Raw genomic sequence first — 144,179 nt, 5'->3', positions numbered from 1 at the left:
CTCCTTTTACATTCCTTAGGTCTTCTAACATTCTCTTTGCTTTAACTAATAAGTTTGAATTTTGATTGCTACTTTCATCGTTTATAATTTCAATTAAATATTTTTATAAATATTCTGGTGCTTTCATTTGAATTTCCTCATCCAAATCACCATTTAAATATGCAGTTGTGACATCCATCTGATTCAACAAAACATCTTCTTCTACAGCTACTGCTAGTAATAATCTTAGTGAACTCAACTTTGCAACAGGTGCCCACGTCTCATTATAATCCATTCCAGGTCTCTGGGTAAACCACCTTGCTACGAGACGAGCTTTCTTTCTCTGTCCTTTATCTTTCAGAATCATCTTAAAATCAATAACATTTCTACTTTTATCTTTAGCTTTAATTTTCCATGTAACATTTTTTATATGTGACATCATTTCTGACTTGATAGCTTCATGCCACTCATCGTCCATTTCTGAGTAGGCTTCCAAGTCACAACTATAATTATACGCGTTACGTTGTTTTTGCAAAGAACTTCTTCATAGTCATCTCCTAAAAAATAACTTTTAAACCAATCTGGTTGCTTTCTAATTCTTTTAGGTCTTTCATGCCTGTCAAGTATAATTTGATCAGGTTCTTCTTCAGGACATGAATCATAAATTTCGGGTTCAGAATGTGAGTTCTCTACACTTTGATCCATTATCTTATTTTCTCTGGTTTCTATTTCTACTAGGACAGGTAAGTTATTTTCAGCATCCTTTTGAGCAATTAAATCTTTTTCTTTATTATAGTGTATCTTTAGAAATCAACTCCCTTTTAGGGTTAAAACGGGGGATGGTAGGTTGACTCACTCATCACGGAATCTCCGGAACTATAACAGCCACAAACTTAAAGTTTGCAGGTAGGTTCCTTATAGGGCGTAGACATCCGCTAAGAACGAATTTTACGAAACTCGACCCCTAAGGGGGTATAACGGGTGTTGGAAGTTTGTATGAAAGTCCTATGTTTTTGAAGTAAGAGACTTGAAATTTAAAATGTATGGTCTATAGATGGTGAGAAAATGTCCAAATAATGTGTCTTTAGAAACCAACTCCCTTTTGGGGTTAAAACGGAGGATGGTAGGTTGACTTACTCATCACGAAATCTCCGAAACTATAACACCTACATACTTGAAATTTGGCAAGTAGGTTTTGTATAGGACGTAAACATCCGCTAAGAACGAATTTTACGAAACTCGACACCTAAGAGGATAAAACGGGGGTCGGAAGTTTGTATGAAAAGCCTATGTTTTTAAAGTAAGAGACGAAATTTAAAATGTATGGCTCTATAGATGGTGAAAAGGAGTCCAAATAATGCATCGTAATCTATATATACAAAAGAGAAAGGTCACTGACTCACTCATCACGAGAACTCAAAAACCACTGGATGGTCTACCCATCCAGGATGGATAAAGATGAAATTTAGCAGGGAGGTAGATTATAGTTAGTAAACGTCCGCTAAGAACGGATTTTTTGATATTCCACTGCTAAGGGCGTTTGATTGGGGTTGATAGTTTGTACTAAACATATACAGCAGCTATAAGTTCGCCTGCTAGGTTATTTATACTGCAGCCTGAAAATAAAACTAAAAATGTGGTGTATAGAGAGGTTTTATAAAAATAACTAATAAATTATACTAAATTGTGCCTTTTAAAAAATTACTCAGCGTGATAAGCATTTCAAGTGACTGAAATAAAAAAATAATTTGCTTTAGCGTCTTGATAGTAATGCATATCTTCATAACCACGCGAACGTAGTCGCGGGCAACAGTTGTGTAACAATAAATCCCCAAAAGTGTATGTCCAAAAGTGTGTTTATCTCAAAATTTACTGAACGGCTTTTCATGCGGTTTTACCAATGGAGAGAGGGCTTCAAGAGAAAGGTTTACGGAACGACTAAGTCGATTTTGATGAGATTTTGAGTTTTACTGGAAGTTTGCCGGGAAAACTTTGTGACTCACTGATTTAAACGCGGGCGAAGCCGCGGGCACAACTAGTAATTATATATAAATATATTGTTATATTGCGGAAAGCCGGGATGTCTTGCGCGAACTCAGTAAGGCCTTTGTCCAGCAGTGGACTGACTAACTGACTTGATATAACGCTTAAACAGATAGTCGATTCCGTATTCATCATCATCATCATCTTCACTTTAGCTTGATACAGTCTACTGCTGGACATAGGCCTCCGCAAGTTCAAGCTTCTCATGTGTGTTTGCCATAGTCACCACGGTGGGCAGGCGGATTGGTGACCGCAGGGCTGGATTTGTCGCACCGAAGACGCTGCTGTCCGTCTTCAGCCTGTGTATTTCAAATCCAGCAGTTGGATGGTTATCCCGCCACCGGTCGGCTTTTTAAGTTCCAAGGTGGTAGTGGAACTATGTTATCTCTTAGTCGCCTTTTACGACACCCACGGGAAGATAGGGGGCAGTTATATATTTTATTGCCGTAACAACACAGATATTTTGTCCAAATGAAAGTCCAGTAAAAAAATAAATAAAACAACTACCGCAGGTTAGCTGGAAGAGACTTCTTCTAGAGTTATCTCTACCGGTTTTCTACATATAAATTATATAATGTGTATAACGCCTGACTGAGCGCAGTAGTCAGTGGTCGTCGTCCGGGCTACATCTGACGCCCGTTAGCAATAGTTTTCATTTTTGAATATCATATCAAAAATTGACCGCTCTAGCGGGATTCGAACCCGCGTCTCCGACTGACCGTGTCGGCGCTCTAGCCAATTAAGCTATGGAACGATTTACCCGCTAGAGCGAAACTTTTGATACGATGATTTTTATTTTCGGTTTAAGCGAACCGTGGCGCCGTCTATAGTGAGTTCTTTACAGAGACCCGTAACTATTCAAAGTTTCATATTACAATGAAAATCTTTGACAAGAGACGACACCGTGCTATTTTTAATATGCACGATTTTATTTTTGTGTTACCCACACATTAGGAATTCTAAACATTTTTGAATATCATATCAAAAATTGACCGCTCCAGCGGGATTCGAACCCGCGTCTCCGACTGACCGTGTCGGCGCTCTAGCCAATTAAGCTATGGAACGATTTATCCGCTAGAGCGAAACTTTTGATATGATGATTTTTATTTTCGGTTTAAGCGAACCGTGGCGCCCTCTATAGTGAGTTCTTAAATAACGGTTCGTTATTAATTTTGTTGGCGTCCTGTCGTGTTGGCGCATTGGCGCGTTGGCACGTTGGCGCATAGGCGTGTTGGCGTGTTGGCGCAATTGCGTATTGGCGTCTTGGCGCATTGGCGTATTGGCGTGTTTGCGTGTTGGCGTGTTGGCGCGTTGGCATGTTGGCGTATTGGCACATTGGCGTATTGGCGTGTTGGCGTATTGGCGTGTTGGCGTATTGGCGTGTTGGCGCGTTGGCGTGTTGGCGTATTGGCACATTGGCGCGTTGGCACGTTGGCGCATTGGCGTGTTGGTGTGTTGGCGCATTGGCGCATTGGCGTATTGGCGTGTTGGCGTGTTGGCGTGTTGGCGTGTTGGCGTATTGGCGTGTTGGCATGTTGGACTGTTGGCGTGTTGGCGTATTGGCACATTGGCATATTGGCGTGTTGGCGTATTGGCGTGTTGGCGTAATGGCGTGTTGGCGTGATGGCGTATTGGCGTGTTGGCATGTTGGACTGTTGGCGTGTTGGCGTATTGGCACATTGGCATATTGGTGTGTTGGCGTATTGGCGTGTTGGCGTGTTGGCGTGTTGGCGTATTGGCACGTTGGCATGTTGGTGTGTTGGCGTGTTGGCGTGTTGGCGTGTTGGCGTGTTGGCGTGTTGGCGTGTTGGCGTGTTGGCGTGTTGGCGTGTTGGCGTGTTGGCGTGTTGGCGTGTTGGCGTGTTGGCGTGTTGGCGTGTTGGCGTGTTGGCGTGTTGGCGTGTTGGCATGTTGGCATGTTGGCGTATTGGCGTGTTGACGTGTAGGCGTGTTGGGGTTTTAGCATGTTGGGGTGTTGGGGTGTTGGCGTATTGGCGTGTTGGCGTGTTGGCGCATTGGCGTGTTGGAGTGTTGGCGTGTTGGCGTATTGGCGTGTTGGAGTGTTGGCGTGTTGGAGTGTTGACGTGTTGGCGTATTGGCGTGTTGGAGTGTTGGAGTGTTGGCGTATTGGCGTGTTGGCGTATTGGCGTGTTGGCATGTTGGCGTGTTGGCGTATTGGCGTGTTGGCGTATTGGCGTGTTGGCGTATTGGCGTGTTGGCACGTTGGCGTGTTGGCGTATTGGCACATTGGCGTGTTGGCGCGTTGGCGTGTTGGCGTATTGGCACATTGGCGTGTTGGTGTGTTGGCGCATTGGCGTATTGGCGTGTTGGCGTATTGGCGTGTTGGCATATTGGCGTGTTGGACTGTTGGCGTGTTGGCGTATTGGCACATTGGCGTATTGGCGTGTTGGCGTATTGGCGTGTTGGCGTATTGGCGTGTTGGCATGTTGGCATGTTGGCGTGTTGGCGTATTGGCGTGTTGGCGTATTGGCGTGTTGGCATGTTGGCGTGTTGGCGTATTGGCACATTGGCGTGTTGGCGTGTTGGCGCATTGGCGTATAGGCGTGTTGGCGTGTTGGCGTATTGGCGTGTTGGCGTATTGGCGTGTTGGTGCGTTGGCGTGTTGGCGTATTGGTACATTGGCGTGTTGGCGTGTTGGAGTTTTGGCATGTTGGCGTATTGACGTGTTTAAGTTAAGCGGACAATAAAAAAAATGTCGATGTTTCCGATTTAAGTAATTTTCCAATATGCAATGAAACAAAACTAATGAATGAAAACTATTGCTAACGGGCGTCAGATGTAGCCCGGACGACGACCACTGACTACTGCGCTCAGTCAGGCGTTATACACAGTATATAATTTATATGTAGAAAACCGGTAGAGATAACTCTAGAAGAAGTCTCTTCCAGCTAACCTGCGGTAGTTGTTTTATTTATTTTTTTACTGGACTTTCATTTGGACAAAATATCTGTGTTGTTACGGCAATAAAATATATAACCGCCCCCTATCTTCCCGTGGGTGTCGTAAAAGGCGACTAAGAGATAACATAGTTCCACTACCACCTTGGAACTTAAAAAGCCGACCGGTGGCGGGATAACCATCCAACTGCTGGATTTGAAATACACAGGCTGAAGACGGACAGCAGCGTCTTCGGTGCGACAAATCCAGCCCTGCGGTCACCAATCCGCCTGCCCACCGTGGTGACTATGGCAAACACACAGGAGAAGCTTGAACTTGCGGAGGCCTATGTCCAGCAGTAGACTGTATCAAGCTAAAGTGAAGATGATGATGATGATGAATACGGAATCGACTATCTGTTTAAGCGTTATATCAAGTCAGTTAGTCAGTCCACTGCTGGACAAAGGCCTTACTGAGTTCGCGCAAGACATCCCGGCTTTCCTCAATATAACAATATATTTATATATAATTACTAGTTGTGCCCGCGGCTTCGCCCGCGTTTAAATCAGTGAGTCACAAAGTTTTCCCGGCAAACTTCCAGTAAAACTCAAAATCTCATCAAAATCGGCTTAGTCGTTCCGTAAACCTTCCTCTTGAAGCCCTCTCTCCGTTGGTAAAACCGCATGAAAAGCCGTTCAGTAAATTTTGAGATAAACACACTTTTGGACATACACTTTTGGGGATTTATTGTTACACAACTGTTGCCCGCGACTACGTTCGCGTGGTTATGAAGATATGCATTACTATCAAGACGCTAAAGCAAATTATTTTTTTATTTCAGTCACTTGAAATGCTTATCACGCTGAGTAATTTTTTAAAAGGCACAATTTAGTATAATTTATTAGTTATTTTTAATACCTCTCTATACACCACATTTTTAGTTTTATTTTCAGGCTGCAGTATAAATAACCTAGCAGGCGAACTTATAGCTGCTGTATATGTTTAGTACAAACAATCAACCCCAAGGGTTTTGCCCTTAAGGGCGTTTGCCCTTAGCAGTGGAATATCAAAAAATCCGTTCTTAGCGGACGTTTACTAACTATAATCTACCTCCCTGCTAAATTTCATCTTTATCCATCCTGGATGGGTGGACCATCCAGCGGTTTTTGAGTTCTAGTGATGAGTGAGTCAGTGACCTTTCTCTTTTGTATATATAGATTACGATGCATTATTTGGACTCCTTTTCACCATCTATAGAGTCATACATTTTAAATTTCGTCTTTTACTTTAAAAACATAGGCCTTTCATACAAACTTCCGACCCCCGTTTTATCCTCTTAGGTGTCGAGTTTCGTAAAATTCGTTCTTAGCGGATGTTTACGTCCTATACAAAACCTACTTGCCAAATTTCAAGTATGTAGGTGTTATAGTTTCGGAGATTTCGTGATGAGTGAGTTAACCTACTATCCCCCATTTTAACCCCAAAAGGGAGTTGATTGCTAAAGATACATTATTTGGACACCTTCTCACCATTTATAGAGCATATATTTTAATTTCAACTCTCTTACTTCAAAAACATAGGACTTTCATACAAACTTCCAACTCCCGTTTTACCTCCTTAGGGATCGAGTTTCGTAAAATCCATTCATAGCAGTAGTTTACGCTCTATAAGGAGCCTACCTGCCAAATTCCAAGTTTGTAGGTGTTATAGTTTCGGAGATTTTGTGATGAGTGAATCAACCTACCATCCCCCGTTTTAACCCCAAAAGGGAGTTGATTTCTAAAGATATATTATTTGGACACCTTCTCATCATCTATAGAGCATACATTTTAAATTTCAAGTCTCTTACTTCAAAATCATAGGACTTTCATACAAACTTGCAACCCCCATTTCACCCCCGTAGGGGTCGAGTTTCGTAAAATCCGTTCTTAGTGGATGCCTACGTCTTATAAGGAGCCTACCTGCCAAATTTCAAGTTTGTAGGTGTTAATCTACCGGAGTGTAAAGGCATATTCGCTTACTCTGCGTCTATTTTTATTCAATAAAATTGTAAGTTTTGCTCGTTGGTGGTACTAATTACATTGGTGAGTGTGTGAACCTGAGAGAGAGCCGAACACTATCCCAGTTGTGTTTGTGCTTCGTTAGTTTTTGGGATATAATCGAAATCAAAAACTTTTGCCCCGTGCACAATTTGAAAAAGACGGTATACGATAAAAAGTGTCAGTGAATTTTAAAAGTTCATAATAGTCGAAACAATATCGTTATCTTCGTCACAGGCATTTCTATATAAACGGTTTCATAATTTAGACAAATCAACTATTGTGTCGGCCTTGTGGTGTGATTTCATAGACATACGTAAACATTTTCACCAGATGTCACTGGATCGAATCTCATGAACATCCTATAAACATTTTTTTGTAGTTTTAATTCTATTTAAGTTATTAGGTATTATATTTTTTGCATTCATTGTATGTTTTTTCTCTCCTTCTGTTAATTTTATTGTATATATTTTTTTTTGTATTACTTGTAAATGTCATTTTTTTACGTCATCTTTATAAAGTTAATTTTTTGACTCATTATTTTTAAAGTTGTTATTTTCGAAATTGAAGAATATTGATATAGTTATTCAACAATAATGTCTGAATTTACACCTTGGGGTTGCTGTGATGGGGATGGGGTCGGTGATGAGGGTTTCATCAGATGTAATAGCTGTATGAAAAGATTTCATTATGAGTGCCTGTCTTTAACTAAATTAGTTGGAAAACCTGATCATTGGAAATGTCCAACGTGTAAGAGTAAACTGCCAAAGACGTCAAAAACAGATACAACCCCCATTAAAAATATATCCACAACCAGAGGAAGCAAAAGGGTTGCTCTTAATTCGCCACCTACTGAGGCTACGTTACCTTCAACTGATTTCGTGACTGCTGATGTGGTTCGTACGGTGGTTCAAGATGTTCTTAAGGAACAATTAGACACCATGTATATGAAACTGAGCGACTGCTTGATTAGAAACCTTAATGAACAACTTGCACCCATAAAAGAGGAAATGGAACACATCACTGACTCCATGTCATTTATGAACGAACGATTTGATCGCATAGAAGGGCAACAAAAAGTCGCAGCTGAGACCGTAAAGGAGCTGAAGGAAGACAACAACAAGCTAAATTCTAAAGTGATTGATCTCACAAGACGTATAAATTATCTTGAACAACAATCGAGGTCCAATAACTTAGAAATTCAATGTGTACCGGAAAAGAAAAATGAAAACCTAATGACAATTATCTCTCAACTGGGAAACACTATTGACTGTAAGCTGAATGAGCATGATATTTTAAATTGTACCCGCGTGGCCAAACTTAGCGCAGCAACTACTCGCCCCAGGTCAATAGTAGTACAGTTGACTTCAACCAGAATTCGTGATCAAGTGATAGCTGCAACGTACAAATTTAACAAAAGTAACCCAACCAACAAATTAAATACTGCACACTTGGGTTTTGGTGGTGAAAAGTCACCTGTTTTCATTCAAGAACATCTATCTCCTCAAAATAAGGCACTTCACGCTGCAGTTCGAATTCGGGCTAAAGAAAAGGGTTATAAATATGTGTGGGTGAGAAGTGGAAGAATTTTTGTAAGAAAAAGTGATGACTCAGGATACTTATTCATTAGGGATATGGTGGACTTGGATAAATTAGCTTAATAGCACTTCTGTATTTTGATGCATGTTTTTTTATTTATATCTTGTTAAAGTTCTCTCAATTAAATATATATTATCAAAATTGTCGAGGTCTTCGAACCAAAACTCAAACATTTTATAATAATATGTGTTGTAATAATTACGATGTTATAATTTTAACAGAAACATGGCTTAATAACTCAGTATTGGACGGTGAGTTGTTTAACGATCGTTATATAGTTTATAGAAGAGATAGGGAAACTCATGGTGGTGGCGTGTTGATAGCTGTATTAAGGAGCATTCAATCTAAACGAATGCCTCTTTGGGAGAGTTCGTGTGAAGACTTGTGGGTGACAATTAATGTCCGTCTATCATGTAAGGTGAATCAACTAGCTCTATGTGCAGTATATATGGCGCCTCCTGTTCGTCTTGATTCCCTTAAAATATTTACAAAGAACTGTAGTTCTGTCTTGGAAAAATATTCCTCACCGATTTGTATTATCGGCGACTTCAATTTGAGTCAGATTAATTGGAAGTTAATTGATAGTGTTTGTCATACTACTTTCTTACCAACTTTGTGTAAGCATCTATTGGATTTTACTCTGGTCAACAAAATTACTCAATTCAACCACGTAACAAATAAATCTGATCGTACTTTGGATCTAGTACTGTCTAATGTTGGTTCTTGTGTTGTTAATAAAAGTGTTTGTTCACTCAGTGTAGTAGATTGCTATCATCCACCATTGTTAATAACTGTTGATTCTTCGGAGGATAAAAGATTGCCATACAATCCTGAGACTATAGAACACAATTTCAAAAGGGCCGACTATGATTCCATTCGTGAATATTTCAATCAACTGGACTGGAAACAACTGCTTGGTAGGAATAATGATGTTGATGAGAAGGTTGGCAGGTTTTATGAAGTTCTAAACAAGGCAATAGAGCAATTCGTTCCATTAAAGAAAGTTAAAACTAGTTCTTGTCCGCCGTGGTTTAGTAAAAAATTAATTAAAAATCTCAAAGAAAAAAATAAAATAAGACTTCGATATAAAAAATATAAGAACCCTCGTGATCGAATTGAATTGAATATTGTTGGTAGCAGGTGTGAAAGGCTGGCTACATGTTGTTACAATGATTACATGGGGAAGCTAGAAGTTGGATTAACCAAGAATCCTAAGTTGTTTTGGTCTCTAGTTAAAAGTAAAAGAGGTGGTTCTAGTCGATATCCAGCTAGTATGTCTGATGGGAATATAACTACGTCTGATACGAAGATCATATGCGATATGTTTGCAAGTAATTTTTCCTCTGTTTATGAACAGAATCATAACACAAAAACAAACGTTGTCCGTTCAGATTTCCTTTTATCCTTAAAATTAAATTCAATGTCCCTTGAAGCGCCATTATTGGATAAAGAAAGTATTCTAGCTAAATTAGTAACTTTGGATGATAATAAAGGAGCAGGTCCAGACGATGTGCCTCCTTCTTTCATTAAAACATTAGCGGGTGAATTAGTTCATCCGTTACTAACAATCTTTAATACCTCTCTTTCTACAGGTGTTTTTCCTTCAGTATGGAAAACAGCAAAAGTAGTTCCAGTTTACAAGAATGGAAGTGAGGAAAGTGTTTCAAATTATAGGCCTATTTCAATACTTTCTGCATTTGGCAAAATATTTGAATCACTTGTTTGTCCTGTCCTTCAGAGACATTTTCGTATGTATATTAGTGAACACCAACACGGATTTGTAAGTTCTAGATCTACTTGCACTAATCTTAGTATGTTCACTGAATATTTAGTGGAGGCTGTCGATGCTGGTAAACAAGTTGACGTTATCTATACAGATTTCAGTAAAGCCTTCGACAGAGTTCAACATGAAATATTAATCGATAAGTTGTCACATTACGGGATCACAGGGACATTTTTGTCTTGGATATCATCTTACTTATCGAACAGAGGTTTCTATGTAGTAGTGAACGGATTTAGCTCTAGCACTCGTAGTAGGTGTGCCTCAGGGTTCTCATTTGGGGCCTGTCTTGTTTAACATATTTATAAATGATCTACCTAATTACCTTCAGTTTTCTGTACCCTATTTGTTTGCTGACGATTTAAAATTTTTGAGAATTATAGAATCAGTTTCTGACGCTACGTTGTTGCAAAGCGATATTGACAAGCTCATCGAATGGTGCAGGTTAAATAATATGCAACTGAATTATAAAAAATGTTTCTTCTTGTCGTTCTCTAGAAAGCAATATAATCATACATTTGAATACCATATTCACGACAATTTGATTCAGGAGGTGGACACTATTAAAGATCTAGGTATTTTGTTTGATAGGAAAATTACTTTTGTTCCTCATATTGAGAATATTTGCAACAAGGCTTCTAAAATGTTGGGATTTGTGATCAGGTACACTAAAGACCTCAAACATAGAAATTCTAAAATATTATTATTTAACTCTTTGGTTCGCAGTATCTTGGAATATTGCAGTGTGGTGTGGCGTCCGCATTACTGTGTACACTCTTTACGTTTAGAGCGAATACAAAAACGATTTTTGTGGCATCTTTCGTTCTCCGAAGGAAAGACAAAAAAAGTAACTTCTTACAGTAGTAGACTTCAGTATTTTGGTCTACTATCATTAGAAAAACGTAGAGAACTATTAGACGCAATGTTTGTCTACAAAACTTTTAACAACAAAGTTGATTGTCCACATTTGTTACACTCTTTTAACCTCCGTGTTCCCAAGCGTACTCCTAGGAGACCAATTACCCCTCTATGCCCCCCTCTTAGAAGAACTGTTCTAGGTTCTAGTTCCCTTGTGCCACGAATCTCTAAATTTATAAACGGCTGTAGTGGTTTGGTTGACCTTCACGCTGATTCCTTCTATTCCTACCGTAAAAATGTGTCAAAATATATGTACAGTATTTGACAATGTCTTTGTAATTTTATTATATTCTGGTACCATCAGCGGACAACTTTTCTTTTTCTAGTTTTGAATATTTTTAGATAACTAAGTTTAACTAGTAAGTTTGCTGATTGTAATTTTTTGTGTAATTTTTGTGTAATGTCTTTATTGTTATGCATGTGGTGTTTACCTTTAATTAGTTATTGCATTTAATTTTGTAATATTTGTCATTAATTTTAAGTTATATTAATGTAAATAGCTGTAGGTAAACCTGTTAAATTAAAAATAAAATAAAAATTAAAGTTTCGGAGATTTCGTGATGAATGACCTTTCGCTTTTATATATATTATAGATTATAGATTATATATATTATAGATTATAGATAGATATAGATTATAGATAGATATTCCAACACCTAGAACCCATTTAAAAATAGCTATCCTATGGCTTGAAAGCGTTAAACGTTTGAGGTGTCTCAGGATTTGTCTTGATGCCTCGAGTGACACTGGGTACATAAAAAAATATAAAAATTCAAAATGCGGACTTAGTAAGCCATAATTCAACTTCAAGTGTTTTTAAAAGTAAACATCCAGTGGCGTATCATATTGTTAAGGACACACAAAGAAACTAGCGCCATCTAGCGGCAACCATTGAAACCACGCAAAGACAGAAACACCATGAAACTCTCTACTCAATACTAGATGGCGTTAGAGGAACAACTGTGGAACTATATAGAAGTATAGTCTTGAAAACCGGGTACATGCGCGAACTTTCCAGAATGGTCTGGGCTTCGTCTCGGCCGATATAAATAGCCGCAGCGAGGCGAGCGAGGATAGTTCAGTTTGAGCGATCTTCGAGGCGACTTCAAGAGTGAAAACTAGTGATCAAGAGTGGTACCAGCGAAACCTACGACATTGGCTACGACATAGGACATTGTTAGTGCTTAGTGTTTGAACATAGTGCTTTGTGTTGGACCTAGTGCTTGTAAATAAAGTCTTGAAAAGAGTCAGCAGATCTTTCTCTCCAAATCCTTCGAACCCTAACACGTAACAACTGGTGTCAGAAGTGGGATTTGGAGATGCCATTGACTCCGAGAGAAGACTTTAAGGACTTCAAGGGCGTCAGGACAAGGGCGCAACGAGCTGCGGAGGCCACACCTACTGGGAACCAAGCTCCGCCCACCGTGGACCAAGCCCCGCCCACTGACCCTGCCTATCATGCCCCGCCCACTGACCACGCCCACCAGGCCCCGCCCACTCGGGCTCAGGCCCCGCCCACTCAGACTCAGGCCCCGCCCACTCGGGCTCAGGGCCCGCCCACTCAGGCTCAGGCCCCGCCCACTTTGTCTCAAGCTCCGCCCACCGGACCCGCCCACCTTACCACGTCCACCAGCGACACCGTAGCTTCTACAGACTCTCAAGTGGCTCTTCAGTTAGGAAGTTTAATTAAATTAATAGAGCTGCAAAGGGCTGAAATTCGTGCTTTGCAAGAATCACAAGAGCAGCAAAGGGTTGAAATTCGTGGTGCTTTGCAAGAATCACAAGAGCAACAAAAGGCTGAAATTCGTGCTTTGCAAGAATCACAAGAGCAAACACGTTTCAAATTGCAAGAATCACAAGAGCAACAAAAAGAGCTCCAAGAAAAAACGCTTTGGGCTGTAAAAGATGTTAGTGACGCGGTGACTAAGCTTCGAAAAGATGTCGACGTAGTGGAAGAACGAGTTACCGGGTTAGGATTGGATCTTGAAAATATGAAAACCGGCCTCGCTGAACTACAGAAGAGAGTAGTACGTCTTGAAACCATGAGAATCGCGATGTCTAGTGGAACTACCGGAGTGGGGCAAGGAGCAAAAGTGAAAGTGCCTCCATACGACGGCACTACTTCGTGGAACGCTTATCGTCGACAATTCCAGACTGTTGCTACTGCCAACGGATGGACGGAAGAACAATGCCTGACCGCTCTCACTGTTGCGCTCAGGGGGCAAGCTTTGTCGGTTCTGGAAGCACTGCCACATACAGGAAACGGGTTCCAAGACTTGATGGAGGCATTTGAATCCCGATACGGGGAGCGACACCTGGAGCACGTGTTCCGTGCCCAACTGCGTGACAGAGTCCAACGCTCAGGAGAAGGACTACAACAATGGGCGTTGGAAATTGAGAAACTCGTCAGGAAGGCACACCCAGGAGCAGACACCAAGATGGTTGACACGAATATTGTTCAAGCATTTGTCGACGGAATCAAAGACCTGGAGGTCAGAGCTGCAGTGAGGCTTCGTCACCATACCTCGTTAAAGGAAGCATTGGCGCATGCTTTGGAGGTCGAGGCTGTTCGCCATGACATACGGCAGTCACATAAGATCCGCGAGGTCTCTGAGGAAGTCAAGGAGGTTAAGGCTCCTGCGAAAAAAAGTGCTGGAGTTATGTGCTATAAGTGCGGCGAGAGGGGCCATATTCAGCTCAACTGTCCGCAGAAGAAGACCCAGATAGCAAGGATGAAAAGGATCGAGGAACAAATACAGGAGCTGAAGAAGCAAGGGGCTTCGCCTCCTGCCCGGGATCAGGAGTATGACTTCAAGACGAAACACTGGAGCGGAAAGTTGCATGGGAGTGCCGACGCACTCTCACGAAGGCAGTGTTCGGAAGTCTGCAAACATGGTGTTAAGCAGGAATCTAATGAAGTAGCATTAAAGCTAACAAAAGCAAGTCAGTAAGTAACAAAAGCAATATACCACTCTTCCTTCTGTCGTACCGAACCGCCGAGCATGAAAGCATAAAAGCTACCCCGGCGTATGTCAATTACGGTAGGTAATTACGAATACCAGTAGACCTATTGACTGGAGGGGCACCGGAGGGACTAAATACCGTACAAGACTATGTCAGCGATTTAAGGGAAAAAATGCGCTATATACACGCCTTGGTTCGGGAAAATGGGTTACATTCAAGCGAGAACATGAAAACCAGATACGACCGGAAATCGAACACGAGCGGCTTCAAGGAAGGGTCACTGGTGTGGCTGCATAACCCAACCCGCCGGAAAGGGAAATCGCCAAAGTTGCAGACCAAGTGGGACGGTCCATACAAAGTGGTTACTCGACTGAATGATGTGACTTACAGGATTCAAAATTCTGCACACTTCCTGGAATACTTGCGATTCGAAGTTCCTGCCCTGATCGGAATGGATTTCTAGAGGCACGCCAAAGCGACATATCACTTCTTCGACTATTTAGCGACCATCGGCAATTACCGCGGTAGCCCCACCACACTACACGCGATTCACGTGCGGAGCTTAGAGCAGCCCTCCGCGACGACTGCTCTAAAGGACTTGATCAGATAATTTCAGAAAAATGTAAGTATATTGTTACCCTTAAATCCAACGTGGCGTTCGCTAGGGATCAAAAATACTTATAAATTAGAAAATAAATCATTCATATTTTCTTGGCTTACGCTGTCACAGTGTCGCGTTACCGGCGAGAGATATAGGTAGTAGTGGTTGAGAATATTTGGTTAATACGGGTGGAAGGCAAAACGCGAACAGAATAGAGGGTAGGGTTCGACATAAAGCGCGTTAGGCACCTTGATTTTAAGCCTATATTTCCTCGGCTGGCCCAAACTGCGACACGTACCATTCAAAATAAAGAACGACACTGGCCTGACTGATCCCCGGCGCTGGTGGCTTCCTCTTCGCTTCGTCCGATGCCCGGCGGAGATCTCCACCGGTAACAGTTGCCGGAAATCAGCCGGCCGGCTATTATTCCTCGTGATATATCCAGTATTCTTCGGTAGGTAGGTTAAATAAAAATGAAGATGTAGGATGAAGGCGAATGACGAATCATGAAAAATAACTTCAATCACCACAGTAACGTTCTAGCGCAACGTTACAACAGTGTAATTTAAAGCTATGCAAAAAATTACAAAATATTACAACAATAAAATATTTTTTATTTAAAAAAATGTTCATTCAAATGTTCGTAACAAACAAAACAGATTTGAGTGAAAAGCCAAAGTATTCGTTTTTTGATCGAGAGACTTCGTATGATTTATTTTTATTGTATTTCCTTCCACAAGTCTCCATGAAACAACGTTTTTTAACATGACCTTCAAAAACAAGTATCGCAATCGTCTTTCCACTCATTTAAATAGCGCAATAAGATTGTACATATTGTCCAAAAACACACTGATAATGACGATACAGTTAAAAATGTTAAAAACTATAACATTTACGTAAAGTTAGTTAAAAGGGTTGTTATACTAATATGCAAATTATTTATTTTAATTTCGATTTACGATTAACATTTTGCCTGCATCATTGCGCTGCTGAAAATAGGACTATAAGCCGTATAAGGTTGGCAACGCGCTTACAATGCTTTTAGTATTGCAGACGTTTATAGGCTACGATAATCTCTTACCATCAGGTGTGGTATACCCATACTCACTATGTTGAACAAAGCTATAAGTGACTATTAGATTAGCTTGTTTTTTTTTGTTTGTTTTCTTTGTCCTTTTTTATTCTAAAAACATGCAATTTTTATTTTTATTTTTTTTATATCAAGGTAGGCGTTACTCAGCAACATCGCTGTTCAAGTTAGACTAACTTAATGTCTCCAAAAGAGACGTGAGTCCACCGACCGGTTCTTATTCTAATGTATGGTACAATTTCTGTTTTTTTTTCTCTTTTTTTTATTATTATTTTTTTTCCTTATACTATATATATATACTATACTTATATCTAGCTTAATCTTACATTATTTACATGCGTAATCGTTTTCTTAAAAATATGTTTTTTAATATTATCTATATCACCACCACCTTACTGCTCCCAAGCAAGCCAACCTATTCGAATTTTATTTTGACATCTCGAAAATACTCTCAATGACGGCGGTGTCTCTATTATGAATCGCCATCTTGAGACTATGCTCGAGGATGTCTTTTTCTGTAGCCTCCGCCGCCGTCCTGACGAAACGACAGATCGCGTCATCTCTGTAGTCGGTGTAGTAGACACAGGCCTTGGTGTGTCAAGTCACCGCGACTATCGCGTGCGAAACGCTGTCATGTATTCGCAGTCTCCCATTCCTCGTCTGGATGACGATGACACTCTCACTCGTCTGGCCCTGCGCCTCGTGGATAGTCAAGACACGCGACCCCTCCCCTTTCCCGTATCCCTGGTCCACCAGCAACTTCTTCTCTTCCTGCGTGAAGACCAGGTATAGGGTCCAGTTCTGTCTTGATGAGATTCGCGCGCCCGTGAAGCTTTCCATGCGCAGGGAACGGATTATTGGGCTTGAGCTATAAATATCATTGTAGACCTCGCTGATGGCGAAGGCGACATTCTTGGGGTTTCGGTGCGTGCAAGACTTCGGTGCCTGTTATCAGGGTTGGTCTGCTGTACCGCATCTTGAACAGGTTTTCCCTGTCGATGTACGGCAGCTGGTTAATGTCTCCGATGAGGACCACCTTCTTGGCCCCCGATAATCGGGCTGCCATCACTATGGCCCCGAAGTGGTTCACGAGGGCTTCATCTACCGTAAGACGGCTGATTTTTGCGCCCCCTCGAAATCATTGACCAGTACGGAGGCCATAGTGCGCACCTTAGATTTGGCTTTAACATCATAGCGGTGTGCCAGCTTCTCCTTAAGTTCTTTGGCAGACTCGACTGTGGTCGCGATGACGACTTCCTCGTCCTCATCGAATTCCCCGACTATGCGAGTTGTCTTGCCATATCCTGGAACCCCATTTATCCATTCCAGCGATGGTAGCCCCCAGACCACGGGAGAGCCATCGGCGTCACGGTCCCCCGTGATGGTTTGAGCCATCCGGAGTATCCGATCATCCAGCATTACTCTCGTGCATCTGGCCACTACCACCACCGGGTGGTGGTGTACTGAAGATCTGAGGCTCTTGTTCCTGCCCCTCAGAATCGACTGCGCTGACGAAGCCTGCTGTGATGTTATATGCAGCCATATACCTCCCCGACATGTTTCCTTTGAGTACCTATCGGGTGTCGTTGTTGTAAATGGCTGCTTCGGCTTCTTCGAGTTCCACCTCCAGTAACTTTAGGCGGTTGTACTGGTAGGTCTGCATGATCTTATTGCATGTGGCCAGGTTCACCTCTCGGTTTGCCTTTGTTATGGCCAGGAATTCGGTAAGGGCAATTTGCGCGTGTTCAGACGGTGTGGACGCTGGTCGAAGTCTTGGTGGTGTTTCTTGCCCCATATCGGCCCTTGTTCGAACAGTTAGTGGCGCCTCCGGGTGCTTCGAACTGTCGTCCTAGGTGAACCTTTTCAACGCCTTAATTTGCCGCTCTCTTGTATCGACCTGATTGGGGGACAAGTGGGGTGGTTTTTTGCCTCGTTTTGGGGAGATCGTCGATTGGATAAACTTCGCTATCGACATCAGACTCGGTTTCGGTGTGGCTTTTATCAAATTGCTTAACTCAGCCTTTTGGGCCTCGACCTGTTTTTGTAGGCGCTCCGATCCGCTGGGTGTGGGCTCTTCAAGAGCCGGCGATGCGGGGGGTTTAGAGGTCCTGATCGTGGGTTTTAAGTAGCCTAGATCCTCCCCCCTGTCTTCGTATATAATGACCTCGTTGTTCAGTGAGGCCTTTAGACACCCGTACCTGTCTGATACGTTGCCTTTGTCATATCCGACTCTCATTGAGTCCACACTGATCCTTCCGGGGGCCTCGTCCAGCCGCTGTAGCCATAAACTTGACTGCGCGAAGGCAGACTTTTCTCCTTCCCCGAAAAGCACGATTGTTTTATTTTTCAACCACACCAGACGGTAAATATTATATTTGGTATTAGATCAGCCTTGTTATACCGAAGATGCTGCTGTCTGTCTTCCTCTATCACGTGATGGTTAATCCATCATTGCCGTCGGTTTCAACCAGTGGGGTATTTTAAGATTAACCACCCCAGGAGAATAAAGTTTGCTGCCCCATATATTAAGGGCAAAAGGCAAAAGTAGAGTATGCAGCGTACAAACCGAACACAGATATGTGGACAGCGTCTTCCCTTGGCATGCGGCCCGGCAGTAATGACACCGTTGGGTTGCCAGATGTAGCCCTTCCCTGAAAAAGTGTGACGACCGCTGATCTAAAGTGTTACCTCTAAATTATGACTAATCTGTTAACTATTTTTTCTATTGATAATTCTCTATTTGTTGGAATGGAAACCAGTATCTGATAATGGGATCCCAGAGAAATCGAGGGAAACTCGAAAATCCCCATAACTTCTTACTGGGTGTACTGATTTTGATAATTTTTAATTTAATCGAAAGCCGATGTTTATCATGTGGTCACATTTAAATTTCATCGAGATCTGATTACAAGTTTTGGAGTAATCTTTGGTATTGCGTATTTACTTGACAAATTTTTCGTCTACTTACGTTGTATTACTTGTCGATGTAATTGAAGTTGGTTTTTTTTCGTTTGCCTGCAAACACAATTATATTATAGTAAATTATATGTCCTACTCTACTTTGAATCAAACCTATGTTTTTCAATGCAATACACACATATTCACAGTTAAGTTTTTTTTTTTTTTTTAATTTTTCCGCATACAATTTTAAATCTCTATTTTAAAGAAAAATGCTTTTCAAAAACAAACAAGTTCAGTTGATTTAATGTGCATTCACTAGAATAGAATTTATATTACTGAGATATATCGTATATTAGGAAATATCATTCTTAATTTTGGAGCGGATTGCCTGGGTCATTCAAAGTAGTCCTTCCCTTTTTTCACTTTAAATAGAAATTAAAGAAACACTTGCTTTCACTAGCTAATGTGTAATCATCTGTACAAAATATGTATATGTTTACTTATATCTCATAGTGAGTATGTATATATTTATATATGTTTTGGTTTGTATCTTTATATGTATGTATTATTATGTATTTGGTAGTGTGTGAGGAATCACGTCGGCCATCGAAAAGGGAGGATCCTCCAACCAGACGGGTGTTATGTCTGGTGGGCTACTGGCCCAACGGTTGTTGTCGGGATCTTATGTATATACTCAAATACGTAGATAACTTTGATAGCGCGATGTAGGATACGTCAGTTTTACTGTAGTTTGTATGTTGCGCAATACATGTCGCTACATGTAGTTTGTTAAATTTTGAAAAATATATAAATTTATTGTTTAATTTTTTTTTGTTTTTAGACGACTGCAAAGGAATCTTGTATGTATGTATGTATTGTATGTACGTAATATTCTTTATTACGTCATATCTCCAGAACCGCTTAACGGTTTTACATAATTGAGGTATCATTAGATTCGTCTTAGCGGCCTAAGTGTTCTTAGATAGGTGACGTTAAAAAATCGAACCATTGTAATTGTAATTTTATGCAACATCGTACATAATATGCAGTCCGTTAGTAGTAGTCCGTCGTTAGTAAAAGTCAATGAGTCAGTAGTTAGTCCGGATGGAATAGTGACTTTGGATAGCATTTTTTGCATTTATATACATTTTGGTTGAACGTTAACGTGATCCTATAAATTGGCGTAACTTTTTTATTTATGAATCGATTGACATGAAACAAACGTGAAGTTTACCACAATATATTAGTGAAATCCACATAGAAATCAAAAATCTGTTTCTGAGATTAGCGTGCATAAACGCACAGACAAACAGACAAACATACAAAAATTCTAACAATCATTCTAATATAAAAGTCCCAATAATATTTTTTCTTATATATCTTCCATATACAGACAGCGCTTCCTTACATTTTTATTATATGTATTGATAATAATAATTATAACGGTTTATACCAGTTAAATTAATTATTTAAAATGAAATTAACAAATAAAACAAAACACAAGAACTAAGAAAAAAAATCTGATGAAGAAAAATCAGATATACGAGTAACACAAATACGACAAAAAAGAAAAATAATTGTGTTTGCTCGCAAACGAAAAAAATACCGACTTCAATTACATCGACGAGTAATACAACGTATATCGACGAAAAAATAGTCAAGTAACTACGCGTTATCAAAGATTACTCAAAAAATAGTTATCAGATCTCAATAAAATTTATATGTGACCATATGACAAACATCAGCTTTCGATTAAATTAAAAATTATTAAAATCGGTACACCCAGTAAAAAGTTATTGCGGATTTTCAAGAGTTTCCCTCGATTTCTCTGGGATCCCATCATCAGATCCTGGTTTCCTTATCATAGTACTAAACTAGGGATATCTTCTTTCCAACAAAAAAAGAATTATCAAAATCGGTACATCCAGTAGAAAGTTATGCGATATAATACAACGTAGGTCGACGAAAAAAGCGTCAAGTAAAAACGCATTATTAGATATAACTCGAAAAGTAGTTGTTAGATCTCAAATAAATTTAAATGGGACCAATTGGCACACACCACCTTTCGATTAAAACAAAATTTGCCGAAATCGGTCTACCCGGTCAAAAGTTCTGATGTAACATACATAAAAAAAAATACTGTCGAATTGAGAACCTCCTCCTTTTTTGGAAGTCGGTTAAAAAAATATACAGTAATCAATACAACAATGCTACAGTTTTCATTCACACTCACAAAACTTCATGCATACAGATAGTATTTTCGACCGTTCATCTCCAAACAGATCACACTTTAGGGTATGCATCCAGAAGAGCTTCTATACATCCAGAGAGCAGAGAGAGAAGATTAACTTATATCTTCTTCTTAACTTCCGTTCGCCTCGCCCGATAACATTTTTCGTAAAGCTCTCATCACGCATTCACCAGCTTACTCCTCAAGTCAAGCGTATACAAAGAAGTTTTACTTCAAAAATGAGTGTGCTTTAGACCACACGACTGAAGTAAAATTTACGAAACGTAACTCTCTCTCTTTTTATCATCACTAACTTTTATCTCCCTCTCAACTTCCATTCGCCTCACCCGATCACACTTTTCGTAACGCTATCGTCATGCATTCACCAAGTCAAGAGTGCGTAAAGAAGTTTTACTTCAAATATGTGATGAGCTTTTTAAAATTTCATAATCTAATTTTTAATGTTCCTTGCCTCATTTTATTCTTTTTTGTTTGATACGCCTGCCTATTCACTTTTATTTGAAGGCTGCCAAGTTAGAAGTGACAGAAAACACAGGTGCTGGAAGTATTCCAAAATGTAACGATTTTTATCTCAGACTTGTGAATAAAATTTCCTAAAAATAACATTTTTATTATCTGTTACTGTGACATATAAACGCCTGCAGTGTTACATCACAAGCACTTTGTTTGTTTGTTTGTTTGAACGCGCTAATCTCAGGAAAAACTGGTCCGATTTGAATTTTTTTTGAGTGTTAGATAGCCCATTTATCAAGGAAGGCTATAAGCTATATATCACCACGCTATGACCAATAGGACCAGAGTACCAACGAACGTTTTTCCTTCTGAGAGCTCCGCTGCGTACACTGCGTAAACAGTTAAAGTTTCGCAAAAATCATGTACATGAATTGTTCCTATTTCACGCGGACCAAGTCACGGGAAGAATCTAATATAAACGTATAACGCAGTAACGTAGAAGCTCTCTAATAAATTTCGCAATGAAAGATGAAAATGTGTTAAATAATGCCTTTGATGAACGGCTTCTTGCAACAGGTTTTAATTTTTTTTTTGTCAAATAGAGTAGGTATAATTGTAATCCTGCTGATTCTAACACATTTATTTTTCTTAAAAACTCTTCAGAACAAAGTCGTAATTCAAGGAGACAACTGAAAATTATACTAACTTTTTGTGTTGTATATAAATTTTAATTAAGAAGCTTGTAATCATTTTAATGCTTTAAACTAACATCAACTATCTTTACGTCTATTTCCATAATTTTTTACATTTATTAATAAGTACATAATTTGGCCATAAATACTGTTAAAATTCAAAATTAACAAAATATTACATTTGAATTTGGAATTTGTCATTTTCGTGTTCATTGTATTTTCTCATTTTCGCGCCAAACATTCTAAAATATTTTCTGATATTAAAATGGAGTGGGGTGATAAAGAGAACCGAATCACTGTGATTGCATTACACAAAGTAGCTATGGAGTAAAATACAATTTTTAAAATTCCATACGCTTGGTATTAGTAAACTGTTTGCGTTCCGGGTACAGGTACAATGAAACCTCTTCTGTTTGTGACAGAAAAAGATCTGGCCGTCCATGAAGTGTTTAAACGAAAAAGGCGATCAAAGCTGTAAGGGGAGGAATTCGAAGAAATCCTGTCCGAAACCAAAAGATTTTATCTTGGGAGATAAAGATAGCACCTAGAGCCAGTTATGACCAGAGTTTACGCAGCAAGCGTGTGAGAAAGGAGGTAGTCCGGTATGGACACTGCTAAAGCCGTCAAAATCAACCCGCAAATTTCAGTATCATGAATAAGACATTCGCAGTTAATGTCGAAATATCGAACTCCACATAATGAAAATAAAAAACATGCTAAATATCCCGTTTTTGAATAGTTTTAGTCTCAGGTTTTAGTAATAGAAGTAACCATGTTAATCTAAGATCTTATAAATAATGGTCCTTTCAGCAAGACTCGGTCGGGGCCGGGAAACTTTTTTAGGTGTATCGAGTTTGATGATTTCTTAAAACTGAAAGCTGATGCTTGTCTTGTGGTCTCATAATTTCATTTAAATCTTGATCGAGATCTAATGACTACTTTATTGAGCAGTGTTTGATAATCCGTATTTAATTCACTATGATTGCGTCCACCTACTTGTCGATGTAATTGAAGTCGGTTTTTTTTCGTTTGCGAATAAACACAATTATTTAACTTGTTTATAATAAAATATCAGGTGCTTGCTGTAATTATTATAAAAAATAATAAGGAAAAATCCTACGTTATTTCAAAAATCTTTTTTACATAAATTTCAAAATCATATATCACCATTGACACTGTTATGTGTACCTACACTGTAGTTGACACTTGAATTGTAAAATGAATAATATTTGACTACTATTCTGGTACTCTTTGTTCAGTAGAGCGTTACCGAAGCCCGACGGTCGCGGTTTCGATTGTATTTATACGAATATTAATTTCTGGTATACTCCTTACCCCGGGGAGCATAGTGTGTTACTAGTTATATTTGATATCGAAGTTTACTAGTGGTTGACAAATTTTTACCAACAAGCAGGGTGTTGGATTAAACTCTAAAATAATCTTCTTCCATGTGGAGTAAGAGCCCAAATGGGCCACATAGCCAGCAATAGGATGATACAGGGTAATCATATTTACATATATCATTATATCAATAAATTAATATTTTTAAACAATAAAATTGTAACTGGCCGATCCTTTTACATGACAGATAATACCAACTATAGGGGTCTTAATGAGAGCAATAGAAGCTTAAGCTTGTGTACGAGTGTTTAGGGTATAGTGTTTGTTTATCTATATGTTTGTTGTAGCATCAAAATCTACTGTAGGTTTCATCTTGATACTTCGTCTAAGTGAAGTTAATATAAGTTATTAATACAGAGCTTATAATAAGCAATTATAAGGCAATCTTACCAAAATTGTATTGTGCATACGTATTATTATACGAAGTCATAGTTATCAGTTAGTAATAAAATAATATTAAATAATAATGTAACGGTAATTCTTAACAAGACACGGTTTTTTTCAATCAATCATCACAATAGTGGCATGGAACACTTCGTGTGAATGTTTAACTCTACTAATTACTAATATAATAGTCGGTGATTCGGAAACACATATTACACAAGCACACACGTTCAGACTACAATAAATATACAAATGATTGCCATATGGGAATCGAACCCGCGACTACTACGGCCAGTGGGTACAAAACTATTACGACGACAACGCATCCTTGCAATGATATTATTAATGTACTAGCTGTGCTCGCGACTTCACTGGCGTGAAATAGTGACTTTACATGTGCAACGTTATTCTTTAGATTGGCATAACTTTTTTATTTATGAACCGATTGACATGAAACAAATGTCAAATGTTAAGTTAAGCTTGCCACAATATATTAGTAAAAACCACATCTAAATCTGATAAGCCAGTAAGTTTCTGAGATAAGCGCGCACAATTGCACAGACAAACAGACAAACAAACAAAAAATTATGACAATCATTGTTTTGGGTGCTATTTACGGAGTCCCAATAATATTTTTTCTTAAATATCTTAAATGTACAGACATCCACCCCGTTAAATTTTTTTATATGTATTGAGGGGCTGAAATTGACTGGGCGAAGTCAATTTGAGTATGGGTCTGTAAAACTGTACCTCTTCACTGAGCCGTTCTTTCCGAGGTTTTACGCTTTAGAATCCTTTATAATTAGCTCAATGGACCAGGATCGTGTAAACCCTTGGGTGGTCATTTAATTTCACAATTGTTATTGAATCTAGTCTAAGCTAAGCAGCGTATTATTGTAACAGATTCCATTGTATTACGAGAGAAGTGAATTTTGACTCCGGACATTAAGATAGCCTTGAACTTACGACGGTTATTTTGCAAATTGTGGTGTCAAGGCTCGTAACTGAATATACGGCGCCTAGATACTTACATAAATTGTGTCTTCATCACCTACATATTAAAGTAAAGCTTATGCGTAAGTGATACGTAGATATAGTAATTTGTAGACATAGTTAAGTCTGATTAATATTGAAAGTTTAAGCCGGCCTTTAGGGACCTTTTCGCTCTGTCCTCTATTTGTATACTCGACGCTTACAAACCCTAAATTATAGCGCTTAGGGAAAACCGCAAGAGGAAGGTAATTTCACAGTCTGCACGTACGCGGAAAAATGAGCATTAGGTTCGCACATTGGACGCCAACCAGGAATACAAGTGGAGTGGATCATAACGAATCCTGTGGCCCCTTATCAAAGAGTTCTTGAGAACACTTCCTATTGTACAGACGGTAAAATGCGTCAAAGAGCTAACGTCTCTCCTTATAATTACAACGTTCTAAGCGGCCTCTGACTTTTGACACCGTCGACAACTTCGGAAAATCGAGAGAATAAATATAAATTCTTTATTTAGACCAAATACTTCTACAATTTCTTAAGCCGCCAAACTGCGTGACAGTTTATCGGCGGAAAAACCGCTTGTCAACCTATATTATACCGTATCCATTTTCTTTTTTTATTATAAATCCCTTAATATTATAAATGTGAATGTAAGTTTGTTTATTACGCTTTCACGCGAAAACTACTAAACCGATCACCATGAAAACTTTGCACAAATATTCTTGGCGGTATTAGAAGTAACATAGCATACTTTTTATTTAAAAAAGTAATGTGAGCGAAGCCACGGGGAAAAGTTAGTATATTATAAAATTTTATCTCGCATAATCTCGCGCTCCTTTATTTAAAATAATTAAGCAATTTTTGAAAGGAAAACCTAACTAAACTTACAATATTAATTGTGTTTGCTCGCAAACGAAAAAAAAAACCGACTTCAATTACATAGACAAGTACAACGTAACAATACAACGTAAGTTGACGAAAAAAAAAATAAACAAGCGTACTAGTCGTCACTACGGTTTTCGAGAGTTTTCCTCCACTGTCCACCACAACCACTGTCCTAAATATTTAAATTTATCGACAAACTCCAGATCACAGCAACAGAACAGTTGCCGAATAGCGATGACGGCTTCCCAATAGTGTGTCAAATTCACTGGAAGATCACCAGCGATGCGACCTCAAGTATTGCTGTATTGTCGATCAACCCAGTAAAGAGTTATGAGGTAACATAGCATAAAAAACCCTCGAATGAGAACGAAAGGAGGAGATTACTCATTTCGACCGTATATATATTTTTTATGTATGTTCGACGCTAACTTCGTCATTTATGAACCGATTTTGATAATTCTTTTTTTGTTGGGAAGAAGATATCCTAAGTGTGGTACTGTGATAAGGAAACCACGATCTGATGATAGAATCCCAGAGAAATCGAGGGAAATCCTCGAAAATCCTCATAACTTTTTACTGGGTGTACCGATTTTGATGATTTTTAACTTAATAGAAAGCCGATGTTTATCATGTGGTTACAATTAAATTTCATCGAGATCTGATTACAACTTGTGGAGTAATCTTTGATAATGCGCAATTACTTGACTATTTTTCGTCTAACTACGAGTACGTTGTATTAGTTGTCGATGTAATTGAAGTCGGTTTTTTTTCGTTATTATTAAGAGCTTTTATTTAACTTGCAATATATTAAAGTATGTATGTTTGTTAGGGTGGAATCTTGCAACTCAATTTTGAAGCATACATATATCTTTAACCGATTGAGCTGAAATTTTGTAAACACGTTTAGTTTAGATGTTAATCAGTCAGTCAGTTCGGCCTAATGCAGTCCACTGCTGGACATATGCTTCCCTAAGTTAAATAAATAATATTTCCGATTTTATTAACAAATTCGTAACTGCCAAAAGGGCTTGCTGAGAGTAACTCGAAAAATAAAAACACGTTACTCAAAATCTAATACGGTGGGCTAAGTTTTTTATGCTTTAAATAAAAACCTTGCGTGAGTAGCTCGAATAACCAAGTCAAGTTTCTTTAAATCCAATACGGCGGATTTATAAAGATAACAGACTAAGTTCTTATGTTTTCCTACATTATGGGTATGAAATGAAAGGATTTGCTGAGAATACCAAACTGACATACCTGTTTAGCGATATTTAAAAAGTAAAAAATAAATAAAAGTAGAATTTATTTCAATATCTAAGCTTTTATTTTAAATGGCATAAAAAATATAAAATAACTTTTCCTTTAAAAATTTTACCATCCAGTTTACCTATAGATAAACAAGTAAATCAAATAACTAGAACTATTTGATTTTAATTTTTATAATTTTCAACACTAAGTAAATATGAGTAGGTACTTGAATCTGGCAACAAAGTTTTTTTTTTACCGTGTAAATTGTGTAAAGAAGGTATATGTTGATAGTAAAAGTTTTAAAGGAAAACTCTATTTTATTATTTTTTGCATATTAAAAATAAAAGATTGTTAAAAAAAGTGTGTGTGTGTGTCTGTACTTATGTACGCGCGTAAGAAGTTATACTTCATTGGCTAGATAACTTCACGTTGTTAACTTCTTCATCGTTTACGAGCTAACTTCAGGGTGTCAGTTTTTTGTGTGCGCGCGCATCGTAAAAATTTAACACGCCAAAAGAAGTATAACGTCAAAACTTTTTTACTTTAATTTATTTTCATAATGGTATTAGACTTGTCTTCGTTATTTAATGAAATTGTTAATCAAACGTCACGTATTAATAAAACCACAACTTACACGTACATCATTTTTCTTTGTTTTTATTGTTGTGTTTATAATTATTGTAACATTCTCCTTCAACTTAAATTTCTTTTGGCTTCAGTAGGTATAGCTACAAATGCGCATCAACCGGGCGTTTCAAAAACGTATCGTGCACAGACCCTAATTGCTTTCAACGATGCAAAAAGGAGACTGATAATTTGAATATTTCACGTAGAATAAAGAATACCGAAAGAAAAATAATTGGAGTGAAAGACGTTATTTTACTTCGATTAAAATCTTGTGCGACTAACGTTGCTGCACGTTCTCAAACTAGTTGTCAAACTGGTCGTCAAATGAGTTATCGATCGAATTGTCGCATACAAAAAAAATATATTTTTTTATATTTTACTTTTTTTTTACACCAAAAAGGTTAACATGAAACAAAAAGAAGAGACGTATAAGAGACATGATTACTCTTCTATAGATATCGGCTTTATCGCTAAAACAGCGATTTCTTTCTCTTTTAAAAATCTGGTTGGAAAATTTTGGAAAAACGCGTGAATTTAACAAAGTATTTGATCGCCTACAGTGCTATGATGATGATGAAGAAATGGTTTGTCTGACTTTAAAGTTTTCTTGCGTAATTATTCATTTTCTTTATTCAGAAAATTTAAAGAATATTGTAAGTCGATTGAATAATTATATTTATAATCAAAATTTTCTACAAAATGAAATATTATTTATACGGTACTTCGCAATTTGTTTGTTTCTTTTTTTTTATTCCCGTTAAACATCTAAACAGCCGGACTGGTTTTGATGTGGTTTTCATCGACAGATAGTGACTACACCTACACCTACAACTATGAGTTGACTAATAACAATAACTTAGACAAGTTTTATTTCAGAAAAGCAATTAAAATTTGGAATCGAAAGATCAAAAAAGCCGCCGGAAGCAGTCACTAATAAAAATAAAATAAAATTTTAAATCAAGCAATTAAAAATAAAACTTTTAAATATTATACAAGTGCAAAAAAGAACATGAATAAATAATTTATTTTGAAAACGAGACTTTATTCAATAATACTTATCTACAAATAAATTACTTATCTACAATTACAAATAAATAAAATTGAAGTGTCTGTTTGTAATGTTAAAATAACCGCTTTTTAATAGGTAAATGAATATGGATGTATAAAAGGTACATATACCAAAATGTATTTTTTTTACATTTTTTGTGTTTGTTTGTCTTTGTTTGTTCCAGCTTATCTCTGAAACGGCTGGACCGATTTTGACGGGACTTTCACTGGCAGACAGCTGATGTAATAAGGAGTAACTTAGGTAAAAGAGTAACGTAGAGTTAACTTATTACTTTTATTTTAGAAATTTATTTATTTTATAACTCTGCGAATTGAATAATAAGTTTTTTGTTGATTTCCATGCGGACGAAGTCACGGGCACAGCAGCGGGCATATATTGTACAAAGGTTTATTAACATTAGCGTGAAATTATTTTTAAGGTTGTAATATAAATAAAAACCTTTAATTTTGACTATAAATAAACTTCGTAAAGTGTGGCTGTTTTAAACAAAACAAACTGTTTATATTTCATGTCCAATATTAATTTCGGCTACACGATTATATACGTTTGTACTAACCGAGGTTTGTCTCCCCATCATGTCTTAAAGAAAACAGGAACGAGTTCCTTGATAACATTATAAAATCATAATTTATTCGTTTTAATTTTATCAAAAAAATAATAACAGATTACAGACTTACGCTATTACAATTAATTTTTAAGCCTAAAAAATACTTTCCGGGGTGTAGTTCCAATAAGCCTATACAGCTTTTTCCTTGAAATTTCGTATACTTGTGAATTTTGACTAAATTTCCCGGGTTTTGACCTTGACAATGAAATTTGCGCCAATTTTAACTATCATATTCGTGATCAGCAAGTCAAAAAAAAAGCGGTATGGGCTTATCGGAGCTTATCCACTTTCCGTTTAAGCTTTCGGAATGTAGTAGTTGTAACTGTATGTAGCATCTAAATACTTACATTTCGTGCGGCTAAACAATCTATTATTTTGTTAATATACCATCTAAAAAAGAACTTAATAATTTAACTCATATAATATACCATCTCTACAAGAGATTTCTATATTAACATGCTAGCTGGGCCCGCGACTTCGTTTGCGTGGAATTCTAAAGAAATAGTTATTAGTCAGTCTTCAGTCAGTTCAGCCTATTGCAGTCCACTGCTGGACATAGGCCTCTCCAAGTTCGCTCCTGACATGCCGGTTTTCCGCAATCTCCATCCAGCCTACACCGGCAATCTTACGTAGATCGTCGGTCTAACGGGCCGAAGGATATCCCACACTGCGTTTGCCAAGACGCGGTCTCCACTCCAGGATCCTTCTGCTCCAATGGCCATTGGCCCTGCGACACAGATGACCAGCCCACTGTCACTTCAACTTGCTAATTCTGTGGGCTATGTCGGTTACTTTAGTTCTCTCGCGGATAGTCACATTTCTAATCCTATCTTTGAGAGAAACCCCAAGGGTAGCCCGTTTCATTGCTCGCTAAGCGACTTTAATCTTGTGGACCAGACCCTTCGTCAGTGTCTACGCCTCGGCTCCGTATGTATATTAATCACTCTTAGAGTGATAAAACTAAAAAAAAACTAAATTAAAAGTAGCCTAAGTTACTCCTTATTACATCAGCTATCTGCCAGTGATTGTTCTGTCAAAATCGGTCCAGCTCTTTCAGATATTAGTCGGAATAAACAAACAGACAGACAGACAAAAATTGTAAAAAATGTTATTTTGGTATATGTACCGTGTATACATCCATATGCATTTAGTAAAAAGTGGTTATTTAAATATTACAAACAGACACTCTAATTTTATTTATTTGTATAGATGTATATAATAAAATTATTCTACTTTTGGCTAAAAATATATTTTAAAATTACAGTTTTGAATAACACGGTCGTGGGTTTGATTCCCGCTCATGACTAATGTTTGTGTAGGTCTTTCATATTTGTGGTAGTGTAGGCGTATGTAAATCCTACGCTTACAAATTCTATTATCTGTCTTAAGTCACCCTTACACAATATATTACAGAATTAACTAAGTTATTTCTTATAACATCAGCTTATCGCCAATGATAGTCGCATCAAAATCTATTTAGCTATTTTAAACATTAGCCGGAAAAAGTAAAACATACGAAAGGTAAGAAAAATGATTATATAGATATCTTGTAAATCTACTTAAAATATATTATTTAGATAATACAAGCAGACAGTTCAACGATTTTCCTCAGATAAATGTGTCTGTGTGCCTTGAAGTATAACATATAACTCATATATCAGAAAGTTAATAAAACAATTTTATAAAATAAATAGTATTTGCATGCTAATATTTGAATTAGTACAGTCTCTTAAGTTAATAATGTATTAAAATTGTTATATTTTCGTTAAAGATGATCCGCAGTATATAAAGACTATGTGTTTAAGCGGATGGAAACTTCTTAAACCATGTCATGAAAGATAGATTCATAGATAAATTATATAACGCTACGATAACGCTTCAGCCATAACCACTGCTGGGCATAGGCCTCTTTTCACATGTAGGAGAAGGATCAAAGCTTAAATCCCCCCACACTGCTCCAGCTGCTGCTGCTGCTGCTGCAGGTTGGCGAATATAGGTGTCGGTGTTTAGGCACAGGACGTCCACTATAACGATAAATATTATATTATTACGAGCTGACCTCGCAAACATTGTTTAGCCATATATGTTATTAACCCCCTTATAGCTTTCGAATTTTATTTATAATTATATTTTGAGTGATTTCACAAATTTTCAGCTTGTTTCAAATTTATGTAGCCTCGAATGCCTAAATTGACCGGACTAAAGGGATTTCAATATTTTCCTTCCCCGAGAAATGATGATTTTTTTCAAATATGTATAACATATTTATTTAACTAAATATTTTTGTTGTTGTTGTTAATATATTCTTTGAACTACTTTATGTTACATATATACCAATTTCCTATTTAGTCTTTAGATATTTTTATTTTGACTGGACTAGTATGTCACTTGTAAAGTAGGACGCGACACCTAGTTTTAATTTTTACGATTGAGAGTTATTTGTCCAACGAAAATATTTTTCGAAAACACAAAAATCGTGTTACTAACAAAATTCTACTTAATACTTTATACATATTTAATGGTTGCAAAACTAAAGTACACTAATCTGAGACAATTCTGTTCCCGTAAAAAACTCATACATGTTAGGGGGTAATAAAATCTTAAAAATAAATTAACCGTGATTCAGCCAACGTATAGATTTAAAATAATTAGAGTCTATTAAAATGAATAACTTACCTTGTGTCACAGTGTGAGTAGTGTTATCACAGCATTCATATTTCTTATTTTTATTACCGCATTTAAGCTCTATAAATATTTTTTTCTCGACACTTCAGTAGATAATGTTAGCTAAGTTTAATGACTTTTTAAATATCGGTTGCTAACTTTTTTTTATCACTAAACTTGGCTTCGCTCGTGACTTTTGCGACACATAAATATATGCTTTACTATAATACTTATATATACTTAATTGAATAAATCACTTGCAGGCAAATCAATTTTCTTTTTTTAAATCTCGGTATTTACCAGACCAAATGAAGAATACTTTTTGTATTTGATGCGCTACTTTCTATGTAAGCTGATAATTATAATGTAACTTGACAGTTATCAAAATATTACGCGGGTGAAATGGTAAAGGACGTCTAATTGATTGATGAGAAATGTATATGCTACAGTAGACATATGAATATTACAATTATCACGCAAATATTAACCCTATTTTAGAGCTTCATCTCGGTCAGAGTAAAATAGGAAGACAACAAAAGCCCTTCACTTAATCGAAAAGTGATTCATAATAGTGAACAAGCAATTGATCTAACGGACGCGTTCGCGTTTGAATGACAGCCTTGAACTAATTTTGTCAATATTTTCACGAGGCCCTTATCAACAATATTAATAGGTCGATGCGATGAAAGTCTGACAATTACTCATGTATATCCTGGTCGTCGATTGATATCCAAGATCCACAGTTATTAGTTCGTGGATATAGAGCGTGAAATCAAGCGTTCGGTAAGAAGTAGTAAGGTAGGTATATAGGAGCAAAACGTGCCGTCGACTCCTCAGTCGCAACTTGCTAGCACTCGCACCCTGAGTGTCGCTCGGCTACGCTACTAACTATCGACAAGGAATTTCTATGTAGTGTAATGTTAGTAAACAAAAAGTGGATAAATAAAAAGCGCAAAGTGGAGAACCCGACAGTCTTGTTGTGAATTTAAATGGTCAATCATGTCTCTTCCGGGAGTTTTCATAATTTCACACTACGTGGTAAGCTTTTGGGTAAGTTTAATACTAGGATCAAAGTTTTCTCAAACAAATTAAAGTAACGTTTAATATATAATTTGAGTAAAATAAAATTTATAAGTGAAATCGTCATAACAGTTAAACTTTTGATATCGCAGTTTTTAATTTACTGTAATTTTTAAAACACATATTCGTGTGTATAGCGTAACAAACGCGAATATTGTTTCGCGTAGATACATAAAATGTAACATTAAAAATTGCAATACATTAGTAGATCCATGTAGGTGCATAAAGTATGAAACATTAATGTTTTTTGTTGTTGTGGTGGAAGCTATACATTATTCACGCATTTTTCTTGTGTATCATCCGTTGATTAGACGTTACACCATTATTGCGTGTTTCGGGATCGAAGCAGCTACGGTTGCGGTTTGTTAGCGATTTTAAATTTTCTTTTTACGTTGTATTAATTAAGTTAATTGTGAATAAAACGAAAGCTTTATGTTTAATTTACTTTGCTATTTTTTTTTTCAGTTTTTGCTACAGCTTATTTTTATACGGCTTAAAGAAAGAGTGAGAGAGAGTTAGGTGTCGAAGTAACATTCGTATCTTTAATATGTACGATATATAGATGATATGATATTCAAAAATGTTTAGAATTCGTATCTTTGTGTAGTATCGACATAAATATACGGTTACAATATTAAGAAAATTTAACTACTCATCCGTAAAGCAGGTTACGGTCGATAGATTTTCTTTAAAGTTCATATCTTTCTGCGACTATTTATAGTTCTTTTAATGTTTGACCTTTTGATACTAAGTAAAAGAAAGTGTTTTATTTGTTACCTTAAATTAAAATGGTTAATATTTGCTGTCTAAATTACGTATTACTGCTAAAGGATATCCTCTTTTATGAATTAAAAAAAAAAAAAGAAATTGAGTAACGCTTATACATAAGTATTGTTTCTTTTTGTACATAAATTTATCAAACTATTTTCAACTTTATCAAACTATTATCATTTTGAAAATTGTACGCGTCATTCATAAAAAATATAATATTAATAAATTTGCAATCATTGAAATACACGCTTACATAATAATGTTTCTAGAAATATTAATTATATTACAATAACACGTGTACCAAAAAAAAAGCATTTGTAACCCAGTGTCACGTTCTTCCGGAGTCAAAGGTTCGTAGTGCAACCCAATAAATTGTCATAAATATTAACGCATTTTTTAATTAGTAAAAAAATTGGCATAGATCGGTTGGTTAGATTAAATTAACAAAGAGTTAAAGAGTACCAGTGTTATATTTTAGACTGATTGATTTTATATATGGTAGAAACTCTAGTTGATTCAAAAGTAGGTGGATTATAACATTTTTTTAAGTAACGGGTAATTGGACATGTTCTAAGGTCTAAGCAACCAGAAACAATACATGCGACTAGTTAACCGAGACGTTGAATATTCAGTACTTGTTCAATCATCACGATTTTAATATTCAAACCGTCGCTTAGTCTAGTTCGCGTAGTTTAGCCTGATTCTAGGTTAATTTTTTGCTCTAAAGAAAATAATAATTCATTACAATATCGGTCATTTAGAAATGTAAACAGCACTTACATATTTTATTTACATATTATATTATTATTTAAATTCGCTTCGCTTCAGCCTGTAATATCCCACTGCTGGGCATATGCCTCTTTCTCTATATAGGAGAAGGATCAGAGCTTAATCCACCACGCTGCTCCAATGCGGGCGGGCTGGCAGTTATATTCCCTAATATGAGTAACGGACGGTGAGGAGACCCACAAGGACTGCACAGACCATGGCAAACACCTGTATGGCCACTACAGATGTTTGTCATGTGCGGGGATCGAACCCGCAACAACCAGTGCAACAGCCGTAAACCAGTGTTGTGACCGGTTGTTGACGTCAACGGGTCTTCGTTGTTTTAATTATTTTATTTTAAATTAGCCATATATTCCTTTATTACAGAGGAAGGGCCAATAAAAGTTACTGCTTATTTATTATTACTTAGTGTTTATTTACGCTATATAAAGAGCTTCATATGCTTCTAGTCCATCAATTAAAGTTTTGCACTCTATTACAGTTTGTATTTTTAACCGACTTCAAAAAAAGGAGGAGGTTCTTAATTCGACTGTATTTTTTTAGAGTATGTGTGTTACCTCAGAAGTTTTGACTGGTGGACCGATTTTGATGATTTTTTTAATCGAAAGGTGGTGCGTGTCATTTGGTCCCATTTACATTTAATTGAGTTCTGATAAGTACTTTTTATGTTATTACTAATTATGCTTATTTACTTGACTATTTTTTCGTCGATTTACATTGTATTATACCTCAAAGCTCTCTACTGGGTGAATCGATTTCGATAATTCTTTATTTAATTGAAAGTTGATGCTTGTCATGTGGTCCCATTAAAATTTAATAAAGATCTGCCGAATAATTTTTAAGTTATATCTAATAATGCGTATTTACTTGAATATTTTTTCGTGTACAAACATTATATACTGGTCGATATAATTGTAGTCGGTTTTTTTTTCGTTGAAAACAAACATGCTACAATAATAAGTATAGACGACATGATAATTAAGTATAGATGAGATGATAATTAAGTATAGATGACATAAGCATAATTACATAATAAAATCTTAAAGCTACGTAGAAAAAAAATAATTCAGGCACTGAAGTATAAAACTTTGCATATTAACTCCTCCTCCTGTTTCCTTTTTGCGAATAAATGCTACCAATTGATGTTATATCAACTTCTTAATCTAATAATGGTTGGCTGTTATTGCTACGAAGTCAGAATAAGTGAAATGATAACAGACGATCAGTCAGATTGATAGAATATATATTCAAATTCGTTGAAGTTTTATCAGTTATATTTGTGGAGGCCTATGTCCAGCAGTGGACTGCGATAGGCTGAAGTAATGATGATGATGATGTACATGTTACAGTTAAAGTATTACCTGTTATACGCTTACGCTGCAGCCTGTAATATCCCACTGCTGAGCATAGGTCTCTTTCCCCTTTTACCTGTTATAATATAAGTGTAATATAAATATAGGTAAATGAAATATTTTATTGGAACCATTTAATGCTGATGACATATCATACGAAAAATATTTTTGTGAGGATAGAATGCTTGTCCTAAAACACCGAAATCATTAAAAATCTTGTAATTAAGTATTTAAATAAAGTAATACTTCGATGTATGGCACTATAAAATTATCTTATATAATATTCATAGCTCTAGTTGTTAATTTTTAGATTACTAACTTTTAATCATAATGTCTGGGACATATTATATACATAAAGTCCTTTTTAAGTATGACTTTAATAGTTAATCAACCTTCTCTCTATTCCATTTTACGAGTATAATCGTAGTAAATTGGCACACTGGAAATATTAAGCCTTATATATACTTCATTACATATTTATTAAATTACAAAAGGAATTATTATTGCAATACCGGAAAATATGTCAGCCAATGTATAGTCTCAAATTACTTCTACGCATGTTAGGTATTTTTGCACTTCACGCAATATTTTGTATATATGGTCTCATATAAAAATAGAAATGTAACATAGGCTAATATGAAAGATAAAACTGTAATATACGTATACAAGTTTTAGCAAAAATATTAAATGTTTATACACATACAAATAATAATTAATATTGAACGTACATATCATTATATAGTGGCTGCAATACTAGTAGTTATTTAGGGGATTCTAGTAGGTATTTTGAGTAAAACTGAAATGTGTTTTATGAAATGATAAAATATCGAAAGCATTGTAAACTTTTTCAAAATATTGAAAATATGTCGACATAAAAATCTATCGAAAGAACGTTAATTTGCACCCACGTAACGTTTGATATAGATAATATCCATATGTGTAATATATATATATATATATATATATATATATATATATATATATATATATATATATATATATATATATATATATATATATATATACTAGCGACCCATCTCAGCTTCGCACGGGTGCAATGCTGATACTAAATATACTACAGAATGCCTTTATTTATAGTATGAAGCAAGCTTGTAGCATGGTTATTAACATAATAACAACATTCAAATATGAGTCGTTAGATTACATGTTGTTACAGAATACGTTGAAGAAATAAAGGTTCACTGCTCGTTCCCCGTAGGTGATAGCGTGATAATTTGTAGTCTATATGTTGACCCCACTTCTTAATAATATTCGTGCCCAATTTGAACTAAATCCATGCAGTACTTTTTGAGTTTATCCCGGACATACATACAGACAAACAGACAAACAGACAAAAATTCTAAAAACGATATTTTTTTTGGGCTTCGGTATCGATTGTAGATCACACACCAAGTATTCTTTTAAAAAAATATTCAATGTACAGTTTTGACTTTCCTACCATTTTATTATTATATAATAAATGAATGTTCGTCTGTATGTCCTTTATAGAATCTTAAACTATGCATTTAATCATGTCATCATCTTCAGCAAAGTTTTGTGCATGAGCCCACAAAGGTTTCTGAGTTGGTACGACCAAAAGAAAATATAATTGTGTTTGCTTGCAAACGAAAAAAAAAACGACTTCAATTATATCGACAAGTAATACAAAGTGAGTAAACGAAAAAAATTAACAAACGCACTAGTCGTCACTAAGGTTTCGAGGGTTTCCTTCGATTTCTCTAGGATTCCTTCGTCAGATCCTGGTTTCCTTATTATGGTACCACAATTGGAATATAAAAAAGAATTATCAATATCGGTTCATAAACGACGAAGTTGTCTCCGAACATACATAAATACTATATATACATATATATATATATATATATACGGTCGAATTGAGTAACCTCCCCTCTTTTTGAAGTCGGTTAAAAAAGCGGAGCAACGCGCGCTGGGTACAGCTAGTAATGTATATAAATTTTTAATGGTACCATCTGACAAAATTTCCACCGAGATACAGCAAGCTGACATTAATTTTCATTCATACTAGCTTTTATAAACTATCATTAGTAAATTTTTAGTTGGGAGGAAATCATTGAAAACATAATTTTCTTACCACGCTTTTATTAGCTTGGGTTGTATGTATGTAATGGAATCTTTGAGCATAATTTTCATCAACTTCCAGAAATTTGATTAATTTGAAACTTTGCACACGTATCTAGGACCGATGACAATGCAACAATTCAATAACAGTTTTCCAATATCCTTATCAGGGCCGCCAGGATTAATAAATGGATAATATGACGCCGCGTTGGCGCAACTGTCACAGCAATGAATTATATCTGTTGTGCTGGCGGTTGCGGGTTCGATCCCCGCACATGACAAACATTTGTTTGCCGGGGTCTGGGTGTTATGCATACCTTGTGGGTCACTCCACCGTGCCTCGAAGAGCAAGTTAAGCCGTCGATCCCGGTTGTTATCATGTACACCTTATAGCGATCGTTACTCATAGTATATATCCGTCAATCCGCATTGGAGCAGCGTGGTGGATTAAGCTCTGATTCTTCTCCTACACGGGGAAAGAGGCCTATGTCCAATAGTAGGATATTACAGGCTGAAGCAGGATTAATAAATTCTTTCGTGGATCCTCTGTAAGGTAGTATAATAATAATAATAAATAACTTTATTGCACACAGTAACATATAACAATTACATAAGAATAAAGCTTAAAGGAAAAAAAAATAATTACGTCGCATGCAACGGGCGGTCTTATCACTAGATATGATCTCTTCCAGACTACCCATCAGAAAGTAGCTTGTTAAATTTAAGGGCTTATGCAGCTTAAAAATATAATATAATCTATAATTATATAATATATACAATCCATATAAACACATGCGCAATACTCACAGTATTAAAAAGTATAAATAGATAAATAATAATAATAATTAAATATATAATATAATAAATAAATAAATAATTATATTATATATAAATAATAAAGAAGAAATAAGTAAAAAAATAATAATATATGCTTAATTGGGTACAAATATACGTCGTTTTGGGAAAATAATGGTGAATATATGCGTGTAAGAAATTAGATCATAGTTTTGTAAAAGTTCTTAACTTGATTTTTGAAGACAGATATAGTAGGGGATTGACAGATTTTGGAAGGAAGGGCATTCCACAGTCTTACCGCCTTTACCGAGAAAGAACTGGAGTATGAGCTAGGTAGGTAAACTTAACTTATTATCATTTAGAGAACGAAGATTTAGGTGAAAAGTAGGGTTACCCAGGAAAGAAAAGAGCTCATATATACTTAATTACTTTGAAAACTCTGATAGCGCGATGTAGCATACGTCAGTTTTTTCTCTAATTACGTAGTTTCGTAGTCGTTCGTATTTCGCGTGATAGATGTTGCCACAAAGGTATAGCGGGGAAGAAGTACGAAAAAGAGTGGAATAAAGGAGAGTTATGACATGGAGGTTACGACGGTGGTTTATTGGGAGCCATCCGAGTTGTGAGCGGTACTGCGAGACATGATCGAATTCTGTTCCTCTGTAAGGAAATAAGAGAGATAAAACTAGCGCGCGATTTGCGAATGCCTGAAGTTTCGGACTTACTCTTACTAGCTGTTTCACGCCCGCTTCGCGTGGCGTAAGTTCTTGGCTTCGCTCCGCGCGGAATAGTTATTCTTTTCTTTTTTATATTAATAATGGAAAATTATCATATGTCCGCAAATAATCAAATGAAAAATAGAACTAAAAAATAAAAAATAAATTATAGTTTGAAAAAAACTAAAAAACCACGCTTTTATTACAGTTTATATTATTACAGTAGTAGAAGATCGAACAATCAATCATAATTAATTACTTCAAAATAAAATTATAAAAAATTATGTGGTGTCATGGGACACCAGGTAGGAACGAAGTTCCTTCGGATTATATAGATGCAACACAATATAATTATATTTTCTAGTTCTTGATTTTCTTTTAATTTTGTTGATTGGTTTTTAATTAAGTACACAAAAGTATTTAGGAAATTTAGTATTTTAGAAAATAGCAAATAACGTAAAATAAAATAAATCAAACAAAATTAGAATAATAATAATAATTCAAACTATTAAGTGAAATAAAAAAACATGTGTCTTTATTTATTTTGTCGACAGTATAAAATTACATAAATAATTTTAAAAAAAGTTTACTAGTAATATTTTAGTTTTACAAACGTCATATTATATAGTCGTGTGACTAATATTAAGTCACTTACGTTATATTTTTTTCTTACGGTTTTAGTGTCACATTTTTTTCAGTTAGATCGCCCAGCCAAATGTCAAGCCTGCCGTAAGGAACTTTGTTCCAATAAAATTTAAGTTATTTACGCTGAGTTGCACGAAACAAAATTAAAATTTAAGTAGAGATTAAACTAATTTAATAACAAGAATTTCATACAATTCTTGCGATTAAATTAGTTTAATCACTACTTAAATTTTAATTTCTTTTCGTGCAACTCGGCGTAAGAGAATAATTCAAGTCAGAGTGAAAAGCGTGGGGTGCTTGATATATTAAAATATGTAACAATTATTCTACTTGCAACTATCTATGCGCGGAGAGTTATAAAAACATTTTATAACTCTTTACACGTTTTCTTCATAAATAAAAAAATAAAATAAAAAAATAATATGTAAAAAAGTTATGAAAATATAGTAAAATGCACCCCACGCTTTGAGACGACCTTACTATGAGTAATGATCGCTATCAGGTGTACATGATAACAACCGGGACCGACGGCTTAACGTCCTCTTCGAGGCACGGTGGGAAAACTCACAGGGACTGCACAAACACCCAGACCACGACAAACATCTGTATGGCCAATACAAATGTTTGTCATGTGCGGAAATCGAACCCGCAACCGTCAGCGCAACAGCCATAAACCAGTGCAGTGACCGTTGCGCCAACGCGTCTTCAATTTTTTTTTCATCTATATCATTACTGAATTAAGATTTAGAAAATTGAATCGCTATGAATCGCGTTTTTCAAGTGAATTAGCTAAAAACTTCGCAACACGCAGGCATTTTTAAAATATGAAACCGTGAGGAAGTTAATAAAAATACTGTGATATAAAAATGTTATGTTACTTTCAATAAAGTTACGCTTTCTTTTTGATTATTGATTAAATTTAAGTTAAGTATCTATCGTGAAGCAGAGGGTGTGATTTTATTGTAGTATATTTGTATGTGTCACAAATGAATCATTCAATTTAAAATGATTGTTTTTGACAGTATTTACAAATCTATTCGCTTGCCACAGATATGAAATAAATTCCATTGATTGGTTATTTAATTTTTCATGCAGTTTAATTATGCTTAAGTATTAGACTGGTTTAAGTGTTAGTGCTGATAAAATAATTTCTAATTAACCAAATATACGGTTTATGGTACGCATTAATTAAACAGAGGATTTATTATATTTCGCAAAACTGCTGTGAATTGTCTCATCATTACAGCCTATACAGTCCACTGCTGGACATAGGCCTCCATAAGTTTACGCCAAAAATAACGTGAACTCATGTGTTTTGCCCATAGTCACCACGCTGGGCAGGCGGGTTGGTGACCGCAGTACTGGCTTTGTCGCACCGAAGACGCTGCTGCCCGTCTTCGGCCTGTGTATTTCAAAGCCAGCAGTTCGATGGTTATCCCGCCACCGGTCGGCTTTTTAAGTTCCAAGGTGGTAGCGGAACTGTGTGAATTGTCTAAAGTGATGCAAAAAAATTATGGTGGCTACGAAAATAAAAATAATGCTATTGTTTAGTATACCACTTATGCATTAAAAGAGGGGATTTCAATTGGAGACTAACTAAATTCTTTTCAACGCTTTTGCTATCGCGTGTAGCCAGACACCGACGGTAAAAAAAATAATGTATGTGTTACGTTTTTGCGGGCACAATTATAAATTAAATACAACTTACCATGTTAATTTGCGTGAGTGTAAGCATAAGAACGAAGTAAAGTGATCTCTCAATAAACACTCACTTTGACCACCCACTTGGCTATTAAATTTTGACCAGGTGTTGTACTCTACAGCAGGGTCTAACCTTCTCGGAAACAAGAAATTTAATCATATAAAAATAATGCTTTAAGTAATTAATGTATAAATTAGAAAAAAAAGCTATTGTAAGAATCCTTTGTACATATAATTTCTTTAATAATGGCAATATTTTTCAGTATTAACAAACTACGATATTTTAGTAAAATTTTGAGTTCGGTTCTTTTTTACATTTTTAACTGACTTCTAAAAAGGAGGAGGTTCTCAATTCGATTGTATTTTTATTATTTTTTTTAATGTATGTTATCTCAGAACTTTTGACTTGGTTTGTGGGACCAATTATGATGATTTTTTTTTAATCAAAAGGTGTTGCGTCTCATGTGGTTCCATTTCATTTTAATTGAGATCTAACCACCAAGTTTCGACTTATATTTGATAAGTATTTATAAGATAAAACTCGAATTTAACTTGACTACTTTTTCGTCGACCTACCTTGTATTAGGTATACCGCATAGCTTTTCACTGGATATACCGATTTTGATTATTTTTGTTTTAATCGAAAGATGGTGCTTATATAGTGTATTTACTTGAATTTTTTTTCGTTTGCGAGCAAACACAATTATTACTCAAATTATATAATATATTCATTATTTAGTCTAGCTCTTAAGTTACATGAATGTACATACATACGACTGTAGTACTGATAAGATCAGCTTGAACTTCCTGACTCCTGTACACAAAGTCAAAGTAAAATGACTCACCTTGACGCGCATACGAATTGTACTCGTTTTTTAGCTTTATTTCGTAACCTTTTTGGTAGACTGAAATATACGTACATTAATAGAAGTAAATTATTATTGAATTCGTTAGCAAAGGGTTGGTATGAGGGGTCGCTCCCTCGCGACGGAGTGGAGGCGTGATATAGGTTAGGTTAGATGAAAATCCATGGGAGCCATGATTTGAATTAAGTTGTAAAATTTTAAAAGGAAATGATGAAGGGAGTTTGCTTTTATTATTTTGTTATCACGAGATGTTAATTTTTTTTCTCAATTTTTAGTTTTAGACATTTGAGTTTCATGATAATTATGTGGAATTGTTTAAAAATGTTAGAATATTTGTTGACTTTATTATCTCGTACTTTATGTAGAATATATAGAACTGTAAAGATTTGTTTCATATTTTAATTTTTTTTTGTATTGTAATTCAGGGAACTATAGGTTTAAAGTTATTATCATTTATGTGTTTTTTTAATTGTATACAACTGTTTGTTTCTAAATAAAAGAGAAAAAAGATGTAACAGAATATACAGAATATTAAATTTCCTTATGTAAAGGGGTTTTCAAATACCCTTGAACAGTGAACAAACAAACTTGGAACTTAAATAACCGTACCTACACTTCAGACATTAACAGTTACTTATTTACGGTTAGTTGGTAGAATAGAATATGCAGTTGCATATCCTGTTAAAGTCCTGAACTAACGGAATAGTGGTGAAACAGGAATTAAATGGGGTCGACAAGGTAGGAAGCGCATCTGCGATCTGCTTGTGCAGTCTCAACTAGGCAGTTGTTAAGTTATATAATATTCTATACACTTATAATGGTGTAAAGATAATCAGAGTATCAACGGTGCTGAAATCTATACTAATATTATAAAGCTGAATAGTTTTTTGTTTGCTTGTTTGTTTCAACGCGCTAATCTCAGGAACTATTGGTCCAATTCGAAACATTCTTTCAGAGTTAGATAGCCCATTTATCGAGGAAGGCTATAGGCCCTTTTTTTTTTCAAATTAATGCGTGTGAAACCGCGTGGCATAGCTAGTCATAAGTAAATGTTAGCAATAGCAGAGTCTTTTTTATAGAATACTAGCTGATGCCCGCGACGTCATCTGCGTGAACGCTATATAGTACCAAAAATACCTACGATTATACCTTTGAAAATAGCATTCATTTACCCGTTTCTTCTTTACATTTCATATCTACAGAAAAATCTCATAGATTGCGCTGGTTTAAAATTGTCTTGTCTACTTATATTCATTTAATTATGTTTATCGGCTTAGTTACTTATATTGCCTGATTTTTATAGCGTGAAGCTAGCTTATATAGCATGGTTATTAACATAATAACAGCAACATTCAAATATGCGCCGTTAGATTACAACACGTTGTTACAGAATGCGTTGAAGAAATAAAAGTTCACTGCTCGTTCCCCGTAGGTGATAATATGTAGCCTATATGTTGACCCGACTTCTTAATAATATTTGTGCCAAATTTGAAGTAAATCCATGCTGTACTTTTTGGGTTTATCCCAGACATACATACAGACAAACAGACAAAAATTCTAAAAACTATATTTTTGACTTCGGTGTCGATCGTAGATCACACTCCAAGTATTCTTTTAAAAAAATATTCAACGTACAGTTTTGGCTGTATAGATTTAAATAATGTTAATTTATAAAATTTTGTTTGAAATTGTCGTTCAATCACCAAAACTTACTCTAAAATTGAAATAAATTATTATAGTCTTACTAGCTGACCCCGCAAGATAACTTAGGGCTACGAAAAACAGATGATAGCCGATTCTCAGACCTACCCGATATTCCGGAATATTTAAGACAGATGAGCACGGAGCTTACGTCATGTAATTGCCATTATGAAAACGGTTATTTTAGTTATCGGTCAGATATTTTTGGAACATTAACAAGTCTGCTGTTGGTTTTCTAAACAAAGAATTAAAAAAGAGTCCAATCATTCACAATTATCTAACTCACCTGTGCTTTGTTTGCATCCATCGTTTAGCGATGGTTCAGTAACTGGTTAACCAGCTAAAACTACCCTATTAGTATGATAATGGATTGCCAAACCGGTCGTAAACCTTCATGATACGAAATTTCGTGGCGGCTACGCACCTACGTCTCGCCTTGAACCTCCATCAAGGACATGCAAGGTTTATTATTCACTATTCAATATCGGAGCGCGCGCTCGACCTCGTACTTGGGTAAAATTTTTACGTCAAAACACACTCATTATCATTTCTCTCGTTACGAATGAATAAATGAACGTCGCTTCTCTTTAATTGGATCGGTGTTGCAGATTCGAAATAATTTTTATGAATAACGTTAGTTTAGGTACGCAAAAATTACGCAAGCTCGATCATAATTAGGTGTCGAAATACTATTTATGATAATGAATATATATAAATATATAAATTAGAGCATCGTTTTGTTTGAATGCCGCGTCCCCGTCTTGTCTGAAGGTTATACGAAGGGAAGCAGACGTATGCGTAGTGTTATAGTGACACATATCCGATGTGGCGAGACGATCGGACTGGGCGGCCTTCGGGATACAAAACGAATAGCGCGGGCTCCGCCGCCAGTCTGCAGGGAAGCTGGGTTGCACATAGCTGTGGATAAGTTTAGATTGCCGCGAAAAATAAAATAATTATCGGATACGCGCCGCAGGAATTAAATAGCAGCTCGAAATGTCCATCAAAATTATTTCGGATGTCGTTGCTCTACCAAACAGTATTTATGTCGTCCGTCATAATTGGCTTGTCTGGGAATTAAGTCGTTTATTTTGATGTACTTTAATGTTGAACGATTTTTTGTCGAATGTTATTTAAGACAGGACATACTTATTAAAATCCTTCGGGGAGTATATTCTTAGTTTCTACTAACTAACTATATGATATTTGAATATAACTTTATACGTACCCAGCCTTTTTCAGTTTTCTACTAGAAAATTAATACACTATAATACAGTGTAATGGACATGTCTGGTATACAACACGATAATACACGTACACGCTACCCGCAACAAGGAAATGGTCTATTAATAATCTCAAAATCATGAGTACTTGAAATTTAACCGGTAAATGCATCACTGCATTATAGAGGCAATTAATTAAAGAGATGAATTGCATGAACTGGCCTCGATAAATATGGAAGACTTGTTCGTTCTAGTAACTCTACCTTTATCGATATAAAAAGCTACAAATAAACTTTGTTCTCAGTTTTCTTTTTCTTCTCTTTCTTACTTCTTTCAACATGGCCAGTAGGGAATTAATTTTGCAAGGTCGGTTTTCTGCTAGAACGAATTTTGGTATTAAGCCCACCTTTCTATAATTCTATAATGTAATACTATTAATATTATTCGATAACAAATTATTATTCTTTGACAAATAAATAAATTAATATATTCTCGTATAAATTTAAAAATAGGAAAAGAATGTAAGATAAACAAATACAGTTCTGTTTATTAATCCGAGTTAAAATAAAATGTGATTTTTCGAAATTCAATTCTTAAGAGGATCAACAGTGTAGCAACTACTGTATGGGGAACAGTTGTCAAGTTAAAAGAAAATTTCGCAAAAATGTGAATACGAAAACATTTAAATATACAAAATTAATTATTACGATGTAAATCTTTTATTTATTTATATATAGATCTTATATTTATATATAGATCTATATTTATATATAGATCTATATATAAATAAATAAAATAAATAAAAGAAAATATAATTTATATCTTATATTTATAGATAGAAGCTATTAAGATTCTAAAATCTTCTAATGATAAATTGTGTCAATAGACACAGATCATCTTAACTGAACTCGTATCATACTTTAACTAATCTTTTAGATTCGTAAGCTGAGTTCTGAGAGTGGTTACTATTACGTTGACAATAACAACAAATTAGAATTAATGTGCACTCTCTATTACCAATTAATATTTAATGATTGAAGCATGAGGAATGACATGTCTTGAAAGAAGTTGAAATTATAAGCATTATAAAATAGTTACTTGACATTTTTGTAACTGTAAACGTTTTTAGTTTTATTTTTATCTACATTATGTATGTAGATTATTCATTCGCAAACTATTAACTATGTTTATTTATTTAAAATTTATGACTGCGACAAACTTTCAAATCGCTAGCAATTTTTATTTTATATATATTATTTTATATAAAATAAAAATTTACCGTGTAGATATTGTACAGAAAAACCTGAAAAATTTGCGTTTCTCGAAAAATATAAAATTGTAAAGATATATTGGTTTATGATACAATTTTTTACCATAAATGGCTTCATTTAAATTAAAAACCTTTGTTGTAAGTTAATTATAATTATAAAAAGTACAGACAGATATTACTTATTACTGCGAGTAGGCAATGCAAGCTGAAATGAATAATAATTTTGAAATCGCGAGTGCGTGTCAAATTTCTAACATATTAAAAGTCATTCAAAGTATGGATAACAAAAGGGCTCGTTCACACGAGTTTTGTTTTAAAAGAACGCAGTACTTTAGGCAAGTCTGTCTGGAATTCCGTACCAATTCGTAGGTAGGTAGGACCAGTTTTGGCTCGAGTTTTATTATAATACGTTATCTACACAGAATACAAACAACCAGAGCCCAATTTTACGAGGTTTTTGACCTAGGCATCTTCTTTGTTTCAACTCATGCAACTTAGATAAAAATATAAAAGATAATTGTAAGAAACAGCTATTCGTTGTGGCGATAACCCCATCTTACGTAAGTTTTAGGAAGTGTTGCTGTTACAGAAACGTTTGAAACACGAATATACTATATACCTATGTACGTTCGACAAATATTCTATGCCTTTATTTGGTTTGTTTTTTAACGGCGCAGTCCAGTTAGTACTATAAATAGGTAAAAGCGATTATTATTTTAAGAGCTGTCAAACTGTCCACACCCTTTCGTATTTGCAACGCAACTAGTTAACACAGCCAGTATTTGCAAATATTGGGTGCGGTGATGTTTGCCACCGATTATAATGAACGTAAATATTTTCATTTTGATTCCAGAAAATATTTTTAAATAAAATGTATTTTAAAATTGATATTTTTTATTGGCTACATTTAAACAAACAAATTGTGCCGCGTTTTAATTGATTTTATGTTAAGATTTACGAGCATATTTTATTTATGGTCAAACATTAATATAAATTGTGAGTAAAGCTCTAGTCAAATTTTAGCTAGAATGAGACTCGATCGCTACATTCGTATCTTTTTAGATATATGTGTTTTATTTACGATTTGTATTTAAAACAAATACCAATTTATCTTTAATCTTAATGGCTTTATTTAAATGTTTGTGACTCTAATTAGTGATATTTTTAGTGTACATTTTTTGGCACTTTAACAATGGGTTAAAAAAAGTTTATTTTTTTAGGAATTAAAATTAGCAGATCATTACAATGATTATTAATAAAATGGTTATCTTCTATTACCATTTTATTCATCAAATATAAATCTATATACGAGCTTATGAGATAATATTATGAAAAAAAAGACAAAAAAGGGGCTCGTACAATGCTTCAATTAAAAAAAAAAAATATATGTTATACCTCTGATCCAGCAATCGTTGTTTTGCCATATATATTATTAATCCCCTTGTAATTTAGGGGTATGAAAAGTAGATGTTAGCCTATTCTTAGACCTACCCGATATGCACACAAAATTTCATAAAAATCGGTCCAGCAGTTTCGGAGGAGTATTGTGACACGAGAATTTTATATATAAGAAGACTAGCTGACCTAGTGAACATCGTTCAGCCTTATTTTTTTTTCGTGACCATAATAATTATATATATCGAAATAAAATATAGCCGATATTTTAAATTGGACACAGTCACATATCTGTGCGTTTATAAATCGGACATGATTCAAATTTTTTAGGTATATACAGAAGATTTCTGAAGTATTCTTTTTTCAGATTTTTTTATAAAAAAATATATTTATTAAATTGCGTCTTATTCATACTGGTTTAATAAAAAATATGATTATTATCAATAGGTATAATAAATATTTAACTATAGAATTTTACAAAAAATAATAAAATTGCATTTCAAATTTTTATTCGTACTAATTGATATAAGTAAATGTAGCTGATATTTCACCTGACAATAAATCACCGATCGCAAAAAACAGGAACATGTTTTAAAGTAAAATATTAATGTATATAATGTAAAACACAATGATTAATTACTTTATTATACAGTCAGGATTGCACATGTTTTAGTAGAATGATGTTCATATGCACATGCATCTTTCGAGGGAGCGTTCGCTTGTTATGTTCAATGAAATGTAATTGTTATCATTGACACCATGTGAGCAATCAAACTCATTAATAATGTCGCGCTCATAAAATAGGCACTTTAAGCAATAGATAAATAAGGAAGTTTATTTGAATTTCAAGATGAATACTTTTTACTCTTTTCAATTTTTTTTTTGTGTAAGCTATCTAATTTTTGAATGAATTTTTCCTATTATCTAAACAGTGACATGTAACTGTGAAATTTTATAATAATGAATAATGCTTAATTATGATATAATTTAGAATATTAAGGCGTTATATAATCTTATTATTTTTTTGGAGAGATTTTAATTATAGTTTTCATTTTCCTTCAACAACAGTGAATTGTGGCTTACTTTTGTGCAAATCAAGGTAAAAAAGAGCTGTATGTAAGAAAATTTAAAACGCGTCTCAGGCTTTTGCTGTAGAATATTAGCATGTAAAATATTTTGATCAAACTATTTTTTTTTATATAACTGCTCATCTGTATTATGAGTCATAGGCTATTTTCTTTTAAGTAATTTTAGGTTATGAGCTTCAATGACATAGCAAAACACTTATAATTTTTAAAATAATTTTGTTATTTCTATAACAGGAAAAAGTTTCTTAAACGTTTTTATATTAAATATTTGGAACATATACGAAATGTTGTTAATATTCGTGAAGCAGATAAAACTTGTACAACCACGCGTAAACTTTAAATATGATAAACGATTTTTTTATATATATGTGGCGTACGTGCTCACACCGTCAGAATTTGGCAATATATACATACATATACTGCGTTCATTTCCTGCTTCGGGACATTCAAGGTAGGGTTTATGTTGACCTTGAAAGGGCACCATTCTCGTGTGCGACTGCTATCTGACCTTCGCAACCCTATCAGTTGGGGAGAGGGAACATGGCTAAGGGACGTTGGTAGTTAAAGCAATTCATAAATTATATTAAAAATGATTTTCATAATTCTATATGATTTTAATTACGCCAGTATTTTATATTACAAAAAATATATATTAATGCTATCAAGATGAAAAGTTTGTTTGTTTTTACTTTAACTTCAATAGCAAATTCACTATTAAATATGACATTAATTAAAGAAGGCATAGTCTATGAAACTAAGAACTAGTCAATATTTACGTAGATTGCAGTGATTTAAACATAATGTCTTAAATTTAAAACAGGTGTATAACGAGGCACGTCTGGTTCTTAAATAAAAGTCATATTTTTTATATAAACACAATATAGGTTTATGCGTGAAATTCTTATATCCGATAGTGCACACTAGTGTCGAAGTCTTACGCGTTGTTAAACAGAAATAACACTGTCTTAGCACTCTCCTAGACGGAGATTTTGCTCGATAAAACTTTTAGGAAAGCTTTGAGTTTAGGCCGCTATCGTATTAGCATTGGTAGAGGCTTAGCGCTTTTAGTATCAATAGCATTGAGTTTATTTTATAATAATCTTTAAGTTATGAAAACATCTGAAATAGGAATTTAAACTTAATTATTTGCTTGCGACATATAAGATTTTTAATTCTATGGTAGATTTAATTATAATATAATGATATTAACGTAATTTTTGTTCTATTCCTCTTAAATTTTATTATATAGCTTTCTTATATTATGTTTGATAATAACATTTCAGCACACTTTTAAAGATTAATTCTTTTTATTTTACCATTTAAGGCATAATATAAAAACTTCTTTTTACATATTTTTTAATAACAATATTATTTTTAAGCTATCTATGTTTCAACATAATTAAATTTTTATATTCTGTTATCCACGACTAGCAAAGTGATCTTTAATTACACATTAAAAACAAATTAATTCATAATTTCATACATAAAACTTATTATCTTTTACTTGACTGTTTATTTGATTATACTTTAAAAAAATACGTACCTACCTATGATTTTATAGTTATTTTATCCTCAACCTTGAACATCTACTTAGTAAATGTAGAGCATCCTACGATTATAAATATTTGTATAGTTTATCTAAGCTTCACTTTCATGTTTGTTCAATGCACTTTACTCATGCAATCATACTTTAAATAGAAATTTATAAAATAATTTTTGATTTAATATCTTGTTAAAAAAAATCTTCTGTTTAAAAATATTTCCTTGTAATGTATCGAGTAGTTTCATAGTTATGTTTTTCACACATTTTAAGTTCTAAATGAGAAAACACTATTATCTCGGGCTTAAGATTATTTTAACTGACGAATAAAAAGGGTTTTGCAGCCTATTTAAATAAAAACAAATTTTTTAATAAAATTAAAAATAGACGTTGAATACATTACAACAAAACCTTCATAATTATTATTAGTACCTGTTTTGTAAAAGCACATGTTGACATGCTGATACAATGCTCCATTATATAAATACCGTTTGTGGGTGATGATTAATGATGATATTTTGTTTATAATTTATCTATACTAATATTATTAAAACTTGACTTATTATGAATTATATTAATATTATGAAGACTTGATTTTTTGTTTGTTTGTAATGGATAAAATTAAAACTGCAAGACAAATTTTAAATGTTACGTTATCAGTTAAATACTATGTTATCGAGTGTATTTTAAAGAGACAAATTGGAACAGTAAAATAATGTAATTGCGAAGCCAATGGTGGCAAGGCGGATTCTTATAAATTTATAAAAATAACAACAAAAAAGCTATACACAACTATCACAGTACAGGTAAGAGTTTTGTCAAAAAAATTAAAACTAAATACTCAAACATAAAGCAGTAACAAACATATTTTCATATTAGTCTACAAAATATGTTCACAGTTAAGTGCTTCTAATGAATTTTACTGTAGGGAGGTTCGAGCTATCAAGTTGTGGTAATGTCTAGACTCACGATGTCTGCTGAAAGATTGTGCTATTGATCGCAATTTGCAGAGCCATCGAGCTCTTTACGAGTCGGAACAAATAATGCAATGCATAATAGAAGAACAAAACTTTATTTATGCTTAAGGAGCTGATGCCAACACACCATAACATACATACTTAAAACAAATAATTAGTAAAATTTAACGAAATGTGAATCAGAGAACTATTTAATATACAATTTAATTTTGATATTTATATTTTTAAGGGAAACACACAGCCTCTAATTACCTATAATTTGTAGGACCGTTAATTTTGGTATAAATAATTTCATTTATTGTAATGTTTAAAGTGCTGTGAATATTATGACGCGAGTCCTGAGATCCTTCATGCAAGGAATGCAGGACTGTTTTGTTTTATTATCTTATTTGTTTGATTGCTCGGCTTTTGCGCCTTTATTTACTTAATGTCCTTCAACTTTTATTACATTTTTTCGTAACTTCAAGGTTAGCTACTAATTATAGATTAAATTAAACAGGAAAGACTATTTTTATTTCGATTTTATTGTAGAATTAAAACAAGTTGTACAGGATAGATTATAATTTAATATAATCACAATTAAACATTTCCTTGCCTTGTGCGTGCATAGATTTATTGCTGTACTAAAAAAAAAATTAAAACAAAAGGACAGAGCAAACAGGAACCTTAATTAAGAATATACATGCTATTCATTTTGTAATAAAAAGTTTTTAAAATAATTTGAAACAAATAGATTTTTTTAAATGCTGTATCATGATTATTCGTATAAACATATCGTAACAATTATCGTGTTCATAATTAATTTAATCAATCCAAATTACTTTTACTACAATGAAATGGTTGTATTTTATATATAGCATGTAATTTCTGTTAAAATCATGTCAAATCACAGTTCGTGAATAGTTTGTATGTGTGTTGCTGTGTGGTTACGGTAGTTAGCATATAGCCACCCCCTCTCTTCCCGAGGGTGTCGTAAGAGGCGACTAAGGGATAACACAGTTCCACTACCACTTTGGAACTTAAAAAGCCGACCAATGGCGGGATAACCATCCAACTGCTGGCTTTGAAATACACAGGCCGTATACGGGCAGCAGCGTCTTCGGTGCGACTAAGCCAGCCCTGCGGTCACCAACCCGCCTGCCCAGCCTGGTGACTATGGGCAATACACATGAGTTCGCGCCATTTTTGGCGCGAACTTGTGGCGGCCTATGTCCAGCAGTGGACTGTATTAGGCTGAAGTAAGTGAGTAAAATAGTTTGTAACTGGGCTCTATCGAATTAGACTATCGAAAGGCTTAAATTATATTTATCACAAGAAGTTATTTTATTAGTATTGACTAAAAATAGATTACATACGATATAGAGAAATTGAAGTTTGACGTTTAAATCGTCGAAGCGATAGAAAATGTAATTTTTTTAAGACGAAATCATTACAGTAGTACAGTCCTATAAAGGCAGTTCCAATAATCACAAACACGTACCTATGAATTACAACCGAGAGAACTGCACATTAGACGAACATAGACCGCGTATTATATACTAGATTCACATCGCAGTCTAGGCACAAAGGAATCGATTTTAATATCGAACCCTCGACGAATCTCTAGACGGAGAACTAAACAGATGTAGGTACTTGTATAGTCAGACGGTAATGACGTGGGTTTCGCGGACTATTCAACAACTTGTTAGACATATTGAAAAGTTAATTATCTTTATTCAAGGATGTCATTAGATATCATTCCTTCAAATTCATTATATCAAATTGGTTACGTTTTTATCTTTAAAATCTTTTTGGAATATGTTTATGATAATTATATGTAATTATGATACCTTGAAAAATGTAAATTGCGATTCGGTCTAGTTCAAGGTCCAATGACTTGAGTTTTGATATAAGTTAGAACTTTATTCATTAATAATTTTTCTTGATAGTTTCCTTAATAGTTTCTAGTTTCTAACCTTTTAACTTAGAATATGAAAACAAAAAATTACGAAAAAAGACCGACTTGTATAGGTAATCTGTCTTTGTCTAAATCGATGGGTTTTTCAAATAAAACTGCGGACAATTTATAGTTTTGAAATAAAAATAACTTTAGTTTATCACCAATATCCGTGACCTGTAGAAATTAATAACTACAGATTATTTTTACAACAAGAAGTTGTGTTTTGTAACGATACAGAAATATTTTAATATAGTATTCAAATTTTCATTAATGCTAACCAAATCCTACTAAAATTAGTTTTCTATAAGGTGTTCACTGTTTGTAAGCGTGTTACGTTATTTGTCATAGGAATGATAGTTTATCGTAAAGTGAGTACGTTATTTCATTCACTGTCTACATGAAGTTTTGTATATACGAATAAAATAATAAAACAGATAAGACTACAATGTCTTTATCAATATTTACCTAAAAACTCTCAATGCTTACAAAACATTGGTTTAAGATTTTTAGAGGCACTCAAATTTTTATTTTGGGCCTATTGTTTAATAAATAATGAAGTAAATTTGTAAGTCACATGAAGAATGTCAATCAAATGCATCATGTAAAAAAGGTAATTAGGAGGCCGTGGATATTTTTATTTAAAATAGATAATACGTGGATTAAGGAAATGAGAAAAAACAAAAATAAAATTGCGATGTAAGAGCTTTAGAACAAAAAAAAAAAAAATTGAAGAGAGGAACTATTTAAAATCTACTAAATTACTTAGATTTCATATTAATCAAGCCCAAAAAAGTAAAAGAAGATAAATATTAAAGTAAATTAGTAAAAGATAATAATATTGCTACATCAGTTAACAAACGCAAAGTTGCTTGGATATTATTAAAGGATGCGTTCATAATTACTTCAACCAATTGCAGGGTCTGGAAGAAATAGTAAATACATGATAATAAAAGTATTAAAAATCCTGTCGATGTTGCAAATAAGTTTAATGAGGTCTTTGCCGACAAACTAAATAAATATAGCCGTATGAAACACATTCAAATGGCATTGAAAGGAAATTAAGTCAGCAAATCTATTTTAGCACACAAGAGGTAATATAATAATATTATAATAATAATGAATATATATGGTAATGTAATAGAAATATTATAAAGACTACAATTACAAAATCTGCCGGCCAAGATAGTATAAGTATAGTAGTGTTAAAAGCAGTGGTTGAAGGAATATTGCCATTATTAAGCTATTTAATTAATTTGTCATTTACCTGTGGCACATTTCCATCAAGTTTAACTGCGTTCATTTTAAGCCAATTCATAAAAAGATGGCTATAAACAGATTAACAACTATCGTCCAATATCATGTTGTTATCATTTACATGTACATATAGGGAATACATCCGCCAACTCGTCTTGGAGCAGTGTGGTGGGTTAAGCTCTGATCCTTCTCCTACATGGGGAAAGAGGCCTATGCCTAGTAGTGAGATATTACAGGCTGAAGCGATGCATTTATATAATGTAGTAATAACTGGGATGTTTTATAAAGAGTAAGTAGTAAATGTTATAGAGTTTAATACTAGAAATTAAATATAAAAACCATTACCCAAAAATTAGTACCGCTCTTAGTTCAAAAAAAATTCTTCTACATGATGATAATTATCTATAGTAATTGCCTTCTGCGATTAGAGATTTGTCATTTTTTAATTTTAAAAAATAACTACGCACTTGGTTGGTTGACAATTGTTTTTACTCGGTAAAATAATTTCTCGATCGATCGTATTGAAACATAATTTTATATTTTAAAGAAATTATTGTCATACGTTATGTATTGTTTTTATTACAAATTTGAAGCTTCTCTCGCATCTTATGATGTTCAAAAACTGTTAAATTTAATAGTACATTATAATTTCTTAGTCGAAGATACAATAAATTTAATCTAAATGTTAAACATGTAAATGTATTAACAATATTGTATAATGTACATCATGTTTAATGCAAATAAAAATTATTATTATTAATGAAAAAAATAGCAAAATGTAGAAGCATCACCTAAAGTTCGCAAATATTCATTTTTATATAACCCTTAACCCTAAAAGATGCCCTTAAAATAGACAGGATTCGTTATAATAAAGTATTCCATAAATGTTCTCTAATTAAAGACAGGAAAAGACCAAAAATCAGCCTCTAATTAAAACAGCCACTACATAGCGAAAATGAAACAATTTTCTGTTGTTGTATTTCATTACTCATTTTGTTGTGAAAAATCGTAAGTAGAGTTTTTAGGGTTTAGTTATTTGTAAATTGTGATGTTTAAATTAATTAAAAATTATTTATTTTATTCAAAGATCAATACATTATATACTTTTTAAGGAAATTGATAACATAAATTAGGAAGTAAAAAGACGGTTTCTTAAATCTATTCATTGATTCGTAATATGGCATAGTGCCACGAAGGATGCCAACTTTTTCCTCTGGGTAGCGAGACTTTCTTTGAGAGACGCCAGTGTTACGGTCACGGTCGTCTATCACAACGAGATGTAATTAAAAAAAAATAAAAAGGGTCAGTGTTTAAATAAAATACAATCAGATATACAAAAATACAATTTACGCCTCTTATTATGTACCTCATACATTTTGTGTAACTTCCTAAAAAAAACTGCAATTTAAACATGCATTTTAGTACATTTTTATGCTGAGCTTTAAGTTGCCACTTCAGCTGAATGCACGTTAGTTTTGAACTAAACTGCTCTCTGATAAGTTAATACTTTTAATGGTAGTAACACTATTTTAATTTTTATAAAAATTTTATTTATTTATTTTATACTTTATTGTACACCACAAATATATTACAAACAAAGCATAAAGATAGTAACAGACAGTGAAGTACAATGGGCGGACTTATGGCTAATTAGCCATTTCTTCCAGACAACCCAAAAATAGTATAGAGTTGGACCTTAATTCGCAACACTGCACCTCTATAATTTAGAGTTGTTAAAAACCGAACAAATATTATTATCATTTTACAATAAGGTTGTATTATAAATATTTATATGCAGCTCAATTCAAACACATATCATATCAAGCTGTTGATTTATGCATTTTTCAAGGACTTGCAATATATTTACGTCATACTTGATCTTATGACATTAACACTAGATCACATGCTATAATACTTAGATAAATACAATAATATCATAATTAGACGCTGTAATATTATATTAACAAAATATTTTACAATAATATAATATAAGTTATTTTATATTCATTCAAATATAAACTAAGTAATTAATATTCTACAAATCAGGCCCTACTCTTTAGATTTTTACTTTAATTTAATTATATTTTTGTAATAATTACGTATTTTTTACTGCTCTAGAATCCACTACGTAGAGTAATGTAGTATGTACCTTTTTTCCGTTTTAATTTAACTGTTTGTTATGTTTCTTCTATACTTCGACGCCCCCGGGGAATAAAGTCGTAAAGTGCTATTACCACTGTTTTAATGTTTTTGTATTTTCGGCATCTATAGGTCGTAATACATATTCTGATTTTTTTTTGATTTTTTTTCTTAAAATGCATGAAGTTATAACAATTCACATTTTTATTAATATAATCATATGGTATTCAAACAATATGGAGCGAACACCTGTCTCAATAAGCTGGTAAGCCGTTATACCATTTTATTCACGTAAAAAAAGGGAATAACTAATTTCCGTAATACACGTTACCGCAAAGTGTTCGGTAAGTGTTAGTCGATAAACGTACATTACGGCTTATTAGCTTAATTTTTGATACGATTTCACGTAAACATGATTTACAAATTTCATTACGAATTTACAATTTTAAGTGAAGTATTTGTGTGATACTAATTTTTTTTTGTATCGTAATTTATGCAAATAGTTTTCATTACATTACAATTTCACGGGAATAAAATGTTATGTGCCGTTACTTAGTATATACACTTAATATAAAAATCAGTATTACACATTTTTGGCAATGACTTTTAAAGTACACGTGATATTTAATTTATTTTTATAGCTACATGCTACATAAAAATGCTGAAAATATTGATGTATAATACAATATTATAGCCCGTTTAGAACACGCGATATAACAGAAAAACTGTTTATTGCTCGTCCTGCAAAATTTACTTTTCTCTATTACCACTTTATTGTCCGGAGCCGTCGATTTTTTCTTTAAAGTAATAAATGTACGAACATAAAATATACAGTTTTAATATGTTTGTTCAAAACTTACATGACTATTGAAATTCCAAGATTAGAATACACTTAATTCAAGTGGTCTTTGAACTTTCTATTTGATAACTTGCAAATCATTTTTGTTTTTCGTGAACATACATATACCTATCCCCGCTTAGGAATGCAAGTTGTTCTACGATAGAGTCACAACTAAAAATATCCACACAATTAATTATTTATTCGTTTAATTAGTCTTAAATTTGCCAATATTTGATTACTAGTAGCAGCAGTTGTAGCTGCAGTTTTTATCTGACGTTAATAGGGATTAAAATATAGTAATTAATTACACTGTCTGCAATCATAAGTTTGTCTGTAATAACATGATTATAAATATCAACAATTGCAAGAATTTTAACCTATTGTTTGCGTATGTGTATTAAATATTCATTATATGCCATAATATTTTAAATATAGGTATTTGGAGAGGTTATATGTAATAAGAGGGTATATATATATATATATATATATAAGCTGTACCTGTGTACCTGTTTTGATATTTGTGTCATTGAACTTTTGAGAAAGAATGGACAAATAAAAGTTTGAGTTCTCTTAATAAACATGTCACACATGGAATCAAGATTTGCTTGTATTTACGACATTAAGCGCAAAAATATTTGTATTCGCGATTTTTTATACTTGTAACATTTATGTCTTGTTTATAGCACACAATCTTAGAAGATTAACACGTATTTAAAAAATATGTCAATAATCTTTTTAACATAACATTGCAAAGTTTGTTTGTTTGACAAGATTTTTTGTCACTTTAATGAAAAAAGTAAACAATCAAGAACCGTAAATATTTGTACAACTTATGAGTCATTGACACATCAAAACCGTTAAAAACAAAATTCCGTTAACAAGCAATTTGTCCTGACCCGCGAAATAAGTGGGTTCCGTAATCGCAATAAAAACGGTGCCCGAGGCCTTAATCTTTTGAATGATTGCAAACTGCAGTGCTCTGGCGTTTAGCGTGAGGCGCTACGTTGCGCCCGCACCGGCAGCAACGCTAGTTACGTAAGCGAGAATTACGCAAAGCCAATGTCAAGATCGCTGCGTCAACACGTTACCACTAGCTGTGGGTCGACGACCGCGATAGCAAACAATGTTAACTCGACACCCCAACGCGTACGTATGCGATGAAGCAATAAAAAACGAAGCTCTTGAACTTGCGTCCAGTTCATTCATAACTATAATGACTGCTGATTTCACCTGACGTTCAAATTAGACATTATTCGACTCGGCTGAATACCTCATTTAATTAATAATATATATTAAGTCTGCGTGAGTTACGATATAATGGACCGTAATTTGTTTACTTTAGCAATCATTCATTAGTTAAATTGATATCGAAAGTAGATAATAAGATAATCGTAATGGGTAGATGACAAAATGTCATTTTAAGATATTTTTTTATAAAACCTACAATTTTCATCGTTTTATAAGCTTAAAACACTGTAATTACTGTTTACTTTTGGATATTTAAGATGTCTCACCAAAATTGTAGAAAAGGATATTTTTTTAGGTATGAACGATCCTTCAATGATGATGAATGATTTCTATCCGTTTATCGTAGTTGCTTGCCCTGAAATTATACTACACTGTCGAATATTTAATTAAAATTTAAAAATTTAAACACTTGAAACTTCTGCGGTTGCTACTAATCTGGATTTAAGCCCAACCCTCAAAAATTGTCCTCAACTATCGCTTCAGCTTATGATATTCCACTACAGGGCATAGGCCTCTTTCCCCATGTAGGAGAAGGATCAGAGCTTAATCCACCACGCTGCTCCAATGCGGGTTGGCGGATATATTCCCTACTATGAGTAACGATTGCTATCAGGTGTACATGATAACAACCGGGACCGACGGCTTAAGGTGCTCTTTGAGGCACGGTGGGGAGACCCACTAGGACTGCACAAACACTCAGACCACGGCAAACACCTGTATGGCCAATACAAATGTTTGTAATGTGCGGGGATCGAAACCGCAACTTACCGTCGTGACCGCTGCGCCAACGCGGCGTCCTCAACTATGTACACATTCAATGTTAGAAATAGAAGTGTAGCGAATCTCTATAAAATTTATTTATTATATTTTATTCAATCCTTTTAACAAAACATTTTAAAGCACATTAAGTATTCATTAAGAGATATGAGACAAAGCATACATTACGTACATAACAGATGCAAATCTACTTGAGAAATATTATAAAAATAGTATTTAAACAATATTGTCTTTCTTTTTTGGGGGTAATAAAGTGTGTGCGGGTGTGCTCATTTTTACTTCATATATATGTGAGTGTATGTGTGTGTATGTGCGTGTGTGTGTGCGTGCGTGTGTGCGTGGGAGCGTGCGTGTGTGCATGTGTGTTAGAAGAAACATTAATTTTTTTTTAATAATGAATTACATTTTTAATTTTATGTTTTATTAAAATACATGAGATTAGTTTATATTTTAATTAGCTGTACCCATGATTTCGTTCTCGTGGGAGATTCTTGATCCCGTAGAATTTATGGGTTAAAAAGTATAATCATGTTGCCTTGTGAGTGTACTTGAGAGTACAGACATAGACAAACATTTAAAAATGTTTTTAATTTATAATAATGTAAATAAAAAAAAAAAAAAACTAAGTATAAAGATTTGACAAAACATAGTAAATCTTTTAGTATAAGAATGTAATACTTTAATATTATTTGCTTATTAACTAGATACTTATGCATATTATTTTTTATTATTTATAAGCTTCTTTTTAAATAGTTGTATTTAATAGAAAACGTTTGATTATTTCATATCTATCTGGGCGGTAGGTACTAGCCCGTTCAATGCAGTTTTTTCCGCTTAAAGCCTGATTTTACGGGGATTTTGGAATAAAAGTAGCTTATACGTTGCTCCACTAACTCCACTATCATTCAGTGGAAGTCCCATCAAAATAGGTTCAGCCGTTTCGGAGATGAGCCCGAACAAAATTGGCCGAAGAGATAGACAGACAGACAGACAAAAAATTTAAAATCCTTTGTACGTGTTTTAGTATCGTGTAAAATACTATATGCACTTGAAAAAAAATTATTTTGAAACTACAGAGAAACATTTCAATTTTATTTTTTTCTTACAGAGTACGTCCCCGCCGCTCGTGGATTGGTCAGGTGTGCCAACGTTGGTGCTTGTTTTCGTCGCTCTAGTTATTGCTGTCGCTGCGTTGGTGACGCGTTCAGTTGAGGGAAAAAGACCTACGCGCTTGCCAGGACCGCCAGCTCTACCATTTTTAGGATCAAGATGGCTGTTCTGGAGCCGCTATAAGATGAACAAGCTTCATGAAGCATACGAAGGTAAGATACTTTGTTTTAATCAATATAAGTAAATAAAACTGTTAAAAGCTTTTTTTTATTGGTATATATGTATTTATGTATGTATATGTATATTTATGTGTATGTGTATGTGTATGTGTATGTGTATGTGTATGTGTATGTGTATATGTAAATGTATATGTATATGTATTTGTGTATGTATATGTGTATATCTGTATGTATATGTATGTGGTGTACATGTACGTATGTGAGTATAATATGTTCATATGTAGGTATGTTACATAACATTTTTGCGCCCTATATCCCACACTTCTTATTTAGTCCTCTGCCCAAAGGTTGCCTGGAAGAGATCGCTGTATTAGCGATAAAGCCGCCTTTTGCAACTGATGCAAATTCTATTTTTATGTATCATTTGTAATGCTGTTATAACCTTGTATTGGTGTGCGAAAGTATAAATAAATAAATAAATAAATAAATAAATAAAACTGTTGTGCATGTATTCTGATTTTTGTCTGTTTTATTTGAGTAACCTCAGAAATGGTTACCAGAGTCACTTTTCAGACAGCCGACAGATTTTTTTTAAATAATATACCTACTATTATAGTACAATTGTAATAAGGGGTTTTCCTTTTCATTATTCCTAGATATGAGATATGTACGTTATATATTTAAATCCGTTTTCGCTTAATAGCTCAATCATACATCAAACAGTTATTAATTCATACATGCTCTTACTTCCTAATTACGATAACACCGAAGGTCATTCACACGATGCACCTTCGCCGTCACAATGAGATATTTGTACGCAGATATGTTCAGGCGGTACGGGCCGATATTTGCGGAGACGACTCCGGGCGGCGCCATGGTGGTGTCTATCGCTGAACGAACCACACTGGAAGCAGTACTACGGGTGCCAGCTAAAAGACCATACCGTCCGCCCACTGAAATAGTGCAAGTGTACAGGAGGAGTAGGCCAGATCGCTACGCTTCTACTGGACTTGTTAATGAGTAAGTTTAATTTTTGTTGTATGCCTAATTGACTGGAATATGCGTGGCATATGCGGTATATTGTAGTGTGATGTAGCTGTTATTGACAACTTCACTTAGAAATATTATAAAGAAAGTAGCTTTGCAGATATAGGTACTTTTAAAAAACTCATAAACCAGCAATCGTGTAACAAATTTTACAATTTAAAGGCGTTATTAATTTGAAATTAACAGACTTACTTATTCGTATGAGTCTGGTAGTCTTAAAAAATATTTTGAGCTATATAAATTAGATTTTTTAGCATGTTAATGGCATGTTAAATCTTCTTCATTGGGAAAACTACTAAAATCTGGGCTGTCTGGAAGAATTGGCTAATTACTTCACTGTTTATAACTATCTTTATGCTTTGTTTGTAATATATTTGTGGTGTACAATAAAGTATAAAATAAAAAAATAATAAACAAAATTAGATGATAATTATAGGTTAATTTATTTCCGTCGTCAGATATCTTAAAGGAAATCTCTAAGGAAAGAGGGTGTTTTTTTTTAAAAAAAACTTACTTATAAGCATCTAAATTGTTAGAATACTACTTACTTATACCAATAAATATAATTGGAGAGTCTGTTTGTAACATTAATATAACTGAACATTGATTTTTTGTTAAATTCTACGCGGAAAAGTCGCGGGCACAGCTAGTGTTACATAAAATGTAGAATGAGACTGAAAAAACATTGAGCATCCAAAGCTTTGATACGACCACAAGATTTCAAAATTGGAATTTTTGGATTTGATTTTTTTATTGAATTACTATTTAATGTTTGTAAGCAGCATTGAAAACCTTTTTTCAGACCGCAGACCTTAAGGGTCAAGAAGCTCAGAATTACATGAGTTTTTATATTTCTGTATATCTAAATAACAACGAAGTAAGTCTCCTTAACAAAAATAACCTGGCTTCGGGCGATGATTTACCACTTCTATGGGTTAAAAAAAAAAACATAATGAATTTTTAATAATTATAAATACACCTATTGCATGACTGAAGAAATGGCGCGTTTTTGAAATTTGTAATCCAAAAATTTCTACTTTTTATACACGTTTTGCATGTAAAAAAATAAAAATATTCAACGCAAAATTTTATTTTTCGTTCTTGTTATAGTTATCTACAACAAAGGTTTGTTACCGGTTTTTATTTTATTTTTTAATTGTGTTTTAGTAAATAATATGATTTTTAATTGAATGTTGACAATTTATTTCTTAATTATAAAAACTTTTCATTTACAGTGTTATTTGTATTACTTTGTCAATAGAAATCTTGTTTGTCCAGTTAGCCTAGTCCTTTATAATATACTAGCTGACCCCGCAAACGTTGTTTTTCCATATATTTTTTCACCCCCTTAACCCCCCCCCCCCCCCTTATAACAGCTGTATGAAAAATAGATAGAGAAAATGTCTGCCGATTCTCAGACCGACCCGATATGCACACAAAATTTCATAAAAATCAGTCCAGCCGTTTCGGAGGAGTATTTGAACTAACATTGTGACACGAGAACTTTTTATATAAGATTTTTTATTGAATTTTTTGTTCAATCACAATAAAACGTAGCCATGTCACTCTTGAATAGTGTAGCTTTCTGTTAGTGAAAGAATTTTCGTGATCGGATCAGTATTTGCGAAGATTACCCCCTACAAACAACCAAAGAAAACGAATTTAGTAGTACAAGTTGGCATTTTACTTTTGTAGATTTAAGATCAAATATTGAGTAAACAACAATTTAAAAAATAAAGGAAATTTAGATTTAAAACTGGAATATAATCGGAAACATGTAAAAATTGTCATACATTAAACTGATATTATAATGTCATTTTTGATGTAGCATTTTAATTAAAATTTAAATATATTGCCATTGTTATATGCGCATATATCTACCTACTACTGGTCCCCTTAAATGGTATCTTAACAATTAACCTTTTCAACGCTATTTACATAACAACAACAAAGTAATCTGATTTATGTGCTTTTTTAGCGTTTTCTGCATTTTATTGCATATTAGATATGTCAGATAATAAACGTTTATCCATAATATTAATTGAAAACTCCTGTTTGTGTGAGGATTTCTAAGAAATTTTGAGAAAAATGTCACCCGAGGCCCGAGTGCATATGAGCTCAAATAATCGTAACGATTCTTGAATCTTGATGGCTTTAGGAGATTGGATTTATGAATCTAAGTTGACATCCGCTAAATTTTTAACATTACATGTTTAAAAATTCTTGTCATGCTCGGCGGTGATTGAACGTTATGAAGACACCTGTTTATCTAAATTCTGTATATGCCAGATAAAAGTCTAAACAGTAAAAAGCAGTTTTTGATAGTACACGTATTGTTGGAAATAAATGTACACTATTTAGACCTTCATTACAAGGAAAAAGCATTCAATATCTTGTTTTCCTTAGTAGTATGCCAACTGCGTCTGTTATAAAAGTGTCGTATTTATAAATCTTATTAATACGCCGACAGTTCCGCGATGGAAGAAAACTGCCTATACTTGGCTATTATCTAAAAAACTAGCAGTAAGAAATAAATTAACATGTATGTGTAATAGCAAGTGGCTCAACTGTTATTATGTTTTTACTTGCTGTTTTTATACTTAGCTAAAAAAATAATAAAAACATTTCTCTCCTCGACTATTTTTAGACGAATTTGATTACTAAACAAGAAAGAAACTAATTTTCAGCTGAAAAATTTTATACGCGTGTAAGTGAAACTGATTAAACTACTGTCACAATGTAATAATGAATATATAACAAAATCAATTAAGACACGAATTATCTATACACGAAATTATATTATGCTTATACCAGCTTATTAATTAAAGTAAGTTTACAATATAAAATCGTATATAAATATCGTTTGGAATAATCCAAATACCTATAATATTTTTAAAATTTCAATTATGTTTAATTCGAAAAAATAATAACAAAATATTATTTGTTAAATAATACCTTTCCAAGCTCTCTTGTTCGTTCCGTGCGAAAACATGACCAGTTCTTTCGGTTGTATTTCGGTTGTTTCATAGGATTCTGGTCACGTCTCATGGTATTTGCGACGTAGTATCAACTTAATAGCTATTTTGCAAATAGCTTCCTTCATTGTCATGCGAATATTATTTGTCATACTTTAACCTGTGCAGCATTTAATCTAAATCTTTACCAAAAAAAAAAAACTATAACGCAGATTTCTTTTTATAGTAAAACGTCTGAAGTAATAAATGCGATATGAGATAACTTCAGCACTAAGGAAGCATTTTTTTGAAATAAAAACACCAAGGGAGTAAAATAACTAGTTAAGAGTATTATCTATTACCATTCCTATTTTTATAAAATGAAACGCGTGTGAAACCGCAACCTGCAGTCCATCGGCCATAATGTTATTTTATCATAAAATAAACTTAGGGTTCTTTACGGATACAATTCAAATAAGCTTAAGACGAATAGACTCATAATTCATATTAAAGTAACCGTGTTTCATTGCTTTTTTAAATATTTGACACCATTACATTTTTTTACGATTACTATTGAAAAATATATCATAAAAGTTATTTATTAAACTTATACTAACAAATACTTAGTTGAAATGAATCCAAGATTTTGAACTCAATTTTTTTAGATATCAATACTTTTACTTTACTGTAGTGAAAGCATGAAAAATCATACTCTATCTTTGGTTTTCAGGCAGGGTGAGAAGTGGTACCACCTGAGGCGTCACTTGACGTCGGAGGTTACCAGTCCACACACCATTCAGGGTTTTATTCCTGAATTAAACAACATCTGCGATGACTTCCTCATTTTGTTGAAGAATTGTCGACGGCATGATGGTACCGTTCATGGATTTGATCAGCTCACTAATCGCATGGGTTTAGAATGTAAGTACGTAGACAAGGTTGTTCCTAGTATTTTATAGCGTCCTTTTATTATCATTAGTAACAAAATCGATAGTTATTCACTCGATTGAACAGTATTTAAAAATAAATAAGCACAAAAAAACATTTCATTCACAATTGTATACACAAACAATACCGGATGCGTTATAAATAAATGCTAAAAGTGAATCTTTAATGATAAGATCGCCGGGCAAGTAAACAACTGGGTGTATTCTACATCCTATTATTTTTTTCGTTATTTGACATTTTTTAACGTGATAAGTGGCGAGTTGTAGAATCTTAAGCCTACTGACAGCTTAAAATAGGTAGGTTTATAGAATATTTGAAATTTGTTGAATTGAAGCTGACCTGACGATCCTAATCTATATTTTTTTTATATATCGATTTTATTAATTTTTTTTTTTTTATATACACCATGTACTGAAAATAACGACCACAAAGAAATAATTAGCCAATTCGTGGTGGCTTTCTGTTCCGCGGGTTGCGTTTTCGATTCCGGCCTGAGTCTGGGTGTAACATTTGTATTTATATATTTATATTTGTATTATTTCTATGTAAATACATATATATATATATACATACACAAACACACACACATACACACACACACATATATATATATACATATATATATATATATATATATATAGTTGCAAAAATTAAGTTGCTTACCATAGGAATAGACGACCGTGTATAAAAAAAAAATTAGTGTAGTTGTTCAAAAGTTATTTCGAGTACATCTTCTTTTCTCTAATATATAAAATTCTCGTGTCATGGTGTTAAACATTGAACTCCTCCGAAATGGCTCGACCGATTTTAATAAAATTTTGTGGGCATATCGGGTAGGTCTGATAATCAGCCAACATTTATTTTTCATACCCCTAAGTTATAAGGGGGGGGGGATTAAGCGGGTTAATAACATATATGGCAGAAACGTTTGCGGGGTCAGCTAGTATTATGTATGTTTCGGTAATTCATTTTTATGTGTAAATATGGTTTGAGCTTATCTCTATAATGATGCTAATCCGTATTACGTATTTTATATTTTACAGACAATTTTCTGATTCTACCGACAGTCTGAATTTAATTACAATTTAATATAAGTTTTTTTGTTGTGCGGATGTTTTTTTTTTGTATTATTAATTACTCTGTACAATTAGGTACAATTAGAAAGCAATATTTTAGTCGTTCATTTAATATAACTATTAAATTAACTACACATACTTTTTCACCCATTTTAATTAGCGACTGATACTGTACATACTTCAGAGCGTTTCTTCACATTTAAATGTGAGTGTATATTATCCGTGTACACGTAATAGGTAGGTATACTTTTTGTTAATAAGCGCACATTCACACAGTTTTAATTTTATGTATCATTAAGGATCTCAGAAAAAATATTTGATAAACAGATGTTCAAAAACTTGTTTATTTTATAATGAAATGCTTCAAGATCATCGTTAAATTAATGGATTGATATGATTAATCTTCATAAAATGTGACTTAATTAAAGGATTTGATATATCTCGTTAGCGTTTATGATGATATTAAAAATTTGTCGTCATGGAAGTTATATGGTCAGTACGTAAAACATACATAACAATTATAGTACACACTAGCTGTAGCCCGCGACTTTCTCCGCGTGGAATTTAACAAAAACGTTATTTATTGCTCAGTTGGCAGATTTATAAAATAAATAAATTACTAAAATAAATTTAGCCTAAGTTACTTCTAATTATATCAGCTATCTGCTAGAGAATGTCCCGTCAAAAGCAGCCGTTTCAGAGATTAGCCGGAACAAACAAACAAACAGACAAACAGACACAAAAATTGTAAAAAATGTTATTTTGGTATATGTACCGTGTATGTTATTTTAATATTACAAACAGACACTCCAATTTTATTTATTTGTATAGATAGGGCCATTTAGTCATATTTTAGTGTTCTTCCACCGATGCCTTCGTAATACATGTGTTTTTTGACTAGCCCGTTGGCGCAGTTTGCAGTGCTTTCCGTTCCTTTCCGCGGGTTGCGGGTTCGATTCCTGCCTGAGTCTGGGTGTAATATTTGTATTTATATCAGTATTATTTCCATGTATTTTTAAAAAAAAATTGAAGTAAGAAGTTGCTTATCATAGGAACAGGTGACCGTGTGTGTATGTTATAAGATATTAATTTATTTATATTTATAAGATATTTATTTATATTATGTGTGACGGTTAATCAGTGTTAGTTAGCAGTGTGGAACAAATTATGACGAAAAATTATTTGATTATAGATTTACAATTTATTTCATTATAAATGATTATTTATTTATTATTTACGTAAAATTTATATATACGTTTTGCTTAATTTATATATTCTCAAAATAAGTGTTACTGAAATTGTACAAAAGATAGGATATTTCGGTATAGTTTCGGTAAAATTGGTGTAATTCATTGAATGAAATTTTGCTTATAGTTCGTTTTCATTAAGTAATCTTACATCTGCTGTTGCCGTCATGTTAATTAAGTAAGTACCAATCGGCAACGTGACGACGTGTCGAGGGGTTGGCCCAACAGTCATAGTACTGGTTTGTGGCTGTTGTGCTGGCGGTTGCGGGTTCGATCCCTGCACATGACAAACACTTGTATTCGCCATAAAATATTAGCCGTGGTCTGTTTGTGCAGTCGTTGTGCACCGTGCCTCGGAGAGCATATTAAGCCGTCGGTCCCGGTTGTTATCATGTACACCTGATAGCGATCGTTACTATGAGCAACGATCGCTATCAGGTAGGGAATATAGCTAACCTGCATTGGAGCAGCGTGATGGATTAAGCTCTGATCCTTCTCCTACATGGGGAAAGAGGCCTATGCTCAGCAGTGGGATATTACAGGCTGAAGCGTAATTAACATGATAGTATAATCTATATTTATTTTATTTATTTATTTATTTATTTCATACATACAAGTTTACAGAGCTTTGCTCCAAACACAAGTAGGTCAATCAAAATTAAAAAAAAAAAACCAAAAACACAGGTATAACAAATGAAGTAAATAATGGTAAATGTAGAATTAAAAATATACAATCCTATCAAAATACAATAATTAAAATTTACAATGTCAATAAAAATATACCTACTTAGTTGATAATATTAAAATAACTAAATATCAATAATTTTGTTAAGAAATTCATATGTAGAAATTACAATATCAATGTCAAAATAAAATATCCAGTCAAAATTCAGAATTCTGTTTATAAAAATACATTCGTGTCAGTATATTAGATGTCAAAACGAAAAAAAAAACGTCAAAATTAAAAAAAATTAAATATTACTAATGTCAGGATTAAATTATACAACAAAATAAATTTATAACGTACAAAGATATTTATAGCTATTTTTACAGAAAACAGAGATCTTATCGGCAAATAAGTCTATGTCCTCACAATGAGTGAGCAAATCGCTGATCAAATCTAGTGCGCGTATTGTCGGGGCGTGTGCCGCGTACCGCGTGCGAGTTATTATATAGTTTATCCTTAATCGATTTACATATTTTTAGTATTAGGTTATGTATTATTTCATCCCTTAGAAGAAAAAAATGTTAAAAATATCATTAATCATAATAATAGGCTTTTTAATAATTTTATTGATTACTGACGTTCTCAACAATTAAATATATAAGTTTAGTATTTAAAATTCGTTCTCGATCCAGTACAACAATATGGCAAATTCAAATTGATATTTTATAAAGTTTTCAGAGAACATGACGCACCTCGTCCATTTTCGTCATAATTGCTCCTATTCATATCGTTAAAGTGATGAATTTAATGGATGCCGAATTAATGACTGTAAACTGATAAAAGTTAAAATAATTAAAAGTATTTTTTACCAGTTTAACGTAGCTAACATAGTTTATCTTAAATCTTATTTTAAAGTGATTGTATTATTAACTATCAAGGTCGAGGTCGGTTTTTTCTAATGAATCTATGATCTGATCTAACCTTTTTTTCTGACAAAACTATAAAGAGCGACCAACAATAAAAAAATTATACACGCTGATTCTATTGACGAATAAATATTTTTTGTACTTATCAGAATTATTGTAATGTTACATAACTATTTCAAAACGGCAACATAACTAAAATTATATAAGAAATGAAACTGCTTTGTGTATTCTTGAAAAAAAACTGAGTGAAATGACACTGAAGGTTGTAAAACACTAGGACCAAGGAAGAGCTTTTCCATCTTCTTGTTATCCAAAATGATTTGCTCTACCTACTTTACTCTCGTTACTATCGCACTAACCACCATTAATCATGAAAATAGTTAATTGTATATATAAAAATGAAATCTGCTACGAATATAAACAAAAACTGGTTCGAATACACAATGGATACTTTTTAGTTTAATTATACTATAAAACGTGCAAAAAAGCGTTTTATCAGTATTTATAGAAATGAATTCATCAAAAATTTGCGTATATTCTGCTCTATGATAGCGTTCCCACGACGCAAAAAAGAGGTAGGTATAGTGTTATATATGCTTGTACAAACAAATCACGTTAATGTTTTGTGTTTGTACAATTACGGGAGATTTTTTGAATCGATTAGATTAGATTTTGTCTTCGGTCTCACATTGTTCGATTTGCTATTATTATATTTCTTTCCTTGTCATTTGTTATTGTAGCTTTAGACCTATTATTAAAAGTTTCAGCCTACATTTTAGTAGCGAGATCAAATAGTGAATCAACAAACCATGAATCTTTAAAATTTCCGTTTTCAAGCAGATTTTTTTGATTACATTTACAAACGAATGTTTCATAGCTTTTTATATTCGTTCTTACTATGTTTTTGAATAACCGCTCTGGTGTAGTGGTGCGTGTAGTCACATAAAATACGGACGGTTTGCGGGTTCCATTCTCGCTCGGGATGGATCTTTGTATTTGTACAAATATTTCTTTCCGGTTTGGATGCCTGACCTTGTGGGTCTCCCCACCGTAACTGAGAGAGCACGCTAAACCGTCGGTCCCGGTTGTTTTCATAAATTACTGATAGCGATCGTTACTCGTAGTAGATAACATATCCGACAACACGATGTGGAGCAGCGTAGTGGATTAAACTCCTTCTTCTACACGGAGAAAGAGACCTACAGCATTCAGCCTGTAACATCTCACATGTTACAGGCTGAATCGTTCGTTATACTGTGTTTATGTAGTTAGGTCTATTTCATTCATTCAGAAAAACATGCAATGATTCCGTTTATTATTATAATAATAAAGACCATACAGTTTGCATAAAATGCAAAACACATGATATTTTACAAATTTGGTGTAACTTTTATGGCAAAACATGCGTCATATTTTTTTGTAAATTTCATTCAAGTAGGTTTCGATTGCGTCACCGAACCTTAAATATGATCTCCGGCTTAATTTATAAATTTTAAAAAAAATGTACCTATTAATAGGTGCATGTTGCGACTAGTTAACTTATAATTTTTAAGTATTTAGTCTATACAGGCGCTTACTAGTTACTAGATAGGTACATTAGAGATATATAATTATGTCTTAAATTTGGATAGTTAAATAAAATATACTTTATTGCACACCACTCAGAAAAGATTTACATAAAACAGTTATTTACACATAGAGATAGTAATGTACAAAATTATACATTAGTATGTAAATTATATTTTATGTACAAGTTATCATATAAAAAACTGTCTATAAAGCATAAATATTATTTTATAGCTGTTTTGATTCCATTATCGCAAGCTATAATGTTAATTTCATAAAAATATCTTTATATGTAAAAAATAAAATATTACAAATTATTTTTAGATATTCGAACTCTGTTTTGATTCTTTCGAATTTTCGTGTACCTATATTAAATAAAAAGTGAATGTATAACATTATTTAAATAACATTTTTATATTTTTTCTATTCGCGGTAAAGGAGCGATAGAAAACCATACAATATATAAAAATACACAAGTAAATGGAAACTAGTTACTAACTACTACTTTTTTCAAGATAAATTTGAATCGATATTTATAAATTAATCTATATAAATAAAACTGATTCGCTGAAATGCATAGGTAAGTAGCGAGCGTCTACACCATATTATAAAAATAATCCATTCTTTTTTGTTGTCAAAAAGAAAATTAAAATGAAAAATTAATTTCGTGAATATATATATACCACGAAAGAAAAAATAATGCGGTTAGATTGTACATAATAATTTCTAAACGAAGTTACCACACATTCAATAGATTGTTTCCACTGTCTCTATTTACCAAAACAAAACACAATAAAAAGCACAAATTATATATAATATGATATAAAACAATATAACGATTCAAAAGTTGTTTGTATAAAGTGTAGAATAATTCAATTACATAAATATTTATAACTTTAATGATATTTATGAATTTGACACGAGTTTTAGTACTGAGTTGTAATCACAATCAGACGCGGGTTTTTAACATAGAGACAGCTCTTTATCAACGCTGTCATGAATAATAATTTTGAATGAAATATGACGTTCGGTCAGAGATAAGAAATGCAATATAGGTCAGGATAGTAATAGTGTAGAATGCAACATTAGAAAGATATTATTCTACATATCACATATCTGGAGCGCCTTATCTCTGCATGCGGTGCCCGGAACGAGACGTTTTCTATGTTCTTTTGTTATGACATATGCGCTTTAATTTAAAAATGTCTTCAATTACTGATAATACATTTCTTTTGATATTATATACATTTTATAATACATAATATTTAAAGAAGTGTATAAGTAGTTATAAGAAATTAATTAACGCCGTCAGTTGCGAATTCGACTACCGCTTGAATACAGACGTGTGTATTTGTACAAATATTTGTTTTTGACCGTGGTGTTTGGCCTTGTAGATTCTCCCACCCGTCTGTCTGAGACATAGACGTAAAACGGCCCATTTGTTATCATAAACACCTGATAACGGTTGGGTCGGGAAATTATTCGTCAACCCACAGTGAAGCGACTTGATAGATTAAGCTCTAATCATTCCCCTAAATAGGGCGAGATCCAGTGCTACATATTTTTGAACTTCATACAAATTAATGATTAAAATTAATTTATGAAGATCTATTTGTTGCGTTACGTATTTTATTTGGCACATCAGTTTTATATTATTATGTTTAAAGATTTTCAAACATGGAAAATAGTTTAATTATAATCTATAAATCGAACTTCGAAGTTACTTTACAAAACTTTAATATGCCCTTTTTTGTCTGTATGTTGATTTGTTACCTAATATAGCCATACAGTTATGGTCATATCCACAAGTTATAAATATGTTTTTAGCGATTTTGAAAACGAGCTCTAACATAAGAGTGGATCGACTTTATCGTAATAGCTTGGCCGCCATCCAGTTCGACCAGTAAAGTTTGTATTGATACTTGCCAAAAATATAGTTTTTTCATATAAACATCAAGTTTTATAGATTTGTTAAGTCCCACGTTATATCTTATCGCTATTAGTTTCCTTAAAAACCAGTTCTGCTTTATTTCAATTCCCATATTATGAGATATAGAGCTTTTTATTGATCGGTATGCAGAATGACGAGTTAGTTAATGTTGATTATATCGACGTAAATAAGTACGTTCTCGACAACACATTTATGAATGTAAATTTAAATATTTCCTTGATTTTCATATTAGCAAACATAACCGATAGGGACATGCACTTAATTAAAAATAACTTCCGTTCTAAAGCCCGACTTTAACGACGAACGTCATTATTGACGTTTGTCAAATATTAATCTTACGCTTCAGCCTGTAATATTTCACTGCTGGTTTTTTTTTGGCTTCTTTCCCCATATAAAAGGATCAGAGCTTACTCCACCCCGCTGCTCCAATGCGGGCTAGCAGATATATTCCTTACTATGAGTAACGATTGCTATCATGTGTACATGGTAACAAACGGGACCAACAACTTAACGTGCTCTCTGAGGCACGATGGGTAGACCCACACCCCGGTCCGGAACCAGACCGGAAATAAATATTTGTATAAACACAAATATCCACTCCGAGCGGGAATCGAACCCGCGACTGTCGGGTAACTAGACTAAGGACTAACAGTGCGGAACCAGACCGGAAATAAATATTTGTATAAACACAAATATCCACTCCGAGCGGGAATCGAACCCGCGACTGTCGGGTAACTAGACGCCGCCGACATGGCACATGCACCATTACCTGAGCGATCGTCAATATTATTAAAAAAATGTTGCACAATTTGTATCTCACTAGATATAGAAAAAATATTTAAAAAAAGTTACGATAGCAAACTGACTATCTTAACTTTTTTCTAGATAAACGTTTGTTCCATAAAAATATTTGTAGTTTTTATGAGAAACGTACAAAAAATCGCATGTAGGTAGCCTTGAAATCGTAAAATATTAGTTTATTTCCCTTTTCCTTGGTTCGACAATACTATATATTTTTTGTGAGATATTTGAGATAAATAACAAACTAGTAATTAAATGATTTTTTTTTGCAAAAAATATACGTGATAAAACAACTACTTACTAGTTTTATGTATATATTAAATTAACATAGATTTTTATCAAAAGTTTTATCTAATAATAACCATCGTTAACTTAAAGCTATGTAGGTAAAATTCAAATAAGTATAAAGCTAAAGAAAGTAGTTATTTTATTTGTTAATTATATAATAAACTAACTAGTTTCAAATAACCGCATGCATGTATCAACAATAGTTTGTAAGGTAGATGGGTACACAGCCACGATAACCCTAGCAATCTTATTATATTCCGGTCAAATAATATGAATTTGTGTGTCGAGGTTAACTACAAGCTTCTATTATTTGGGTTAAGATCATAAAACGAGACTATTATTTGCATATTGTATTCATTTTCTTTCTCAAACAAGGAATTCTTTCAATTTCGTCATATCTGATACATTTCGAATAATATGACTCAATCTGTACAGATTTCTTTCGTAAAAAAACTAATTTGAAGTAAAAAATAAGGATAATTTCTACATTGAACTATAATATACATATAACTTAACAAAAACCAAATTTTACAGTTTCATAATGTTAAATACAAGTTCTAGAAAAATCAATGAGCGAGATAAAAGAATTGTCATACATAATAAAAATTCGTATGTGTTGTTAATTCTGCTTCTATTCGTAGCGTTTAAATAGATTATAATGCATATATCAATTTTTCAGCTGTTTGTGGATTGATGCTTGGTACAAGATTAGGGTTTCTCGAGAGGTGGATGTCAGGCCGTGCAGCAGCGCTAGCGTCTGCAGTAAAAGCTCATTTCAGAGCTCAAAGAGACTCTTACTACGGAGCCCCATTGTGGAAGTTTGCTCCGACGTCACTATACAAAACATTTGTAAGAAGCGAAGAGACAATACATATGTAAGTATAATAGTTGTATGAGTTTTGTTTATGAATTAACTTAGGATATTATTAGAGGTGCATATTGGCCATGTGGAATTGTATTAGGAAGTGGCTTGTCAATAATATAATTGTGTTCGCAAATAAAAAGAAAAAAAAAAAACTACTTCAATTACATCGACAAGTAATACAACGTAAGTAGCTCAAAAAATATATCACGTAAATAAGCGTAATCAATGATTACTCAAAAAGTAGTGATAAAATATCAATAAAATTTATACTGGAGTACAAGTATCGATTAAAATCATCAAAATCGGTTCAACCAGTAAAAAGTTACATAACGCAAGTCGAAAAAAAAAAAATAGTCAAGTGAATACGCATTATTAAATATAACTTGAAAAGTACTTGTTAGACCTCATCTAAATTTAAACGAGACCACGTGACATGCACCACCTTTCGATTATAACAAAAATCATTAAAATAGTCCAGTCCACCCAATCAAAAGTTCTGACTCTGAGGTAGCATATGTAACATATTAATAACATAGGTAATTTATGTAATTGAGAACCTCCTACTTTTTCGGAAGTAGGTTAAAAAGCCAAATAGCTATTGCTGATTTAATATACGATAAATTAAGTTTTCTAATTAATAATGTTCGAGACCATTGATCTAGATTTGAAAATAATTACAAGTTAGTAGGTTCACACCAAACAAGTTTTTTTAAAAAACCCTAAATGCTTCTTATAATGGCCCTAAAATGTTTCTAATAGCAATTTGTTGTTGAAATAATTTTCTAAGTTTAACATGCAAGATATGGTATTGCAATCGTTTCATTGAAAAGTTCGCCCCTATGCACATACATAGCCAATATGGGAGCTTTTAATAAAATACTTGTCTGAATGTAGTCGTATGTATACTTTAAGGAATAATAAGAGAATTAATCTAAGGGTCTGTTTCATCAGTTATGGATAACGCTATATGACGAATGACAGTATCCGACAGTATAAAGTTTTTGATTCATTTTTCTTTCTTCCGTTCATCTATTATATTTAGGAGATATTTCTATTTGCATAATATATGAATCTCAAAGTTGCAGTTTATTAATGGAAGAGAAACAGTTCTAACTTTCCTAATCTACCTCCCGATGTCAAAGTCTATTTGTATCGTCATCCGTCAAATAGCGTTATCTACTACTGGTAAAACAGACCCTAATTCTTTTAATATTCTTTGAGTATCTGTAGAAAATTCCTTAAATAATTTTCAGCAGGAAAGTCTTATTCGTAACGTTTAAGTGTAATCCACAATATCAGTTCCATATAATTTGATGGCCAACTCCATGTTGGTAGGATAGTATCGGAACTAATGGAAGAAGCGAAGTCTAGGTCACGCGGCGCCGCGCAAGACGATGGTATGCAAGAGATCTTCCTCAAGATATTGGCTAACCCTGAGCTAGACATGCGCGATAAGAAAGCAGCCGTTATTGACTTTATCACCGCTGGCATTGAGACGGTAAGAATTGCAAATTGAGCATAAGTAAAAGTTTAATTTTTTTGGAAAATAAGTAAATAATTATTAATAGAAATCCTGGTGATTAGCGAAGTGGGAGTATTAGAAGATAATGAACATGAACATGTTTACGTTATAACGTTTAAAATTAAAGACTTGAGTAAATGAACGTAAAATTTCATTGCGCAATAGTAAAAATATGCATGTCTTAATAAAAATACGTAGACAACTACTTTATTAAAAAAAAAAAAAAAAAAAAAATAAAAAAAAATTGTTTATCTAGTTGGCAAACAGCTTGGTCTTCTTGCTGTACCTGTTGAGTAGGAGAGCTGATTGGCAGCAAAAGATCCGTTCAGAACTGCCTGCTTGTGGTGAAATACGAGTTGAACAATTAGCGGCAGCTCCGTCCGTTCGTGCGGCGGTGAATGAGGCGTTTAGACTTCTACCTACTGCGCCGTTTCTCGCTCGCCTTCTGGACACACCCATGACAATTGGAGAACACAAGCTGCCAGCTGGGGTAAGGTTATTATGTTTTGTTCGAAACATTATAGCTAGTGGTAGAGGTAGTGCACTTGACGGTTTAGTTTATTTAAAAAGATTTTACAAGGCTGGTTTACAGTTGAAGATTAATTGTAACAAGTAATTGCCACTTAATTTTTATAGTACGGTTTTAGTAAAATGGTCAATTTTAATTTTTTGGAGTAAAACTTCTTCACGATTGCTTGACTTGGGGAGTAAGCTGGTAATTGTGTGACAAGAGCGTTTCGATAAGTGTGATTGGGCGAGGCGAACAGAGCAAGAGAGAGAGGTGCGAGCACACATTATCTTTCTCTCTTTCTCTCTGCTCAGCCAGTTACGTTTCGTATATCTAAGACACAGTGCAGGCCTATTCCTAAAGAAGTTTTACTTCATTCCTGTGATGTAGCACACTCGTTTTTTTTTTGTTCTCACTGCTAATGGTTATTCTTCCAAAATACTCACAATTATTTTTATAATTATATCATATGCTCATTATGCTTCATAAATAGGGGATCATTTTTTTATTGTTTTTCACACATTATTTCAGACGTTCGTTCTAGCCCACACGGGTGCGGCGTGTCGTCGCGAAGAGAACTTCTGGCAGCCGAACGAGTACCTGCCCGAGCGCTGGATAGACGTCCGCGAGCCGCACTCTCCCGGCATTGTTGCGCCGTTCGGTCGCGGTAGGCGAATGTGTCCCGGCAAGCGGTTTGTGGAGCTCGAATTGCATTTGATACTAGCTAAGGTAACTTATAAAGACTATTCATTTAAAAATGTAACTGTCCACTTTAAAATGCATTGTAGAAACGACTGAATAAAAAAAAAAAAACATTCTAAGTAGGTGAATTCCAAGGATTAAATCTGTTTAGGTCATAACTGTAAACGTTTCAGATTTCGATTATTAATCTATACATATAAATAAAATTGGTGTTTATCTGTAGTTTAAAATAGCGGTGGTTTTTCAAGTGCATAGACTTTTACTGAAAGATAGAGGAGGTTAAGGAACAATATATATGCAAAAAGTAGCCTATCCCGGTATTCCCGCGAAATCAGGGATCGGGGTTATTGCACAATACATTAAAGAATTTGTACAAAACGCGGGCTTAATGCTAAAAGCACTCTCTACCAGCCAACCTTAGGACGTACAAGAGCAGACGTTTGTAGGTGTGCAAAATCGAGTATATATATATAGATATTATAAACCTAAAAAGTTTTTTTTAAACACGCTAATCTCAAAAACCACAGGTGCGAATCGAATAAAATCTTTTGTGTTGATTTACCCACTTATCGAGGAAGGCTATAAAGCTAATTTTTCCCTCAAATTAACGCCGGTGAAACCATGGGGTTAGTTAGAAATAAAAACGAAATACACGTATATTTTTAGAAAATTCTATTCCTAACGGTGTTAACTTCAGTTTGACAGTTTATTTGCGAGTTTCTCATCATTTTTTTTTCGAAGTATGAAATTTTTCTTAGACTTGATTTTTATAGTCAGTTAGATAAGGTAGAAGATTTTTATTGAGCATTGCTATTGCTTTTATTACAGTCAATAACTGGATACAAGACAGAATTTAAAAGTTAGATTTGATTATTAACTTGTTAGGTTTTTTTCTAATGATTGTGATCCATCAATGTTTCTGTCATTGCTTTTTAGACCTTTAGTCAAAAATTGTAGACACTGTTGTGTCTCTAAGAGAGGTTTTTCGGTATAATAAATAAGCTATTAATGCCACTTCTATAAGTTGTCTTTATTTAACACGGGCTTAAAGATTTTCAATTTTAATATCAATGTATTTTCAGTTACATTTTGATGTTTAAAAAAAGACTACAATTTTTAAGATTTAATTTAAAAATTATTTATATTATTGTGTTATCAACATCATGAATCTTTTTAATTGCAGATATTACAACACTGGCGAGTGGACTTTGACGGGGAATTAGACATACAGTTCGATTTCCTCTTATCACCAAAGTCACCAGTATCTTTACGGCTAGTTGAGTGGTAAAGCAAGTACAACTTGATTTGCCACATGCTTAGAGTTACCAGTTGTTTTTTATATCGTTGACAACTTAAATTATTCTAATTATTAATTTAAGCAGACAGCCATAACTGTATAGTACTGGCAGCCAAAAAAGTCCCATAATTTTTGTTAAAAATAATTGTGTTTGCTCACAAACGAAAAAAAAACCGACTTCAATTACATCGACAAGTAATACAACATAGATCGACGAAAAAATAGTCAAGCAACTACGCGTTATCAAAGATTACTCAAAAAGTAGTTATCAGATCTCGATAAAATTTATATGTGACCACATGATAAATGGTGACTATGGGCAAAACACATGAGTTCACGCTATTTTTGGCGTAAACTTATGGAGGCCTATGTCCAGCAGTGGATTGTGATAGGCTGCAATGATGACATGATAAATATCAGCTTTCGATTAAATTAAAAATTATCAAAATCGGTACACCCAGTAAAAAGTTATTGCGGATTTTCGAGATTTTCCCTCGATTTATCTGGGATTCCATCATCAGATCCTGGTTTCCTTATCATGGTACCAAACCTGGGATATCCCCTTTCCAACAAAAAAAGAATTATCAAAATCGGTACATCCAGTAGAAAGTTATGCGGTATAATACAACGTAGGTCGACGAAAAAAGCGTCAAGTAAAAACGCATTATTATATATAACTCGAAAAGTAGTTGTTAGATCTCAAATAAATTTAAATGGGACCAATTGGCACACACCACCTTTCGATTAAAACAAAATTTGTCGAAATCGGTCTACCCGGTCAAAAGTTCTGAGGTAACATACATAAAAAAAAAAAAAAAAAAAAATACAGTCGAATTGAGAACCTCCTCCTTTTTTGGAAGTCGGTTAAAAATTTGAAACTATTTCTCTTGTCAGACTACAAATGATCATCTGGTAACACTAAACATGCGATTTGCTCTGCTGCTGTTGTACTCTAAATGTGCTCACTGTATGGATTATTTATTTAATATGTTGCTCCTATGTTGTGTTGTTTTAAGTAAATAGTAATGTAAGACTACTCGATGTGTTGTATAACAGTAGAGCAAGGTTTTCGAATTTATTACGCGCATTAATTCGTTGTGCTGCATATGAAATCATTCCTATTTTGATATTGTATACATTTTTTTTATTACATAAGTGCTTTTTAACGTTAATTATTGATAACTATTATTGGTATTTTTAGGCTGATTTATTATAAAGGGTTGCCATGACTGAAATTTAGCAGAACGGTAATATTTACAGGGTATTGGCACAGTCTGCTCAAATTGTGCATTTCTTTGAAATTTTGAAAGAACTGTTCACAAATGCATTATTAAATAGTTAAGTATTTTATATTTACATAGTATGCTAGGCTTAGTTTGTAACTATACAACGTAGTAAAATATGGCTGTGTTAATATCAAAAAGCATATTTATATAATTATTATCAACCATAAATACCTCTTTATTAAAGTCTGCACGCTGCAAACAGATGCTACTGAAACTGCAGCAAAAAAAGATAAAAAATTTCTGTGCAGAAATAAACTTTAGATTTAGCATAAGTTACTTACTGGGGTTGCCAAAAACACAAACATTATTTAATATTATTTTTAGTTTGAAGTACTTACAAAAGTATACTTAAATACTTTCTACTTACTATATGTTTATGTCAATCAATTAGATTATTTTACACGTTTTTCTTTTGTTTTTCGAACACTATATTTTTGACATATAAATGTAAATTGTTGGCAACTCTATTTTCATTCCACCTTTACGAATAAATCACATGTATTATTACGCGCAGCTCCGTAAATTATGTTAACCAAACATAATATCGAAGTGGCCATTTCCTATATTTAATTTATTTAACGTATTAAAGATGCGATCATAGTTAAGATTTTCTTGTTACATTTTTATAAGGTCTTATTGTGAACATTTACTTGTGTAATGTATAATATATTGTACGATAGAATATAGCGATTGCTATACTGTATTCTGATAACGCTGCAGTTGTTTATATTAAAGGAAAATAAATATTGAAATTTTACATATTGTCTCATTACAATGATTTATTTTGGATGGTACTTTACTAGCGTATTCATATTTTAATTAATTTTTTTATCTAAAACAACATGTAACAAGTAAAAGTTTGTTCAAATTCTCAATGTAATATGGCTGTACTTAAATGTAGGTTTATGTTGATCCATTATTATGTTCAACAAGTACAAAAGAGTACCGCGGTTAACAATCTCTAAACTGTCTTCTAATTGTTAAAATTAGACGATATGTTTTTTTTTTGGCGCTACAGTCAATTATGGCCTAGCCACACGAATAACGGTTATTAAGTATTTTGCCTTGATCATTGATGAATGTGATAACGATCTGTACCAGTGTAATAGCTAAATCAGTTTGTAACTTCTAGGAACACTTTCGTTTTAAGCGTCACTTTCTTCCGATTAATATATTACGCATTATATAAATTACGTATAATATTACAATAAATTTAATTATGGGACATTCATTTTGAAAGGAGAAGTTAAAAAGCAACGAAAATGGACTTTTATTATTTGAGAAAACCTGAATTAGTCAACATTTTCCATAGACCTTTTTAAATGGTTCATTATCCATATGCTTGAAACTACGCTGAAGGAAAATTCTGCTTTTTATTTTTCGTAGGCGCATTTTGTACGCAAGAAAGGTTGGATTAGATTGTGCTCTAAAGTTACTTATATAAGGTTAGTCGATAAGATCACCTATAAAATTGCATGAAAATAATTTTTCAACTGATAGAAAAAAAAATGTGGTTGATAATTATTAACACACTTTTCATAAATAAAAGTAGCTTTGCACCTTGCGTTTAGATTTTCACGTTCGCACTTAGGAATACACAATAGTAGTAATTTCTCTCTGTCGATCTGTGAATGGATTTATTATACTAATCGTTAAATCAGTAGAACCAGACTTACGGACAAATCCATTTGTTTAAGGTTGTCTCGATATCAGGGTAACAATTGGCGAACTTCTGCGTCTGCCTAAAGTGTAGGTACTAACACTACTAACAATAAGATCAGTATTGTACTTTGAAATACGAAAGAACAAATTTGATACGTTAATATTCTTACACAGTTAACATAGGTATTCATATTTATTAAGTGGTATAGGCACTTCATACCCATCGCCTTCAGATTATCTCTTCGACCGCTCGTATTCATGGGTGTGAAAAACTTCCAGAGATAAATAGCCTTCTTTAAATATAAGGCTCAAAGTACATGTTTTAAATTATATTATAGGTATGTTACATATAGGTGTTTACTTGAACAAACTGCTTTTTAGTAAAATAAGTTGGCAGGTATAGTTTAATTAACGCTCGACGACTCGCTCTTTATGAACATAACTGTTATACGCATAGCGTAGCCAGAATTTTGAAAACGTAGGACAAAACAAATGAAAAAAAAAACTTGGTAAGTAGTAGAAAGTAAAAATACTTTTTGTTTACTGCACATTTTAATTAACCTTTACTATTTATATCTTAATTACTTCAATAATTGCTTTCGAAGATTTTGGCTCTCGCTGTTTTCCAAACGCAGACTGCTCCTTCTAATGGAAAGTTATAAATAACTTCTACATATCATACCTTCTCATAAAGACTGCCCATATTAAGATATATTATTTTAATCTGAATGATACTGCTAGTATATTTATTCTATTTCTATTTTAAAACAAGTATTACAAGTATTACTTCCGCTTTAGTGATATTCTTTGACAGTATAGTAAATTTTTGCTATTGCCATCTAAAAGGCAATTATTAATATCAAAAATTCTATACAAAAATCATTTTCAATTTCAACACTTATATTTCATAAAATATTGTATCTCTTGAAATTTAATATATAACTAGGTTTGTGTAAACTATTTTATTTTCAGTATTTTACAACTGGGTGTTAACCGCATAGTCAAATAACTTCATTGAAATAATGTCATTTGATGCCTCCAAGTTATCAATTACAACTGATAAGTATGATAACCACACGTTATCTCAACAACCATAACAAAAATAATTACGTATTGAAATTATATAAATAACCATAACAATTTTTCTCTAGCTTATTCTTTTACTTACTTTGATTCAATTTCAACTGAAATAACTTAAAAAAATATATTTAAAAATGAAGTTTTGTGCAAACCTTGCGTTTATGTTCACGGAAAGTTCGAGCCTCTTAGAAAGATATGCTCTTGCAAAAGATGCTGGTTTCAAAGCAGTGGAAACTGGATTTCCTTGGGGTTATACTTTGGAGCAAGTTAAACAGGCTAAAGAAAATGCTGGTGTTCAACAAGTTTTAATTAACCTTAAGACAGGTAAAAGATTTAATTTTTTTACATCAAACAGAACATAAGTTCAGATATTATACAGAAACATCAAAATAATGTTATATGCTGTATAAATATATCTCATAGTTTGAGTATCCTTATCTCAAAATTGTTGATTCACCGAGAAAACTAATGTGGGTTGGCAAATTGGTTTGTTTTATTACTATTATAAATGTAATAATAGATTTTACACAAAATATTTTTAGTCACAATCTCTTGTAAATAGATTGACAATTTATAGTTATTATAAAAAGTGATTCTCTGTGTACAGGAGAAGAGGCGTGAGCCTAGCAGGCTAGCACTGTTATATATAGGCAATTAAATTTCAAATATAAAAGTGTCAGTACAATTAAAAAAGAGTCTAGTTACCCCTTTCAAATGCAACTTCCTTTATTACAATGAGCATTCTCTTGTTCACATTTGAGGTTTGTGTCGTCTGTGGTCGTCCTTTGTGGCTTTTAAAACATAAAAAGGTGTATGTAATGTAGATTAAAAAATATGTACAAATGAATATGTTTTTATTAAAACAATCAATGTCAATTCATAAACATTTTTAATATCATATCAAAAATCGACCGTTCCATTGGAGATCGAACCTGCATCTCCGACTGACTGTTAATTCATTACAAAAAATCTTTTTTATTTAGTGTACGCCTTGGTCTGATACTGTAAGTGCAATAAATGTTAACTCTAAGAAATAAATAAATAGAGCAAATTAGTCATCAATTACAATTAATACAATTTTAGATAAAGTGATTATTTCATAAATTTTAGGAGATGTAGGCAAAGGAGAACTGGGAGTAACAGCTGTACCAGGAAAAGAGAATGAATTCAAAGACAATTTGAAGTCAACTATTGACTACGCAAAAGCTCTTGGTGCACAAAAAATTCATATAATGGCTGGAAAATTAGAAAATGTATCTTCTGAAAATTGGAAGACTTACGAGAACAACTTGAAATATGCGGCCAACATCTTGAAGGATGAAGGGCTTTTAGGAGTAATAGAGCCTATTAATCAACACTCAGTACCTAAATATTTCTTAAGTGACTATTCGAAAGGTAAGTTATAAAGTTTATATTATCGATTCCATGGGTCTCTTATATAAAATTTTCATTTTATATATTGTATGAAAGTATACACTAGTCTAGTTTATACATTCAAAACTGCACGAACTGTAAAACTTTGAACATGTTGTGTTTGAAATAAGGCTTTTTCATACTTGGTTTAATGATTATTATTTAAATAATTACAAAGTATAGTACATATAATTAAATGAATAATGGTGTGATAAAAAATTAAGTAAACGAAAAATAATAATTTATTTTTCAGCTGTAGAAATCATTAAGAGAATAGATAGTGCAAATCTAAAATTGCAGTTGGATATTTTCCATTTGCAACATATTTGCGGTGATCTTTCATACAACATCAAGAACCTCATGCCTTATGTGGGGCATGTTCAGGTAATCTATATATGTATAAAAATGTATGTTTGTCTGTATGCCCTTTATAGAATCGTTAATGCATTTGATCATGTCATGATCTTCAGCAAAGTATTATGCATGAGACCACAAAGGATTCTGAGTTGGTACGACAAAAAAAAAAGCGTAGCAGCGCGCGCAGGGTGCATCTAGTTCGTTATTATAAATATCATTTGGGCATTGCAAATCAAACTTAGTAAAAATAAAACAACAAAAAAAAACGTCTTATTTTAGTTTCTGTACCTAGATTATGTAAATTAGTTAATAATAGTAATACATTCTGAAAAAAGTACATAATATTATTTGTATAAATTACGTATATCATGTGCAGCTCAAGTAGCTATATTATTATTATTGATTAGGTTATTAGTATTGATTAGGTTATTAGTATTCTGCTCTATTTATTGTTATTTTAAAAATAAAAAATGCAACTATTTAAATAACAAAGTATTTATTATACAATAAAATAGAATACTGACAGAATGGAAGTCATTTGCTCACAAAAATTGCTATTGCTAGTCATTTGCTATTCTGTTCCATTGTAATGTTTAATAACAATGTATATTAAATTGTTCCTGTTGTTATCAAAAGACCCTTGATAGCAACTATTACTACGAAGTAGGGAATATATCCGACAAATTGCAGTGGAGGAACGTGGTGGATTAAACTCTGACCCTTCTCCTAGCAGTGGAATATTAAAAGCTGAATCAATCACATATATTATAGTATTACTATATACATGCTTTTTTAAAGATAATTGACTGCTTTATTAAAATATTTTATGATATTACAGATAGCACAAGTCCCAAATCGCAATGAACCAGACATGGCTGGAGAAATTAATTACAAATACATACTTCAGCACTTGGAAAACTGTGGCTACAGAGATTGGATAGGCCTTGAATACAAGCCTGCAGGCAATAGTAAAGAAGGCCTAAAGTGGGTCCAAGAATATGGATACAATTTGTGATATTAAAATAATTAATTGCTAACGAAAAAAAAAAAAAACAGACTTCAGACATCAACAAGAAATACAACATTGGTAGGCCAAAAAAATATCAATTACACATGCATTATTAGGAACAACTCAAAAAGTACTCATCAGATGTCAACCAAATTTAAATGAGGCCACATGACATCTTTTGATTAAAAAAAATAATTATCAAAATCAGTACACTGAGTAAAAAGTTACAAGGTAACAAATATAAAATTATACGGTCAAATTGAGTACCTTCAATTTTTAATATTGTATATATGTTAATATGAAGTATGTATGTAAATAATACAAAAGTTATCGGTTGTCTTATAATTTTACAAATTAATAATAATAAAATAAAACATTATATATTCAGTTTTAACAATTATTATACATTTTGAAATTGTTGTACCCAGTAATGTTTTTTCACTCTGTCAAGTGACAATCTTTCTTTGCTTGAATGTCGTAGAAGCTGAAAAAGATAACGAACTTAAAAAATCAGTTATTTTAAATTCTTGTAGAATTCTTGTAGTATATGTATGTGAAACATATTTTTTTTCTGAACAATAACATTAGCGAGTCTTTTTTGCTACATATTTTAAGAATGGTGTATATATTTATTTTGAAACACCAACAGAAAGTTTACTAAACTTTCATCCAAATCAATACTAAAAAATGTTTAATGTTTAGTGCCTTCGTAAACATTGTTGAATACACCATATTAAGAAAACACGAATGAAAACGAAACAAATAGAAAGGATATTAATTGATATTAGATTAAAGATTAGATTAAAAATAACAATAGATGAAAAGAAACAAATAAAGGAATTCATAATTAATGGATGTTGATTTACAATACCTTAGAAATAAGATCTTTAGCTCCTTCAGGTACATAATCTGGATACGTCATGTCAAGTGTGAGAATCTTTGCATACGTCTTGTCTTGTCCCTCACTTTCAAACGGTGGCTTCCCCACTAAGAACTCATAAAGTAGCACACCAATACACCAGTGGTCGACAGATACGTCATAAACTTCACGTCTAATCATTTCCGGTGGTAGATAATCAAGTGTACCACACATTGTCTTACGTCTATAAATAATAATGTTTTTAAATGAATTACATGAATTTTTTACTCAATAAGGTTTTAAAAAAACAAATTTAAATATTTTAAAATTAAACAAATTATGTACATAGACATACGAGTAGCCAAGTGTCTATTTATGATAAAACTTAAAATGTCATTGAGTAACTTTAAGCATTTAATAATTAATTGTTATATTAAATAAATTATAATAGTAGGAAAACTTCACACAATATGAAGCAATAAGCAAAGTAAAAAAATATAGTATTTATTTAATAATTGTTTACCGTTCTGATGGAGCATGGACCGACCAACCAAAGTCCGCTAACTTTAGATCACCATTGAAAGCTACCAAGATATTCTCTGGTTTGATGTCTCTGTGTATTACATGGTGTTGGTGGCAGTACTCAACTGCATCTGCTACCTGGAAACGTTATTAGGATATACTTTCTCAACTTTAACTGCAGGACCTTTGCCTTTCGTGAGCAGGTAAACACACCTTTAAAAGTAAAATGATTACTAACTGATGAATACAACTAAAGAACTGCATATTAGAATGAATTCTTTTCTTTGTAGAATATTGTGTTGTAAATTATAGCTATGCTTACGTGCTCATTGGATACTTATGCTAAAGTACCTTGATAGAGTAGCTAATATATTAAGATTATTATAATTTTATTAATGTGTTTTTTTTCCCACGGAACATGATCTATTATGCCTACATGACCCCCATTTGAAGGAACATAGGGAGTTGGACATCTTTTGTATAAACGTTCAAATTTAAAAATACATAATAAAATACCTGTCTTTTTTTTACACAAAAAAGGTTGGTAAAAAAGTCTAATGTACAGCATGTTGTCAACCCTAGCTTCGATACACTCAAGAGCTGTGGCTTATAACACGACAAAGATATTTCCTAGTGTGCACTACCTCAATATAATTATTTGCTTTCTGACAAATATATTGAAATATCCATATTAAGTACTGATTTAAATGACTGTCAAGTACTTTTCTGTTTTGAATTATCTAAATAGGTTTGAAACACCAGGATTTATAGCTTTTCAACGGTCTTCTTAATATTTAAGAATAAGCATTGATTAAAGTATGTCATGTTCTGCACTATCACATGCTTTTATTATATCACATAATATACAAATAGTGATGATACACAAGTACTATTAAAGCCTACATGAATAAAGTAAATTTTAATTTTGAACATTTTGAGATATCACGTCAAAAGAAATTATAATTATAAATAATAAAGAAGCACAAGTGCTGTCTTTTTTTTTATACCGCTAGAGCGGCAAACAAGAGTATGGTTTGCCTAATGGTAAACAATTACCATAAGTCTAGGACACCTGCAATGCCATGAGCAGTGTTGACGATCCTTCTTACACCAATTGAGAGCAGTATTATTTAGCTGTGATCTTCTGTAAGGCTGAGATACTTGCACTGTCAGGTTGGTCCAGATTTAAGCAAGATATTTTCTGCTAAGTTCTACCTAAATTAAATCTTTAGTGAAAACTTGTTCATGGGTAAGTACTGTATTCAAAATTACCTGATAAATATATTTAGCTGCTTTACTTTCTGGAAACCTGCCTTCATGTGAATTTGTCAAATGTTTATATAGTTCTCCACCTGCGGCAAATTCCACTACGAGGTAGATTCGTCTTTCATCATGGAACCATGTCAGTAAACGTAAAATATTTGGATGTCTATTGAAAAAATTAAAAATATGAAATAAAAAAGTTTTAGAGATTACAATTCTGCGTTTAATTTCAAACCAACTTACTTTAAATGTGATTGTATTTCAATTTCTCTCAGAACTTGTCTTTCACATTTAGACTTCATAATTTGTGATTTGAATAAAGCTTTGATTGCGACTAAATAACCAGTCTTCTTCTCTCTAGCGACATGAACATGCCCAAATTTACCTTGTCCTAATGCTGAGCCCAGTTCAAAATCTCTAGGAGACCATTTATATCTAAAACAATCCAAAAATATGTGTAGTTCGATTTCATTCTAACGATTTACATAATAAACATTATAAATAAATTACGAGTTTCCGTAGGCTTCATGTGAAGTTATTTTATTTTCTAGTTCTAACACTTCACTGAGATCACTCTTCATAGTCATAATAGATATATGACAAGATTATAAAATAATATTTCTACTGCGTAAACTAAAATACTCCAATATCCGTTGTCCGTTGACTATTGACCGTTAAGAGTTTGACATATTTTTAAATGTATCATAGACACTTTAATAACATTGCTATAATATACGAAGGTAGTATATTATACAGCCTACTATTAAAAAAGGAATTATTAAAAAAAAAAATACTATTAAATAAGGAAAATTAGTTATGTTTACAAGGATAGCGTAAATAATAAGATTACCTATTAGTTGCGATTAATTCGTTATTGTTATCATCGTCACTTCAGCCTATCACAGTCCACTGCTAGACATAGGCCTCTACAAGCTCACTCCAAAAACGGCGTGAACTCATGTGTGTTGCCCATAGTCACCGCGCTGGGCAGGCGGGTTGGTGACCGCAGGACTTTCTTTGTCGCATCGAAGACGCTGTTGTCCGTCTTCGGCCTGTGTATTTCAAACCCAGCAGTTGGATGGTTATCCCGCCATCGGTCAGCTTTTTAAGTTCCAAGGTGGTAGTGGAACTATGTTATCCTTTACTCGCCTTATTCGACACTCTCGACAACAGCGGGTGTGGCTTTATTCTTTACTGTCGTAACCATACAGCAGTTATTGTTATACATTATAGAAATTGATTGATAAGTTTAAAGCACTGAATAAATATCTATACATTATTATTATTCTAAGGAAGAAAAGCTAATAATAAATGACTGACATTGAAACTTTTTACATGGCAGCACTAAAATAAATAAATTCACAATGGCTACGTTCCACTTAAGGCCATTGACCACGACCGCTGAAATTGCCGTTACACTAACGTAAAAACGTCGCGGGCGTTTAGACGAACTTTATAGGTGGAACTCATTTTTAAGCAGTGTGCTCATAATATAATACAATATAGTGGTATGATAAAAACATGCAGCTGTGGGGGTTTTGAGTAAATATTTCGCAATTGAAAGATATTAAACCAATCAATCAATCAATATTTGTTGTCAATTTTATGTTATTAACAATAAATATTCAGAGTACGGTCATAGATTGGAGCTTTTATCATTTGACTTTGGAGGTTTGTTTTTCTTGATGTCATTTCCGATTATCAGACTGTTCTTTTGAGTTCCAGATTGTTCTGATAGAAAATGCGAAAGTTTTCGTCCGAGGATTATAAATATCATTTGTAATATGTCCGTTTGCAGATGATAATAAGTATCCTTAGCGGAGAAACGCCCATATCATTCTATTTCAGGAAGACTTGTCTGAAATAAATATTCATAATTGTGTTTGCTTGCAAAGGAAAAAAGCGATTTCAAAGAAAAGCGATAGTAATCACTGATCAAATTTAAATTGGACAACATGACAAGTACAGCTATTGATCAAAATCATTCAAGTCAATACACCCAGTAAAAAGTTTTGAGGTAACACATAAAAATACAGTCGAATTGAGAACCTCCTCCCTCTTCATTTCCATTGACGAGCATAGTAAATTATGTATACATTATTAAGATCAACTCAAAAAGTACTCGTCAGATCTCACTCAAATTTAAACGGGACCAAACAACAAGTACATGCTTTCTAATAAAAAAATAAAAAAAAGACCATGAAAATCGGCACAAATAAGTTATGTATTCATTCATAAAAATCGAATTGAGAGTCTGTCAAGACCCTTTTTCTTAGGAACGCGTGAGGTATCAGTTGAAATTTATATCAAATACTCAATTCTACTATCCCTTAGAGTTGTGAAAACATCAAACTTCTAAGCCAACGCAATCAAAAGATACAGCAGTTCATGCTACAAATTTTCGCTACTCAAAAGGGAATCAAAACCTACAGGGTACTTCCCGTGAAATCAGAATCTTGAAATTTGGCACGAAAAAACTTCTTATAGCACAGATAAAGGAAAAATTACGAAAAGAATAATTTTTTTGTTACATCATATATTTAAAATATTTTTAATAATTTTTGTACGGAACTGTCGGTGCGCGAGTCCGATTCGCACTTGGCCGATTCTTTTTTGAAGACGGTTAAAATTTCTATCGATTCATCTATTTCATCTTATTCTGCAGTCGATCTGATTCGCCGCATACCTACCTAATTAGAAATTTAATATAAAAAAATACTTTGAAAATACAACTACTTTGATGAAAAAACATTTTGTCTCATCGTTTAAGATGTTTATCTTATTACTATAGCTTAAATAACCATTAGAACTTTTAAATAAGCTATAATAAAGTAATCAATTCATTCGGTCTAGGATTGTCAGTAACAAGCCTATGCAAGTTGGAAACAAAGACTTGATTTATGCAATTAAGCATGTTTCGACAAAAATACGGGAATTCGTAACAATCTGTTTGTTGGGCAAGTGCATCGTGGCACTGCAACAAACAAAGGCAAGTTCAAGTTGTTACGAGCGTTAATAAAATCTTTAAAAGCAGCTTTTTTAATGTCTTGTTGGTTTTGTGAGCCTTGCCAGTAATCTATACTTGAACGTGACTGATAAAGTAAAGAAGTCAATATAGCCATTACTTTTATAACTTTCTATAAGTCGGTTGAAAAGTTAATGTATAGAAATTATGAATTCTAAAATGTCTGAAACTACGAAGAAATGCCGGCAGTACAACATTGAGTATTTGAAATACGGATTTACGAAATATTCAACTAACGAATTATTACCTATGTATTTAATTTGCCAAAAAGTATTTTCAAATACAGCCACGAAGCCTTCTAGGCTCTAAGAGCATTTGAATAAAGCATACGTAACAAGGACAAAGATTTATTCCATTTTTAAGGATTTAAGAAGAAATATTTAAAACAGTCAACTTATAACAAGCCTTTCGTGTTCTAAATAAGAAAATGATGGACTACGAGATTCATATGATATTTCGTTATTAACCGCAAAAACAGAAAAACCACACATAATTGGTGAGGATTTAATTAAGCCGGCACTCGAAGATGTAATCAAAACTGTTTTCATCATAAAACGCCATCAGATACATATAAGTACGACGGCTCTTTATAGCCGTTTGTCTGAATCGCTTTTCCAATCTATTTGACATAGTACGAAATTTCCTTGAAAACAGAGACGACGTGGAAACTTGATTGCATTTAAAACCGACATCGCTTTTTTGACATACCTTTTTAAAATAAATAAAGACGTTAGTTTACAATTGCAAGGTTAAGAGTTGAATTAATAAAAACAAAAAAAAACCGTTATTTTGTAGGACAACTTCTTCTATTCAAACGAAATATAGGAAGAAGTGAATAAAACTATGTACCGATATAATCAGCATTATCGGTAAAACAGAAAGATGTACTACTTACTGCCAACACCTGGACGCTCTTCATACTGATTTTACAGTGTGATTCCAGCATATTCTAAAAATGAATCTACCAAGCTGGGTTTTAGACCTTTTCGTTAATGTAGATAGAGCATTCCGCAATGCTTGAAGACAAAAGTCTTCGAGCAATGTGTCCTGCTTGTGTTAACATACGGACCCGAGACGTGGACACTGACGAAGGGACTGGTCCACAAGCTTAAAGTCGCTCAACGTGCAATAAAACGGGCTATGCTTGGGGTTTCTCTCAAAGATAGGATTAGAAATGAGACTATCCGTGAGAGAACGAAAGTAACCGACATAGCCCACAGAATTAGCAAGTTGAAGTGGCAGTGGGCTGGTCATCTGTGTCACAGGATCGATGGCCGTTGGAGCAGACGGGTCCTGGAGTGGAGATCACGTCTTGGCAAACGCAGTGTGGACGACGTGTGATCTACGTAAGATTGCCGGTGTAGGTTGGATGACGATTGCGGAAAACTGGATGTCTGGCGCTAACTTGGGGAGGCCTATGTCCAGCTGTGGACTGCAATAGGCTGAACTGACTGATTGACTGAGATAAAGCAGAATCATCAAATTAAAAAAATAAATCTCATAGAACTCACAGGTAATGAAGAATTAAAAGTAAAATTCAGAAATTGGTACCAAAAAATGGTTCTGGCTTCAAAAATCAATAGCAGCTCTCCACCATGGATTGTGGGAGTACAAAAATTTTTGATTGCGTTTCCCTCCACATATTGGGTTTAGCGTGAGTTTAGCACAGTAGCTAATTTACCGTCTGAAAGAAAGAATAGACTGCAGATCACTAAGCATGGTGATTTCCGACTGATGTAAACTAAATTGAAACCCGACATTGACGAATCGTTATAGCTGTGGAGTTCACAATTTTTTTCGTGATTATATTCACAGTCAGTTTTTTGAAGTTATGCGCGTAGGTACATATAGGTAGGTACTCGTATTTTGGCGCTTCTCCATTTTTTCCATACTACAGACATATTTAAAATACTAGCTGTGCCCACAACTTTGACCGCGTGGAATAGTGACTTTGGACAGCATTTTTTGGATATATCTTTTGGTTTATTTTGGAATACCGTCGTTTGGGTATTGACATGGTCAACGTGATTCTTTAAATCGGCACAACTATTTTATTAACCAATTGACACGAAACAAACACTAAATAAGTGGAGCATACCACAATATTTTAGTGGAAACCGCATCTGAATCAGGCCGTTTCTGAGATTAGCTTGCAGAAACATATTACATTTACATTTTAATTATATGTATTATACATAAAGTAATTCAATCGATATAATAAATTTATTTATTTTTTCTTCATTTTTTATTTATATATAGATATAAGAATAGATAGAACAGTACAAATAAAACATCTTTGTAGAGTAAAATAAAGCAATGACACAATCCGTTGCACTTATTACTTACCCGTAACGGAACAGGGGTTCATCCCCTACGTATTGGGGCTGGTTAGTAACTCCCACCCCATCGTTATAAAGTGTTTTCATAACACAGTGTTAGCCCTTTGCTACTCTCAAGTATAAAATGTATTATTAAGTTTTTAATTTCACTTATATGCTCGTTTGAGCTAATAGATAATGTTTATTTTATGTGCCTTTTTTCGGAAATAGGTCAACAATGTTATATTTTACGTCATGTTTACTATTAATTTTAGTTAGTACGCAAATATATCTTTTTCATTTAAACGTATTTAAAAAAATAGTCTCTCGATAGTGCGACATTTTTTTAAAGTTTATATTTACCATACAGGTAAGTATCTACAATTTTCAAAGCCAAAAACCGTGTGCAAACAAAATTTGGAAATTTGAACTTCAATGGGAACAGATTATTCCTACAGCCGGTCTCTTTCTTTTATTCATTTACTTGCTTCATCATCAGAATTTGCTGATAAATATAGATTAAAAATTTTGAACGTCAATTAATCGATCTAAATTATGCTTCAGCCAGTAATATCCCACTGTTGGGCACAGGCCTCTTTCCTCATGCACGAGAAGGATCAGAGCTTATTCAAACACGCTGCTCCAATGCGGGTTGACGAATATGTTCCCTACTATGAGTAACGATTGCTATCAGGTGTACATGATAACAACCAGGACCGACGGCTTTACGTGTTCTTCGAGGCACGGTGGGGAGGTCTACAAGGACTGTATACACACCCAGATCCAAAACATCTGTATGGCCAATATTAATGTTTTTCATGTGCGGGGATCGAACCCGCAACCGCCAGCGCAAAAGCCACTAACCAGTGACCGTTCCGCCAGCGCGTCGTCGATCTAAATTATGATGATTACGTAATGAAAAATGTAATTTTCGAAAATATATTAATTTATCTCTTATAATTTTTAAAGAAAGACTTGAATTAAATTAAAAACTTGGTTGTTCTTAACTATAAAAAATTAAAAAATATTTTAACATTAATCTAATTAATAAAATTAGAGGTTGAAATTCACCCATAATTAATATTTTAAATTAAAGGAAACTAACAAATAATGAAAATAAGGAACTCTTTTTTTATTTTTCAATTTCACTACAGACTGAAAATCAACAAAAGAGTGTAATATGCGTGTGTGTGTCATTACACAAACTACCATATATAAACTACATATTGATTTAATATATTTTTTACGAATAATTCTTTTCTATATAAACTTTAAGTGTAATAGTAATTTCATACTCCTCAGTCTGCGAAATTTTCGTAAAAAGGGGTACAAAGTTTTTGCTTCACGTATTAGTATATAGATTAGCATTGGTTTGCAATCTGCCAATTTGACGTATCTAGTTTTTAAGAATTCTGTATCAAACACTCAAAAGTCCTAAGTTGTACCAAAAAACTTGCAAAGTTCCGAATATTTGATACGATAGCTTCTGTAAACGTCTTTTAAAAAAATGTTAGCCCTGAGAGACTTACGTGAAAAAAAAAAATCATTAAAGCAATGTAGATGTCGTAACATTAAAAGCTCGTATGGTAATTGAACGTTTGAGATTTCAAGGCTTTCTCTCAATTAAAACTGATAATAGTAAAGCCTATTTTTAACACATGCTTAATAGACCAGTCTAATATATATGTGTTCTTACTTATATACTGTTATATGGCAATATACTTCTATAAAAGATACTATTGCAGTAGTATATATTGTCACCCTTTTACATTCAACTGACCCGCGTAATTGATTTTCAAGTATCCGAGCGCCGTGAGGTTGATCCCAGTGAAAAGTATAGATGACCCGCTTCAGGAATTAATATACCGCCTATCTAAACGAATAATTAGGTATTAAGATAATAATACATTAATTTATCAACATTCTGATAATTGTATGATTTTGATTTTGATTTGCGAAGGACACCTTTGATGGGTTCAATGTTGTATACCATTTTTAAATGCAAATGTTATATTAGTTTAATTAGACATTTAAAATTACAAAATTCTTTTATTATTATTTATATTTTATTTTATTAAAACGTACTAAAAATAAGTTAGAAGTTCTACACTTTTTACAGCCTAACCATATCTATACACAACACAAACACGTCCTAGTAATAGTATTTCAAGAAAGTATACTGCTATATACAAGAAAGGGGTTAAATTAGACAGATACCGACAGTAAATTATACTCAATAGGAAAGTAAGTGTAAAGGTTGCAAGAAAGAGGAAACGTTGTCTTATTTCTATATAGCTGAGGTAGGGCACAACATAAAATATCCAACGTAAAATCTGGAGCAGCCCGACTGGAGAAGTACCTCGACCTTAAAAAGACCCCAGCTAAATAATATTGCTTTCAAGCAGTGTTGTGTTACTGTGGTAAGTAAGGAGACCAGAGCTCCTGAGGGGGATTGGGGATAGGATCGTTAACGCGCTTGCGATGCTTTGATGTTGCAGGCGTCTATAAGCTACGGTAATCGCTTACCATCAGGTGAGCCGTATGTTTGTTTGCCAACCTAGTTGAATGAAAAAAAATTTCAAATCAATAGATGTCCTCATCTTTGAAAGTGACAACTATTATTTAAAAAAAAAAATCTTAACAACATTCAAACGTTTCTATAAATATCATTTAATATTTTTGTTAATAAAATTTGATTGATATTATGATGCGAACTGGCTGTAAAAATTTGAAACACGTATCTACGAACATTAATTATTACTTTAATGTTTAAGACTGTAACAAAATTCAAGGTTGCAAAAGTATTCTAAGATGTCGTGTTAACATAATGTAGTATACGTCGCGAGGCAAATTCACAAACCCACCCTCCTGTGGCGGGAAAACTAGGAAAACGCGCGCACCCCAGCCGCTTTCATTCCGTGATAGACCGCGCGGCCGCGCGCCGCTCAATCGATACCAACTTGTTATATTTAATAAAAACCATCATATAATCCTAAAAACCTTATAAATAACCTACCTTATATTGTTAACTTTAATATAAAATTAAATGACTGTGCTATATGCCTATATAAACAGTGCATTGTCAATTTTATTAGCACAAATAAGTGCGGCGCAGAAACGTTTAGGAGACTAGGTAAGTAATACATAGGTAATTATTGGCACGTTATGATGACCTACATATTTTTGCATCGTATTTGTAGTACGGTATAAAATATGTTTTTTTTTTAAAGTTTTGTGTAGGTGCCTTTTTAGTATGCTTTTCTATTGAAGAGTAAGAATACTATAACGTATATTTTAATGTACACTAAATTTGTTCTTGTTTTAATTTGATTTTTTATGTTACTTTTAATAGATATAGCAAATACTCTAGTAAAAATAAATGTGACATTTGCATTAAAAACCTATAAAGGAAGTATATTGAGATGAAATAAATATATTATCGAAACGGTATAAAGTGAATTGACAGCAAGATGGTCATTGACCTTGTGATTCTCCCCTAAATGCCTGCCAAAATGCCCTCCACGTAAACTGCCGCCGGCTAGGGATAAGAATAATAAGACGTGACGGTTTATGGAGATAATACGGTGCTTGTGGCCGAATTTGATGCCTACGTTTTTCATATAAAATAAGGTCTAGGAAAATAGGTCACTATATTTGTGTCCTAAAAAATATTATCTACAATAGCGCATTATATTAATTATACTTATAAAATACATAATTAAAATAAAAGATGGAATATAATCACTTAGGAAAGTAAATGTTTTGAGAATTCAATGCGAACACGACACCGCCCTTTAAATTATGGAAAGCTGTTTATCGACATTGGTGCTTCGAGAGTAATGACGACGTAGGAGAAAAGTAATGAATATATGACCATGTTTATTGGTGTAATCGGACAACGCATATTACGATCGTAATTTTTGTAATTGTAATATTTGTAATTATTGTAGGTTTATCTGATTGTGAATCACACAATTAATTGTGAATGAATTGGTTATTTCATACAGTATATATATTACTTTTAATTTTGAAAATATTCATATCTTAAATGTGTTGTGTCACTTATTGATTAAAATCTAAAATCCTATGAAAGTACGATAGTAAATTTTGCTGTTTTAAAAATGTGCATTGTCAACGAAGCGACAAATATGTATTAGAATATTAAATAAGAAATATGAAATCCTTTTGTGGGTGTGCTGGAAGAAATCTCTTCTAGGGATAAGCATACACATACATAAGTCTACAAATATTTTATGTTTTTTTTTATACATGTTGAATAAATAAAATAAAAGTAATATCGATACTTATAGCTTAATGATATGTTCGTATTATCGAAATAACTAATTCAACTGTAAATCTTATTTCACCAAGTAAATCATGGTCACTCTTTGCACCTAAGCACAACTATCTGTTTGTAGGGACACTTTCACTGGCGGTCTCGATTATCTGATAACAGTTACCTTACACGACACTAAGTAATTGTCACTGCCCCAATAAACCCAATGCGTTTTTAACAACTGCGCAATAGATTAATGATTGTTACTTTAAGTTTTTTCCGTATTCATTAAATTAGTTTAGACACTAGAGTTATCTACCTTGAGATAATACACACAGGACGTATCTATATGTTCATATGTCTATAGAAATTACTTATGTCAAAATATTATTTACATATAGGTGTTGTGTTATTATATATCTACCATATTAATACGTGAAGCAAAAACTTTGTACCCCTGTTTATGAAAATTGCGTGGACGGAGGAGTATGAAATTTCGCACACTTAAAGTTTATATAGAGAAGGAGCATAAAAAGCTAATATATATTTTTTAATTATGCATAAAAAAATATTAAATCAATAAAAAAACATTACACACTACCATGTATTTGTCAAACAACGCGCATACATATAGGTACTCTTTTGTTCGTTTCTTTTTTTTTTTTTTTGGTTAAATTATAGTCGAATGTCGACCACTGAGCGCGACCACTAGTATTTTAAAAAGACGATAGTTTTGAGTTTTAATTTTTTTGCTTGTTTGTAATGGATTAAGTTACTGGACCGATTTTAATATTTCCAACCGTAGAATGCTATGGAAAAAAACGGAACAGTCAAAATCGAGTAATTTACGCCTGAAGGCGAGTTTTTTATAAATCAAAATCGGCAAAAGATGCAACCAGTGCCAAAAACGTAATTGCAATATTCATCTGCATTGCTCAAATTATTCGTTTTAACGAATTTACCTCCATAAATTTATTTTACGTTTTACCATTGCTATTTATGAAAATTCATCAATTAAAACGTTATTAACTATCGAGAATGGTATTAACCTCGCTTCAGCCTGTATTATTCTACTGCCGGGCCTCTTTCCCCATGTAGGAGAAGGATCAGAGCTTAATCCACCACCCTGCTCCAATGGGGGTTGGTGGATATATTCCCTAGTATGAGTAAAAATTGCTATCAGCAGGCCTAGCATGCGCGCCACGACAAAATTTTGTCTACCCCTTTTCTCGTATTATCTCTCTATGTCTACAGTAGCTAACATGCGTGCACGCGATACTCTTCTCGTTACGTCAATAGAAGAGATAATCATTAAATTTTAGTGATCTGTGATATTTATCTCTACGGAAGCTAACATGACATCGTAATTTTGTCGAATTTTGTCGTTTTAGGAAGAGAAACTTCTCGTTTTCAATATTATCGACGAGAAAGACGATAAATAAAAAATAAATAAAACCGGGTGCCTATTTTTTGTATACCATGGCGTTTCTCTATTATAATTATATAATTTCGGTATACGAAGGGCGGGAAATGCGAAAAGTCGAGTGAAGTGTGCCATATAATGACACAAAAAACGTATTTGCGCCCTGTTGCTTCTTATTCTAAATAATAATAATACTTTATTTCAGACCAAAGTATAAGTCCATATTGGGTTAGTACAACAAGACAAGACAACATTCAGAATAAAAAACAAAACAAAATTATATTAAAAAAATCAATAAGTAAAAATAAAATTAAATAGAATAAAAGTAAAATCAATAATCAAAAAAAAAATTCAAAAATTCAAAAAATTTTAAAAATTAAAAAAAAAAAACAATGCGTGATAGAATTACGATTATCTAATGTGCGACAAGATATAAAGCACAACACGAGCATATTGTTTTACATATATAATTAAATTCATTTACTTACGCCGTTTTATTTTCCATATTAGATTTTTTAAATTAGATATACACTTTTTATCTTAGCCAAAAGGCCGAGAACATTGTTAAATAAAACATGTGTCACTCGTTTGAAATTATACAAACGTTGGCTCATCCCGGTTTGGCACGATTGGTCAATAACCTTGTAAATTCAACTTTACGACATAAGAAATAAGAATGATATTCAGTTGTGATTATGGTTGATAATGTTTCTCTACTCGACAAGGCGAAGTCTTCGGAAGAGAATTTTGTCTCTCGTAGTGCGCATGTTAGGGTAATCGAGAAAATACTCGATGTAGACATTATCTCTCTCTCTCGTCAAGAGATATCTCGTTGTATGCATGCTAGGCCGGCAGGCGTACATGATAACAACCGGGAGCATGTTGCCTCGGAGAGCACGTGAAGTCGTCGGGGCTTAACGTACTCTCCGAGGCACGGTGGGGAGACCCACAAGGACTGCACAACACCCAGACAATACAAATGTTTGTCATGTGCGGTGATCGAGCCCGCAACCGCCAGCGTAACAAACTCAAAGAAGTGCTGTGACCGTTGCGCCAACACGACGTCTACGGTTAATTTTTTTTAATTTTATATATTTTTTCTTGAGTATTAAATTTTTATTTAGTCTTTTTTATTTCAGTACTTTTTTTCAGAAATATTTAGGTATAGGTTTTGTTTTTTTTTATATTAAATAATGTCACATTCACTCATAGTCCAGAAGTAAATTTACGTTCTTAATAATCGCGAATTATGTCCTCAATAGTGTTTTCTAAATGACACATAGAGCCTGTAAATAATTTACACTGCGTTTGTACACAGACATAATGTTTTTTGTTACAAGATAATTATTTACCGATAAATATGTAAACCTTTCTCCTATATTTGGAGGAAAAGGCCTATACTCGGCAGTCAGATGTCAAAGACTGAAATAATAAAAATAATATTAACTTAACCAAAAGAAATGCGCATTAAAAGTAAATTATAAAATGTTAGAATATATTCAGCTTTTAAGCTTTTCGCGGCCAAAATGAAATATTTCAGTCTTAAATGTAGGAATAAAATGATAAAATATGGAAATTTAATTTTGTAAGTGTCGACGTGCGTATAACACCTAATTTACTTTTTTAGTACAAGTGCGCCTGTAATACATGATGAGAGTCTTCAATTAAAGAAAGCGTCACAAGAGATCTTTTCACTCCTCTCAACTTTGGTGTATGAAGTTACCTTACTTTTTTTTTTTATAAAATTCGAACTGGTAAAATAGTGTATTTATTAACTACCGTGCTTGATCATTTTGTAACGATAATACGATAACTTTTAAACCGTAATGATTACAAAGTACGTAGCCTTATAGATAACGGTAAAATTTGTTTTGGCCATTACTACTAGTTAGGGCTAATGGAAGTTTTATCCAATATACCATCAAATACTATTTTTATAACAAATGACCCCAGACCAATGAATCGACGCGCAACGCGTGGTAATCGATAGAATGGACTATATTCTACTATATTGTAACATGTAGGTCGGAGTCTTGTAGTTGAAGAGATAATAACTGCTTTTAATGTATATTTAGTAAAAATAAGTAGGAAATTCTTTATTGTAGAAGTTCAATGATGTGATAAAATCTTTTAAAATGTTGTAGGAAATGTTTGTAACAATATTACAATATATATGTATATAATATATAAAAATTTAATGGAGGTAGGTACTTATATACGATTTTAAATAATAAAGGGGAATAATATTACGTCTGACCGTAGTTGTGTAATTATAATGTAGAGCACTTTCATAGTATATGAAGTTATAAAGAGCTGTTTAGAATTTAAATGTTGTTTTGTGAATGAAATATTAAATCAGATTTCATCTCTTTGACTATTATAGCCAATAGCTAAATATTTGATATAAATGGATTGTGTGTCGCGTTGGTTTATGAATAATTATATAGGTATGTATTGGGTGTGGAGGCAGCGATCGTGTCTGTGAGGGTTTTAGAACAATATTTAGGTACTAATAAATATACCCGCATATACATTTTTAAATGCTGTAATATCTCCGATTAATTTTTTTTTTCGAGGTGTGTTACTTATATTAATTTGTTTATAAAAAGTTATACCATGAAATGACATACTGAAATACAAAGGAATTCCAATATTTGGATTCGTGCCAAATTATGACATATAGGAGAGGAAGAACAATTTTAACCATACACGTCGATACTATCTGGACACATAGACCAGTGCTTTTAGCCTTTGAAAATGTATAAATACAAATGTTGCAATTCTTTTTACTACCTACAACTTTGTCATTGAACTTTCTTTCATAGGACTTGTAGTTTAGCCGGAAATCGAGATCAACAGTTTTTTACCCTTAAACACAGGGTGTTACCACTACCCGATGTCAAATCGCCTGTAATTTATTTTTCCTTTCATTTTCGATGTATTCTCTTCCTTTTATAATAGGTTTCATCCTACTATATTTTTTTTTGGTTTCAAAAGCTAAAAGCACTGGTCTACTTAGTGCAAATTATAAAATCAAATAAATACGTTAATTAATCTGAAAACGCATGCGAAATAGCGAGAATAATGTTGCATTCTGGGATGCGGATCTGTTTGGTACCTATTTCAATTTTAATCCGATGGCGAATCAGTCAGGTTTATTATTCTAATTTTTTTATATGTAACTGATGCTGACCTGGCGAACTTCGTATCGCCTTATTTTTTTTTCTTTAGTAAAATAATTACACATATCAAAATAAAATATAGCCTATCATTCATGTTGGATCAAACTGCACACGGTGTGCAAATTTCATTAAAATCGTAAGTAGTTTAGGACTTCATCACAGACAAACAACGTGACGGGTAATTTATATACATTAAGATGTGTTACAAGAATATATTTTAGTAACAGACGAGGCAGCGTGTGTGTATGTCAAAAATATTAATGTTTTTTTAGTTATTATTAGATTGCTTGTATTCTGAAATTTTGACAAACTACAAGTCTGACTATACTCGTAAAACGTAATGTTCTCGTAAATAATAATAATTTATTTTTACGTTTTGATAGCAGCTGTTACGTGAATAATATGACTAAGCGTATATTCTCTTTGCAATTTGTTCATTCGTTTCGGATATTCTCAACTATGAACGTAAATAATGGTTAATAAATACACAAATTTTAAGAAAGTTGAATAAAGCAATTACTAATCGCTTTCATTTTTATATTGCCAAAGTCAGATCGTTATGACTGCCATTGTCTAACTACATTTTAAAACTAGTAAGTATATACAATACTTCAAGTGCTGAAACACGTTATGTCAAAAGGAGTGAATCAATCATTATTTTAATAAAATTAAGTTAAATATTAATTAAAATTATATTTATACCGGTGTTATGTTTAGATAGACCTATAATTTTAGTTAAATACACTATAATTAGTACGCATTCATATGTGCCCTAGCAGTTAACAATTTACTCGAATATAATTACGACGTAGCGAACATGGATTAAAATGCTTTTCGTTATACATACATACATAAATATCTCACACATAAGTATCTCAATTTTCCCAGGCTTAGGTATTAGATATTTTGCGTTGATTTATTAAAATGTCACGAGCAATGGAATGTCTGGAATTTGGTATCATGCTATGTTGGGTATGTTGTTACGTTGTTAAACATTAATAATAATAATAATAAATACTCTTTATTGAACACCAAAAAGAAACATTACAAAAAATTTGTTTAGTGGTGAGCTATTTACTATATAGTTTTTTTTTTAATATTTGAAAACTAATTACAGTAAAAGTTAAACGAAGATAACGATTAGGTATATTATTACTAGCTGACTCGGCAAACGTTGTCTTGCCGCTAAACGCTATTTAAAAATAGGGGTTGGTGGTAGAAGGGTGAAAATTTAGGGTTGTATGTATTTTTCAACGCCAAATCATAGTAAAATAAAAAATAAATAATTTATCTAAAAAAAAAAAAAAAAAATTAAGGGGTGGACTACCCTTAACATTTATGGGGATGAAAAATAGATGTTGTTTGATTCTCAGACCTACCCAATATGAACACAAAATTTCATGAGAAGCGGTCAAGCCGACTACAAACACCACGACACGAGAATTTTATATATTGGATATAAACGATTAGTTTGATTAAATCTCTAACAATTCCACGGCGACTTATGTTTATTTGTAATCGTTATAGTAACATTATAAATACGATATTTGTTTTTGTTTGGAATTTATAATATTTAAAAGTTCTAAATTTCGAAAAGCTTGAGAAATCAACATAATTGTAGTCCTAAATATCACATTAATATGGAAACATTGATTATAAATACATATAATAAGTATATAATTTTTTTCTTCCATTTTAGTGTACGTCTCACCGTGCTAAATGAATCTCGCGGTAAATTTGGAGAGGGAGGATTACAACATGGCGGCTCCAGCGTCTTGTATGAGCGCGGAGCATGGCTGTGTCATGTTCGACTGTCTCGTTCATCTGTGGGAGTGGTATGTTATTATTATTTTTTAAACGTAAACAATTTAGACACCTGATTCATTTTGGGGAACTAATTGATAATGTCGGACATTTATTGAATACATGGGAAGACATGTTTTTATCAAAAATCTTGGGTCATACGTATATTTTTTTTTTTTAATTAATAATAAGTAACTTAAATTTCCATCAGTTAAACTCAAGCGCCTCTTTCTCAAGAAGACAATAATGAAATTTAGTTTAACTATTTAATGATGCTTTTACGAACAAACATTTCATATTTGTATTCCATGGTTCGCTTCAGGATGTAATGTCCCACTGCTAGGAATTTCCCCATGTTCCACCACGCTGCTCGAATACGGGTTGGCGGATACATTCCAGACTATGAGTAACGATCGCTATCAGGTGTACATGATAACAACCGGGACCGACAGCTTAATGTGCTCTCCGAGGCATGGTAGGGAGATCCACAAGGACTGCAAAAACACCCAGACCACGGCAAACATTTGTATGGCCAATACAAATGTTTATCATGTGCGGGGATCGAATCCGCAACCATCAGCACAACAGTCACAAACCAGTGCTGTGACTGTTGCGCCAACGCGCGTCGTATTCCATAGTTGTTGTTTCCACATAGAGAAATGGGAAGAAAAAAAATTAAAAATAGGAGAAACTGGCTAATACCTAAATACAGCAATCAGCTTAAAAGAAAATATTCGTAAAAAGCGTAATGTAATATAAATGTAAGAAGATACGTCAATTTTATTAATTCAAAATACGTTTAATACTTATAAAAAGCTGAGCGTAATCGTTACCAAAGCACTGACGAAATGGAGGGTGAAAGAGTTATAGCACGGCAGACTCGTGCCCTTTGACTGTAATTAAAATCCTTATTACTTTCCAGCCGCTGGCGTTTATTACGCGTAAATGTAATGTAAGCCGCCTGCAATATTATTTGACTACAAAAATAAACATTTTCTTAATCACCGTAAAAGTAATTTTTACTTTTAAACGCATTCTAATCAAAAATAAAATTGCGTCACAGATTAACGGATATCAGGCCATTACGAAATTAGAAGTGAAAGTTTTATCAAAACATCGTTACTAGTAACTACGCGATGCTCTAATAAATAAATAATTCCGAAATTATTACTGTCGTTTTACTCGCTTTCATCAAAAAGCCATTAGTAAACAAATATTATTTTATTAATATGAATAGCAATAATATTACAATTTTAGCTAAGCTAACTTTTCGCTTTCAATACTGTAGGTAAGTTTATAATAAAGTATAAACCGGAATTTCGTATTGTATTGGAACATCAAAATATCGATTGGCCAAAGTAGTTTTAATACTTTGGAGATAAAAATAGAATTTCGTATCGAAGGACTGGCCACGGATAAATCTCTAATGCACTGCAAGTTGGTATAAGCTTCTCGCAACGCCTTCAGTAGAAATGATAGCAATTCTAGTTGTTTCGTTTGACACCTGTACGCTTGTAGCGATCTGAATAAAATATTCTTCATAATTTTCTATTGTTAGAAGAACGAAACCGGTGAGTGGAGTGAAACGCTGTCGCTTAGATTCTTATTTTGATGCGAACTCAGTCTACTGTTTTATATTTTTAGTTCGTCTGGATCTAGCGCTAGGACTTATTTAAATATAGGTAGGTATATCTAGGAATAAATAGATGTTATGTTACATATATAAATACACACAGATAATACATTACATAGATAAAGTTTTAATGTGTATCCTAAGATTAAAGTTTATGTACATTGCTCTTGTTGACGTCTACGTTAGCGGACCGATCACGAGTACGATTTGTTGCACTAGAGGTTTTTTTTTTTTGTTATCGCAGGGGAACCTATTTACGGGTGATATCCAGGACGCCCGGTTAGGCAGTCCAGATAAAGTTTTTATTTACATACATTGCTCTTGTTGACGTTAGCGGACTGGTCACGAGTACGATTTGTTGCGCTAGAGGTAGCGGTTACAAATACAAACTCCGTTAATGATAAATACTTTAATAATGTATATATTTAAAAATAATGTTTTTGCAAATAACAAATAAACGCATATAATATTTCGTCTGAAGCTTGCCGTGTATACCTTAAGATAGACAACATTACAACTTATCACTGTTGTACTTAAGAGCCATTTCACAATTTTACGCTCTGCAAGTTTAGGTAAATTTGGTCGCATCGCGCGAGTCGTACGAGCCGCGCGATCTTTGTGCTAGTACGTATAGTGTGACAACCAAAAGACCATCGTGATCATTTTCTGATGTATAATAAAAATTATAACTATGGTATAAAATGTTTTTTACATAATTAATTTGTTAAAAATTTCAAGTATGTTATATAACAACAGTCAATAAATTTAAAATAAAATAAAAAAAAATCAATTTTATGAAACAATTTTTTTAAATTGATTTAGTTTTTTCAGTTTACGAATGAATCTAATATTTACGATATGAATAAAAAAGTATTTAATGACATCGACACCGACAAACATATTAATTAACAAATAACAAGACAAACAGATTGAAATGCCTATTTGTATTGATAGTGTGAGAAAAGAAAATTAAATTATACATTTGTTTACAGAAATTATCATTATATTATTTTACAGTCATTTTCGTAATATGTTTATTTTATTTATATTTTATTATGAAAGTATCAAATGCGTTTTATCCGCTATAACAACAGGCGCTTGGCGCGTGTGAGCGAAAGAGACGGCTGCGCAGAATTTGGCGTGGACCTTACCTCTAAGAGCGCTAGCGCTCGACTGATTTACCGGGCTTGATGCGTGGCAATATATACTATCTTTTTATTATTTAATATAAAATGTATTAAAAATAATTACATCTTTTAATTATTTTTTTTGTATTCCTTAATGATGTAAGTTTACTTTGATGAAGATAGTTCGTTAAAATTTCTTAGTTTTCTAAGAGAAATATCGCTTTTAAAATTGTACTTATTTGGAAAATATTCGTAACTTTAAATTTTTTTTATCGTTTAATAGAGATACAAATGGAATAAAAATCTATGATAGTGGACAACAAAATTATATTCCACATATTATGATATTTTTTTAAAATGGTTTCAACGTAGAGGTTATTGAAAAGTAGGACTTCAAAGTATACATTGCGACCGTTTACCCAGGGAGGAGGCTGATGAAAAGGTTAATAATTTTATACACATAATATAAATCAAAATTCTGATCTGACTATGGACTACAACAAAGGTTGCTCTATTATATTTCAAGAATATAAATTACATTATTGCATCCAACACTGAGATTAACGACGTCAAAATATTACAATTTCGCGGATTGTTACCGATTTTTGTGAAATGGCTCTTAAGTACGGTTTTGTTTACAAACGCATAAGAAGAAATACAATATATAAAATGTGAATAATTTTGTGTTGTTATAATGCAGTAAATAGGGACCAATTATTAAGAATTATGACCTATTTAGTTTCCCACTCTTTTTTAATTTGAGCTATCTCTTTCTTGCAGTAGGTGTTAAGTCTTGTCAACATCAGTACAGCTATTTCATGATTTGCCAAAATAAACATCAAATAGTCTGCCTAAATACTTTTTTTTATAAATTAAATTACAAACAATAGGTTCGGTTTTATTTTGTTTTTTGACAAATAAAATATACGTAAAAAGTTTTGAATTAAGAACATGGATCTTCTGAACAAGAAATGTCTAAGGAGTTAAAAAAGTCGTTATTAATTACAAAATTTATTTTATGTTACTATAAAGGTCGTTAACATTGTATAAATAGAGGCATTTGACGCAATGAAGGGTCCTGAAAGTCAAGTTCTACATACGATTAATGATGTCACCTACATACGAAAGAGTATTTGAATCCGTTCCAAAAATCATATTGACTTTCATTACTCTGGATTTAACTAGGAGAGCATGTAGGCCCATTTCCAATAAAACTTGGCTATATTTCATGTCACGCGTAACTGCCTTTAAAAAAATCATTGTGCTACATACGAGACTTGTAAAACATTTCTGACATTTTAGTAGGGTATATGAATTAGAGACGAACTTTACCCATATGCTTAATAGATGAAAATGATTTTACGTTTATCCTAGTATATTAGAAAAATAATCGCAAAAGGGTTTGCTTGAAAAATCCTGACAAAACTGAAAAAATATTTTTAAATAAAAATAAATATACCTACAAGTTAAACCTAATACCGACAGTATGAAGCTTGTAAATATTTCAAATGTTGGGTTATATATTGTTTTCCTGGCATAACTACTGGGTGGCAGGTATAAATAGGAACACAAATAGGTATATAATATAAATTGTTCTAGTTAATTACTTAGTCTAGTTACTTTACTCATAAATCTTACATCAAAATCAGCGCTGTTTTATTGCGAATACAATGATATAGTGTTTCGTGCTAAAAGCCTGGCGGTTGCCGCATATAATATTTATTGCCTGGCCAGAAATTTTCTCACCAACTTTTTCGTGATTATCTTTAACATACTAAAGAAGATAATTATTTAATTTTTATCCAATAATCAAAAGTAAAGACCACATCTTGATCTTAGACTATTTTGTAATACATTATTGGAATCTGTTTAAATTTAACCTTTTCTTATGATTTTTACAATTTATACAAAATATATCTCAAACTTTATTTTTACAAAAACTTAAATTCAAAACTACTGAGGAGATGTAGAAAGAATTTATCTCTAATCGGCATCAAAAGAAGCTTGACTCTGTAGCCGAAGAAATAGTCGGAACTTTTTCTTCTTATAAACAATGTGTCTAGACTTTTCATTAGGTCGAGCTTCCGTTGAAAATATTTTTGTTTGGTCTGTACACAAAAATTTTGCTAATCACCTATATCGGATAATAGTTTACGAGACATTCTTATATTTTTGTATTATTACTATCTATATATCTATACAAATAAATAAAATTGAAATGTCTGTTTGTAATATTAAAATAACCACTTTTTACTAAATTAATATGGATGTATACACAGTACATAATATACCAAATGGTTGTTTTTTTAAATTTTTGTTTGTCTGTCTGTCTGTTTGTTTGTTTCGGCTAATCTCTGAAACGAAATTTATTTATTTTATAACTCTGCGAACTGAATAATAACTTTTTTGTTAAATTCCACGCGGACGAAGTCGCGTGCCCAGCTAATTTCATAGTAAAACAATAGCCTAAAGTAACTTGAAAAAGTTTATCGAAACCTGTCCTTAAGCCTATTAAAGTTAATCCCTTAAATAATACGGGAAATTATCGGCTCGCTTAACCTTCATTTATTTACAATCTTATTAAAGTTTTACTACGAACAATGTTATTTTTAGTGGCGGTAATTAGTGAAGTTACAATGGTTCATGAGTAGAAACCTGTTAAAGTGCTGTGATGTTTATTACAACGGCATATAACGTAACATATAAGGTTTTCTGATTTTCTATTGTAAATTATTTTTTTTACTGATTGTGAGTCATGAAATTTTAACAAGTACCTACGTACGTCTTACCTACATCCCATACCACACGCTATTAAAAGAAATGTAAATAATAAAAGTGATATTTATTTTTAATATTCTTATTAATCTTATATAATAATTAATATATATATATATAAATTACGCGTCACGTTGTTTGGCGCGATGGACTCCGTAAACTACTCGACTGATTTTAATCAAATTTGCACACCATGAGCAGTTTTATCAAACTTGAAAGATAGGCCATATTTTCTTTAAATAATATGTGTAATTATTATATTTAAGAAAATAAAATTAAGGCGATACGAACAAGTCAGTCAGCTAGTATAAATATAAATGTTCTATGCATTATGATGTACTCATGATATAAACACAAACACCCAGACCAGGACAAATATTTTCACTTTATTTCATTTGTTTTGTTTTACCAGAAACTCTAAGTACAACTAGTAAGGGAAACTACAATAGGTGTCAAATAAGTATAGCACAGATCAGGTTTCCAAGAAAAGTAAGTTTGAATTTACCATGTTACCAAGTGACATGTATTAAATGATACATTCGTAATCAATATAATTGTGGCTAAAGCTACAAATCATCGTCAGTTATAACGACAGCATATTAGGTGTCTCGAATCGGCTTAAAACTTAAATTGCAACTCCTACCTTTTTTGATATCATGAAGAAATGATTTCTGCAATCGCTTAAATATGGTGGAATGAATTATTCTAGGAAGATCGGCGTAGCACTATCCACGCTCATCGTTCAAGTAAAATCGAAAATTTTCAAAATTATGGGCAAGATATTAGATTCGAGTATTTCATTGGCATATAACTTATACAATATTTTAATAACGAGTACATAGGATATATAACCTTCCATATACAGATGTACCTTTCAGTTACAGAATATGAATTTAAAAGAATCATTGATAAGTTCAATACATTACCGTTAAAATTCACCATACAAGAGCCAAACAATCCCAACATTATTATATTAATAAATAATAATGTCTTAGCCTAAGTAATAGTCAAACAAAAACAAAGAGCAGACCAACGAAGCATTGAGATGTTATTAAGTAGGGTAAAACCGGGATAGATGCCTCACTTTTTGAAATAGCCACCTAATTTTAAAAATATGGTTTTTATACGAATAATTTTTATTAATGTAGCTAGCTCAATCCTTCATGTTGAATTATGACTATTTTTTTTCAACCTAGCCAATGCAGATTAAGCAGAAATTAGCTTTTCGTGAACCCTTTTTTTTGAGGATAGATGCCTACCTATATGGAGGGGGGTAAAGTTATTCGCGTCCGTAGGTACTACCTAACCACTTGCCCCTACACGTGCCCCCTGGGTGGTGCTAAATGAATAACAAGCCGAGAGTGCCTGCGCAAGCAACCCTGGGCAGTGCCGGCGCGGGCACTCCCGTAACACACTCACACACACATAATATACTCACCTAGAACACCACATTTACACTACACAGATACACTCTCACAGGCCCCCATACGCGCAAGTGCGTACATACTAAACATGCACCTATACACCTTCTACACACAATAGACACTCACAACAAGGTTTAAACATAACACTTCTGCAGGGATGGTGTGGTCAAGTTCCTGCGGACCTTCCGTCGCAACAATAAGCGAGGGTCGGCCCCAATTGATCACCCGCGTGTTTGTGCCGTGCGCGGGGACCCGTAAGGGGGGATGAAGGAATCCTGGTGGCTGAGCCGAAAGAGCGTCGGCTGTTGTACGTCTCCTAGGCAACACTCCACTTTGGTCTGGATTTCTCCTGACACGGGAGGCCGGAGGCTAGCCACCTTCGGTCAATCGGCTGCGACGTCCCGTCAGAGGGCCGTCAGGCGAGAGCTCTGTCCCGTTGGGGGTGGACGACGGGTGGGACGGTGTAAATCATCTCGCCCAGCTCGGCCTGCTTCCTAGCGGGGTGGGGCTCTATATCCTGAAGTGACTTCTGGCGCTAACAGCGTCCCCACTTGAGGGCTCCAAGGAGGGTGGAAGCACTCTCAGGATGAACTTTATACTACCACTCATGGCAAACAACAAAAATAAAAATAAAAAACATAACACCAAGGCCGCACCGGGGGCGAACAACCCTACTGGAGCGCCTACCACCAACCAACCGGCTGCACCTCAGGCTCATAACCTGAGTGTTGCGCCAACAATCGAACCGGCTGCACCTCGGGCTCACAACCTGAGTGCTGCGCCAACCCAGCTACTGGCTGCACCTCAGGTGCAGCACCTGAGTAGTGAGGCAAGTACAAGCACTATTGACCTCACTTCTCTGAAGGCAGCAATGCCGACAGCCACCCAACCCTGGCAGGACGAGTCTTGCTGGAACCTGGTGACTGTTAAGAGAAGAGAGGTCAAAAAACGTGACCAGGTGTCGGCTCGCAAGGGGAAGCGGGCTGTAGTCCGTGCGGAGGCGCGGCGAACGCGACGCCCGACTGATGACGGGAGTAGGCCGCTTGAAGCTGCCGAAGGGAACGGAAGGACCCACGCTGCCCCTGTCAGTGTTGCGCTGGTCCCTGGCGAAGCCGGGCCAGCTGCACCTGTGGGGGCACCCTCGGAGGTTGTGGCAACCGCTGCTGCCTGCGCCTCCACAACCAAACGAGCCAGACGCCGAAACAAGAATGCGACGAATGCGAGCCACGGGGAGCATCCAAGTCGGTCGAAACCCGCGAAGCGGGACCGACCGGATGACTCCTTCACCCCCCAGGGTAGTGGCAAGCGTCGCAAGCCTACCCACACTATCGGTTCTATCAAATACGCTGACGCGTTAAAGTCTAACGACTACTGCGTCGCGATTATGATGGAACCCTACCACGACCTCTCCAAAGAGCAGGCTGAGGCAATTGAGAGGCAGTTGCAGGGGGTGATGGACGAGGAAATATTCTCGCCCACCACTTCCACAACACCCGTCGCTGCACCACAGTTTAGGGGGAAAGCCTTCCATAGTGAGGGCACCCTTAAGATGTGGTGCAGGGACGATTTTGCCCTCCAATGGCTCCGCCGCTCCATAGGGAGGATTTCGTCACCACGCGCGGGAACCAGACTGGTTGTAAGAAAGCAGTCTGAGATCCCGCGGCGCGTCAAAGTAGGGCTGTTGATCCCGCAGGTGGAACCGGAGGATACTCTGGATAAGATCCGCCTGCGGATCATGTGCCAGAATCCGCAGTTCCGCGTCTCCAACTGGGCGCTTTACAATGCGGTGCCAACGGAGGAGAAGGCGACGATGTATCTCCTCCTTGGCATCCCGGAGGATGACGCGGAAAAGCTGAGGGAAAGCGAGCGTAGAATTTACTACAAGTTTGGTAATATCTACGCTCGTTTCCACGATGACCGCACTACTGCACTGCCGAATCTCGGTGCGGACGAGAAGGTCCCTAGTGACCTAGGCAGTGCAAATAACAATATGGTGGAGGGACAGCCGGGCTCCAGTAAGGAGCCTGTCGTCGACACCGGCTCGTCTGAGGTGAGTCCCCAGTTTGATCTGGGTGATCTTTCCAAGGATGAGCCAGGTGATCTTGACGAAGCCATCCTATCCAGTGATGATGGCGCTGCCAGCTCCACCTAGAAACCAATTAAAAATCACCCAAATCAACCTCCAGCATAGCCAGACTGCGACGGCTAACCTACGCAGATTGCTGGAGGGAAAAACGAAGACCGTGGCCCTGATCCAGGAGCCGTGGATCAGGAACGGGAGAATCTGCGGTCTAAACAACATTGGAGGTAAGTTACTTCTAAATAATAACGTATACCACCCACGCACTTGTATCTATGCACACAGGGACGTGAACATCACCTTAATAACCGAGTTCTGCAGCAGAGATCTTACAACCGTTAGGCTCCAAAAGGAACCCTCTTCGGGCCTGCCTGATGTGGTGATGGCATCCGCCTACTTGCCGGGCGATGCTGACATCCCCACTCCGGAGCTGGCCGCGCTTGCTGAGTACTGCGAGCGCCAGGGTCTGGAGCTCATCATATCCGCTGACTCCAATGCGCATCATGCGCTATGGGGCAGCAAGGACAACAACCAGCGAGGTGAGGATTTTGTTTCTTTTTTACTCGCAACTAAGCTTAATGTAATTAATAAAGGATCGGAACCAACCTTTGTAACTTCGAGATCCCAAACCATCATTGATCTAACTCTGGCGACAGAGCATGTGTCCGAATATATTTCAGATTGGCATGTGTCTGACGACGTGTCGTGCTCTGATCACCGGTGGATCAAATACAACCTAGAAGTCACGCTGACGTCACCTGCACCCCGCCGTAACCCTCGGAGGATGGACCGCGGCAGGTATGAGCTTCTGACAGCGGAGAAACTCAAAGGCGTCGAACTACCCGATAACCATGAAGGCACGGAGGACATTGATAATCATATCAACCAGATAACTGACTGCCTAATCACCAGCTTCGAACAAACATGCCCACTTTCATCACCTAGAGCGCGACAGTTCTGCAAAGGGCACTGGTGGGGACCGGAGCTCGAAAAGCTACGACGCAGGGTGAGGAAGTTGTTCAACAGAGCAAAGAATACTCGTCTAGAACACCACTGGGATGCCTACAAGCAGGCCCAATATCACTACAAAAGGCGCATCAGAATAAGGAAGAAGGAGTGCTGGAGGCGCTTTTGTACCAACATAGAAACGAACAATCAGGCGAACAGAGTTAAGAATATATTGTGCAGCGAACCGGTGCACAACCTGGGTAACCTGAAAAAACCGGATGGAACATACACCAAAACGGATCTGGAAACTTCAGAACTGTTAATAACTACACACTTCCCAGGATGCCAAATCGAAAGAATTGCGGCATGGGAGGAAGAGCCAAAGAAGACACCTATAATGGTGGACTGGATCACCGCCAAGAAAATTGTCACACATGACAAAGTAAAATGGGCCATCAACAGTTTCTTACCATACAAGTCGGCAGGACTGGATAAGGTGTTTCCAGGTCTGCTAAGATGGAGTGATAGGAAACTTATCGACCACCTTGTCTCCATTTATAGGAGTTGCTTAGCTTATTGCTACACTCCAAAGTTATGGAGGGAAGTTAAGGTAGTCTTCATACCTAAACCCGGCAAAGGAGACTACTCACAACCAAAATCATTCAGACCTATTAGCCTTACCTCCTTTCTATTGAAAGTTTTGGAAAGGCTAATAGATCGGGAGCTGAGGAGCACAACTCTGGTTGAGCAACCCCTGAATCCCAACCAACATGCCTACTCAATGGGCAAATCAACGGACTCTGCCCTACATAAGGTTATATCCTATATAGAGGGCAATCTCCATCACAAAATATCAACCTTAGGCGCCTTTATTGATATTGAAGGGGCCTTTGATAAAACTAAGTTTACCAGCATAAGCCGTGCCCTGACCAAGCATGGAGTCAATAACACGATTGCCGGGTGGATTGACAGCATGCTGAAATACAGGGCCATCCAATTCACTGTGAATGAAATAACTAGAGGCGTTGTAGCGAGGGGGTGTCCGCAGGGGGGGGTCCTTTCCCCACTTCTGTGGAACATAGTGATCGACGAACTGATCACCTTGCTCAACGACCGCAGATTTCTAACAGTGGGCTATGCAGACGACTTAACTGTACTCATCAGTGGACCATCTGAGAGGACAGTCTGCGACCAAATGAGGGCCGCACTAAAAGTCGTTGAACAGTGGTGTACGGACCACGAACTAACAGTGAACCCCGCAAAGACGGAACTTGTGATGTTCACAAATAAACGGAATTTAGGAAACCTTAAACTTCCTAAATTATTTGGCACCAGTCTTGCCCTAACCAAGGAGGTCAAATATCTTGGAGTAATCCTGGATAGTAAGCTTCTTTGGAACAGGCATTTAGACTCAAAAATCAACAAAGCCAGCATAATCCTCTGCCAATGCAAAAGGCTCCTCGGCAAAAGCTGGGGCATATCACCTAAAATTACTCTATGGCTTTACAAAACTATTGTCAGGCCTATAATCACCTACGGTGCGGTAATCTGGTGGCAGAGAACAGAACTTACAACCGTTAGAAACAAACTCCAGCGGTTTCAGAGAATAGCATGCTCTGCAATCACTGGCTGTATGCGTACCGCCCCAACAGCAGCTCTTGAGGTTATGCTTGACCTGGCACCGCTTGACTTGTTCATACAACAGGAGGCGTCTATGTCAGCTATCAGGCTGAAACACTTGGGCTTGTGGTGCAACCAGGAGGGTCCACACAATAGACTTTGGAGCAACCTTGTGAGCTATGAGCCACTACTTGCTGCTCCTTGTGATAGGATTCCCAAACAACATATTTTCGAAAGAAAGTACCATATACAACCGTTTGTGGCTGAAAGAGACCAATCCGGCATACGCGAGGTCCGCATCTACACGGATGGCTCCAAAATGGGGTCTGGCACCGGTGCCGGAGTGTACTCACAAGACCTCAATATCAACTTATCACTAACGCTGGGCCAACACAGCTCCATCTTTCAATGTGAGTGTGTTGCGATAACCCATGCAGCCACCGCCGTCCTGTCAAAAGGCATTAGGGATTACAATATCCGTATTCTGTCGGACAGCATGGCCGTACTTAAAGCGCTAGAGAGCAGTTCGACTAACTCTAGTCTTATATACGAATGTCATCAAACCCTGGAAGTTTTAGCCTCACATAATGAGGTAATCCTCCAGTGGATAAAAGGACATAGTGGATCGCACGGAAACGATGCTGCCGACGAGCTTGCAAGACAAGGGTCCAGTACAAAGGTTGCCGGCCCAACCATCCTATTGCCGCTACCATTTGGACAACTGCGCTCGTGGGTAAGGCAACGTACACGTGCAAATCACAATGCCCTTTGGGCAAACCAAACCGGCTGTAGACAGTCCAAATTGATACTCACGGAAGTATCACCGCACCTAGCGTGCCGACTGCTCAGTCTCAACCGCCTGGACATCAGAATAGTTGTTGGCACGATTACCGGCCACATGGCACTTAACCACCAACTATTCATCATGAATGCAACAGACAGCCCTCTTTGCAGGGGCTGCCTGGCTGCTGAAGAAACAGCCGCCCACGTAATCCTGGAATGCGAGGGAGTGGCCGCACACCGGGCTACCATCCTTAAGGATATAAGGACGCTCCGAGAAGCCTGTGAACGCCCCAGGAGGCTTCTGAGCTTCTGGAAGGAGCTGGGCTGGCTGAACTAGTCAGCCCACTTTTTACGCATAATGGACCACCTTTGCGTCTAAATGCGGAAAATCGAGCCCAACACAAATACAAATACAATACTACCTATATGGATAGTTGCCTCACCATGAAAATAGTGAGTAGGATAGATGCCCTTTAAACCGTGTTAACGAAAAACCAAAAACCAAATGTTAGGTTAGGCTACTCCTAAAACATCGATTGTCTCCAAGAAACATGGGCCATAGCAATGAAAAAATTTTTGTGTGTTTTTTATATCTTTTAATTGTTATAATTAGAATATAATTTTTATATCACACAGATTATACTATATATATTTTAATTTTTTAAATTAAATTTTACAAGCATTTATTCAACAAAAGTATAAATTCTTAATTGTTGGTCTAAAATATTCATATCATGTGTCAACATGCACATTGCACAATCATACTTTCTCATCGAAAGCTGACTGTAGGTTTTCTATAGTCCAAGAACATACTCGAGCTCGCATTTCTTCCTTTCTTTTATATTTTCGTGGCATAGTTCTGCTAGAATCAGTAAAACATCCAAACATAAATATACCTAAATACATAAAAAATATAACAGACACAAAAAAAATATACATATAAACTTACTCTGTATATGGTGAATGAAGGGATAGATAGTAACGATCGCTACCAGATGTATATGAAAACAGCCGGGACAGACAGCTTAACATAATCTACGAGGCACAGTGGGGAGACCCGAAAAAAATATAAAGAATAGACTTACAAACTGGAAAGAAATATTTGTACAAATGCAAGCACCCCTTCCGAGCGGGAATCGAACTAGCAAACTCTCGATGTTTAGGAGCATACATGGCTGCATGAGCCACTGAGAGGTTGTAATAGAATATACAAACCCCAAAAAAAACGAATTTAGGAACATAAAATAAAAAAAATACTCGTACAAATATATAATGAATTTTTTATTTATGAAAAGTTAATTTCAGAGCCCTTTCTGTACCTTTCATCACTCTGCGTTAAGTCTAAGGGCACCTATACCTCAAAAAATCAGGGCAACTATCCTTTGTGATTGGGATAGATGCCCACGTATTTTTTAAATAAATTATAAACAAAATAGCATCTATTTACAACTATATGCAGACTCAATGACCCAATAGACCTAATAGACGTGATAAAAAATATAACGGAATTTATTACTATTTATAAAATTATACAACCTTAAATACTAACCTTTAAAACTTTGACGTGTTTTTAAATTTCGCCACGGAGAAAATTACACACACGATCCAAACGCGTCCTTGCTACACGAATATCTGTGGATATCCGAGGTACGGGGTGTCTTCGACTCCTACTTATGCGATTAATTTTTATTTGTGAGTTCGGGATGTTAGGTTTTTAGAACATGAGGCATCTATCCCACTGGGGCATCTCTTCCGGTTTTACCATATATATAAAACGCACTGTAAATTGTCGAAACTAGATCAATATTTAGGTAACTTTGAGATATCTTCGCGTTCAATTTTTTTTTTTTTTGATTCCGAGTATCTAAAGACAAAATTTGTAGAACAACGCATAGTGTCAGCGATGACAAATAGTTCCGAGACAAGAGTGCTGTAATCAGCAGCAATCATGTAATATGACTGTTGGAAAGCTTCGAATCTCAAATCGTAATGAAAACAACCATACTGAATGTAACGCAGAAGTAGTACAATGACGATGATGACGTAGACTTTTTGTATCTGGTTGACAAAAAATTACCGATCGATACATACATTATTGTAATGTACTCATATTAAATTTATAAAAAATATATATTATAATAATAATATAACTTTGAAGCTACTTTTTTTTTTAATTTCGGCCTAGTTGACGTTTTTCCGGAAAGCGTAATGTAGTCATTTGCCTCAAATACAATGTTGCAGTCTTACACACACTTAGTGTATGTGGGACGCAATTTCTAGTTTAAGGCACGTCTGTACACATTTAAAAATAAACGTCGAAAATAGGTATTGAGAGAAAAATACATACAAAACAACAATATAAAACACATTCTGTTTACAATTCTACAATTTACATATTTTATTGTAAAAACAACATCATGGCATATACAAGACTATACTATATGCTTAAGAGTTCTGCCAACTCGTAAATTTATGTGTTGTGATGTAAGATATATTTGGAAAGTACAATATCCACTTTTGAATATCATATCAAAAATTGACCGCTCCAGCGGGGTTCGATCCCGCGTCTCCGACTGACCGTGTCGGCGGCGGCGCTCTAGCTCTAGGTCAATTTTTGATATGATATTCAAAAATGTTTAGAATTCCTAATGTGTGGGTAACACAAAAATAAAATCGTACATATTACAATATCCACTGACGTAAGAAAATGATCCAAGTGAATTATCGTCGTTGATAAGTAGTCGAATATTTATAAGTCGTCAATGACAAATCGGATGACGAATTCGAAAGCACGTACAGTCTACTAAGCTGATGGGCTCATGATATGATGTTCGAGTCGTGCGATGTGTCCAAGTAGGGTCATTACTATTCATCGTGGAAAGAGGTCAGCTGTCGATTCGATTTCCACAGTCTTAAACCATTCGAAACACGCGGCGACATCTGGCGTAGATAGCTACTTTCGTTCCCTTCACTTATTAGATTCATGTGGTTGCGATAGGGTTTGTGGTTATTAGTTCTTCACGATCAGTGCTCTATTCATAATGATTGCTGGCTTCTGTTAATGTCATTATTTGATCGTCGTAAAATTAATTTCAAACGTTGTAATTGAAAACGATTGTTTAAATTTATTACAATAATATAGAGTGATAGACTCCTAACTGCGTTCCTTTAAATGTAGGTGTTGTAGAGCACGATGTACCTGAAAAAAAATTATAGCCCTTTTTTAAATTTACTTTGTCTTAATATACGAGCTACGCTGGCAACGTACTTCTGCATAACCGTCCAATACTATATTTCTTACCTCTAAAAACGTTGATAAAGTGAAATATTAATACCGCCACATATATCACTAAAGAATATGGAATATAAAAACTTCATAGACTTCCTTTAATTCATAAAGGAAGTAAAATATTTGAAGGTGAACTATAACAAATAAGTATTATAAAGTTGTTAGTAATTGAATCTTTGACTAATTGTAATGTTTATAAAGAAAATAACGACTTTATAAATAATAACTTCTTAACGATGATTAAATATGATGGTTGAATATCCATCAACACATTTTTCAGAGCCATATATTAAGTATTTCAGTGAAGTATGATAAGGTTAAGATGCGTTAGTAAAATTACGTGTATTTGCATTACTGCATTTAGCTCCGCTACACAATTTATTAAAAACTTTATTTATGCACTGCAGTGCAATCAGTTTGCCAAAATATTGCAAATTTTCTAGAGTAATTCTAAGTTCAATCTAATTATACAACAACAAAAAAAAAAAAGCTTTTGATTGTTAATCTACATAATCGTTTGTAGTTAAAACAATTGAAATTTGTGTAGGTAATGAATAAATTAGAACGATTGCTTACTCATAGTCTATAGTACATATATTACCTTTTCATTGTATTGTACTCCTTAAATATGAATATAACTGAGGTGTTAATAGGTAGCTAAATATTTCATTCAGTGCGAAGATATCGTTACTGTAAAAGTTTTGATAGAATACTGCAGATAGATAGATATACTAAACATGGAGACAGATTTCCCTTACATATAAATGACTATAGGTATGTTTTGTGTTAAATCATAGTAATGAATAACATAATACACACATTTTAAAGTTTTTATCTCATTATTATATTGGAAACATAAAAACATCTATATACAAAAACTATAATTCGCAGATATAGACAAATAAAGCTGTCTTTATTTGCGATCATTAAATTTAATTGTAATGTTAAACGAAATAACCCAATGATTCTTCTCATTTCACTTTAGACATGAATCGAAGTTAAGGAAAATCTATAAATCATCGGAAACAATGGCAAACGGAAGTGTGTCGATATTGAGTACATAGCTTTTCACTTGTTTTTGTGAAACAAAGACGCCGTTGTCGTCGACCGAGCGTGCACAACCTAGCTAATTGGTAAAAGTGAAGCTTTTCGTTGTCCACCAATAAGAAAGCCAAACAAAAGAGTTACCAGTGAATCACCGGCGCGGTAATAACCGATACCTGTTCGGTTATTTAATGTCTGACACTATTCCGCGTAGGGTTTGTTTTGTTGAATTGTTAGCAAATCTTATGGTTTTATTACGCGCTGTTGCCAATGGTGCGAGAGATTAGAAAGTAGAGATTTTCTCGACAACTATTAAAATTATTTAATTTATGGTACATTATCTACTATTAGAATATTGTAGTATGTGATCTAACAGAACGTCGAACAATATAGTTTAAGGCCACGTGATTTGGGGTGACCGTTAAAATTTCGATTACTCAAATTGAAGATCACATGTTATTTTAAGCTGTGAATCCCTTTGACATATAGTCCATTGTGTTCGTAATGCCTTCGTCAGAAGCCTCCATCTTTTTCACTCTGATGGAATTCAAATTACCTTATCGGCACGCGGTCGAGTACAAGTAAAACCGGTATTACGTTGTAAAAATGTAGATACACCAGGCTTTGAGTGTTTTTATAGGTTTAAAAGACAGTTTTCATTAGTTGCATTATAGATGTTCTTCGTGTACTGGTGCTGACGTTAGTTTTACATCTCTTTCTTTCTAAATACGTTTTGTATTTCTGTTTCATTGCTTTCCTCCCACCCGATGGTGTTCGCGCCCGCCGCTAGACTGGTGTAGGTACGTTACTTTACCAGTCGACGGCCGTCGGTCGCTTACGTTAACGACGTATGCAACGTGGTTTAAATTTACGTTCTTATCATCGACAACAAAAAATATTAGTGATAATTTATGAATTATAATTTCAAGAACAAACCAAATAGATATTAGAAAATACAAAAATATAAGTGTTTTTTTGTCGATAACAATAGTAAACCCTAATTTAATTACAACCGAGTACAACCAAAGTTTTTTTAATGTTTTGTGTAAAGTGTATTGTGGATTGATTAAAGTACATTGTATAGCAGGATATCTTAACAAAGCGGTACTTCGTTCGAGAGGATCTGATGCCACCAGCGAAAAAGGTACGATAAACCGGATACTGTACTAGTCAGTCGCTCGACTAGTTTACACTTGTATAATTATGAACGTGTAGGTACATTATAAAAGAAAAAAATATTCCTCTCGATAAAGGTACGACAGTTAGACGCTTGAGGTGAGGTACGATCCAGCGTCCTGTAATTTCCTTCGGTCACGCTAAGTTTAAATATTTGTGCGGAAGGACGGTTTTTGTCTAAGGACGCCACCCTCGTGTTCATTTAGAGGCCAGGTGCGTTTTCAACAGGTGGAACTGATTTGACTTATATTTAGTGTTTAATTAGTATCTTCTCCATTTGGTGAAGACGGTTCAGCAAATTATTCAAATAGTAATCTATACTAAAATTTTAAAACTGAAGAGTTGTTTCCTTAAACGCGCTAAACTCAGGGAGTATTGGTCCAATTTAAAAAATTATTTCAGTGTGAGATTAATAGAGGAAGGCTATAGACTATGTAGGAATCATCACGCTAAGACCAATAGCGCTGCGTAAACAGTTAAAGTTTCGCAATAAACGAAGTCGCGGGTTAAAGTTAGTGTTAGCCCAAAGCAACAATTCCATGCGGACGAAGTCATGGACCGAACCTAGTTTATCATAATTCATTGCGTTGTAAACAATTTTTTTTATAAATAGTAAAAAACTAACGTAACATTTCTTTTTATATGACAAAGTAGGTATATTTTGTACATCTTCGATATTTAAAATAATGTAATAAATCTAAAAATTGAAATTGTACAGGCTAAATCTGTAAAATATGCAATTTGTATTTAATAGTACTTCAAACTTTTTCATATATATATTTGATACGGTTCATTAATCCGTAAATCTTAATGTATTTTTAATTATTTCCAATGACTCACCGTTACGACAGATCTCCTTCCAAAAACGAGAGAATGGGATTTAAAGTACCAACGAGGCCGGTGTGTCATCGACATCGAAATAAATATTTATATATCTATTCAGTTTAGTGCTATTTCGTTAACGTCTCCTTTCAGAATTTTTATATATGGCAATAAATATCGACAAAATAACTTAAATTTATTTTTATTATTACCATATAAATGCCAGAAAATCTAAAATTAATCTCTGCATACTTGAATCTATTTACCAAAATGAGTTAATATGTTTTCGTACTTAGCAGAATACAACCTTCAAAGATAAGTATGCAAAATTAAAACAATAACAATATTCGTATTAAAATACTGTATCTAAAGTTTTTAGAACTCAAAATAACGTTTTAAATATGTTTGGAATCCGCCTAATATATAGGCACGCAGGTAGTCGATCCTTCCGCAAGACATGACTTTTTTTCTCAAACCTTTGTATTGAAGTGAATTTTTAATGGTTTCTTTGTATTGCTTTGCTTCAAACATATTGAAACACTTGTTACAATGGACAGATTTTGATTTATGTTTATGGCTTGTTTTAAAACAAAAGAATTAGAGATTTAAAGAGTAAAAAAAAACATAAATAAGTACAATTTTATATTATGTAAGTATATTTAAATTTTCATAATATTAATATATAAGTAAGCAAACTAGTAAGACTTTTTCTTTAAAAGACGTTTGTGTGTATATTTAAACATCATAAGTGTGTAATCTAATAAACATTAACCCTTACTATCTCTTGCTAAAGGATTAGTCTAACGTCATTATTATATGAAAGACGTTTTTCACTCGTGTTCGATGTACCTATCTATAACTACTACCTGTTTCTGCCTATATGTTTGCGTTATAATATATGAAATAAGTAGTCTAAAAGTTCTTCTAACAGAAATGATTTTCTCTCAAATAGGTACAATTTATTATTATGAAAGAAAAAAACAATAAATTGTTTTAAGAATTCTACAAATTGTATTATAAAATTTTCGTAATAATTACAATCGTATTTGTAGTAAATTCTCAGTAGTTTCAAAAATGTAACATATATTTTTTTATTACAATCATATGATGATAATCTGTCTTTGTTAAATGTGAAAAAAATATCTAGGTATATTTTGTCACTTATTTACGAACTAGGCGTTTTGTTGAAACGACAAGTGTGACTAATGTTTTTCTTAAAACTTACCTACTCTTCCTCATCGTTCTTTAAATCTTAAATATTTTTTTTTAAATCAACAGTAAAAACCAAGATACACAGAGATATCCAACTATATTAGAATAAGTTTGGAATGCCCCTAAATTGAAATTGATATTTTAAATTAAACTTTCCTTTTAAGAAGTTACGTAAAACGTGGTGAGACTTGTATTTGGAAGTACTTATCGAATATTAGGACGAAAATTGGATTGAATTTAAGACAAGTTATGAATCAGAGATGTTTCACTTTTAAAATATTAACTTTTAGAATTTAAAGATGTTATTTATCTAAAAATAAATGCTCTCTTATTATTTACATTTTCATTTCTTTTTGTTAATAATGAAGTCACGGAAAACTCACGACGAAATTAAGTTTAGTTTTTTTTATCACTAACTATTAAATTTTAAACAAACAGTAAAATAACGTACTAGATGTACTCAAATAAAAATAGATTTCTTTAATAAATCGCTCATTCGCAACATTTCTCGTAGGGCCGTTAAGAATGCAGTCAGACCTCACTCAGGAAGATCAGTGATGCAAAACAGATCCAACGTTTGACATTTGATCGCTAATACGGCGTGAATGAAAGGAATGTGATGGATGTTTCTGTCTTTACTTACATTTATGTCACAACAAATCTTTCAATATTACTCGATAAATAACTCAAGGCTACACACTTCCATAGTTTCCGTAACAATCTCGTTTAAATGTGCATTGCATTACCGCTCTAGCAACAGGTTCTTTTGAATAATGTAATATCATCGTAAATGTAGGAGAAAAGTCTCTTGGAAAGTTTTGTTTGGAAGTATTTTTACTGCTGCATGTGACAGTTTAAGGCTTATTACTTTTTCTTTTTTGTACTGCATATTATAACTTCTATTATTATGTGATATAAATGTCGACTTTATAAGTTCCAAGGTGGTAGTGGAACTGTGTTATATAAGGAATACCTTAGTCGCCTTTTACAACACCCACGGGAAGAGATGGGATGGCTTTATTCTTTAATGCCGTAGCCACACAACAACAAAGAATGAAATAACTAAATTATCGTATCATAATTATGTTAATAAGGTGTAAAACGAAGTTAATTTTAAATTTAATAAAATCTAAACACATTAACACGTAGAATAACTAATGAAGCTTTGTAAAATATAATAATCATGAATTCTTGCACTGAATCTCGAGTAAAACACAATAAGGCGATGCAGTCGCTGGCCGGCCGATATGTCCGCTGCGGTATTCGCTTGCGTAACACTTTTCACCTGTGCATACAGAGCTTTAGAAGTTGTCTCCGAACTACAGTTATACTACGAACAGATGACCATAGAAGTGGCATCAAGTTGAACCATAATAAGATTACGTATAAAATGTTTTATTTAACATTTTCATTAAATCCCTTAAAATCTTGTCATATGAGTAATTTTACATTGAAATTTTTTTTTGCCAAGAAGTAAGTTTTTTTTTCGAAGTTCTCCAGTTGTAATTTTTATTTTTAATTTAAAGATATGAATCTTTGTGATTTCTGTGTCGATTTGTACTTCATTGTTATATATTTAAATTTATTAAGCTTAAGGAATTTGAAAATAAAAAGTTGATTCTAGAGACTGTTGTTAAACGACTGAATTCTTTAACGATTTCTATTTGTTATCTGTATAATTACCCTATCTACTTTCTATAAAATGTCAACAATATAATCTGTTCTCAGTTAAATTACCAAACCCACTTTGACACGAACGACAAAACATACCAAAAAAATTATCTCCAAAAAAAGACAATTTTGAATACGTATTTATTCTATGGCCCCATTCGTTATCTGCCCTCACTCAGAGACTTGACAAACACGGTACATGTAGAATGGAAGGTGATAATGAAATAGTAAAGCGTCGTAGTAAGCTATTGTCAACTGTACTGTAATGAGTTTCTAACAGTTTACGTTAAAAAAACTTTCTTACGAGCGTGTTAATTCCCTGCATTGTTGGATAGCTTTAACAAAGGTTTACTAGTGTACTTGTATACCGCATGTTGCAACATAATCCCTTTTAGGTACTTGAGTTGTGTATAGTTAAATATATAATATATAAACAACTGGTCTGTTGTAGTGGTGCGAGTACTAAAACACCGACGGTTTGCGGGTTCGATTCCCGCTCGGAATGATATTTGTAACTGTACAAATATGTCTTTCCGGTTTGGATGTCTGTCTTTGTGGGTTTCTCCACCGTGCCCCGGAGAGCAGAAGTCGGTCCCGGTTGTTATCATAAATACCTGATAGCGATCATTACTCATAGTAGGGAACATATCCGTCAAACCCCAGTGGAGCAGCGTGGTGGATTAAATCCAATCCCTCTCCTACATGGAGAAAGATGTCTATGCCTATGTTAAATTGGTATTACTTCTTAAAAATATTTAGGTACTCATAATAAACATTCGACCAGCCATTGTTACAGCCTACTTTCATACAAAGCATTTGTCGAGTAGGCTGAGATTATTTAAAAAATGATGGGAGAAATTAACGATGCCAACGAAATGAAATTATAAAGCTTCTTTTATAAAATGTAAAACCAGAAAAATATTTAAAATTTCATTAAATTGTTACATATTACAAGATAATGTATTTCGAAATATAAAATTTTACGTAAAGGTTTATGTACACACAGTTACATACGTTCAAATGATGCGAGTTGTGGCCTAATAGCATAGTTTTTAACGAGAAAATTATTTTCTCATACTGCGCTTAAGTATGAAATCTACATAAAGGGCTGCTTTCTCACTAACATTACATGCTCTGGCGAATATCCTATACCAGTTAAGAACTTCATTATACCAACTCACTGAGTTCTATATTTTATTTCACAAAGTTTTGCCTTTAAAGAAGTACTATAGACATTCTTTATAATTAAAGAATATCGGTATGTTGCATCGGAATTATAGAGAAAACGTGCCGATTTTAGCTTTTGAAATTTTTTTCTTAGTGGATGGACGCTGGGTTCAATCCAAGTCGAATACAGGTTTTCTTTTGAGATGATACAAGTTGTACGTGATATAACTTCATAAGGTTTACATAGAACTAGCTGTGCCTCGCATTTGCCACTCATTTTTTCCTTTCTTACATTGAAGATACTTTGGACTTACTTATTATTTTACTAGCTTCTGCTCACGACTTCGTCCACGTGGAATAGGAACAATTCTGTGTAATGATACATAGCTTATAGCCTTCCTCGATAAATAGGCTATTTGACACTGAGATAAATTTTTAAATCGGACTACTAGTTTCTTAGATTAGCGCGTTCAAACAAACATACTAACAAACTAACAAACTTCAGTTTTATAATATTAGTATAGATTATAATATAGTATATATTTGATTTTTTTATTGTTTATAAAAATAAAAGTTACCTTTTTGTATTTATAACATTATTTTATAAAACCTTCAAAATGTGCGAATTAAAATAGCAACGAAATTTTATAGCGTAAACTCTCGTTGCATTGAAACATGCACGAAATTGGACCAAATTCGTTTATCGATTCGTCCTCGTAAAATAGCGAGAGGATATCCATTCCGAGCTTTGTTAATTAAAAAAGAGAAAAACTTGAGATTGAAACAAGAGATTGACTTGTTAAGTTACTACTACTACTGACCTACATTCATTTGATTTGCAGAAATGTGAAATTGAACTTTTTTGTTGAAAATCATTCTAAACCTACTTACTAATGTTTAAAAGTTACAGAGTCAGTTTGTTTCAATGCGATTATATGCGAATTCATGGAATTCAGTCCGTCTGAATATAATAGCAGAATGTAATGTTAAAAATTATATTTTTGTTTTTGATACTATTTGTAAAACTATTTCTTTTATACTTTTTTGTGTTTACCTAATTCGAAATAAGTTTTTGCTTCGGCAGTACGTTAAACTGTTTAAGTATCAAGTTGCTTACACATGAAACAATAAATCTAAAAGCTGTAATTCTATACGTACCATAAAAATATTCTGTTTGGATAACCCACTCTTAACTTTTAAACTAAGTGGCAAAATCCATTAGTAATGTATTGGAAAATCTAATGGATTTGGTTTTTCCTGAATTTTGTTACTTTTGGGCTAATTATAGACACAGTAGACATGGAGGTAAATATTTGTGATTTATTACATTTTCTATGGAACAAGCGTTCAGTATACTATATTTTTAAACATGAAATATTTTTTGTACAGTTTGTTTGGGTTAGTTATATCGCGAGTTGGAAGTTGTTTATTACATTTACTTTTTTGGCCCACAAAACCGGATGTATGGGTAATGTTTATCAGGGAAAGGTTATAGGTTAAAGAAATCACCCTCTGATGTATAAAAACAACGCATTAGAAAGGACCACGTGTGTGGTCTAATGATAATAATATCGAATGTCATCTAAAATAGTAATCTTAGTAATTGCGATTCAAAGTTGACATTCTCAGTTACTTAATGACGAAATCCAACGGTCACAATGATACCAGTAGGCACAATTCAGAACCACATTAAAACGTCATTAAATCTGACCAATCTACTAAATTACAATTTTGAATTATCTAAGTCATCATCATCTTCATCATTCCAGCCTATTGCAGTCCACTGCTGGACATAGACCTCCACGATTTCGCGTCAAAAATGCGTGAACTCATGTGTGTTGCCCATAGTCACCACGCTGGGCAGGCGGGTTGGTGACCGCAGGGCTGGCTTTGTCGCACCTAAGACACTGCTGCCCGTCTTCGGCCTATGTGTTGCAAAGCCAGCGGTTAGATGGTTATCCCGTCATCGGTCGGCTTCATAAGTTCCAAGGTGGTAGTGGAACCTTGTTGTCCCTTAGTAGCCTCTTACGACACTCACGGGAAGAGAGGGTGTGGCTATATTCTTTGGTGCCGTAGCTACACAGCACAACTATCTAACTATCTAAGTATATTTGTATAATTCATATAAATGGCATTGAATGCAAGGAGGCTCGGTGAACTTTCTTTTGATATTCTTTTTTTTATTCGTGAATAAAAAAGAATATCTTTAATTCTTTAATAAACAGCTTGTCCTAAAAATGAGCAAAAAAAAAATAGTGATCCAATTTTTTGCGGTCGTTTGGTATTTATACAGTACCTACTTACGTATCAGCGACTCATTAAATATTATTTTTGATTTTATTTTTAATATGCCAGTAGGCATGTTGTCAATTTTCAGTATTACTTAACAAGATAGGTAAAGTCGGTCAAGTATTCGTCGCTGCGTAATCGAGCAATTAATTGGCACATTACCAGAAAAACGCGCCAAAACGTTATTTATCTGCGATAGCCCACATAGGGATTTATTCGCAATCGATACCATTAACTAGGTCATAACATTAAATATTTACGAGAAACACATGTGGCAACGCTTATGGCAAACAACTCCGTTTACTTGAAATTCATCATTACTGACTTTACGTAACATCTAATGACTTGACATTTTCATCTTCAATCTATAATTATCTTTACCAATATTATAAAGCTGAAGAGTTTGAATTATTCTCAGAAACTATTAGTTCGAATTGAGAAAGTCATTTAGTGTGGGATGGCCTATTAATCAAGGAAGGCTAGGCTATATAACAACACTACATTACATTAAATAGGAGTAGAGAATTATGACAAAATGTATCAAAAACGAGGTAAGATTATTTAGTATACCGTAAAATAATATGAAAATTATTTTTCAAAAGAAGCCGTAGGCAAGAGTAATTAATAAATATTTTTTTGAAATATGGGCCATTAAACTAGATAAGTTAGAATATATTTGTCTATTGTTTGAAGTTTCACTTTCGAACAGGTCACGTTGTCGTCTACAGACTTACTGATAATATCTCAATCAGTCTGCTAGTCCCACATAAGCGTCTCACTAGTGTGAAACAGTCGTGAGAGAGAAAAGTCATTGTCATACTGTAAGTGAAGCGCGGGAGACGTTTCAATTCACTTTCGGTTAAGAAACAAGGCTTATTATAATTTAATTCGAAGCCCTCGAAAATTAGGGCTGCTATTTTATGCTTACGTGTATTTTGTGATAAAATTGCTTTGTCAAATTAAAATAAAATAAAATCTTATTTGTATACATAAAAATTAATCACTGTAATTTATCTACCGCCAACTCGCAGTAGATCAGCGTGGTTGATTAAGCTGCGATCTTTTTTCTACGTGGAAAAAGAGGTCTATGCCCAGCAGTGGGATGTTACAGGCTGAATCGAACGTATCATCGCAAATAATTATCACGAAATAAAATATTCACTAAGACGAGAGAAGTGGGCAACATATTAATGTTCTATATTACTTGAGAAAGACATTTACAATAAATAATAAGCGCTCTTCCTTATTTGTAAATATTTTAACTGTTGGATTTTAATTTAATATTAATAGACATTTTAATTTTAACTTTATTAAATCTAAAACGTATGAGGTATATTGTTATAAAATTAGCGGTCGTATTTATAATAATGTGAAAATTCAATAGAAGTACACTCACGTGTGAAAATAACTAATTAGCTTTATCTTTCACTTTATTTACATTAAATACGAAATAGTACTTAAGTTTTTAGAGTTCCGTAAACACAGGGTGCGAACAATAATAGGGATTATTAAAAGTAACCCCATTACTAAGGCCTCGTTGCCAATTCGTCCGTCCAACTCTAAAAATAAGTTTTATACTTATGAAAAAATTATGTATTATATATATATATATTATACGAAATTTTTTTACTGACACATTTTAGCAATTTTTTTGTGTCTGGACAGTGTCTAAATAGTGTACGAAATTTGTGTCCGAACTCTTCACACCAAATCACACGCAAAAAAACTTGGAATGAAACAGTTAGATCTCGGTCACTATAAAGTGTTGTGCGGTCGCTATTGCTATTTTTATGGTTATTAGACAACGAAGTAAAGGCAAAAAAGGTATTTTCAGTTTACCAGTAAATTTAGGCATAGGCAAGATCTAGATCAACTTAACTAGTAACTAGACGTAACACAGATTTCCTGATGTGTGCAAAAACATCTATCAAGTGAAATATGAGAATTTTGTATTTCTATCAAAAAAGAATATTCCTACCAAAAAAATGATCAAAGAAGATGTCAAATGAAATTTTCAATCACTTCACGTAAACGATTAGCTTTAACACTGTGATCTCAACTTGAGAGAAAGCAAATAAAATTGACTGTAAGAGGATATCCTTGCGCTACGTGAAACTCATAATTCAGGAGATAAGAAAATGAGGATAAGGAGATGAGATGAGGAAGGCTCACTATTAGGTTGCGAAGAAATTTCGAACTTGTTTGAAAACTTCTTAATCACAAAAGACACAGGTATAATACAAATAAATAAATTTGAATGTCTGTTTGTAATATTAAAATAAATGCATATGTATACATGATATCCGAAACACATACCAAAATAACGTTTTTTTACAATTTTTGTCTGTCTGTCTGTTTGTTCCGGCTAATCTCTGAAACGGCTGGACCGATTTTGACGGGACTTTCACTGGCAGATAGCTGATAGTAAGGAGTAACTTAGGCTACTTTTATTAGATTATAAAAAAATAAATATTAAAAAAAATTTATTTGTTTTATAATTCTGCGAACTGAAAAATAACTTTTTTGTTAAATTCCACGCGGACGAAGTCGCGGGCACAGCTAGTATTATATATTATACTATTATATATATTATATTACGAGATTATTAGAGTACGACTCTAATTAAATATCACACATATTACGGGCAGACGCTCTTGCTTAATAAACACTTCTCTTATATTAAATCAATCCTTAGCAAATACGTTATTGTAAATCATTCTTAACTTAAGATCAAAAATATAGGTTTAACCTAACTACAGCAGGAAATATCTCGAACAGCCTGATTTTGCGGAAAATCTATTGAATTACCTCAACGTTACTTAAGATCGTAGCCAAAAGGTAATGCTGTAAAAGCACAAGTTTATTTAACGAAATTAGATAAAACAATGCTACATTACGTTTGCTACTAGTAGTAAAAGTAAGTGTTGTATATTCGTTGGCTGTATATAATGTGACTGTTTGCAATTATACATTAACAATGACTATTAATGCTTATAGTTACATAACATACATACATAAATTCTCCATTCTTACTTGTACCTACGGTGATATATACATATGGTGAGTTGGTGATGCTAAGTGTCTGAGTATACATAATGTCGTAATGTAATCACACACCTTGGGCTAGTAATGCGATAACAATTAAAGTTTTCCCAGAATACACATAAAACATCAAAAGTAAGCTTACAAAATATGAAAGAGAAAAATGTCTTAATAGTATTAAAATTTGTTTTGCTTCTCTCACACCTTTGTGTCATTTAGCCAGTTAAGTCCATGAATATTTTCAATGTTTATGTTCTAAAAGGAAAGTTTTTCCTTTGATACTTATTTAATATAAGACTTCGCGTGCTTGGAGGACATTATTAGTTCATAAAGTTGTTTATTTTTTGTTAATAAAAGCTCGCTTCACGCAAATTTACTTTTGCTTTTAATTTTATATTTACTTCTATTTTTGTATGAATGAAAATAGAAATATTTAATTTGACAGTTATTATTTTAATACAGTGTTAAGTTACAACAATCTAATAAAATAATAACATTAAAATATTTGTCCAAGTGAATTTATGTTTTGTTAAGAATAAGTTTTATTATTTCGATTAAAATTAAATCATTTTATAAAATATTAATAAAAAATATTTGTACTTATTGCATTTGCAATTTTTTCATTACGCTTTGATGCCGTGAGAATCATGGCTGTATTTTATAACAGAACTTTATACAACATTTATTAAATGCCGGGAAGAGTGCAGTTTCGTTTTCATTATAGCGTTCAGATGCTTTTGTTTTAGTTAGAAAGGAGACATATGAGAGGAGATGTTAATTTTTTAATGATTTATAATTCTATTTTTAAAGTGCATTAAATAATATATACCTACAATATTTCCTTATTTTAATTTTTTAATAATACTTCAATGATAACTTGTCATTTCTAATAGTTATCTAGAGTATCACCTAATGGTAAGCAATTACCGAAGCTTATAGACGCCTGCAACACCAGAACCATCGCAAGCGCGTTGCCGACCCCATTCTCAATCCATCTCAGGAGCTCTGGTCACCTTACTCACCAGCAGGAACACAATACTGTTTGAAAACAGTATTATTTAGCTGTGGTCTTCTGTAAGGTCGAGGTACTTCCTCAGTCAGGCTGCGCCATATTTTGAGCGGGAAATTTCCCGCTGTGTCCTCAAATAACATCGATAAAATATCGACTTGAAGCCATACAGGGTGTATAATGATTAACCACAGCAATTGATTTGAACGTTCAATATTTATAAATTATATATTTTAAATATATCTATAATTTCACCCAGTCTCTTCATTATTTCTTTATTCTTCTCTCCTGCATCTTACTAGAAATGTAAATTGAATAAAAGCACGGTAAAAAAAATTCGTTACTTTCTTTTGTTTGACGAAGGCAGTAAATGAATAAAGTAATTATATCATTTGCACGTTCAATGAATCTCTAGATAATAATTATGTTCGCACGTGCTGAATACAGAATACGTGAACTAATTACTAGGTAAAGATGTACGGAGCAATGAATGAATGAAAATGTATGGCAGTTTTGGTGTTCGATTGAGTTAGAGTCAAGTATGGTCTTAGTAACCGGGTAAAAGCAGTTGAATACAGTGCAGTTAATGCACCCTGTTACCCCGTTACCCCGTTACTCTAGTATCATATAATACCTTCTCCAATATTGTCGTGAAAGTAAAATTTTACACTTGCTTTATATTGAATTATTGTTTCTAAAAATATAAATAATAACTGAGATATTTAACTGAGGTACGGCACAGCAGGAAATTTTCGCTCAAAATATGGAGCAGCCCGACTGGGGTAGTACTTCGACCTTACAGAAGACCACAGCCAAATAATACTGTTTTAAAGCAGTATTGTGTTCAGTGCAGTAAAATTAAGACCGCGTACGTTACAGTGGCAAAAATATTCTATTTACATAAGGAGAACAATGTTAAAAAAGAGTAATATAGAATAGATCCAGCAGTCAGAATAGTTTTGGGAACAAAATAATAATTCATGATTACTCAAACGAAATAAGAATTTTTCACAAAATTATTCAAATTAAAAATGACATAAAAATTAAAATTATGAGTTAAAAGAAGTAATAAATAAAATTAAAAAAAAGTGCATACAAAATTAACATCATTTAAAAAAAGAAAAAAATATATATAAAATTCATTCAACAATGTCATAAAAATTAAAAATTATTAATTACAACCACCAATACATCATACATCAATTAAAATGTCATAAACTTAGTTAATAATTAAACAATAAATTAAAAGTTGTACACAAAATTACCACCTATATGACAATTGACATGTTTACCCATTATCTATATCATAATAATTTCCTTCTTAAATTTGTAGAGGCTGTCTGAAAAAAGGTCTAACTGATCAATTATTGCAGTTTCGTTGAATTCTTTTACAAATCTATTTAGAGGAGCATTTTTGCCTAAATTTGTATTAAATTTCGAACCTTTTAAAAAATTATGGGACTTTGATATTCTTGGCAGCTTATAAGGAATCGAAAAATTCAACGATGAAAGTAGTTTGGGTACGTCTAATGAGCCATTAACAATCTTATAAAGAAAAACTATGTTTAACATGCGTCTTCGATCCGCCTATATAAAAAAATAAACAAATAATAATATAAAAATATCGGGATTTCCGTGTAGGTGCATCCAGTTAAATATAATGTTTATTTTATCTGCTACATTGAAAAATTAAGGCATTTGAATCTTTACTCCGAATGTAAAAATAATGACTATAGAAATAGTTCTTAATACATATTATATTTAACTAATATTATTTCTTAATTTATGTAATATGTGTTGATGAAATATGCAATGTAATCATATTAACTTTGCCATTAACATCAAACGTTACATCTAACGTAGCTGAGATAGTGTCCACTGGTAGAACAACTTATCTTCACATTATTATAACGGTTACGAACCTCTACGACTTGTGAGAACGATTATTATGATGATGATAAGACAAAAAAATAATAAGGTAAAAAATGTCACATTTTAATACATTTTTTATTACACAGTAATCCAATGTGGGTTTAACGTTAGATATTATGATATTAATCTAAAACCATGAATACACGTTCAGGGGCTATTATTTTATGTGGAAAAGAAAATAATTTAGTAAACTTTCGGCAAGTTTTATTTAGACATAGGTATAAATGCTTCGTATATTGTTTTTTTTAAATAATCTGTTTAATACTTATTGGGGTAATATGATTTACAAAAATTATGTGATTAATTATGTTTTTCAATACAGCGTGATTTGGAAAAGCGGACTCATGGCTTTCTTTTTTATAATTTTTTCGTTAGTACAACAAATTATATTTCTTACAAGTTATTTTAATAATTACAAACGACTATAACTTTATCTACCAGTATTTTAATACTTGAAAATTATTACAAAAAAAAAAAAAAATGCAATCTATTGTAATAGATCAAATGTGTTTTAAATTGTGTGGTATTGCTAGTGTCTGTATTTATTTGTTCATATATGAAATTAATACTTGTCACTAAAACGTGTCCAATCTATAAAACAGACAATGTCGCAACAAATCTTGTTGCTATTACACTTGACGGTCATGAAATAACTAAATAATACAAGGTTGATTATAACAATAATGTGTTTATTAAATTAAGTAATAGATACCTTCATATCTGAAAACGGCATGTACACCTTGTTTGTTTTTGTCCAAGAAAATAAATATGCCATATTTAATTTAAAATTATACCGAGAAGTTATTGTAGGAAATATAAAGTTTTATTACGTACCTACTGCGAGTAAATTACTATTTTTTATTATCAAATAAAAGCGCAAGATTAATTTCTGCAGTAATAGGAATTAAACCAAAACTATTTACTGATTTAAGATGAACATTCGCGATAAATTGTCTCTTCTCTCGTGTTATCCCGTTTGTTTTTTATTTATAGAAGAGTTTTTATTTATTTCATGCAAAAATCAAAAGGTACATTTTTACTTTTTAAAAATTGTAACAAAATAACTAAACGAAATTCGGATTTTACATTATTTAAAAAACATTTTGTACATAATTTGGCTTACAAAATTTTCTATACAAAGTTGTGTGTCAATTATATCAGAGAAAGAGTTATTTTGCTGTAATTTCACGTGTGTGCTAATAAAATGTAATAAATATATTTTATACAGATAGTCACGTCTGTGGATGTAAAAAAAATAACACAATCGAACAGCTTGTGTAATTTTATGACTAAAATAGCATAATGTTACTTCAAAATCTCGTTACTTTGTGGAACAAAAAAAAGTTTTCGTTCTTTTATGTAAGTGAAATTTAATTTTATCTTTACCTATATAGACTTTAATTTTATTGGAACATTGAATCGATAATATTAATAATACTCTTTATTGTACACCATTAAAAGAAACAACAAAAAAAAAATGATAATATGAAAGATGTACAAGGCGGTCTTATCGCTGAAAGAGCGGTCTCTTCCAGACAGCCTTTGGGTATAGGACACGAAACAGAAACACCAGTTAGGAAGTAAGCAACTCGTTGGTGTGCGAATTAGAATATTTTAATAAAGTAGTATTCATAGTAAACTGTTTAATCTTTTATATTACTTTAAGTTGAATTTTCCTTCTAATGGCTCCCTGAAATCAATTTTCTGGTTAATGAGTCAAAAATTTACCGATACGTTTTTAAATTTATAATTATGGAATTTGGTTTTAAATATGTAACAGTAGCTGTGCCTGCGACTTCGTCCGCGTTCAATAAAAAAAAAGTTATTGTTCAGTTTGCAGAGTTATAAAATAAATAAATTTCTAAAATAAAAGTAGTCTTAGTTACTCTTTCTTATATCAGCTATCTGCCAATAAAATTTCCGTCAAAATCGATCCAGCTGTTTCAGAGTTTAGCCGGAACAAACAGACAGATAAAAATTGTAAAAAATGTTACATTACATGCATTTAGTAAAAAGCAGTTATTTTAATATTACAAACAGACACTCCAATTTTATTTATTTGTATAGATTTATAGACATACGATGGATTTAGGATATAGTGTCAATAGATTTTAATGAAATCCATTGTGATTATTTAGCATAAATAACACGGGAATATTATTATATGGGCACGGTTGGAATGCAAACACGTCAACAGACGTTACACCTACACTAAAGCATTCAAAAAATGAAATCTACTAACAGGATGGCATGTTTTATTTATAACCCAACCGTAATATCCGAATTGGCAAACGATAAAAGTTGCAAAAAAATATAATTTATAAGCTCAAGTTTATGATGGTCTAAATCTCGAAATAAAATTGGGAGTTTCCAAATTATAGTAACATAAAGTGGATTTTAAAAGGAACTTCAATTTTTAAAATGTGAATTATATATCTAACATCAGCTGATGTAGTATTATAATATTTTAGTAGGGCATTTGTGCAATTATCTCATTAGCCGGTGTTTGTATGGACTCCTTTAGTTATTTTCATTATCACATTGTAAAGTAAATGGAGATGTATTTATTCTAAGCCTTTTTACATTTTAATGAGGCTTTTGTGTTAGGTCTTCCGTTCTTTTAATGCTAATTACTGAGAAACAATCGCATACATCGCTGCCCGTGCAAACTAAGTTCTATGCTGTGCTATCTATATTATTACTCAATGAAGTCAGATCTTAATTAAAATTTTAAACGAAACAAAATTAACGTATAACTTAAACACAGAATAAGCTATACTAATATTAAAAGCTGAAAACTTTTTGTGTGTTTGTTTGTTTGAACGCCCTAGTTTCACTGGTTAAAATTGAAAAATTCTTTTTGTTTTGGATAGTCAATTTGCCGAATAAGGATATAAGCTATATAATAATTTAGTACGTTTTTCCTCAAATTTACTCGGCTGAAACCGCGGGGTAGCTAATTAAATAGATTTATGTTATACTTATTTCAGTGATGTTGCGTGGTGACTAAGATAAGAACTATTCATCCGTTAAATAATAATATTTTTATTTATTTAAATATAAGATAAGGTAGCATAATTTTTTTGCCAATTTCCTCTTTGCTGAGTCAACTTTGTTAGAAACTGCATACAATCACTATCTGCAAACAACTCGGAGACAACAAACTCTCGAAGTATGACAGTTGAAATCACATGGTTATTTCAGGCTTAATAGAAATATAGTTCCAACATTTTTTTTTCAATCAATTTACTTGTAATCGTAAGTATGTTAAATACTTAATATGAAATTTTAACATTGATTACCAAATAGCTTATACCTTCGATCGCATAAGTAAGTTATTTCCTTTTAAAATATAAGTAGCTTCTAATATTTTTCGAAAGTCATATGTTAATAGAATGCTGAGACGACCGTTGGAAAATCCTATTACTAATATATCTATACAAATAAATAAAATTGGAGCGTCTGTTTGTAATGTTAAAATAATCGCTTTTTACAAAATGCATATGGATTTATACACGGTACATAAACCAAAATAACATTTTTTTTTCAATTTTTGTCCGTCTGTCTGTCTGTTTGGTCCGGCTAATCTCTGAAACGGCTGGACCGATTTTGACGGACCTTTCACTGGCAGATAGCTGATGTAGCAGGAAATAACATAGGCTACTTTTATTTTAGAATTCATTATTATTTTTTTAATTTCACGCGGACGAAGTCGCGGGCACAGCTGGTATTTGATAATAAACAGATTGTTGGTTTTTCTTAGAACTAATTTATTACAATTATATTCATCATATACGCTGATCTTCTTTATATTCTTTGCCATAAGTTTGTCAGGATGATCGCTCGTTTAGCTATAAAACCAGCTTTTGTACATTTTTTATTTTTATTGTGTTTACGTACACTTTGAAATACAATATTTGAATTAATACAAATATTATATATAGTAGAAAAGTTTAAAAAAAAAAACAACTACTCGTACAAAATAAAATAAAAAATCCTTTTTTGTCGGATAGCCTATTTACCGAGGAAGGCTACATATAGGCTATTTTTTTCCCACAAATGAACGCTCGCGAAACCTAAAGCACAAACATCGAGAACGGCTGGACCGATTTGGTAATTTCTTATTTTCTCTGGTTTTTAAATACTTTGCAGACGATTCTTATAGAATTCTTTATTATAAAAACACAAAATTCAGTAACCCTTAATAATTAAGAAATTAGGGTAGGGTATAGCAGAAAATTTCCTGTTCAAAATATGGAGCAGCCTGACTGGGTTAGTACCTCGACCCGCGACCTTACAAAAGACCACAGCTAAATAATACTGTTTATCAAGCAGTATTGTGTTCCTTTTGGTGAGTAAGGTGACCAGAGCTCCTGGGGGATTGGGGATAGGGTCGGCAACGCTCTTGCGATGCTTCTACCATCAGATGAGACGTACGCTTGTGTGCCGACCTAGTTATATATTTAAAGAAAACTGTGAGATCAAAATATTTGCTAATTCTCGTATAATAGTGTGCAGGTTCTTTTTGCAGTTTTAACCATGACGCCGTCACTAACCCGTAATTGTACACCGTTGTGCAATGCGAACCTGACCACAAAAACGGGATTATTGTATCACCGCCTCTGTGAACTCTTGTCACGGTCTGCTGGTTTACGTTTATCATAGTATATTTTTTATGTAATTGATTCTTTATCTGCTTATAGTGATGTACTACTTACATGCATGATGTGAACTCGAGGATTTTTTTACGATTTTTATATGACTTGGATACTATTTATATGAATTTATAGATTTATATCATTACATAGTACAAAACAAATACGCTTCCCGCTGTCTGTTATCTTAGATCTTTAAAACAACGCAACGGATTTATTTAATATTTATTTATTTATATTTTATTCAATATAGTAGAGGAACACTGATAGTTTTTGCAACCGTGCGAAGCCGGGGCGGGTCGCTAGTTAATGAAATATTTAATAACTCACCTCTAACTTAATGTTATATTTAATAACTCGGCTTTAGTAGCACTGTACATATTTAATGCAGGACACATGACTGAAACTATAATTATTTCTACGGTATTCACAATCGGTTGTGTTCATTGCCGATTTCTACAATATACCTAATTAATTGTATTCCGGATCGGCGGCAGCTTTAAATTAACCATAATTAATTTATCGAACATTAATTTAATTATACTTTGTAATGTGATGATTAAAAAAACGGTTTGAAAGCTTATTTGACTAAAGATTATTGATTTGTTAATATACGTTTTGAATGTAAGCTGATGTGTTTTTGTATAAGTTGTTACATAATAATTCTATGTGTGTCATATCGATAACGTTGATATGATATAAATATTATTTTCTAAACCAAACGTGTTATCAGTGTTCTACTTTTCGTTTAAATTAAAGAAGTACAAGCATAATTATCAACGTGTAATTGTTATTAATAGGCCACTTAATGAATTTATAAATTCTAAATAAATAAATATCACACACGGTTAACACACACGGTAACATACACACACGGTTCCTATGTCACTGTTCCTATTGATTGTTGAGCAACTTAATGCGTGTGTTGCTGTATGCTGCTTGGTAGCACGTTGTATATGTGCCTATGTGTGTGTATATACTCGTATATGTGCTGAGTTTTTTTTAAAATAAATATACTTTTTTGTGAAATAATACATATATAAACATATAAATACACCCGAACTCAGCCGGGAATCGATCGAACGCCAACGGGCTAGCAAATGTAGTAAAAGTAATAATTTAACTTAATTTTTATTTTCATTTAAAATATCGAGAATATATTAGATATGTGAGCAATTTAAGCTTACGTTATTATCTTTTTTCCTTTTTTATCTCTAAACAAAGAATTACTAGGACGAAAAACAAATAAAATTGTATATTAAGACATGATGAAAAACCAAAAATTAAGTAAATATCGTATGTAGGTACTACTAGGTCCTAGGTACCTGTTAACATAAGTAGTTCTTGATAATGCACGAACTGTGTGTAACCTTGATATGTTTTCCTACATTTACAATACCTTCAATGACATCACTTGAGTATTCACTTCCATACAGGCATTTTGGTGTAAAAGATACAAAGATACTTGAGTTTATATATAACATTATGTGTAACATTTATTTTAATTTTATTGCATTGATAATTTTTTTTCTTGTATCCATTAACAATCAGATTGTTTGTACACATTGGTGTTAATTATTGTGGAAGTTAGTATTTTGTCTACCTTTTTGGCGCATTTTTATAAATAAACAAATAAATCAATACTATAAATTATGTGTACTTAATAATACATATGTGCAACTTTCACTGTATATCTATGACTAGTGTATATAGCATTGGCTATAGATCATGCTAACGTAACTTGAATTTATTCTATCTTTCTAAAATTACCTAGATTACAAAACCTTAAAAAAGAACAATAATTAATAATAACAACAGTAACGACAAAATAATAAAGATCTAAGATTAGGACTTCAAAAAATATCTACTAAATTTATAAAAAAAAACAAAACTGGGTAAACACTGAAACCATTGAACCGATTTTAACTAACCCATTATAATTAGATAACTATATTATATAGAGTAATATGGGTATGTAAATGTTTATGATAGGGCTTGTGGTAGCGAAACTTTTAACCTTTTAACCATATACTTACGTAAAAGCAAGGAAAACTAAAAGGGACGACTAGTGTTATAATACATTTATTTTAATTTCGTTTGTAAGTATAAAAGTAAACGTAAAACAAGTTTATACTATGTTTTGTATAAAACAGGATCCTTGTCCATCTGCTTGTTACTTTGTCCTACTTACAGTTCTTATTATACGAGTTAAAGTAGTCAAGTTACAGACACACAAGAACATTATGTTTTCTTTAAAAGTATTACTGTCATTTTTTTCTTTCTATCCTGTTCTGTTTCATATAAAAATAAATCTTAAGATTTCTGTTGACGAATTTTTTAAATAATGCTTGCTTATATTAAACCAGAAGTAATTTTAGAAAGAAAATTGAAAATGAAATGTTTTAACGACGATGTTGTAACGATAAAAGATATAAGTTCATGAAAAATAGTTAAGGTTAAAGTTACGCATTATTTCAAAAAATACATGTAAGTAATATGTTTATCGACAGAACTACACGCAATAAGACATCTAACGTATTAAATTACTTTAATTTGTTTGATCACATATTTCGACATTTTCTCGTTCGTTTTGAGATATGTAGTGAGGAGGTATGTAGTGTGACGACACATCTCGCTTTAGGGGTTAAGTCAAGAATCTCGAGTCGTCGGAGTCTGTAGAAAGGAGCATGTATCAAGGACGAAAGCGCGCGCGCCGGTTGTTAACCTCGGCAAGAATGCGAGGGACCACGGGAACCGAACTTGCGGTCGCGGGACCGGTGCGCGGTGTGTCCATTCGGCCCGCTGTATGAATTACCTATTACGGCAACATAAAATTCAAACTTGTATTTGCCGTTCATTCAACAGTTCTGCTAACTCAGTTTATTCCTATTCGATAGTGGTTTTGTATTAGAACTACATAGTTTTTCCTATATGATGTTCCTAATTTTTATTCCATATTAATATCGTGTAGGTATATTTAAAAACAGTTTTCTAACTCGAGTGTCTTCAAATCTACAAACAATTTTGTAACTTACTACATTATGGATAAAGATATA

The 144,179-nt window shown here is 33.5% G+C and overlaps 4 protein-coding genes across 4 annotated transcripts; 3 read left to right on the top strand and 1 right to left on the bottom strand.

The window, feature by feature from the left end:
• The first annotated feature begins 9,735 nt into the window (after positions 1 to 9,735).
• On the top strand, positions 9,736 to 17,764 carry LOC123664276. The gene is made up of 2 exons (XM_045598868.1): positions 9,736 to 10,207; positions 17,661 to 17,764. Exons 1-2 carry the CDS (start codon positions 9,736 to 9,738, stop codon positions 17,762 to 17,764), a joined length of 576 nt encoding a protein of 191 aa, XP_045454824.1.
• A 15,321-nt stretch (positions 17,765 to 33,085) lies between these two features.
• On the top strand, positions 33,086 to 79,938 carry LOC123664117 (ecdysone 20-monooxygenase). The gene is made up of 10 exons (XM_045598723.1): positions 33,086 to 33,136; positions 41,278 to 41,283; positions 61,402 to 61,615; positions 62,404 to 62,602; positions 66,314 to 66,504; positions 75,733 to 75,928; positions 77,254 to 77,416; positions 77,697 to 77,930; positions 78,480 to 78,677; positions 79,834 to 79,938. Exons 1-10 carry the CDS (start codon positions 33,086 to 33,088, stop codon positions 79,936 to 79,938), a joined length of 1,557 nt encoding a protein of 518 aa, XP_045454679.1.
• A 3,969-nt stretch (positions 79,939 to 83,907) lies between these two features.
• On the top strand, positions 83,908 to 89,613 carry LOC123663992 (putative hydroxypyruvate isomerase). The gene is made up of 5 exons (XM_045598626.1): positions 83,908 to 84,299; positions 85,086 to 85,370; positions 85,642 to 85,772; positions 86,584 to 86,832; positions 87,457 to 89,613. The coding sequence occupies exons 1-4, from the start codon at positions 84,110 to 84,112 to the stop codon at positions 86,758 to 86,760; spliced, it is 783 nt and encodes a 260-aa protein (XP_045454582.1). The 5' UTR covers positions 83,908 to 84,109; the 3' UTR covers positions 86,761 to 86,832; positions 87,457 to 89,613.
• On the bottom strand, positions 87,119 to 89,985 carry LOC123663991 (aurora kinase B). Its single transcript, XM_045598625.1, has 6 exons — positions 89,909 to 89,985; positions 89,642 to 89,833; positions 89,408 to 89,564; positions 88,137 to 88,273; positions 87,626 to 87,857; positions 87,119 to 87,238 (listed from the first exon to the last, which is right to left on the bottom strand). Exons 1-6 carry the CDS (start codon positions 89,983 to 89,985, stop codon positions 87,155 to 87,157), a joined length of 879 nt encoding a protein of 292 aa, XP_045454581.1. The 3' UTR covers positions 87,119 to 87,154.
• Positions 89,986 to 144,179: the final 54,194 nt, after the last annotated feature.

Source organism: Melitaea cinxia, chromosome 21 (genome assembly GCF_905220565.1).
Source record: "Melitaea cinxia chromosome 21, ilMelCinx1.1, whole genome shotgun sequence".
Classification (NCBI taxonomy): Eukaryota; Metazoa; Arthropoda; class Insecta; order Lepidoptera; family Nymphalidae; genus Melitaea; species Melitaea cinxia.
The sequence above is the reverse complement of the archived record's forward strand: the minus strand, read 5'-3'. Positions and strand labels throughout refer to the sequence as shown.

What these genes read in the sequence shown, in the direction of transcription:
- LOC123664276 (XM_045598868.1), top strand. Translation starts at nt 9,736, where the DNA reads ATGGGGAAGCTAGAAGTTGGATTAACCAAGAATCCTAAGTTGTTTTGG. An exon ending in TCCAGTTTACAAGAATGGAA is followed by an intron (nt 10,208 to 17,660) that starts GTGAGGAAAGTG and finishes GCGCGTGTTCAG; the next exon opens with ACGGTGTGGACGCTGGTCGA.
- LOC123663991 (XM_045598625.1), bottom strand. Translation starts at nt 89,985, where the DNA reads ATGACTATGAAGAGTGATCTCAGTGAAGTGTTAGAACTAGAAAATAAA. An exon ending in GAAATACAATCACATTTAAA is followed by an intron (nt 89,565 to 89,641) that starts GTAAGTTGGTTT and finishes TTTTTTCAATAG; the next exon opens with ACATCCAAATATTTTACGTT. An exon ending in GTCCATGCTCCATCAGAACG is followed by an intron (nt 87,858 to 88,136) that starts GTAAACAATTAT and finishes TATTATTTATAG; the next exon opens with ACGTAAGACAATGTGTGGTA.
- LOC123663992 (XM_045598626.1), top strand. Translation starts at nt 84,110, where the DNA reads ATGAAGTTTTGTGCAAACCTTGCGTTTATGTTCACGGAAAGTTCGAGC. An exon ending in CTTAAGTGACTATTCGAAAG is followed by an intron (nt 85,371 to 85,641) that starts GTAAGTTATAAA and finishes TTTATTTTTCAG; the next exon opens with CTGTAGAAATCATTAAGAGA. An exon ending in CTTATGTGGGGCATGTTCAG is followed by an intron (nt 85,773 to 86,583) that starts GTAATCTATATA and finishes ATGATATTACAG; the next exon opens with ATAGCACAAGTCCCAAATCG.
- LOC123664117 (XM_045598723.1), top strand. Translation starts at nt 33,086, where the DNA reads ATGTCTCTTCCGGGAGTTTTCATAATTTCACACTACGTGGTAAGCTTT. An exon ending in AGCGAAGAGACAATACATAT is followed by an intron (nt 75,929 to 77,253) that starts GTAAGTATAATA and finishes CCATGTTGGTAG; the next exon opens with GATAGTATCGGAACTAATGG. An exon ending in AACACAAGCTGCCAGCTGGG is followed by an intron (nt 77,931 to 78,479) that starts GTAAGGTTATTA and finishes ACATTATTTCAG; the next exon opens with ACGTTCGTTCTAGCCCACAC.